This window comes from Lissotriton vulgaris, chromosome 3_1 (assembly GCF_964263255.1).
Source record: "Lissotriton vulgaris chromosome 3_1, aLisVul1.2, whole genome shotgun sequence".
NCBI classification, from domain to species: domain Eukaryota; kingdom Metazoa; phylum Chordata; class Amphibia; order Caudata; family Salamandridae; genus Lissotriton; species Lissotriton vulgaris.
Genome location: NC_141689.1, coordinates 1,557,448,459 through 1,557,592,637, shown reverse-complemented (window position 1 = coordinate 1,557,592,637; position 144,179 = coordinate 1,557,448,459).

Below are 144,179 nucleotides of genomic sequence, written 5' to 3'. Positions count from 1 at the left end.
CTAACGGCCCCACCAGACCGCCGGGGATGCCTGGTCTCACCCTGGAGATACCCATTAAGGGACCATCTCTCAGGGAAGCCAGGAAGGGTTTCGCAGCGGTCGAAGCGCCTTGGGACCCTACGGGTAAGTAGTGCGCTATATAAATGCCAATACATTTACATTTACAATACATTTACACACAGCCCTCATTGTCCCTTGGTTAAAAGGCTGCCCATTAATCGGAATATACAATCACTGCCAGTGATTGTGCAGTAATAGACAAATATGTGCATTGTCCGGTGACTGCAGTGGACGCCTACTGCTTAATCAGTAGACTACAAGTGCTGCCCAGTAACTAAAGTATACCCCTAACACCCAGTGCAAGGGGTGCACAGGAATTATAAATGATTTCAGTGTGCGTGCAGTGCTCAGTGAATGTAGCATTCACTCACTGCCCAGTGCTAATTTATTCACAGTTAATTAAAACAATTCAAATATATTTCATCCTTACATATTGAACAGCATATGTTAGAAAATCTATTACATTCTGCAGTGCATAATCCGTCCATTCATTTTGAAACCACATTAATTTGTTTTACAAATCTACTGATTAAAATGCTGTCTGAGCTACTAAAACACATAACAAGCATTGGCAAAGCCAATAGATCGCACCAATGTCAGTTCTATTGGCTTTGCCAATGCCTTTTAGCCATATTGTAGAGCAGCGGGGTTGCTGTGCAGCAGGACTAAAAAATATTTTTTAAAAGTGCAATATATGTTATGAAAAACATTAATATCATGCAAGAATATTTAAAAATAATTTTAACCATACTTCGCAGCAGCCATGCTGCTCTACGACATGGCTAAACAAGCATTGGCATAGCCAATAGGTTTCGCCTTTGGGACCTTATAAGTGTTTAGTTATCCAGCACAATATCCTTGGTGCAACAACATCAAGTGCTGCATGGCTAAACACTTATAAGGTCCCAAATGTGGGACCTATTGTCTATGCCAATGCTTGTTCTTCCAAGTTGTCCGGCCCCTTAAAAATAAAATCAATTTCATCATTGCATCCAGCCATATACTGCACATTACCTACAGATACAAAAATATTAGATGATGTTTTCAATATAATGAATGTAAAAATAGTAATATATCTGTAAACACTGCAAACGCCTGTGCAAATCATATTATAAAAATGTAAACATAACTAATGCACATACATTGCAAACACAAATACGTAAATTGGTAATGAATTAAAACAAAATACGACTCCTCTTACATCTAATAGTAATCTTCACACACTGAAAAAATTATCATAAGACATTGCAGTGCTTAATTTGACCCGGTGGTTGCAAGAGAGGTCCACTGGCACTCTGTTTTTGGGTCCAGTACTTGCATTTTTTATTAATATACTTTCATCCTGAACAAAAGACAGACAATGGGGAATGCAAGAGAAAGAGAAAGACGGCAAAACAGTAAAAAAGGAAGAAAGCAGCAACGGAAACAGTAAAAATTTACTAAATGTCAATTAGGGCCTTATTAATGAGAACAAATCCACAGACGGACATCTCTACAAACGTTAAGGTCATTAAAGCTCATGCTAGGTTGCCAGGAACGACCAATATATAACATGGAAACACTCTCAATGTGTGCTTATTTACTTACAATTTAAGTATGCTAATCTTTTTGCATTTATCTGAAAAATATCTATACACTGACAGAAAGACTAACAGAGACCAAATAGCGCTACTGAACTAGCCCTTGAATAAATATTGCGAAGATGATTAAAACACACTGACTGAGTAAATTGTGTATTTTACAGCATGTTCAATATACATACCACGTGGAGATAACTCTGGTGTTAGGTTTAATCTTGCATAAATACTTTTGCACAGTTTCTCAGGATACTAATACTTGTGGGGGCTGAGAGGCTTATAAAACGATAAATCATAATTATCCTCAGCCAAAACCCGCATTTATGAGTTTTACAGTTCAAGAACCCCTCGCCATGCCCCGGATAGAAGATGGTAAGGCCATCTGCTCACTTGGAGACATAAATGATCTTCGCAAACAGTCCAGCAATAAAGAAGCTCATTCCGAAAAGGTCTTCCAAATCAAAATGTGTTTTTCTCTGCTAGAAGAAAGTTCCCAATCCCCTGACGCCTACAGCAAGATAGATTGCTATTTGTATTGATGGTCTTTTTTGTTTGGAGACTCATGAGAGGTTTGTATGAGTTTGTTTGTGAGAGTTTTTTAAGTGTAATAAATCACTGAAAGGTAAGAAAAAAATAGGATCTGAAGAGTGCCCTTTTGAAGTGCAGTGTCTAGTCTAGCTTGAGACAGCGATTTTTGTCCTCAAATGACCTTCAAATGCTCTTCTCGTGGTTCTACCTGATTTCTGCAAGAATTAACAAGGGTCATTCTTTTTAGCAGTACGGTTTTTGAGAGAGGTCACTGTGAGGACTAGAGTAGGGAAGGTTTGATCACAGAACAATATAAGTAATATAACACTCCATTGGGATACCCGCCATTCAGTATATGGTGTCCGAAGTTCAAGTCGTGGCTTTTTATTGGAGCAACTATCAATCAATTTAGCATATTTCACTGCACGTGCATAAGCAGCTCCTATAGAGGGTGCTACGTAATCCGTCCTCTACAGATTTACTGCTAAACTAGAAATGGCAGATTTTTAAGGAAACACCTTAACCCCTTAAGTGCGGCGCACGTTCAGCGGACGTCGCGTGCACTACCTCGCTAGTGCTGCGCACGTCCGCTGAACGTTGCGAACCCGCCCCCGCAATAGAACGTCCGCACTGGGGCGGAATTTGCGGCGCGCTAATGCCAGCTCAAAATTAATCAAACACTCATTTTTATTCATTCATTGAAAATCTCAGACATGTTCCTCGACCTTCCAATAGTTCTGAAGGGCCAGGCAGGCACTGCAGCAAAGTATGGATGCAGTTGGTGTCAGGAAAGCTCACTCGGGCAGGAAATAGCACGGCCCACCCTGCAGTATGTCAGCCTTCCATGGTTCTAATAGACCCCATGAATAGTGAAGAAGTGGTTCCTGGGGAGAGATACGGATATGACAACTTTCGAAAAGAATCCAACAGAAACATGCCTGTGTCTTCAGCATAATATCAATACCATCCCCGTGGTTTCACATCTTAGCCTGTAAAGTCTTGCATTCTATTACACAGCAGAGATATTTATTTCATCTTCACACTTGGCTGGGAAATGGTCCTCTTAAGCTCTTACTTGCTTTCATTTGTACCTTTAATGCAGCAGCCCTGAGCATATTTGAACCTCGAAATCTCATTCACTACATTACATATAAGTGCATCCAAAGGATGAAATTGACTCTCTTTCGAAACCATGAATCCGTGTAACATGTGATATTCTTCCCCCTTCTGTTGAGAAGTGAGATCTGACTGCCCGTTGGCCCACTACTCCTCAGTGGTTCTGGGAAAGGATTAAACCAAGAGGGAGCTCTGAGTCCCAAGAGACATCACACACGATCAGACAAGCTCTTGTCCCTGATTCCAACCTTGGGCAAGGTCAAACACCTTAGAAAAGGAACGAGGCTGCTGTTCACCCTTCTGCTGGGCAGCACCGGCCCGTGCAGGAAAGCACGGCGGGGCGAGCCGGCGCTGCGTGGAGGATGTTGATAGACGATCGAAGAGGGCAAATTAAATAAATAAATAACTCATATTCCGTCGGCTGTCGACACCCCCTTCCCTCAGTGCCCTGCCCCACCTCTCCACGCTTACCTGCACCAGCCGCTGCTGTTGCTGGGATCTGGTATCTGGTATCTGCTTGTCCTTTGACCCGCTAGTCCTTTTAAGTTACAGAAAAGACTAGATCAAGAGGTGATGTTGACTAGAAGGACACATCATGGGAGAAGGCAGCCTCAAGCTTCCTGCAAGATTCCCCCATGATTCCAGCTTGATATGGGATGAGTGCTTTAAAAGCACAGCTGGGTAATGAGCCTAGGCCAATGGCAGGACCGTCTGTAACTCATCAGAGGCCAGAGATGACAGAGCTGGGGCACACCGTTTGGTTTGGTGGCTTCACAACCAGGTATAGTGTAATAACTGTCTTAATCAATAAAAGAAAAAGAAGGAAGGGTGCCTAATGCAAGGGTTGCTGTTGAGAGAATTGGGCCTCAGCCTTTGCGTGCCAAATGGGTGAGTTGCCACCCGCCACTTTCCTGACCTGCCAAGCCATGCCTTCCCTGGACCGGAAACAAGCTTCCAAGGACCGTTTTCTGGCATTCCAGCCACCTTCAGCCCGGCTTGCTTGAATCCAGTGGCAAACTGAGCAAGGGACTCACGTCTGAGCATACTCTGCCACACTTATGGCGGCTGAAAGCGGTACAAAAGGGGGTGGTAATGGACGGCATGGCTTGGCAGTTCGGGCTGGACTGTTCCCATGAAGCACAGGGTCAGACTGATTTGCATATAGCCATGTCTGAACTGGAGTGGCAGAGTGGGCTAAAAAACGGTGATGGTTTAAACCCAGATCTTTTGACTGAGTGTGAGTGTTTGATTGGTTCAGATGCTCCGGCCATTACCACCCCCTTTTGTACCGCTTATACCAAAAGTGAGCACTGGACACATTCTGCATTAACAGTTCCCACCAATGCTGTTGTAAATTGTTTTTGGGGTGTCCTTTGTTTATCTGACTGCTTGTATTTCTCAGCGCTTGTACAACGGTAAAACGCTGGCAAATACAGCGCATGCCTTTGACTCGCATTTTTTAGCAAGCATGTTTTTACTGTGAATATGCATTTATATACCATGCAAATACCACACATTGTTTTTAGGTTTAAAAACAATGTATTTGGGGGGGAGACCCCTCATCCACCCAACTTACCTTAAATTTGTGTTATTGGCATGCGTGGTAAAGGCATATTCACGGTAAAATTATGTGTGCTAAAAAATGACAGGCAAAGGCATGTGATGTATTTATCTGGTTGTAAAGGCTGTTTCCGTTTCGCAGCATGACAGGTTAAGTCTAATTGAAACTGTTCTGTATTAAGTTGTCCTTTTCTACAATGCATGGAGTACACAAACCTCATTCCTTCTTTCTTTTCATCATCTTTCTTTCTTTCCTTTTTTAAATAGTTTTTTTCCCTTTTTTTTTACTTTCCAGAAATCAGACAAATACAAAAAAGCTGAGCAAGTAAATGACAACCTATTCTTTCGCTGTCGCAGACTAATCACAACAAAGAAAGACTACGGATACAGATTGTACCTAAGATCTCAGCGCACATGTTTCTCTGGGATATGAACACACTTCGCCCACAGATTGTGACATTCTTCATCATCAGGATTTTCACATCTAGACCACTGTGTGTGTAAGATTGGGTTAACCACTGAGTGTGGGACAGAGTTTTTTTTAAGGTGGAATGATAATTCAGAGATGCAATAAGTGGCTTGGTACATAGACAAATAAGAATCCCTTTATTTTAGAACGTGTGCAATATAGGGGCAGCCTAACTACCATCTCTAAGTAAGGGGCATGATCCACAACTTCCTGGATCTGAATGAGTCTTTGGAAATGAATGACAAGGATCTGATCAAAAATCTGATTTTTATATACATTTTCTGTTCTAAACTTAATCTATCCCGCATTTAACTGTTCTGAGAACATTCAATGTCAGTGTCTGACTACGGGGAAATGCTCCCCTGATTCCCCAGGTTGAGAAAAATTACCTCAACTCTCGAGAAAGAGTGCAACTTCTGCATCTATTGTTTTACTGGCATCAGTTTCTAAACGTTGTGTGGTGTGTTTTACTGAGTGATGTGTCCCACAACAAACGGTTTTATTTGCATGAGCTACTATAATCTGGCATAATTTGAGTAGTATACATGTACCAAAGTGACAAATGTATTCTCTTATCTGCAGAAAATTCCGATGGCACAAGCTCTTATTAGACATGAGTAATTTTCATATTATACATTATTTTACCTTCTTCTGTCGTACGTTATATGCTGTAATGATCTTTTAGATAAGGTTACACATTCATCCAGAAACTTGACATCCAGGAAGGCCACTGACCCTTATAAGGAACACAAAGCTGAAACATGTTGACGTTTTAGAGACGGTTGGGTGATTGCAACCCTAGTTTGTCGACTGCTCACATGTATTTTAATCCAGCCAGGGCTTTCCAGAATAAAGTACCTTAGCGGATAGCAATACGCTGTTTTTTTGTCCCATACCATTACACCTAATAAAACCCTTGCTCCCACACTAGATGGTTGAGCCCATTTAAACACATGCAGTTTTCTAGATGTGGGAAGCCCGCTGATGAAACATAACAAAATCTGTGGGTGAGGGCTTTTCATTTCCCAGAGAAACATATCCACATAGATCATTTGTAGAGATTAACAATCATGAATGTCCTACTATTTCTTTGTTGTGATTAGCTTGGGAAGAAGAAGGAATACGTTGTCAGTTCCTTGCTCCCTTTTTTGTGTTTGTCTGATTTCTGGAAAGGAAGCAACCAGAGAAATCCATAGAATTCTTGCTTGCATTTATTCAAGCCCTTTGTCTTACCTAAAATGCCCTACAATGTCAAAAATATACATTAAAAAAAGATTGAGTTTTTTTCTGTTTCCATGGGAGATCACTGAATTATTTGGACTCCGGCTTGGCGGACACTGAGGGTTCCTGAGCAAAACCAAAGTGTTATAAAAACTGTATTTCCACTGAATCCTAGACAGTGAGGGCTTGCATGGATGCCAACAGGGTTCTTATTCAGAATTCCCTGAAACCATCTAAACTATATTTACATAAAATAATTTATACTCACTTTTTATGGGGATAGCCACATTTTTTGTATCCACCATCAACTGACACCCAGTAACAATACCAGCTTTAGGCAAAAACTAGAGACAATGGTAACCCATATTAGTGAACTTGCTTGAATTTAAGAACGTTTTCTTTCCAAAAATGCTTGACAAATGTCAAATTATGCTTATGAAAACCACATTTCTACTCCTCTCTGTTTCTTTGGTTGTGGGGTAGGCCACAAATAGCGATCCCTAAGAATCTACTACTTTCTGAAAATGTAAGAACAAATGAGTATGATGTGATTTTTGTGGATGACTACAGTTTACAGAATTCCCGGCAAACACCAAGCTGTGCCTATGGAAATGTAGGAAGGGACGGTGGTGCACACGTGCCTTCCTCTCAAATTCTAGAGCTCTAGAGGAATGTTAGTAAATTATGTTCTCGTAACCAGAGTTTGACATTTGGAGGGCATTAGAGGGGAAAAGAGTGATAACATCGACTCGGGCCATACCGTTTTTGCTGGATAAGTTTACCTGGTTGCTGGCCGTCCTCCATCTCAAATAAGGCAGACCAACATTATCGCAAACATCTTTCTCCTCCATTCACCCTTTTGGGCCTTTCCTGTCTCGTGTAAATGGCCATCCACACAAGTGGTTCGTTGTTTTTATTAGCGTTGTTTTGAAGCACAGTGCGGTATGAAATTGATATTTACTATTGATTTTATCTGTATTTTTGACTTCCTATCGTAAGTCATTTTCCAAAAAAACACATTTTGAAAAACCTCCCTCAGATTTATTTGGCCCCATAAGTTATCTAAAATTGGCAATGGTACACATGACCTCATCTCTAAAATCATATACATGGGTATATTTTCAAAACAGATAAGTTTTCTTTCACGCCAATTTTTATTCATTTAGATATCAAGAGATGCATGAGTGGTACCAAATAAAAATTCATTTTAAAACATGACTTGGTTATTGGCTCAGAGTATCACAGGTTTTTGAACAAAGTGCTAACATTGTAGAATTCTGCAACAGGAAGAGTAGGTTGAACGTAACAATATATTATTTGAAAAAATACCCTTCCTTTTATAAAGTTACAGATGAAAACCTTGTTGATCGTTCTCTTTGTTCCCAGATACATTCACTATATTTTTTATTTAAACATTTTTGTTTTGGATCTACACAAATTACCACTGGCTGAATTTAAAGTTCGTTAGTTTTAAGTCTAGTTTTTTGTTTTAACCCATAGTTTTACACCTTTCCCCCATAATTTGCAAGATGGAAGAAGCTGCAAACATAAAAAAAATACCTCCACATAGAACATTGCAAAAACTGTAGTAAAATATGTTCTTTTCTGTTGTGTTTATTTCTGACTGCCGGGAGGAGGCTGATATTAGCAAAACAGACCTTTCTTTATACAACGTTTATAAAAAAAAATCTTGCACAGAACTTTTCAATTTCCTGTAATAATCTAAAATGTTCTTAAATTCCTGCAGGTTAAATCATAAACCTCGGACTTCTTTACGATTCCCAATATAAGAGTGTAAAATGATCAAAATTGGCCTTCATTTGTTTTTGGAAAAACGTTATGAAAGTGTAAGTGCAAACTGTCCCAAAAATCCAACAAACATCTTCAAAGCGAATTAGGTCTGATTTTAATGTGTCAATGTATGCAAACACAGGCATGCACAGATGCTGTTTACAAGCATTAGCCATCAACTCCAGAAATATTGACTTTGGCAATGCTCTGAGCAAGCTTTAGTGTAAAATAGTTTGACGATACCTCGTAGCAAACTTGAAGGAAGGCTTAGTGTATTGTACCTTTGACGGGCCAGTGTAATGGCTGGCGGGTATCACAGGGAGAGCCCATTTAATAGAACTTAGTTTATTGTGTGTGCATGAAACTCGCTCAACTCTGCCAAGAATGCACAGCAAGCTCTTAATGATACTTCAGGACAGTGGGAAGCTCCGAAGCAATAGAAAAAGTGGAGACTTATTGAACTGTTTAATCACTGTGGAAAGCTTTGAGGTAATTAAAAGCATGGAGACCTAGGGAGCTTTGGCAACTTGGAACCACAGCTGCATTTAAATAGCATCTGCTGCGCTGTTTGCGCAATGTCTTGTGATCTAGAATGTTGACTCATGGACACTGCTATGTCTGCATGGCATGTGTTGTGTTGACAACGCCATCACCAACACTGAATGAACTTGTGAGTGCCACACTAGTCTCTATATGACCATGTGTGACAAATGAGTCAGGTGATACTAAACAAAGCACATGGCGTCACACTGCTGTACAACAGTCATATTTGACTGGGCATGTGTTCAATGATATGATTGATCTCTTTGTGGTGCAAAACTCACACACATGGTGAACATCAAGTAAGCCAAAGGGATAAGAGTGAGGGACCCGGCGCAAAAGAATTTAAATTAAAAATATTGAAACATATTTACAAACTTTAGTATACTCCACTAGAGGGATTCAAGCAGGACAAGAGTTATACATAAAGGAAATGGACAGACTCTGATCGAAGGGGGCAGCAAACAGGAGGTGAAAAGGTGAAGAAAGCTCATTGCTAAGAATACAATCCAGCAAACAGCACTTCTGAGAGAAGCACTACCTTTGAGTTACAATTCAATAATATTGTAGCCATGTGTTCAATGCGCATGGTGATCATTTTCCATGACTCGGAAAAAAGATGTGAGGTAAAAATGCAAGGAACAAAAAAATTGAAAATAAAGAGCAATTAAGCTTGGAGGTAACAATGCCAAAAATAGAGAACCTCAGTGCACTAAGGGCCACATGTACAAAGATTCCCGTTTACGATTTCCTAATAGGAAATTCTTGTGATTCCCTATTAGGAAATCAAAAGCACTACTGAGTTTAACGCTGTTTTGCATTCCCAGTAGATCATAATTGACCTACCTCATTAATATTCATGAGTAGGTCACAATTTGCTACCCATTGGGAATCTCTAAAAAAAACACAGAGACAGTGGCCTGCTGGGGAAAGCAGACAACCATGTCTGTGTTGGATTTTAAATAAAGCAAACATTTTTATTAAATGCAGGCTGTTTTCCTTAAAGTTTTCTTTTCATGTATTAAGAGTAGGCAGTGGTCCGTGGAATCACTGCCTGTTCTGAAAAAGGTTTTTAAATACATTCACAAAAGAAAAGGGGTCCCTTGGTGACCACTTCCCATTTGCAAATGGGTTACCACCAACTTGAAGTTGGAGGTAAAGTGCAAATGTTTTGTGACCACATTCTGGTCACAAAACAGCCATACTATTAGGAAGGGACGCCTTTAACACGCCCCTTCCTCGATTGGACCCCGGGTCTCCTAGTCACCCGGAAGTGACGTAATCACTTCCGGGTCACTATGGAGCGAGGGCCAGGCTGGTTAAATCCGGCCTGGCCAGGGAGGGGTTAAAAGGCCAGGGAGTTTGGGAGTCTGCCTCTTTGACCCTGCGCTCCATCGCCTGTCCCTCCAGCCTCAAGGAGGCTGTAATTCTTTTTCCCCACCCACCATCCCCTGAAGCAAATGATTGGTATCGTGTTTTACGAAGGTTTCACAGGTTATTCCAAATGCATATAGATGACTGTTGTGTCGTACTAATGTTTCGTTCCTTATAACTTTTTCCCGTTTACAGGTCATCAATCGTCGTTTTTATTGCTATTCCTTGGTCAGGCGGTAAGGTCATGATTGGTGAGCAGTAATTTTAAGGTCCTTAGAGGGCGGCGCCACTCTTGAATGGGGTCGCCCAAGGAGAGAGACAAGTGGTCTCTCCTAGAACTCCAGGGGCAGGTACAGCCTGTTGGCTACCTGGGTGCGGGGGAGGGGGGAGTCACGCTTTCTCTAGGCTGGTTGGCCACCCAGCACATGCACAATGACGCCAGTAAATGGTGCAAAGATGCAAGGGCCCCCTTTAATGGAGTTAATCGAGCGTACGGGGGTAACCGGGGGCGTAAGTACCCTCACGGTAAATGGGCCCTCTGTGCATGCGCACTTTGATGGAAGGGCGTGGTTAATAGGGCGTACCGGGGTAACCAGGGATGGGGAAGTACCCTCTCGGTGAACAGGCCCACTATGTATGCGCACTTCTGACAGGAGGGCGTGGTTTAAAAGATAAGGATCTGACTCCAGTTAGTTACCTTGCCGTAGGCCCAAATAGGATACTCAGAAACTTAAGTATTGTAAGATTTATACGTTAGATTCTGATAGGAAATACCTTGTACTAGAATTATGTTAAGGTTAGCCATTTGATATCTGTAGAAATCAATTGTAATCAAATGTCATGGAAGGTTTTCTGCGTAATTTGTGTAAATATTGTTTATTAAAATGTTTGATTTATTTGTATGTTTTATTAAATACGGTCGGGGTTGTACGACCCCCGCCTCCAAAGAAATCCCTCTCATGTCCTTTTTAATAATGTTGTAACAGAAGGGTGGGGGTCCTCTGGCAGTCCCTGGCCATAGTGGGAGAAGGCTTCTTGCCTCGATAGCTTCTGCATTTAGCCAATGTAAGCTGTTTCTGGAAACAAAGCACCTCATGCATTGTAATGGAAGGACTCCTTGGGAACCAGAAAAATGTACCTATCCCCTTATAGAATGGACGTGAGAGAAGTTATCCGCTCATCCAGTTTGTGATTGACACCGCCGCAAACCATAGGCTGAAGGAGGCTGACCCAGACAAGCCAACGGCTGAAGAGTTCTGTCCCAAAGCCCCTTCTCTGTAGATTCCTTGCGAAAGCTAAAGCTGTCAAGTAAAACCTGAAAAGGAGCTCAGCATTGACTAGAAAGCACCAGATCTTTAGTAGAGCATAATCTGAGTAGAACAGAAGTAGAACAATGCACTTTGCTGACCCGTGCTCGTAGCCGTATTCAGTTTCAGTGTCTCCTAAGCCCTCATAGGCAGGTGACTTTCTCACTATACCTGGGGACGAGAGAGCTCCTTCAAGTCTGGACTGCAGCTGTAATTGATAGGCATTAGTACCACAGTATTGCAGTGCAGTTACCAGGTCACCAGTCATATGAATGTCTACAATGGCACCCCTGCCTTATCCTGGCTAAAGCAGTGACCTAAATATGTCAGCATAAAGAAATAAGAAAATAACAAGCAGGGAAGTTCAAGCCTCTGAAATCAAAGCAGACAGCAGGCCCTCTTTCAAAAGGCAGGTCTTCAAGGAAAACCTTAGCTGTCCACAAAAAGGATTATAACTGCAGCCATACACAGATATACAGCAATGTAAGGTGCATTAAGACACTATCAATTTTCTAGAAACCGTGCTTTTCATGGTTCATAAAATATTTGTTTTGATCAGCACCATTCCAAAAAAGAAATGGAAAAATGAAGGACTTGAAAGATTCACACAATCTATTACAGACATATGGTAGCAGAGTTTTCTGTTAATTGGTAGAATGTGCGGATAAATACAATAAAAATAGGTTCTATGAGCAGCTGCACAACAACGTGCGCCATTTACTAGCCATACCAGGGACGCAAAGTAATAAAAATGATGCCTTGTTCTGAAAACCTTCGGTAAGGTACGGTTTCACATTCAGAGTGAGTCCTAATCTCACTCTTGAATGATGCTGCTCAGTGGAGCAGGCACATTTTGGAATTAAAGTGAGAAGTAAAGTTAGACTTTACCTTGAAAAACACAGCGTTATTCAATAGATTATATTAATCATAGCCATGGAGAATGGCGAAATGTAAAGCGATTATGTGTTAACTATGCTCCGTAACGCTAACATTATGCGATTCTGTGGCTGCTGCATTTTAAACTTAATCATGGATTTCACACATGTGCCACATAATACTTCATCTGCTGCAGACTTTACAGATTTTACCCCCCACCCTCAAAAAATGTTTCTAGACCAAATGGATCAAATATTACTAAAAAACACACTCCAGTACGTTTTGCCCCGCAGCAGAAGATCCGTTGACTGGTCACCTTTCCATTGCCTATTACTGTACTTGACTGTTAAACTGTTACTAATGAGGTGAAATACTTGCCCAAACACTGTTAAAATGTGAAACAAGGGGGGCTTGGGGGAGGGAGCCGACCGAAGGGAGGTCTCCTCCCCCGGGCGGTTTGGGAGGGCTGCGAGGGGTTATTTCCAGAAGTTGCCAGAATGTTCTAGTTTTGGGCTGGTCTAGTAGGACCAGCCAGCCCAAGTATAAATTCCACCTTTCCCGCTATCCGCCACCATTTTAGGTTTGGTGACCTGGTGGCTAGGTGCTTTAACTTTTTGTGAGAGTATCTTGTGTGTGTGCGTTTCTTTTTCATTCTTTGCCTGTAGCGATATTATTTCGAGCTTAGTAATGGAAGACGCACGAGTTCTTGAGGCGATGCGCTTATTGGCGGATGCCGGTCGTTTGGACTTGCTCGCGGGAGGTGGACAGGATAGGCCTCACCGCCAGGCCTCTGCCGGTGTGGTGGCCGCGGTAATGGCGTGTTCGTCGCCGAAGAGGAGACGGCCGAGTCAGGTAAGCGAGAGGGGCCGCTCCCGGTCTAGGAAGCCGGTCCCGCAAAGGTCGACTCGGGGGGAGCCCGGTGCTTCGGAGGCCCCGGAGGCCCCGGGCATGTTAAGTGGGGGGACGGGTGTCCCTCCACAAGTCCCGCCGCTTCAGCTTCTAGTTGCTTCTGGTACCGGAGACTTTCCGTTAAAGGCGGGACGGGGGCAGGGGTCGAAGAAAGGGGGCAAGAGTGGACGGGGAGGTAGCAAGAAACGCTCCGCCTCGGATCCACTTTTTGAGCGGCGGGGACAGTCTGAGGACTGTGTTCCCGTGCGCGGAGGTCGTAGGAGCTCGGTGCAATTTGTGTTGCAGGACTCCGATCGGGATCAGGTTGCCCTTGGGGCCCAGGAGGACAGTTTGGTTGTTGGTGAAACTCAGTTCGCCCCTGATGATGGTCAACGGTTGTTAACTCCTTTAGGTCATATTCCGCTCAATGTTCGAGTTGGGGAGGGTCATGAGGGGGGTTTGGTGGGATCCAGGACTGTTTTATCTTCTGGTGTACGGGTTGTGGCGCAAGAGGCGGGAGCGGTTGATTTTGGCGGCAATGTGGGCAGTCCGTTATTGTTTTCTACCCCGGGATCGGCGACTGGCGAGGTGGTTTCTGGGGGCGGTGGCTCTCGAGGTGAGGGTGAATGGGCCCAAATGGGCGTCAATGTTTCGTTTGGTGGTGCGATTGCTGGTTTGGATCAGGATGAGGGTTTTCGAGCTGCAGGTAGGGGTGTTCCATGTTTGAGGGGTGGCCCCTTTCAATCGGGGTTACAAAATCGTCAGACTGCTTTTGGTGTGTGTCCTGCGGTGGTTGGCACGGCCGGAATGTGTATGGGTGGTTTTCCGGCTCCTGGGGCCATGAATGCGGCAGGGTTTAGCTTCCAGGGCACTTTGTTAGGCCCCGATAGAGGTTTTGGTCAGGTGAGTGGCGGGCCTATGCAAGGACCCAGGAGTACAGCTCCGCACTTATCTGGGGCCTCTGGGGGTCCGTTTTTCATGTGTGGCTCTCCAGGCTGGGAACATTTTGGCGCGGCGGGCCTGGCACATCGTACTTTTCAGAGGGATTTAGTAGGCCAGGACTCAGCCCCTAGAGCTGTTAGTCGCGCTTCCTTTTCGGCACCTGATAATTTGGATCATAGTGACGACGAGGAGGTGGTAGGTGGTTCTCCGATTCCGGTGGTTCCATTGAGGCATGAGGCGCGAGGCCGTTCTTTGGAGAGAGGTCAGAGGAAGGTTGTTGATTCGACTCGAAGGGAGGATGTGTATGGTTGGTCTGTGGTTGGTAGGGACCCTAGCACACCAGTCCAAATTTTTTCTTTTCAGGATGAGGCTAGGCGCGGCGTTCCAGACTTGGCAGGGCGCAGTCCAGTCCATTTTCGCCAAGGGGAAGTGAGGAGAGTGCCTAGCGCGGCCCTCTCTGTTCCACCGAGGGAACCCGACGCGGCCAGCACACGAGGGTCTGGCGTGATCCCGCTGGCCCCAACGAGTAGCAGGTATAGGTGGCAGGCCTTGCCGGCGGCTATGGAGCAACAGAGTCAGCGCCCAGGGAGGTACAGGCGTGTACAGTCTGCTCCCCCACCTGGAGTTTCGAAATCTTTGAAATGTACAGTGGTTGATACCGGGTTAGGTAAGACCCGTGGTGATATGATGCAGACTAGTGTGGACTCAGTGGTGTTGGACTATGACGAGGAGAGTCCCGAAGAAGGTGAACTGCGGGATCTTGAGGGGGGGGGTGCTTTCTCATTCCTCTCATAGTGTTTTACAGGCTCCAGTGGTCCAGAGGCAACTGCAGGGGAGAAGAGAGCGCGGCCCATCGGGTAGGGCACCTCGGAGACCGGATGCATTGTCCTCGGCGCCACGGGCGGAGCCATCGAGAGCTGTCTCTCTGTTACAAGGTGAGCAAACGGTCCCTCAGGCCAAACCTGTTATGGTGTCAGTGGGTACCGGTGGTGAACTTGATGTGGTCATTACGGATGGCCGTTTGGTTAAAGGTCGTTATGTCAAAGACACTGCGGTGGGTACTGACGATCTGTTTTTACAAAATAAAGGGGACTGTGGTATAGCTGGTGCTTCCAACAAAGTTACACAACAAGGGGACAGTAGTGTTATAGCTGGTGCTTCCAGCAAAGTTCCTCAACATGGGGACAGTGGGGTTATAGCTGGTGCTTCCAGCACAATTCCTCAACAAAAGGACAGTGGTGTTATAGCTGGTGCTTCCAGCAACGTTACAGACAAAGTTATGGCTGGTGCTTCCAGCAACGTTACAGTGGACAGTGGTGTTATGGCTGGTGCTTCCAGCAAAGTTGCAGACAAAACGGACAGTGGTGTTATAGCTGGTGCTTCCAGCATTGTTAAAGAGCCAGTGGCTAGCAAAGAGTTGAAAATCAAAAAATTGCCATACATGGGGGTGACAAAGCCTCTGGGTGCTCACTTGATGCTTAGTACTAAAGAAAGAATTTGGGGGCATATTACCAACAACTAGCGATAATTTTTGTCTCTAACTTGTTTAGAGACAAAAATTATCGCCGCACATCGGCGATTTTTATCGCAGATAAACCTTGCTATTAACAAGGTTTATCGCAAATGCGATAAAAAACGGCCGAAATGCATGAATATCGCTGAAAAGTCAGCGATATTCATGCATTATCGAGCAAATGCTCTTAGCCATGTTATCCACCTCCCATTGGATAACATGGCTAAGAACTGCTCAGGGCAGGTGTTAGCTTTTGGAGATATTCCCGCTTAGCGCGAATATCTCCAAAAGTTGGTAATAGGAGATAGCGATGTTAGCGACTGTTTTCAGTCTCTAACATCTTGGCACGCCCACTTTGCATCTCATTAGTGATAAATATCACTGACATGCAAAGTGGGGCCCAAGATGGTCGCTATCTCCTACTAGCTGTCGCTAACTGGTGTTAGCGACAGCTTGGTAATAGGGAGATAATTTTATCTCCGCTTTCTTGGCTTTTAAAGCCAAAAAAGCGGAGATAAACCCCCTTGATAATATGCCCCTCGGAATGGTGAGTATGTGGAGCTCCTTAAGCTTCTCCATTGAGAAGTCCGGTCTAAGGAGGGCTCTAAAGAGGAAGAATTTGAGTTGGCTAAACGCCCGAAAGTGCCTTTAAATATTGAAAATTGGACAGCTGCGTTTTTGATTTATGCCAGTGTGTACTGTGAAAAGTTCCCTGAGCGCAGCGTTTCCCTGTTTAAGTACATGGATGTGATTCGTAAAGCTCAGATCACCGGAGGTGGTTTTGCCTGGTCTCAATATGATGAGGAATTCAGGGCCAGGATGGCGTGGGACCCTGAGGCGAAATGGGGTGAGCTTGATAATGATTTATGGCAACACACCATGGGGTCATCAGCTGGGGGGAAGACTGTTTTCACTGCCAGTGGTTTACCTCTAGTGTACCGGCCCTTTCAGGGGAAGCCCACCCGGGGAGGGGTGGGGTCCAACTCTAACACTCAAACAGAGTCGGGTTTCTGTTGGGAATTCAATAGGGGATCCTGTATTAGGGAGTACTGTAAATTCAGGCATGAGTGTTCAGGTTGCGGGAGAAAACACCCGTTATCCAAATGTTGGGACAACGAGCCTTCGGGCAGCCACCAGGGGAAACAGTCAGGATCAGGTAATTCCAACTCAAGGGGTCGGGGATCCAGAGGTGCTAAGGGTTCTGGGGCCAAAGGCTCGTACTCCGGTTAAACTGGACAGGTTACGGATTGCCTTACAAGGTTATGACGATGAGTCTGCAAAAACGAAGTTATTAGACGGTTTTCAGTTTGGTTTCCGACTGGGTTACTTAGGATCCCGGGAAAGGAGATGGTCTGCCAATTTGAAATCGGCTTTGGAACATGCCGCAGTTGTCCAAGACAAACTCACTAGGGAGGTTCAGGAGGGTAGGATGGCTGGCCCGTTCACGGACTGGCCGTTACTCAATTTGATTGTTTCTCCAGTCGGGGTTGTCCCTAAGAAAGAGGCAGGTCAGTTCAGACTCATTCAACATCTATCATGGCCAGAAGGATCCTCAGTGAACGATTTTATTGACCCGGAGGTTGTGTCGGTTTCCTACTCTTCTGTTGATGTGGCCATGTCACTAGTTGTGACAGCGGGTGCAGCCGCTGAAATGGCCAAGTGTGACATAAAATCTGCCTTCCGCCTGTTGCCTGTCCACCCTGAGGATTGGTGCCTTCTTGGTATACAGTTCGGTGGTAACTGGTATGTGGACAAAGCTCTACCTATGGGCTGCTCAATATCATGTGCGCTGTTTGAATGTTTTAGCACTTTCTTACAGTGGTATTTTTCAAATCGGACTGGTCATTCTCTGGTGACACATTACCTTGACGACTTTTTCTTTGTTGGATCCCCGGGCTCCGCGGAGTGCCAGACAGCTCTGGACACATTCCATGGGCTCATGGAGGATCTCGGAGTTCCTTTGGCTCCGGAAAAGACAGTGGGCCCCAGTACGGTCCTTTCCTTCTTGGGTATCGAAATTGATTCTGTACTCATGTCTGCTCGCTTGCCTGAGGATAAAAGGAGCAACATGGTGCAACTACTAGAGACAATGTTGGCCAAAAAGAAAGTTTTGGTGAAGGAGATTCAAGTGCTATTGGGTCATTTGAATTTTACTTGTAGGGTGGTGAGAGCAGGTAGAACTTTTTGTAGGAGACTAGGTAGGGCGTTAGCAGGACACCACTTACCTCATCATCGTGTGCGCCTGTCTGCTGGTGTAAAGGAAGATTTGAGAATGTGGAAGTTCTTTTTGGCCTCTTTCAATGGTGTCCCCTTGGTCAGAGACGTTGATTTCCAGTGGGACGTACAGATGTTTTCTGACGCGGCTGGCAGTGATGGTTTTGGCCTTTTCTGGAATGGCAGATGGTGCGCGGAACGTTGGCCGGATGAATGGTTGAATGGTGGTCGCAGCATCACTTTCTTGGAATTGTTCCCTCTTTTGGTGGCCTTGACACTGTGGGGGGAGGAATTGGCACACAAGAAGGTGTTGTTTCGTGTGGATAACATGGCTGTTGTGGAGATAGTGAACCGACAGTCTGCCAGAGACGAACAGGTGTTGAAACTGATGAGAGTTTTCGTTCTGGGTTGTTTGAAACACGACATTCATTTTCGTGCTTTACACATTCCTGGCGTGGACAATGACATTGCGGATGCTTTGTCTCGTTCACAGTGGGGGAGATTCCGTGGACTGGCGAGGGATGCAGACAGATTCCCGACTCGGATGCCGACTCATCTGTGGCGTGTAGGAGAAGTAGGGTCGTACAATTGGTGGTAGGTTCCTTATCTGTGTCCACACGTACGGCTTATTCCTTGGCCTGGAGGGAATTCTTGGAGTCTGGAGCTGTCAGACGGGAGGATCTGTCGCAGCGGTCAGAGGATGTCGTTAATTTTATACTAGACCTCATGGATAAGGGCCTCACTAAAGTGACTATAGCGGGGAAACTAGCGGGTATTTCTTTCATGGGACAGTTATTGTGGGGTTACACCCCGTCAGCGGGGGAAATAGGCAGAAGGATGCTTGAGGGTTGGGCCAGGGAACAGGGGCATGTTGTTCGATCTAGGGCTCCATTATCCTGGCAAATGCTGGCTAGGTTAATTACAGTCTTACCTTTGGTATGTTCAGATGATTTTGAGGCGTGTGTTTTTTCCATGCTCATGGCGTTTATGTTCTTTGGAGCTTTTAGGGTCTCGGAGTTGTTGGGGACCAAGCATAAGGGTGGTTTACACTGGAGAGATGTTTTTTGTTATGATGAAGGTGTTCATGTTTGGTTATCCAGTTCCAAAACTGATCAAACGGGTAAAGGTAAAGGGGTTTGGTTACAAGCGCGCGACCCAAAGCTCACTTGCCCTTTATTGCTGGCGCGGCGCTGGCGTTCATTGTCTGGGGGTACGGATGAAGCCCTCGTATTCCAACACATTAATGGTTCGCCTGTCACATCTTATCAGTTACGGATGGTTCTCCGTAAAGCCCTGCAACACATTGGGCTTGATAGTAGTTTATATGGTACTCATTCTTTTCGTATAGGTGCAGCCACGGAGGCCTTTCACAGAGGTTGGACGGAGATGGATATTATGAGGTTGGGGCGCTGGTCTTCTAATTGTTTCAGGCGCTATGTGCGGAGCCCGGCAGAAGACGCGCAGGCGTTCTCAGCCTAGACATGTGTTCTAATTGTGTTTTCTCTTTCAGGATCCGTTGCTGGGCCTCGATCGCCAGTGGTCACGGTCTGGATAGTGGGGCATTCCTTCGTTAAATGGGCCAGAGTCCAGGCGGCACGGAGCTACTTTGGAGAACAACTCGGCTTTAATGATCGTATGTTCAATATTGTATGGAAGGGTAAAGGTGGGATGCTCTGGAGAGAGTTAATCCCTAGTTTAAACAGTAACATGGTGGGCGGTTTATGCCCGGATATTCTGGTCATTCATTTGGGTGAAAATGATCTTTGTGCTACGAAAGGGGTTGTCTTACTGCGGGCTATGAAACGGGATTTAGGCCTCCTTAAGGAACTCTGGTCTGGGTGCCATGTGTTTTGGACAGAGTTGATACCGCGTAGGACATGGAGAGGGGCTGTGAACCCTAGGGCCGTGGATCGGGCGAGGAAGAAGGTGAATTCGGAGGTGTCTCGTTGCTGCAGGGGCCACGGTTTCAGCAGGATATCGCACAGGGACATAAAGTATGAATCGGTAGAGTTTTTCCGGGATGACGGAGTACATTTGTCACGTGTGGGTATGGACCTTTATCTTTTAGAGCTTCGTGAGGTGTTAGCACGGGCTTTGGCCATGCAGCGTTGATTCCCATTATCTTTCCGTTCGCTACGCGGTTGGGGGGCAGAAAGGAAGGCTCTGTGTGTTCACCCCCCCCCCACTTGCCTACCTTTCTGGGTGGCGGGGTCGTGGTGTATCAGTTCGGTTTTAGGTTGATTGTTGGTTATAAGTTCGTTAGAATTTTCTTGGACTGGGGCCGGGGCAGGTTGGTCATGGTTTGACCGTTCAGTTTTGAAAAGGGGTATTCTGCAGGAGTGCAGGGTCAGGCAGGATCGATGATTACGGAGGCCATGACAAATGTTAATTCAATTTTGGTTTGATGAATAAAGTTTATTGATGACGTATGTTTTATATTCATGACGTAATGTTTATTGATGATGTAATGCTTTATCATGATGTAATGTATAATGATGTTATAATGTTATTGATGTATTGTGGGGAGGGCCCAAATATGTAGGGGTTGGGGGTTGGGGGCCCGTTTGGTTAGTTATTTATTTATTTAGTGAGGTTTAGTTTTGTAAGGCGTTTGCCGAGGTTGTATTTTGTAATGTGCACCTGTTTCCTAATAAAGCGGCCTTTTACACACACACAAACAATTTTTGGTCTACTTTTCTCTCACCCCTCGCCCTCCCTCCCAAGGGGGGCTTGGGGGAGGGAGCCGACCGAAGGGAGGTCTCCTCCCCCGGGCGGTTTGGGAGGGCTGCGAGGGGTTATTTCCAGAAGTTGCCAGAATGTTCTAGTTTTGGGCTGGTCTAGTAGGACCAGCCAGCCCAAGTATAAATTCCACCTTTCCCGCTATCCGCCACCATTTTAGGTTTGGTGACCTGGTGGCTAGGTGCTTTAACTTTTTGTCCCACCCTCCCTCCCTGTTTTCTGTAGTATTTTATTCCCCTCGCTCCCTCGTTTTTTCTCATCTTTTTTGATAATTTTCTTTTTCAAAAGGCTGTTTTATGGGTTACCGGTGTGCAGGGGTTGTTTCTTGTATTTGTTTTTGTCGCTAGGAGCAGGTGCAGTGCGGGGTCGTGGTGTATCAGTTCGGTTTTAGGTTGATTGTTGGTTATAAGTTCGTTAGAATTTTCTTGGACTGGGGCCGGGGCAGGTTGGTCATGGTTTGACCGTTCAGTTTTGAAAAGGGGTATTCTGCAGGAGTGCAGGGTCAGGCAGGATCGATGATTACGGAGGCCATGACAAATGTTAATTCAATTTTGGTTTGATGAATAAAGTTTATTGATGACGTATGTTTTATATTCATGACGTAATGTTTATTGATGATGTAATGCTTTATCATGACGTAATGTATAATGATGTTATAATGTTATTGATGTATTGTGGGGAGGGCCCAAATATGTAGGGGTTGGGGGTTGGGGGCCCGTTTGGTTAGTTATTTATTTATTTAGTGAGGTTTAGTTTTGTAAGGCGTTTGCCGAGGTTGTATTTTGTAATGTGCACCTGTTTCCTAATAAAGCGGCCTTTTACACACACACAAACAATTTTTGGTCTACTTTTCTCTCACCCCTCGCCCTCCCTCCCAAAGACAAAATAATGAACTAATACTTTCATAATTTGCCTTTTCTTGCCATATAATGTAGTCAATCCTGCCACATAATTAGGCCTTCTCTCGCATAATTCCAGTGGCGGTGACTACACTCTGCTTTAAAGCCCATAATTTAGAAAAAAATACCTGAATGAGGCTTTATAACGTGACACTCTGCAGATGGGGTGTGCCCACTGTAACAAAGCTCTGAGAAATTCAGAGTGCCGCACTACGATATGAAACGAGGCAGGTGATAGTTTTGAATACCGATTCTTTAAAATGGGTCACTGCACTTGTCATTTTTGTGAACTCTGCAGTCTGTGGTCTTTTGCTACACATGCTGCAACGGTTCAAGGCACAGTGCATGTCGAAGAAGTACTGCTTGTGAGGTAGTGAAACCTGGCAAAAACTTGGACTGGGTGTAGGAAGCAGGCTCTGTATATACTATACCAAAGTAAGGTATAGTGTGCACCGAGTCAGGGAATCCCCAAGGGTAGGCAGAGGTTAAAACAGACATTACCTTACTCTCTATTTGTGGTTGTGTGGGCATGCAGTAAGGCCTTAGAGGGTCGTGCTAAGCATTTTTTGTACCACTCAGGCAAGAAATTATTTCACACACTCTAGGACTGAATTCCGACCAATTGGTTTGTATAAAAATATTGTTTAGTTATATTTATTTTCTAGAACCAAGCCAGGCTTGAAACAGGACAGTAAAAAAATACTTTGCAAGCATATGCAGTTTAATTACAGTTTGAATGCAAAGAATGAGTTACAATATAATAATTTTCTATTCGCAGACAGTCAGAATTACTTTGCAATTACTGTTCTTACGCAGCCAGGTATCTCTAGATGCTAGGCTGGTGCATTTCCAGTGGGAAAGAAAAATGAGAGAATACATTTTGCAAACTTAACACAGAGGCGGCTGGGTGCAGAGTGCCAGGACCACACATTAGCCAATGGGATAAGCACGGTTGTGAGCTTGGGGACTATGGCGAGCAAGCCACCAGATTAGGGAACAAAAAGCTCCTGGGGTCGAGGTCCGCACTGAAGGCCTAATGGCCAACACATGAACTACAACACCAGGGGCAGCCGAGTGTAGGATGCAGTTTTGGCTGATGATACAAAGATTCGGTCACGGTTCCCTCCACGTCGATCAGCTGCTGTTGAAGGGAATGGTGTCTTTGGGAGTCATCGTCCTATGACCACTAGCGTTCGATGACAGAGTCGGTTGGACGGTTGCTTTTTCTGGAACGCTTCGGTTACGGAGTCGGTCAGGGTGTCGCCTTCTGTCAATGTTGAGGGGACCTTCCAGTTGTTGGCTGGAGGTTTGATTTAGGACCTTGTGGAGGTCCCGGGGTCACTGGGATTCAGATTAGGATCGCTGGGGGGACCTCCTTATCGTATTGGTTCAATCGGGCTCGGGGCACCGGAAGCGGAGTGGTGGAGACCCATGGAGTCGGCCAGAGTCAGAGTGGGTTACTATTGAGCAAGTCCGGTGCTCATGGGAGACAAGGTCCATTTTAGTCGCAAAGGCAGGGCAGGTTCTCCGGGTTTTTGAGGTCTGCTGTCTGCAGGACACTCCGAGTGTCTCTTAGAAGAGTCTGAGGTCGGGACAGGCCGCTAGGACTTGGGCCAAGTCAGATGGTGTCCTCCTCGTCTTCTCTCCGCACGGCTGTTTGGTCCTTCTTCTTCTTGTGTCTTCTTTTTGGCTCTGGTCTAAGGAGGCGAGCATCAGGGTTGCCCCTATATACTAAATTTAGGGGCATTTACAGGTAGGTACTGGTCAGGACCAAAAGTTCCCTTCCTTGGGGTGGGTACACCCCCTATTACTTAACTCTCCAGTGGGAGGGGGTATAGGCCTCACTCTGATTGGCTGGCACTGAGAGTTGTGCTTCAGCTCGTCTCCCCCACCTGAGAGGTGGGATTGGCAAAGGTAGGCACACCTCTACTCCTAACTTGGGTTTCCAGCCGATTCGTCCACCCAAAGTGGGGGTCATAACCGGTGAAGGCCAGTTGCTGGAAGCAGCAAATGGCTGGGGTAGGCCAACAAAGGCAGCAAGCCTTTGAAGTTTCCTCTTGGTGGACCCTGCCCATCCTGAGGGAGGAGGCTTGGCACCTCGTCTGAGGATGTGCATTGTTTCAGACCCCCAAGAGCAACAGGCTCTCGACCCAGGGGTCCAGAAACATGTCTGGTGGTGGCAGTTCGGGCTGGACTGTTCCCATTTGGCACAGGGTCAAGACTGATTTGAATATGGCTGGGTTCAAACTAGAATGGCATGGTGAGCAAAAAACAATGGATTTAGGCCCAGATCCCTGTACTGGGGTGAATGTTTGACATTGTTCTGAATTCTGTCCAGCAATAGTTGTTTTGCATTTGTCACCCCGAGTGGGACAGGTATGCCCAGACGTGGGTCCCATGCTTGCCATGCCACTGGAGTCAAGCTATCCTGGCTGAAGAGAGGTGAAACCCCAAAACTGGTCCTAGGATGCTTGGTTCCAGTCCAAGGAAGACCTGGCCTGGCAGTTCGGGCTGGACTGTTCCCATTGGGCACCAGGTCAAGACTGATTTGCATATGGCTGAGTTCAAACTGGAATGGCATGGTGAGCAAAAAACACAATGGATTTAGGCCCAGATCTCTGTAATGGGGTGAATGTATGACATTGTTCTGCATTCTGTCCATCTGAAGTTGTTTTGCAGCCGGGGAGCAGCCACTCAGCCTGGAAACTAGCGTTAGGTCGTTTTTCAGGGGGGCATCTCTAAAATGCCTTCTGAGTGCATTTTTTCATTACAACACACACTGGCATCATAGTGAGTTTAATGTACTGAGAAGTTTGATACCAAACTTCCCAATTTTCAGTAAAGCCATTATCGTGCTGTGGAGTTCCTAATGACAAAGTCCCAGTACCATATACTGTTAAGGGCATTACTGCACTTACAATGTCTAAGAATTGGCTTAGAAACCGCAGGGGTACAGGGTTCAGGCACGTGTACCCTCACCACTGGTTTGTGCACCCAGCTAGAGGGGTGGCTGACCTATGTCAGGGCAGTGGGTTGTAGGCATGGAACATTACTCTTCACTTTGTTCTGCAGCAAAACACACAGCCTGCAATGGCAGTGTGTGTGTAAAGGTACAGGGCCTCTAAGGGTGGCACAATAAGTGCTGCAGCCCTTAGAGGCCTTCCCTGGCCATAGTGCCCTTGGCACCTATGGTACCATTTACAAGGGACTGACCGGTGGCCAAAGAGTGCCAATTGGGTTTTGTCTTAATGCAGTTTTAGGGAAAGAACATAGGCCCTGGGTACCTAATTACCAGGAATCCAGGGCATACACAGTCAAAGTACATCAACATTATGCAAAAAGTGGGGGCAGCCACGCAAAAAGAGGGCACTTTCCTACACAGGGACCAGGAAAAGCAAATACAGTGTTCTGAAGCGGGTACCTCTCTTATGTTCCCAGCGTGTTTGTGGGCGTGTGTGTGTAAACATGTGTGTGTGGGGGGGGTTGGGGATGGCAACCACTTTCACATTTGCATTTTTGGCTCAGGTTTTACTTGGGATTAGCAACAATTACCCCACATGAGCCTTTGAAGAGTTAGTGGTGCCATACAAGCAAGACTGGACTGGATCAGAGTGCTGGGGAAAACAAAGAAAATGGCTAGCAAGACCTTGCTGGTCGGTCAGCAACATTCAGAATGCAACTGCCCACGTAACCTTGGCCCCATGATATACCTCTGTAAAACAATTGTTGTCCAAAGATTTTAATTTTTGATTTGTGTTTTTGGGTCATAAGAGAAGTAATTTAGCTTGGGAAGACATTGCTGATCCTGGCCGAATTTTTCTGGATCACATTTTTAAAAATTATGGATGTGTTACAGCGATGATGTAATATTTCAGGAGGCATGAGACCTATATATCTATGTAGTCTTATAGAGACAGAACCAACCTTCTCAGAGCAACCCTTCATGCAATTTGAAAATTGACAACTATAATAGAGGAAGAAGAGACATATATAGAAATGAAACAAATAATAATGGTTTTAATCCCTTATGTGTACACTAAATAATGTTTATGATCTGAATATGAGAAAAATAATAACGTTCATCACTCCTGTTTTGAACACATTTTCATAGATCACTCCATTTATTTGTTTCAACAATTGCTCATGGTACATTTGCAGAATGTTGAACATTTGAGAAGAGCATATCAACAGGGACATCTTTATGTAGCAAGCACAGGTTTTGCAAGAACATGTACGTGTAAGTTCTGTGGGTAGAGGTTTTAGAGATGTCATAGGTTTTTGCACCCCATCAATTTCTTCCCAACCAAATTCACACAGATTGTTGTCTATATATGCATGGTCCAAGACATTTACACATATTCAGATCAAGTAGAACACGCTTTTAATGTGTCCATGCAGAGAATATGACATTGAGGGAAGGTCACTTGGTGCGACTGATGTCTTGAAATCACTGTACTGAAGATCGTCAAATGTGTGGATAGTCAGAACTTGTTTTCCACACATGCACAAAGTATTTTTCTTGAGCCTTTAAAGTCACATTCTTCTTCTGCCTCAGTAAATTCTTTTAGAAACTTCAAAATTCAGCAGTTAAAGCTCCAAGCTTTGATTCAATTTTGCTCATAGTGTCCTTACCCGTAGGAATATGTGCCTTGATAAGAACACTGGGCATCTCCGGTTCAAGTTTCTTGTACAGAATATGGAGTGGGATTTACCCCCAGATGCATCAAGCACCCATTTTGCTATTCCTTATTAGCGAAAAATAACGATTCATTAATAAGGAATAGCAAAAGGCTATGCATGAAGAAATCACTAAAAAAATAGCGATTTCTTAAAATTCCTTAATTGCGACTTGCAAATTGCGAGTCGCAATTAAGGAATACCTCCCCTTTCATTCCTATGGGCCTAGAGGCCCATAGGCACTGAATGGGAAGACAATCTCAATTTGCGATTCTCAATTAGAGAATCGCAAATTGAGATTGCAATTTCAAGGGTGCCAAGGTGTCAAAAGGACACCCTGTTGCACCCCTGAAATCTGCATATGGGTACATCTTGCACACACACAGGCACTAAGGGCATGTTTGTGTGTAAAATGGAACTTTGAAAAATGCACTTTAGTGCATTTTTCAAAGTTTTTGCAAATTACCATGAAGTTCAACTTCATGGTAATTTGCGACCCCTATTAGCGAAATCGCTATTTTTTTTAACTTTATTGCATTGTATTTAAGGAATCTCAATGTGGGATTCCTTAAATGCAAGTAATCTCAATTTTGCGATTTCTTAAATTGCGATTTTTGCATTTGGGATGATGCATCCCAAATGCAAAAATACTGGTCGCAAAGGGGCAGATTCTGAGAATCTGCCCCTTTGCGAGCGGATTTTAGCTTGATGCATCTATGCCTATGTGTATAGTCTTGCCTGATCCATAATATATCCATAACTCTGACAAACTTTGACTTATAAACATTGCAACAAATCTAAGTAGCACAATAATAACATCTGGGTCACTTGACAGTACATTGACTCGATTGGAACTATTTCGAACAGCCCACTCAATATGTGGCACAACACAAAGGGCAGCTTCCTCCAATTTGCTGTTAAGTTCTTGAACAATATGGCCCATACCTTTTAAATATATCTCTGCAGGCATGAACTCCTCATTGACAATTATTCCACTTGCAATAATTGGAAGTCCAGTGTTCACTAAAGCATCAGAAATGTTTTGGTGAGCACAGGTTTAGATGTCAAACATTTTATGCAGGTAAGGCCAATTGTTCCACTTGCAGACATTTGTATTATTCTCTCACATTCTTTGACAGATAGTTCAAGGTAACTGTCAAAGATAATGTGCAGTTCTTGCAAATTGAACATAGACTTTGATATCTGAAGAACAGTCTGAACGACTACTCTGTAGTTTTGCATGGACACCGACACAGGGGTAGCATTGGCAATTCAGTCTCTCGCTTTAATCAATATATGCTGTTACGCATTTCGGCACACATGCCTTGATCACACCACAGTCGCCATGAACAGAATGCATTTAAAAAGCAGAGTAACGTGGTCACATGACTCACGAATTTCAATAGGCAGCAAGGACAGACTCATACTAACAAATAGAGCTGATGTACAGAGAAATCCCTGCTTATTTTTCAGCAGATCATTTTGTTGGCTAGTCTTGCTCTGATTTACAGGAATACATTATATCAACAATTCATGATTAAAACAACAATTTAAAATGCCATTGTCATTATTAACCAGCTTATAACTACTTTTAAAATTTTGATATACATAATTTTTTTAAACAAGCTAATACAGAGCATGTGCCCTTTTATCCTGTAGTTCCACATAATGATACGTCTCATTAGGAATTACACAAATGGGCTATGCTACTTCATGAGTTCCTTACATATATCTCATTGAAAAACAGCATGAAACAATGTGCACTCATTTGTCCAGTGCCAATTTTACATTGTGCATAATACTACCAACTTAGTCATAAATTTAGTCCTAAGAAAATTTAGAAAAAAGAGAAAGACCAAAAATTCAATCACAAACTACAGTAATCAAATGAAGTGCAATTGCCATTCATCAAGTTTCTTTGAACCTCAGGTTACTTCATTCTGGTGGAGTTCAGGTGTGTTCAAGTTTGATTAGAGATGTATAAAAAATTAACCAAAGTGCAGATGCTTCATTATAGTACTCCCAATTAGTAGTCTTTAGTCTTTTGCAAATTTATATCATAAAGTGCAAGTGCATTACAGTACTATAGATATGTGTAAATGTATGCAATAAAGTGTAAATGCTTTTCAGTACTGAAACAAACACTTCTTATGGTCCTTAAGTGAACCAACAAAAGTGCAAGTGCAACAACTTAATCTATTCATTTGGAGTACATTAATTATCCCATTTGCGTTTCATATCATTTCATTTTAAATAAAAACATTTTAAATAAAAACATCTTGATGAATTTAAAACCTGACTGTTATATCAATAAGACTTAAGAGTGATGTCACTGACCATGTCATGAGTGATGTAATAGGTGACGTCATCAGCAGTGCATTGCAGGCGCGCAAGTTATAGTGAGTCTAACTAACTATAACGTGAGAATTTCAATGGTTTTATGTCAGTAAAATTTCCAGCTAACTATAACTGGTGTCAAACCTATGGTTTTTTCAGTGAATATATATATATACCCCGCATACCCGGTCGCCCGGCATTTTCAACTAGTACACAATCAAAACCTTAATCATCTTAAGTACTTTGTCATAGATGCGATCACGCCTAACAAAAAGGGAGGCGACAATGAAAAGCGTCTCCGGCAGCTCGAGTCTAAATATATAGTGCTTCTCAATAGCAAACACCCTGGGGGACTGAACACAGGGGAGGACCTCCGTAATTTCTTATAAAAACTTTCCTCTGTCCTATGAAAATCAATATGTTTTTGTCTAAAATATAGGGGAATAGAAATATCTGTACAGTGGGCCAAAAAGTCGACAAACCAGTCATGAGGCAGCTTTAATTTGCCCTTGGTATATGTAGATTACGTGATCATGAGTATATACACGTCACATAAGTTTAAAAATGCATTAAGTAGAGGCAGTATCAACTAGTGAAACAATCTAGTCTAATGTAATTAACTTTTCTTCATTGTATGAAACTTTTTTCATATTTAATCACATTTTTCACTTAATAGCACTTCACCTCAAGGCTCTCACGATATTTAGGTGAGTTGTCCTTTTTTAGCCTCCACACAATTGAGGAGACCATTCTTAGGGGGTTAAGCTTCATTCCATGTATATGTATAAGGTTAGGCCTTAAATGGAACAATTCCCATTGATTTGATTTTGTGTCATGTTTATAGAGCTCCCTGCACTAGACTGTTGTAGGGATATACACATGTCTATGGCGCTTATTAAAACCATTATGAATTCCAACTAGCCAGTACCTGAAGGTACAGTAGAATGGCAGTACAGTAATGAATTTAGTGGGCATACATTACAGGTTGTTCATATAAGTGACCGATATGTCCTGTATTTGTACAGATAAACACTAACCTGACCTAACCTTTACATATTAATACTTTTGCAAGTGGCACAATTCGTATTGATGAAATTACAGGGAGCAATGTAATGTCTCACGTAATGAAATTCTATGTACATGGGCTGATATAGTATTGACCATACATTAGCACATTAACGTATAATTCTGTATTTGAACAGATATATAAGCGTACTTTTCTTATATCAGAACTGTGTTTTTGAAATCAAAGAATTTTCTGTTTGAACATGTCAATTTGTCCTCTTGTTATAATCGTATATTATGCAACTATAATGCCACTTGACACTCAAATGTAATATATATGGATTTATACCACTAACTGTTATGGATTGAAATGCAGCGATGTACATGAAATGACCGCCCCATACTAGACCAATATGGCGACCGTAGAAATACGAGATGTAAGAAACTCAAATTTGTAGTCCTTTGTTTATGTCGACCACTCTCTGGAAAGGCGCGAGTTTGAAATGTATCCCCCCCCCCTTAAAAACATGGCTTCTCCATTTTCCCCTCATCAGTGAGCAAGGACGCCAGTCCGAAACGCGTCTGATGACTAGCACCACCACTATGCAAATGAAATAAAGCATTTCGGAAATGAGAAGACTGGCTTTGGTAATTTAATTGAAGTCTGTGTACCTGTTTGCTTGCCGACGGTTGCTGGCGACAAGTTGGAGCTTCATATATATATATATATGCAGAAAGAACCTCCAGCAGCGCGGAAGGAAGAGGCCACAGGCAGGGATTACGGTTTGAGGCTTTCCTTATTAGATACAGCAGATGTGGCATGATGCATTTCGGCTATGGAACGCCTTCTTCAGATGCCGCTGCCAAACTGAGGTAAGTAAAGTCCAGCTATAAATAGTCCTGCACCACTCCCCTGATAAGGAATAGGCACCACCCCCAACCATGTGATCATCCACCGCGCTGTAGTAAGGTGGCGAACTACAACTCCCAGAAACCTGCATACCTGGGCTGGTGTGATGTGGGGCAACCGCATGTAAAATCCTGGTGTTTGTGACGCCTTGCAGTGTTGGACTTTCTTAATGCAGCTTGTCTTTCTTCTCGAAAGCCTCTTGAGTCCCCGCGCTATGCTCCAACCTAAGAAGAACAGGTCAGCCGGGTTGTGGGCTGATTACAGTGAACCAGGAAACCTCTGTGCAGTCACAGACTGCAGGCTGGCAGCGTCCCTTGCTTGTCCTGGACTCACGAGGTGGACTGCTGCTTGTCAATACCTTGACTAAACAAAAGCTGCTCTCGCAGGAACCAGTGATGCAGGCAGCCAACTTGGAAGAGCGGGACCCCTTAACGTGTCTCTGGCTGACACAAACAAATGCAGAAAGAACCTCCAGCAGCGCGGAAGGAAGAGGCCACAGGCAGGGATTACGGTTTGAGGCTTTCTTTATTAGAAACAGCACATGTGGCATGATGCATTTTGGCTATGGAACGCCTTCTTCAGATGCCACTGCCAAACTGAGGTAAGTAAAGTCCAGCTATAAATAGTCCTGCACCACTCCCCTGATAAGGAATAGGCGCCACCCCCAACCATGTGATCATCCACCGCGCTGTAGTAAGGTGGCAAACTACAACTATATATATATATATACATAAATATATATTCCGAATCCCCCTAAATCTTGACCAAACGAAATTGTGACATATAGTCCACAACAACAGCAGTTTTCAATGAGGACACAGTTTGTTTTTTCTTTTTTTCTTTTTTTTTTCTTTTTTTACTTTCAGGTTGCAAACACACAGAAATTAACACAGTTACATATTATATATATCAGCACAGCATAGCCATAAAACTGAAATTTTACTTAAATGAAGATTTTTAAGTCGTCTCCTCTTGGATCCACTGTTGTACCGGAGCCCAAATTTTCATCCCTAATTGTCTTTTCTTCCTTCCCTTGGTTGCATATATAGCTGATTCAAAGTTATATTTTTCTAACATGCGGGCCCTCCACATAGAAAACGATGGTGGAACTGAGTTGATCCATTCCTGTGTGATGCATGCTCTATATTCAGCTAATAAAATAAAGATCAAGTATTGTTGTTCACTTAATACTGTATCTGATGATAGTCCAAATAAAATCAGTTCTGGTGTAAGAGTTATAATTTTCCCTGTAATTCTCTCAATGAACAATTGTATTTGCTGAATAAATCCATGTAATTTGGCACATGAGAAGAACATATGTATTGAATCTGCACCCATCTGTGTACATCGATTACAGTTTATACCAGCAGTACCCCCCCATATCATGATTTTTGCTGGAGTATGATAAAGATCAAACATAGCCATATAGTGCTGAGTTCTTGATCGTCCTGCCATTTGTGTTGGGTTGCTGAAAGATCATCTGGGAGATATGTTATAAGAAGATTATAAAAATAACCTATTTTTCTTTTAACAAACAGACTCTCTATCAGCAAAATGGATTTTAACCCTGATACTCATTGGGCCTCGATGAGTTTAAAAAACTATATATCTGTAAATATTTAAAGTAGTCCTGTGGAGGTATTCTATGTTTTTGTTGAAGTTCAGAAAAGGATGATACAGTATTAGAAGTAACTGAATATAAATCACTCAAGTAAAATATACCACTATTATTCCACCTTTTCATCACCGGATCTCTGAATATGGGAGGGAAGCAATGTGGAGAGTTTAGGGGAGTGTATCTTGTAATCCTAGGAATCCCCACCAGTTTTTTAATGATTCTCCATGCTTTAAAAGCTGCCGATATAATCTTGAATTTAGTTTTTTTGTAGTAGCTTGGTTCTATTATTCTTAGAAATTGATTATTAGAATCCAAACCTGAGACTAATTCATAGATCGAGGGGGAATGTGCATTTGAAATGGGAGTTTTTTTGCAGATAATTAATGGCGATATGCACGGAAATATAGTAGCAAGATAGTAAAATATAAAATGTGGAACAGACCATCCGCCTCTATCTCTTGGTAGTATCATTTTTTTATAAGCTCTTCTTATACCTGTGTACCCCCATAAGAATCTTCCTGTCATTCTTTCAAGTTGTTTAAAGTATTCCAGCGGGAACTCCAAAGGATTTGTTCTAAATAGATATATAAATTTTGGCAATATCAACATTTTTAAGACATTATTCCTGCCATGTAGAGATAGGTGCAGATGGTCTATTCTCTCCAAAGTTGAATTGACCTTCCTCATAACCGGGGCAAAATTAAGGTCTGGGATTTTTAATATGGGAGTAGTTAGTTTAATTCCCAAGTATGTTGCTTCACAGACTATATTGTTAAGGGACAGGGGATCTTGACCCACATAAATTATTTGCGTCTTGGATAGATTTAATTTGTATCCTGAGAAGGAGCCAAAATTTGTTGCCAGTTCTTCAATTCTAGGGAACGCTCTCTCAATATCACTAGTAAGTACCACTAGGTCATCTGCATAGGCGAGGGCTCTATAATTTATACCACCCACGACCACCGGAGGAATATGTTCATCTTGATTTAATTGGTTAAGAAAAATATCAATATATATATAGCAAAAAGGAGAGGGGAGGATGGGCAGCCTTGGCGTGTTCCACGTTGGATAGGAAATACCGCTGAATTATTAGCCCCAATTTTAACCGATGACATTGGATTTCTATATAAAGCTTTGAAAACGGTTGTAATCCCCGGACCAAATGACTTTATTATTAACAACTCCCAGAGATAGGGCCAAGTCACTCTGTCGAATGCTTTTTCAGCGTCCAGTAGGGTGACCCCCATTGATGTCTTAGTACCCTCAGCCCAGTCCATAATAGCAACAACCCTCCGTACATGATCTGCTGTATCCCTATTTGGGATAAACCCATGTTGCCAACGGGATACAATTGTTACCATTATTTTTGATAGTCGTGTTGCTAATATTTTTGAATACATTTTGCTATCTGTATTTATTAAAGATATTGGTCTATATGACGCGGGGTTTAGTGGATCCTTTTCTTTTTTTAAAAATGTCATTATCAATGACTGGGCCCATGAGTCCGGTGGAAAGCCTCTCTGTGCCTCCAGGAATGTGATAAGTAGGTCTTGTTTTATAACATCTCTAAAAGCCCTATAAAATTCCAATGGGATGCCATCAGGTCCCGAGGCTTTTCTTAATGCTAAAGATGTTATTGCATTTTCTATTTCTTCCCAAGAGATTACAGTTTCTAGAGATAACCTTTGTTCATTAGTCACAAGTGGTAAAACGTTAGCTCTGGCAAAATTCATACATTCTTGTGATGAGTAACAGTCATCATCATATTTATATAGATTTTGATAAAATTGTCGAAAAGTTTCAAGGATCGCCTCGGGATTATTATGTATATGTCCATTTTCATCTTTAATTGCATCTATTGTATTATATACTTCTTTTTGCCTAATTCTTTTAGCCAGAATTTTCCCTGCATTCTCCGACGTCTCATACAATTGAGATCTATGGGTCGCTATTATTCCCGCCAATTTTAAAGCAAAAGATTCATATAGGGCAGCTTTAAAAATTGCTAAATTCGTTTCAATGTCTACAGTTTGTTGTTTTTGAATAATAGCACTTGATAATTTTTTTTCCCATGATAGTACATTTTTAAAACCTTGGTCTACCCTTTCTCGTATTATTCTTTGTTTTTTAATGACATAAGATAATGACTCCCCTCTGATCCCCGCTTTAAAAGCGACCCATACATTTTGAACCGAGGCCGTTCCCCTATTTATATCAAGAAAATCTTTTATCCATTTTGTCATCATATTTAGGTACTCGGGGTCCGTTAACAGTTTTCTGTCAAAGTTCCAGGACCTAACCTGAGGAGTCGATAAATTAACCTTAATTTCGATTACTATTGGATTATGATCCGAGATTATTCGCGCGTAAAGATCAAATTTAGTGTCACCTAATAAGATTTTTTTTAAAAAGAAATAGTCAAGGCGTACAGATTTTTTATGGGGAAAAGAAAAATATGTGAATCCGGATATTGGAGGATTTTTTTCATGAGCAACATCAAACAAACCGTGATCCATTATCAAAGTATGTAGGGATTTGAAGGATTTTTTTTTTATTCCTTGATAATGTAAAATATTAGGAACGTTTGTCTTAATATCTATATGAAGATTGAAATCCCCACAAAGTATTAATGATGGAGACCAATTAGCTAATTCTAGATTTAATAGGTTCAATATATTCGGATCATCTAAATTTGGGGCATATACTGAACAGATAATCCATATTTTGCTATCAATTTTTAACTATACTATTGCCCATCTACCATGTTGATCAGCCTTGTTACGAATTGGGACCTCCAAACCTTTTCTGATTAGAATTGCCACTCCTTTCGTCGTTGTGCCTTGTGAAGTGCAAACTAACCATTTCATCCCCAACTCCTCATACATTTTTCTATCGTTCCTTGCAATATGTGACTCTTGTATACATAAAATATCCAATTTCATAGTCCCGATAATCTGTGCAGCGACTCCCCTCTTATTTCTATTATTAATCCCACAAATATTCCAAGAACAAATTCGTAATTTTTCCATTTAATAGATATATGTTTTCCCTTTTCTCTAACAAGTATAACCTAAATATAGAAATAATGAGACCATTGATTACATTGTTCATCTCGGATCTCTCTGTGCATCTCAAACCTTTCAAAAATTTTTGAGCAACAAGTAAATACAACAAGTAAAAAACGAAGATTCTAATATACGCAACCTTAAGTAATTTCATCTTTTGTTTGCAACCCTTTTTTCCCCCCTTCCCACCCGTCCTCCCCATCCAGAGCTCAACCAGAGCCCACCCACCTGTTCTCCCTCCCCCAAGCTATCAGGGCAAAGGGACTGATTAGTCCCTCTCATGATGATGTGATAGGCGCTGAGAGGCTCTCATCTCATGGCTCCACATCATATTTGTTACTACCCAGCGATCTCCTAACAAAAAAAAAGAGAAAGAATCACATTGCCCAGCATCTAAGACATTTGTGCTGTCAGCATAATATATTAGCTTTTATATTAATCTTTGTAGAAAGATTCAGCAAGAAAAAAAAAAAAAGTGACCCCCCCAACCAAGTTTGATGCTGATAGAGAGACAAGGGAAGAGGGCTCAATACAGATACCAAATAAAGCTAATAAATGACAATTTTCTCGGTTAACACGATATAGTATAGTATTTGTATATACACTGAGCCATATACCCTGAGTTAATTGGTGTAAGTTAGATCCTTATCTTAAAGACCCCCTCTTTTCCCTTTTCCAACTAACATATCAAAAGAGATGATTTTTTCCCCCCTCTCTTTTTTTTCCCCTTCTTTCTTTTGTCTTTTTCTACCTTTTTTTTCCCCCTTTTTCTTCTCACCCCTACTTCTTTTTTTTCATAACTCACAACGAGGTTAGTAACTCTTTAGCCGCCCCCTCTGAGATTAGAAAATAAGTGCGCTCTTTATGAACTATTTTAAGTTTTGCAGGATTTAACAAAAAGGCCTGTGCTCCTTTTGCCTGAAATTGGGATATGAGCTGGCGTAATTGCCAGTGAAGTTGAACTGTAGCGTGACAAAAGTCAGGACGCACAAAAAATTCAACATCTTTGCCTTTACGCTTTCTATTTGGCCTGGCCAGATCGTAAAGGGCCTCCCTAGCCAGGAAGTTGTTCAATGATATCAGGATAGCTCTAGGTTTTGCAGACGCATCTTGCCGATTTTTTTGAAAAGGGAATCTATGAGACCTCTGGATTTCCGTCTCCCATCTCCATTGTTTTAAGTCAGGAAAAGCGTCTGTGAAGAGCTCTATCATTTATTGTCTAGGATTAGAATCCTCATTTCCTTCAGGAACACCAAGGACTTGGAGGTTGTTCCGACGTGATCTATTTTCCAAATCAACCATCTTCCAGTTGATATCTTCCTTTATCCCTTCCATTGCCTTTAATTGTGAATTTTGCTGAGCCATTGAATCTTTTAATTGGGAAAGCCTAGTTTCTGTCTCAGCAACTCTCGCAACTGTATCATTAGATACCTTCATTACTTTCCTTAGATTATTTTGCAGTTTCCTTACTACCCCTTGAGTACGAAGGTTCTCTGCTCTCGTCTCCTCCCTATGATGTAACAGAACCTGATACAAAATTTCCAATGTTATTTCTGGTGTTTCTGATGTTTCAAGACCCTCTTTATTTATACTAGATGGATTATAGGTAGAGGTAGAGGGTAAAGTATCTCCGTTGGCTCCATTATCATCCTGTCTTAGTTTGTTAGGAGATTCTTCTAGATCTGAGTCTTCCGATTCATTTAAGTCATTCTGCTCCAGATCAGAGAAAGATTTTTCAAAATCCTGCAGTGATTTACTCCTTCTTTCCACTACCAGTTCTTCTGTACCATCCGAGTCAAGAGCTTGAGACAAATCAGTCATGGAATAGAAATTCCCAGCAGAATCTATAGATTCCAAATCCTCCCCTGGATTAGAAGGTCCTGAGCCCATTTGACCTGGTGCGGCCTCCAATTGCGCCGACTCATCATTTATCAAAATATTTGCATTGTTATTAGCTGACTCCATAACGGGCGCTTTATCTTTAATTACATTCGTGTTATCAGGGGCTTTTGAAGAATTAGCTGCACTGCCGATTTTTTTTGTAAACATCCCTGGTATTTTTGGAGTTGCACCCTGCCTACAACTCCCAGAATTCACCATGTTTGATTCCTGTTCATTTATTACTATTGGTACATCTGAGGGGGCCGTGTTACAAAAGGTACCTGTTTCAGTCATATTCTGGGATATATTCCCCCACGAGGTTCCAACAGAGACTGTGCCAGTTGTACTCACTGCACCAGCTGCTGAAGATACAGTAGGTGCTGCTTCCCCCGTAGGCTGAATAATCTCCTGTGTTGCAGCTGTAGCTGCTCTTGTTTTTGGCTTCTGCTGCCTTTGTGTGCCAATATTGGGATTTTTCGGTGCCATTGCTTGTTCTTGTTCAGTGGAATGGCGCTCTTTCTGCTGTGCTTGTGACCGCTGCAGAAGCTGGCGTTCCCCGACCTTCGGCGTTTCTCGGCGTATCTTTTGATCAGGTGAGGTAGAAGGGGAGGGGTGAGCCCGCCGCTGCCACGCGAATAGGATTTCCACGGGTCTAGCCTCATGCCAGAACCGGCAGCAGCCTGAGAACTGTTTTATAAAGCGTGAGTTTTTGATTTATTTTCTCGCCTCGTCACGTCTGAAAGAGCAAGAAGCAAAGTCTCTTTCCGTCATTCGCCGCTATAGTCGTAATGGTTTTTGTGAAGCCGGTCAGGAGCCTCCCGCCGCGCTGCTCACTCGGACACACTCGCGTCCGCCATCTTGCGTTCCAGGGGACACAGTTTTTTAATTGAAATTCTTCAGGTGAAAGTTTTTTTTTCGAGCTTTTGTATTAGTTTGTGCTTCACTGGTTTGGTTGCAACATCTACATCAAATAATGCGTTTGTTGGAAGAAGATCATGCAACAAAATCTCCTCGATAAATTCACCCCTTTCTTTTGCTACATTCATCTCTCTATGTGCTTGTGAAAGTTGTTTTTTTCAACCTGTTTTAATAGTGGCTGACTGGACGAAACTCTTACTATGGCAATTAAAGCTTGCAAGTTTAGCTTTAGAGATTATTTCAAACAGCTTTTTCTCTTTCAATACAAATCTTTCCTGCTTCATATCTGTATATAGGTTTGATCCATGACCCAGGACATCTAGTAGATGTGTCTTTACATCGTTATCCACCTATTGTTTGGTCATGAAGTTGTCTAGTCGCACAGACTCAGCTATTTCAAAGGGGCTTCCTTGCTGCTGCATGAAATGGAGAAGGCTGTCAACATGTTTATTGAAATGTTCCCCTCTCTTTCCCACAAGTCCATTGTGAGGAACAGTTTGACAATGGTCCAATAATTTTTTAATTTGTCATCTCTCTGGCAACATTGAAAATAGAAAGGACTTCATGGTAAACTAGCTGCCATTTAGCAACATATTCACTTTTATGTGTCTGACTGACAATTCCCTTGGAGCTTTTCTGTGATCTCTGGATCGTCTGTTCCAGTTTCATATCTGGAGACACAGCATTGAACCTTCCCTCTCTGTCTCACCACGAAATGCTTTTGAATTATTTTTCCTTAGGGCTATGGTTTTCCAACTCTAACCTCTTCACTCCTTCAAAATACTAGGACCGATTGCTCAGGTAGTTTAAGCAATCAAATTTGTGAAACACAGTAATCAGTTTCTTCACAGTTTTCATGTGCAGCTCCCAATCACCTTCCCAATCAGCATCAAGTTTTTCACTATAGCTATCATGTGTAAAACATTTTGCTTGCAAAGTTCTGATTTTTTTCATATTCTTTGACAAACGCTACAAACCTGGTTTTCAGGTTTACTGATTTTGAACTGAGTGTATTGATCATTGCCTGGCTTTGCATTATGTCTTTTGAATGAAGTGCACCCTGTGCCTTGTTCACTTCAGAGTTAAGATATGCAAAACCTAATTATTCATTCTTGTTCCAGAAAGCATTTCAACACAATGTTTCTATAGCCTCAGATCTGGTGAGTATACCTTGTAACAAATGAACATAATGAGCTCTTCTCAATACAGACTGGACAATTTTGCTTCCAAAGATTTCAGCCTTAATAAGTGCATTGTATGCCACATCCTCCTGCACACTGCAATGCAACTTTTGTCATGTGGAGAACGCCCTTCATTGGATAAAGATAATCAAATTCTACTGGACTGCTCATAAAAATAGCAGCTATGTTACAGAAAACACCTCCATCACAGAAAATTGGCAGGATCTGCAGATCTTTAAGCTGAGCAACCACATTTAGAATTTTATTTTATTTTGGATTTTATTTCAGAGCTGTGTATACTGTATGTAGTTTGTGACTAGAGAAGGTATTATTGGTAAAAACCCAACCTTCTTTAGTCAGACGGTATTCTGGGAGATCAGAGCATGAATTCCAGCCCATGGAGGAACTGGTTTTTCTTCATCCTTCAGTCCACACCGAATGAACTATATGATAAATTCAGTTCAATTCAATTGAAAAATCTTTATTCGACTATTAAAAAACAGCCATAAAAGCACAGACAATATAATACATAAAAATTGGTGCATATTAAAAAAGAAGTACAGACATTGGTGTCCTCCATTATTAATCTGTAACACAAAGCTTTCCCTTGCGGAACTTGATTTTAAAATAAACATGGCAGTGCTATAACATGTCAAAGGATCTTCTAGGCTTACAAGGAATTTCATAGCCAATTTATGAGACCTGATTAGACGGTTAACAAACAGGGGCTTGAAATAATAATTCCTAATATTACAGTAAAATTTGCAGAACAATATAAAATGCAGCGTGCTTTATTTACTCTTATTATCACAAGGACAGGGCACCTTATCTGAAGGACGTATCTTTATTTTTGGGATAGCAACACAATAATGTACAATACCACATCTTAGCCTCAATAAAACAAACCGATGCTGGGGGTGAGTCACATGCAACAGATAACCATTAATTCCCTCATCTAACATATATGTTTTGTATAAAGCCACAGTTGGTTTACTTAGTTCCATTTTTGCTCTACGGTTTTGTCTCAATGACAAGAAGGAGACCTTAAGTTCTTTCTTTTTAATAGTTAGTATTTTTCCAGAGTTCAACCATACGGACATATTGAATAAATTCCCCAGTGTTGTATTAATATAGGACAACCAGGGAGTTTTCGGAGCATCGTCCAGGTTTAACTAGTCTAAAATGATTGACCTGGTAAAAGCAGTTTCTTCATTTTTTCAGATTTGGGCCCATAATAATAAGGGTCCTGCCATCAAGATGTCCTCTAAAAATTGCAGCCCCACCTCATGATGTGCGATGGTATTCAATACAGAGGACGGTAAAAACAACAAGCGTTTTATAAAAAATGTTCTTCTATTTGTAACGCAGCACTATTTGTGTAGCCCCAAAGTCCTGCCCCATATATAGCAGTACTTACTCCTTTAGCTTTATAGATGGCAACCATCTCCTTAATTGGTCATATTCTCAATTTGTCCGCAAATTGAAAAATACCTTGGTTGGCCCTACTCATTTTAACTTTTGTATTTATGATATGTTGGGACCATGTACCGTTATCTGAAAACAGTATACCAAGGTAGGAGAAAGAGTTTACTGTACAAATTGGGGTATCATCTATTTGAAAGGTTCTACAAGGTTTCTTTTAACCTCATGCGCGCTAGCGGAATTCCGCTCGCACGCTGAGATTTCATAAATCGCATGTTACGTGACGAGCTGGGCTCGTCATCAGCGTGCGAGGAGGCTACGCCATGACGAGCCCAGCTCGTCATCAGCGTGGAAGGGGTTAAGGTCCACATACCATGGTAAATGTTTCTGATTTGTTGATTACCACCCTCCGTTGTTCCATAAAACTTGAAAAACCATCCATCAATCGTCCGCATATAATAATACAGGTATCGGATGACCAGCCACCCTGGGTACATCAACTTGAATTTTCTGCAGGTAAGTATCAACCTCGTATAATAAAAAGGGAGAAAAAAATGGGGCTAGCACGCATCCTTGTCGTATACCCCGACTCACTTTAAATTTAGGGGTACATACTGCCTGGGGGCCAAAGCGAACCACGCTAGTTAGTTTCCTTATAAGCGTGAAAGAAAGTCAACAATGCTCAAGGTGTTCCCAGGTCGATCAGGGTTTGTCACAGTAAGTTGTTGGCCACTAAATCAAATATTTACAACAAGGGGTGGTGAGGGACAGAGTCTCTGAATTAAGCAGAAAGCTCTCACCCAGTCAAGAGATCAGGGCTAGATCCAACACCGTTTTTTAGCTCACTGCACCATCCCAGTTTCAGAACCCGGCTGTATGCAAATTAGTCTGTTCCTGTCCCAGTGCATGATGGGAACAGGGCAAACCAAACTACAAAAGCCAATTCTTACACTGGGAAGGAAACAAGCTCCCGAGGACCGGTTTCTGGCATTACAGCCATCTTCGGCCCGGTTTGCTTGAATCCTGATGGTGCAATGAGCAAGGGTCTCACATCTGAGAATACCCTTCCACGCTTAGGGTGGACAAAAATATTTACAACAAGGGGTGGTGAGGGACAGAGTCTCTGAATTAAGCAGAAAGCTCTCACCCAGTCAAGAGATCAGGGCTAGATCCAACACCGTTTTTTAGCTCACTGCACCATCCCAGTTTCAGAACCCGGCTGTATGCAAATTAGTCTGTTCCTGTCCCAGTGCATGATGGGAACAGGGCAAACCAAACTACAAAAGCCAATTCTTACACTGGGAAGGAAACAAGCTCCCGGGGACCGGTTTCTGGCATTACAGCCGTCTTCGGCCCGGTTTGCTTGAATCCTGATGGTGCAATGAGCAAGGGTCTCACATCTGAGAATACCCTGGTGAAGAATTGGCTTGGTAGTTTAGTCTGCCCTGTTCCCATGATGCACTGGGCCAGGGACAGACTGATTTGCATATAGCCAGGTTCTGAGCTGGGATGGGGCAGTGAGATAAATAACGGTGATGGATCAAGCCCTGATCTTTGGACTGGGTAAGAGTGGTCTGCTCAATTCAGACACTCTGTCCATCACCACTCCCTTTTGTGAATCGATTTTGGCCACTATAGGTGTGGCAGGGTATACTCAGACATGAGTCCCTTTCTCACTGCTCCATCAGGATTCAAGCAAGCCGGGCCGAAGGCGGCTGAAATGCCAGAAACCGGTCCCCGGTAGCTTGTCTCCTTTCTGGTGAAGAATTGGCTTGGTAGTTTAGTCTGCCCTGTTCCCATGATGCACTGGGCCAGGGACAGACTGATTTGCATATAGCCAGGTTCTGAGCTGGGATGGGGCAGTGAGATAAATAACGGTGATGGATCAAGCCCTGATCTTTGGACTGGGTAAGAGTGGTCTGCTCAATTCAGACACTCTGTTCATCACCACCCCCTTTTGTGAATCACTAAATCAAAGGCACTACTCAAATCGGGAAAGCATAGATAAATAGAACCCTTCTTTGCCTTAGTGTATTTGCCGATGAGTAGCTCCAGATTCAGGCATTGTTCAACTGTCCATAACAACAACAAAAATCCGTGGGTCTAAACATCTGAGTATGTGTGTTTTACAAAGCTGGGAACAAAGATCAATTCCACCAGACAGGAGTCAAAACAAATCTAGTGAGAATATCTCTAAGAAAAGTAATTCCCATCAGTCACCGAAGTGATATTTATTATCATTTGGGAACTTTGTCTGTACCTTCTAGATGTAAAAAAGAAGCTACTCACAGATCTTGTAATACAATCTGTGAATGAAACATGATGTAGTGCATGTAATTGTGCAGTGTGGTGATGCAAAATTAAAATTTGATAACCAATAGGAAAATTGTGTTTATTAAGTATCCTTTCGTATCAAAGGTAAAACATAAAAAGCACATTAACACCCTTAACAGATGTGTGGGCATACTGTTACGGTCGACATGTTTCAGCCAAAAGAATAAGGCTTTCTTCAGGACCATATATTTTAACTACTGCACGTATAGTAAATAGTGAAGGAAAATAAATAAATACAACCTTACACCTTTGCACAGCTATAATTTGACGGCTTAGGCATAGGTATGAACTCCTGTAAAAATACAAATTGAAAATAACATGTAAATGGTGAAAGCATAAACCTTGTTTAACAATGAAAACACTCAAAGAGCACATTCCTCTGGATATGTGTTCTAAATAAAGTCAGGTACTAGACTTTTTAATCAATTGGAAGGAAGTTTAACCTTACTCGTTGTAAATCGGGAAGATTCTATCCGCTCCTGGCAACCGCTCAGGGTGTGAGGCAACGCTCTGCAGAGAGAAAAGGGGGGACTCATTGTAGTGACCCTTTGTGTAAAAGTCTGATATGTCACATGTCAATTTAGGAAAAATCGAAACATGTGCTATCAGATAGAAAAAGCAAAAGAGTTTGTTTGTTTAAGAAGCATGATGACAGTATGGCAAGTAGTTATTAAAAAGTTCGCAAAATATAGGAACAGGCATTAGAAAGATAACAAAAATGAAAACAAAGTAACTCTCTCTTAATGAACCTAAAAGAGAGTACCAGCGTTTCAGCTAGAGAGCCAAAAAACACAATATTTGCAGCCTTTCTTACCTAATCCGTCGTTACCCTAAACCGGAACCTGAGAGTCACCGGCGGTGAGGTCCTGTCCGGGGTAGCGATTTAAATACCATCTTGGATTAGGTCAAATTAGTCACAGCTGTGCATCTAAAGTCGTAACGTGGTCACGTGGCTCAAAGGCTGCCAATAGCACCGTGCGTGATCGTTAAGACTACAAAAAAACACTGATGGCGTCGGGACTTGTAGTACAACCCCGTACATACAAACGAGAGAGCACATCTAATTATGTATTTGTAAGTATACCATGGCATCAGATGGAATTGGATGTCACCTATATATACGATCTACTCTGCAAATACTTTTGACCGATTTTAAAGTATTTTTGACCGATTCTAAAGTATGGCCGTGGTTATGTGGCCCAAAGACCGCCAATAACATCTCGCACGCTGCAAAGAACTACAGAACAGCGTGAGTGATATTGGGATTTGTAGTTTTGAAACCTCGTGAGGAATACGTTCATGCATTTGAGTATGAATTATGTCATATGTGTGTCGTAAATATGTTTATTAGGTGCCAATAACCATACACTCCCTTATGACAAAATAAGATTCCAACAATACCTTTAAATGGTATTAATAAAAGGGAATTTGTAGCTGATAGCTGACTAGAACCGGCATTAATAGGCACTGAAAACCCCATGCTTGAGTCTCAACCCCTTGAGCTAAACCTCTAAACTGTTCTGAAGTGTGGAATAAAGTATATTTGTATTTCAATCAAATGGGGGAGGAGGAAGTTACTGATCCATTCAGCTTCTAGGGTTTGAGTATAAAATAATCAAAGGGGGAAGGATCACTGGTCCTGCATAACCAGGGTATGCAGGTCTTATGATTTGTGTGTCCCAAATAAAAAACCCTCATGCACGTGTTGGGAAGGTCGAGGTAGCAGTATATCTTGTTTCTCCGCTCTTCATACACGTGTGTGCATAATCATTGGGTTGATTGGTTTTGCAGCCTCCACCCGGAGGTTCTTACCCATGGTTAAAAGCAGTAGTGATTAGTGATGCGACAGTGTGGAAAATAGGATTAAAATATCCGGACAGCCAGATTCTATACTTTATTCAGTCTGGATTCGGATAGCCCATTAAATGAAAAAATTGTGCGTTTAGTGAATAATTAGGAATTCAAATGCACGTATTCGGGTAATTAAAAGATGGTCGACATGTTTCTGCCCTTATTGCCTAGGTAGGTCTATCGGGCTTTCTTCAGGACCGGAGTGCGTGATGAATAGTGAGTGTCTTATAATTGATACTTTCTAATTATGCAGATAAAAGAGAAAGACATAATGTGACCTGTTCTCTTTAGTTTCATGAAGGTTTCATTGTACCTGTAAGATAAAAATAAACATTGTGTGGACATTAAGTGGTGGGGGGAGGGAGATTGTGGACACAAATAATGACTAGATCCTACGAGATTATCGTAATTGTCATTTTTGATTTGCTCAGAACAATATTACAAATAAAAAGAAATTACAAACAGAAAATCAAATGTAGCGATACTTATTGACCCCACAATGATTGGTAGTTTCAACTCACTCATATCTATCTATTGCCACATATGGACAGTTTCTGATTGTATGACATTTGCTGTCAACCTTAACTCTCAAGTATCATCACTAATTTATCATCAGAGTTAAACATGTTTATTCAGCTCAAAAAGTACCGATACTAACGCTAGAAGAGACTAATATTATGTTTGATTTGTATCGTCCTTCGCATGTTTTGTCTATTAGACTAATTATAAAGGAGCCACAGTTGTTGTAAACAGGTTGCTCGCTATTACTGAAACCACGGAGCACATAGAAACATATTGCGAGCGTTTACGTAAAAACGTACCTTGAACGTGATGCTTTCACACTTCAACGGGTTAAATTGGGAGGGCGAGGGTGCCTACTAAAGGAGGATTACAAAAAGTAATTAAATGAATACGGTACTTGCAATTTTGTAGAAAGCGGGTAGGAGTTGTCTATCGACCTGCGGTGTTTCTCCTCTAGCATGACTTGTGCTGGCCCTGCCTCCAAGAAAACCCGGAAGTGAAAAAGTTTTCCTGGGTTGTATTTACACAGAGACGCTGTCAGTTACACAACTAAAAAGACTATGTGGAGGAACTCGAGCCTTTTTTTCATTAGATACTTGAGTTGTACATAAAATAGTTTACAAAAATGCATCGGCCACAATTAAATGAATTACTATGTCTCTGATGCGAAAAGTGTAAAAATTACACTATGATTTTTATGTATAAGGACATCTCTCTATGGATTTAATAAGATTAAAAAAGTTAGAGAAAACAATACTCATACATTGGGTTTCATATGGAGATAACGCAACAGGGGTAAATGTTTCAGGATTGATGTAAAATGACTTTTGGTAAAGGTCACTTGGGACATTCTAAGGAACTCCGTGTGGGTTTCTTTTAGGGCATTTAAAGAAACTCCGTGTAGATTTTTGATTTAGAGTTCTTAGGGCTTATGATTAATCTGGGACCAGTGTGAAGGGTAGTAGCTCACTTATTGAGGCTCAGCCAGGGAATATTGTCATTAAGGCCCACCGAATCAGTATGCAATCTGTGGACCCATCTTTGTTCTTTTTCGAACAAGATCTTTTCGACATTATGATCTTTCATCTGGAGTGTTTCTAGAACCACCCATTGTAGCTCTTCAGTTGTGTGTGCTGCCTCCAGGTAGTGGCTGGACATCTTCGTAGTGCTTTTTTTACATTTTATGTTACTCCGATGTTCTCCGATTCTTTGTTTTACTGTTCTGCAATTCATTCCGATGTATCGCATATTGCAAGGACACGTTATCATTTACACCACATGGCTGGTGTTGCAGTTCGTGTGGTTCCTTGTAAGTGGTTACACATGTTATCTGGTCTTCTTGTGGAGGTTTTTCTGTTATCTCTAAAAGACCGCTTCTATTTTGATTTCGTGCTCGCTTTTTGTACTTTAGAATGCGCCAGTGGCTACGCATGATTTTTTGGATCTGGTTAGAGTGCGTATTAAAGGTGTTAACACAGGTAAGTCGTGTGAGAGATGGTTTTGGACAACAATCTCTCACACGACTGACCTCTGTTAACACCTTCAATACACACTCTAACCAGATCCAATAAATCGTGCGTAGCCACTGGCGCATTCTGAACACAGGGAATAACAAGATTCCGACACCTCTGTTCTCTTTTTAAAGAGGAAAGAACCTGCGTGACTGGTTGATACATACACGACCACGTGGCTCTACCATCTCTGCAAACAATACTCTCTGGAATATGCCAGCAGTACATGGACATTACCCGTGTGGCACTTGTTCTGTATGCGCACAAACTAAACACACGACTGAAATTGACATTGGTACCTCTCGTCCATGGAGGCAGTGCAAACACACTAACTGCAACAGCGAGAGGGTGATCTATTTGATCACCTGCCCATGCTCAAAAAGATACGTAAGGATGACCACACGAAAGATCAAACAGCGCATAATGGACTACAAAAGCACTATTCGCTGAAAGAAACAGGCTACATGCTTGACCAGCCACTTCTTAGAACAGAAACACAAACCAGAAGCAATGTGTTGGACAGTTCTTGAACAGCCTTACATACCCTCATACATCAGTGACATTGCAACCTTTCTATTTAGAAAGGAACAACGTTGGATATTCAAATTGGCAAGTGATATCAACAGTCTCAATGATGAGATCTTATGGACTTCCCTTTGAATGTCTTAATCACTGTCTTACTACTAAATCCAGTACCCTGCAGACAGTGGTCTCTCTCCCCTTGTCTTGGCCAAATATACTTTATTCCACACTTCAGAACAGTGTAGAGGTTTAGCTCAAGGGGTTCAGACTAAAGCATAGGGTTTCCAGTGCCTATTAATGCTGGTTCTAATCAGCTACAAATTCCATTTTATTAATACCATGTAAAATTATTATTTGAATCTTATTTTGTCATAAGGGACTGTATGGTTATTGGCACCTAATAAACATATTTACGACACACATATGACATAATTCATACTCATATGCATGACCGTTTTCCTCACGAGGTTTCAAAACTACAAATCCCAATATCACTCACACTGTTCTGTAGTTCTTTGCAGCGTGCGAGATGTTATCGGCGGTCTTTGGGCCACATAACCACGGCCATACTTTAGAATCGGTCAAAAATACTTTAGAATCGGTCAAAAGTATTTGCAGAGAAGATCGTATATATATGTGACATCCAATTCCATCTGATGCCATGGTATAGTTACGTATACATAATTAGATGTGTCTCTCGTTTGTATGTACGGGGTTGTACTACAAGTCCCGACGCCATCAGCGTTTTTTTGTAGTCTTAACGATCACGCACGGTCCTATTGGCGGCCTTTGAGCCACGTGCCTGCGTTACAACTTTAGATGCACAGCTGTGACTAATTTGACCTAATCCAAGACGGTATTTAAATGGCTACCCCGGACAGGACGTCACCGCCAGTCCGGGGTAAGAAAGGCTGCAACTATTGTGTTTTTTGGCTCTCTGGCTGAAACGCTGGTACTCTCTTTTAGGTTCATTAAGAGAGAGTTACTTTGTTTTCATTTTTGTTATCTTTCTAATGCCTGTTCCTATATTTTGCGAACTTTTTAATAACTACCTGCCATACTGTCATCATGCTTTTTAAACAAACAAACTCTTTTACTTTTTCTTTTTTTTTTATTTCAAATCTTTTTTATTGAAGAATAAGGGCAAAAATAAAGACAATACAATAAATCTTTAAAGGTACAAATGAACAAATTCTTGGTATCATGACACTTACAATAATCAAAAAGCAAATCAAGGGAAGAAGATAAGAAAAGGAAGAGAGAGAAAGAGAGGTAGAGAAGGGAAAAGATAGAGAAGAAGAGAAGAGAGAGGTGAGAAGAGAGAGGACAGGTGTATCAATAGGGCAATAGTAGTTGGTTTACCCAGACTCGGTACACTGTGTGCGTAGTAGCGAGTATGCAGTAAGTATACAAAACCACAAGCAAACACCTCAAATTCCACCTAGATACTGTTTGGAAAAGTCAATTGTTGAGATGCATATCATGGTGGTTCAAAGTGGGAGGATGACGCATCCAGGGATGTCCAGAGTTTTTTGTTCGAGGGCTTCCAAGTGGCTGACTGCAGTGCAGGATTATCTGCCCCTCTTAAAAATGAGAGCCATTCCAGCCACATTTTGAAGTTGATTTCGTCAAAATTTTTCCATTTGTAAAGAATGACCTTGCACGCCAGTGTCAGCATAATATCAAGCAGTTGCCTGTCATGAATGTCCGGCAATTGTGTTTCCAGGGGACCTAAAATGACATAAATGAAATCTTGGACCGGTGTGATTCCAAGCACTTGTTGAATGTATGTAAATATTTTATTCCAAAATGTTCGTAATAGGGAACAATGAAAAAACATGTGTGCCAAGTCACCAGGAGCTTCATGGCAGTTCCAACAGGTAGGAGTATCCCTCAATTTACATTTAAACAGTCTCTGGGGGGTCCAAAACACTCTATTTAACAGCATATATTTCGTCTGACAAAGGATCGGGGATATCTTGTTTGTCAGTGCGGTGTTGTGTATCACCTCCCAGTCTAATGTAATGCCTGTGGAATTAGGTTCCGCTTCCCACTTAATTTCGGTCAGCCTATGTGGCGTCTTGGGTAGGGGGAGGAGCAATTTATATATTCTTGATACAAAATGGTCAGCATGGTATAGTATTCGTAGTCGGGACACAAGCCAGGGTAAGTCTGTGTTGAGGGGGCATTTGGAGATAGCGGCCTTCAGTTTTAGGAACTGGTAAAATTCTATGGGTGGTAAGCTAAACTTTTCTTGCAATGTCGAGAAGGGGAGGGGTTTGCCATTATCATAGAGGTCATTCACTATGTGTATACCTTTTCCGGCCCACACTTCCCAGTAAGGGTTTTCCCTTCTATCCTGATCTTAGGGTTATGCCATAATGAGAGTAGGTTGGATCTCTTAATCACCAGAGCAGTCTTATGATACTGGTCAAGTCGGAGAAGTGCTCTTCTGGTATTTAGAAGGATGTATTTGGAGTGAGGTATATGGGCCAGATCCATGGTGAGGAGAGACGAGAGGGGTGCATCTGCTATTAACGACCGTTCAATAGTTAGCCATACTGGAGTGTAGGATGTATCCTCAACCAACCAAAGGGCCCCTTGCTTACAGAGGAAAGCCGTTTGGTAGTTCCTAAACGAGGGCAGGCCCAGGCCGCCCTTATCTTTTGCTAGCTGCAGCTTTTTAAGTGATATCCTGGCTTTTTTCCCTCGCCATAGGAACTCTCCGAACAGCTTGTCCACCTTCTTAATAAATTCGTCTGAGAAAGTCATGGGGAGCATGCTAGCCAGGTAGTTAACTAGAGGCGTGCACATCATTTTTAGAGTCTCAGCCCTGCCCCACCAGGACAGGAATTTAGGTGACCAACTGTCTAGTAAAGTGGATATCTTTTTTAATGTTGAGTCTTCATTTAATTTCAGAGTCGTAATCAAGTCCCTCTCAAAGTCTAGGCCCAAATATTTAAAAGCTTTCGGTTGCCAGGTAAGGCCAGATGTTCCCAGTAATCCTTTATCCCCGATGTTGTTTAGCAACTTAACCTCTGTTTTATCCTTGTTTAATTTATATCCTGAGACTCTAGAGAACCCCTCAATTGTGTCCATCAAGGCCGGGATAGCCTCGTCAGCTTTTTCCGACAGGATCAGGACATCGTCGGCGTATGCAGTCAATTTTACAGTGCAATTATCAAATGAAACCCCAGCAATGGCTTCATTGTGTCTGATATGCCACAGAAAGGGTTCTATTGCCAATAAGAACAGAGAAGGTGATAGTGGGCAGCCTTGTCTCGTCCCTTGTTTTAGGCAGAAAGAGGTAGAGAAGGAGCCGCCCGCTCTGACCTTAGCAGTGGGGCCTGCATACAAAGCCATTACGAGTTTAGTAAACGTCTCTCCTAGGCTGAAGTTGCGTAAAACCGCCTCAAGGTAGGACCAATCTACCTTGTCGAAGGCTTTTTCTGCATCCAGTGTGACTGCCACCGTGGGGGTCGTCAAAAGCTTCGCTTTTTCTAGAGCATGGGCCAGTACTCTGGTGTTATCACTAGATAGTCTATGTTTTAAGAAACCCGCTTGAGACGGATGAACTAGGGTGGGGAGGACTTTTTGCAGACGGGCTGACAGGATCATGGCTAGTAATTTACAATCAAGGTTAATCAGGGAAATCGGCCTGTAGTTCTTTGGAAGTGATGGGTCTTTGCCGTCCTTGGGTAGGACTGCAATAGTTGCCTCAGCCAACGTGCCTTTGACTTCTCCTGACTCCGTAAATTCGTGAAAGAGGTTTAGAAGAGGATCAACCAAGTCCGATGCAAAACTTTTATAAAATTTGGCTGTGAAGCCGTCCGGACCTGGTGCTTTCCCACATTTTAACCCCTTGATCGCTTTTTCTACCTCATTAGCCAGGATCGGCCCATTCAAACTGAGTTGTTCCTCAGGCTTTAGCTTTGGTAGAGCACATTCTTGTAGATATTCTTGAATTTTGTCCCCCATTACCAATTCGTTTTTAGCGTATAGGTCCTCATAAAAGTCTTTAAAGACCTCGGATATCTTTTGAGGGTCCGAATGAGCAACTCCCGCCGAGTCCCTGATAACATTAATAGCATTCCTTTGTACTTTAAATTTTAAATATGCTGCCAGGCTCTTACCGGCTTTGTTAGATTCACATAGCTTAAACCTTCGCTTCCTGTCCAGCCACACTCCCGCCCTTTCACTCACTAGCTTGTTATATTCGTATTTTCTATGGGTCATGATGTTGAACGTTTCCTGGTCCCTTGTCATTTGGTGTTTGTTCTCTAAAGTAGCTATCTCAGCTTCCAACCCTTCTAACTTCGCATTACAATCCCTGTTCATTGCTGAACGGATTTTGATGCACACTCCCCTTATTGTGCTTTTTAGGGCTTCCCATCGCACTAGTTCTGAGGTGTCCCCCCTCACATTAGTCTCCAGATAAGATCTAATAGCCTCCAAGATTTTAGTCTTATTCTGTTCTTTGTGTAGGATTTCTTCGTTAAGTCTCCAGGCCGTTTGTTTAGGGGATGGTTTAATGTTACTGATGGATAGAGATATACATGAGTGGTCCGACAGTACCCTTGGCTCAATTGAAGTATCCTCTATCCTTGCTACGCCATTTTGTGTGATGAAAATGTAGTCAATACGGGAGAACGAGTCGTGAGGGGGAGAGTAGAATGTGTAGTCTCTATCAGTGGGGTTTTGTATCCTCCACGCATCAATTAAGTGGAATTGTTGGCATAGTTTGATGAAGGCATTATGTGATTTGTTTGGCTTGAATGTACACTTAGAGTCCCTATCTAAGGCCGGGTCAAACGGAAGATTAAAGTCCCCCCCAATTATGTGTATCGCCGTGTCAGGAACCGTCGCAATCTGTTTGACTAAATCCTGCCAGAATTCTAAATCATTAGTGTTAGGAGCGTAAACATTAGTGACAAAGAATTCCGTGTTATCCTTAGTGAGTTTCACCGTAACCCAGCGACCTTTTTCATCTGACGAGGATGATAGCAGCTCTACCTTGGACTTCTTTGACAATAATACCAGAACCCCATTCTTTTTACCGAGTGCACCTGACCCTACAACCTCTGTATAAAACTTGTTGCGCAGAGTATAGAATTGTTTAGCATCCAATTTGGTTTCTTGTAGCAGAACAATGTCCCCCCTTTGTCTCCGCAAATAATCTAATATCTTTTGTTTTTTAACGGGTTGATTCAGACCCTTAACATTCATGGATAAGACTTTCAATCGATCAAGAGAGGTTGTACCAAGTGGAGTGGACAGCGTTCTATGTGACATTTACAATGGTGTATGTGTCATGGTTGTACCAAGAGACCCAAGGGAGAACATGGTATTCGGCGCATCATGTAAAGGACATATTGTTCTGCTACTCAAGATGAGATACAGTCGAAAACCACCACCAGATACCCGGAAACCTGATGATACAGCATGCTTAGTCTGAGTATAGATATATAAACACAGCATATGCATGATACAACTTGTCCAGTCAAGAGCAAAGAGACAGGTCAGAGAAGAAAGAGATGATACAGGAAGGAGAGGAAAAAGAGAGAAGGAGAATGAAGGAGAAATAAGGAAAAATAATACAAAACACAGAACACAGCACCCGCCCCTCCCATCCCCACGCAACCCCCCACCCCACCCACCCCAATTGTAACACAGAAGCATGGCGACGTGAGGAAAACTGCAGTAGCCCCCCCGCCTAAACTTAGTCATTTAAAGACATTGGAACAGCAATACATAACATAACGGAAAATGCATATAAAAGGCTATGCAGGCAGTGGAACGTTGAAGTAATGCAGCAGAACCGACGTGTTCAACAACACACTCATTCATTATATCTTCTTGGTAAGGCAGAATAGTGCACACTAAACTATGATTAACGAGCATAAATTTGAGAAGACACCATCATGACCTATTAGAAGATATTATGGCATCATATTTCGCATCAAGGCACGAAGTGGCTAGTAGAATCTAAGTCATCGCATCAGTGGCAAAGAGCCTTAACAGAGAACAGCAGGACATCAGTAATCAATAGTCAAAGAGACACAGTATTGCCAGAACGAATCCGGTCTACCCCAGGTAGCCTGACAGTGTACCAAAGTCTGGAGTTAGACAACACTTTACAATGCATACATTACCGGCCATCGTCTCATTGGAGCCAACCAGGCGAGCCAACTTTAAACAAAAGGGTCAGATCAGTAGCAGCTGGGCCACGCCAGCCTGGACTAGAGAAGTAAATTAAAGAAACTTCTAGTACATCCGTAGACTTGAGGTCTATCTGGTGGGAACCCAGCAACAGATAAGCCCATCAGGCTTTCAATAACAACAGAGCACAGAAAACTTTATGATGAGACCTAACGTGGTCACTTGTATCCTGAAGCAGAAGCCGAGGCCGATAGACCATCCGGGTTATTAGTTTCCATGTCGCGCTCCATGTCTCGTTCTTCCACATCCTCAAGCATGCGTTTGAGCTTCAATGGGTTCGTAAAGTAGTGAGCCGATCCTCGTATCGTCACCCGGTATTTCGCTGGGCCCGCAAAGCCAAATTGGTATCCCTTCACTGACAGATGTGGACGAAGGGCGAGGAAAGCCTTCCTTGTTTCGACGGTCTCCTTACTGTAGTCTTGAGAGATGTAGACTTTGGTGTCCTTCCATAGAATATGATTGTGTTTTCTCACAAAGGCTAGGATTTGCTCCACATGTTGGTAGCGTAAGGGCTTACATACGATGGGTCTTGGTCCTCTCTGTGTTTTAGTGATTCTTCCTGGGACTCTATGTGCCCTATCAAATTCCAGAGGGTTTGCGAAAGTCATGTTTGTAGCTTTAGTGAACCAGGATTCCAAGAACTTGATGCATGAACCGTCCGAATCTTCTGATCCTTCCGGAATTCCAAAGATGCGTAGGTTCCCTCTCCTGTTCCTGTCCTCCAACTCGGCTAGTCGTCTGGTTGTCTGGTCAGAGGAGATGTGGAGGTGTTTCAAGGCCGTTGAAGTTTTAACCTCTATGTCTTCCAAGCGACTGATCCGGGATTCTGTCTCTGTTAGACGTGCGTTAGTGTCCCGGATATCTTGACGGATTGCCACCACTTCCTCCTTAGTAACCTTGGCTAAGTCTTTCACCTCGTCTAACCTATTTAGTATCATGTCCAGTGCATCCGGAGTGACTTTCTTTGGCTTGTTTGGTGACCCCGGGTTCGAGTGGTCCGATTTAAGTCTCTTAAGGGTTCCCTGATCCTTGGTATCCATTGTAGCCTTCTCTGGGATGTTTAGGTGTTTAGGCAGTAACTTGAGAGCTCTCTTCCAGCACTCACGCAGCGCAAAGCAGACAAAGCAGACAGCACCAGCCTAAACAGGAGATTAGTCAGCCAGCACCCAGATCACTGACATTAATAGCATTACGCAGAAGGAATCAGATGAGCAGAGTGACCCATTTGTTCATTTATCATATGCCCATGGTGTTAGTTGAGACTAGGGCATTAGGGAGCCCCCCTTTGGGTTGATGTCAAACAATTCAGGTGTTCACTTCAGCGGACTTAGGCTTCCATGCGTAGAGCATCAGACAGCATGAGCACCACATGCATCGGAATCATTTGAGAGTGCTTTGTAGGTTAATGGCAGGCACACAGCGCAGCGATTATCATCTCTCTCTAACATTCTTGATTGTGCAACTAAATCCTCCCCCACATGTCTAATTGGCTACCAGCAATACTCTCCTGGCGTCAAAAACGATGTATTTGGGTAAAGTCAATGTGGGGCAGCATGAGTAGATGAGCCTGTGGGCTTAGATGCAATTGAACAATGTGCACCAGGACACGTGGCGTCATAGGCAGACTGCATGTGGTGGATCGTGGGTTTTAACCACTATCGTTTTCTTCCTTAAATGCCCAGATCATCATGTCAGGGCAATGTTCAGAGTGTCTCCGTAGCTGTCGGGGGATTTTCGCTAGTATATTAGGTGATTATGGCAGCAAAATTAGCCCGATTCAGACACTCGAAGAAATGGCGGCCGCCATCTTGGTAAAGGCATCGGGCGTCTGTTTACTGTCCGTGGCTGCTGACCAAGTAGGTAAAAACGTACTCACGAGCCCACGATGCAGAGTCCAGGGCAGGTGTCAGTTCTCACTGCAGATCAGGCGATTCCGATGTGATAGTCATATTCGAGGATCTCGGAGACACCGTGCACACGCTTTCCCGCCGACGCTGCAGAGGCGCGCTCAGACTCCCATCGAGATACTGGTGAATCTCGGGTGACTCCGTTCCCGAAAAGCAGCTCACCGTGCTCCCCTTACATTCCGATTCACGAATCGGACACCGTGAGTTCGATTGGGCAAGCTCCAAATGTTCCAATTTTCAAATAAAGGTCGTGATGCGGGAGGAGAGAGGCTCTAATCCGCCATCTTCCTCGGCGTCCAAGCCACGCCCCTTACTTTTTCTATATGATAGCACATGTTTCGATTTTTCCTAAATTGACATGTGACATATCAGACTTCTACACAAAGGGTCACTACAATTAGTCCCCCCTTTTCTCTCTGCAGAGCGTTGCCTCACGCCCTGAGGGGTTGCCAGGAGCGGATAGTATCTTCACGATTTACAACGGGTAAGGTTAAACTTCCTTCCAATTGATTAAAAAGTCTAGTACCTGACTTTATTTAGAACACATATCCAGAGGAATGTGCTCTTTGTGTGTTTTCATTGTTGAAACAAGATTTTTGCTTTCACCATTTACATGTTATTTTCAATTTGTATTTTTAAAGGAGTTTATACCTATGCCTAAGCCATCAAATTATAGCTGTGCAAAGGTGTAAGGTTGCATTTATTTATTTTCCTTCACTATTTACTATACGTGCAGTTGTTAAAATACATGGTCCTGAAGAAAACCTTATTCTATTGGCTGAAACATGTCGACCGTAACAGTTCGCCCACACATCTATTAAGGGCGTTCATGCACTTTTTATGTTTTACGTTTGATACCAAAGGATACTTAATAAATACAATTTTCCTATTGGTCATCAAATTTTAATTTTGTATCACCACACTGCACAATTACATGCACTACATCATGTTTCATTCACAGATTGTATTACAAGATCTGTGAGTACCTTCTTTTCTACATATAGAAGGTACATACAAAGTTCCCAAATGATGATAAATATCACTTCGGTGACTGATGGGAATTACTTTTCTTAGAGATATTCTCACTAGCTTTGTTTTGACTCCTGTCTGGTGGAATCCATCTTTGTTCCCAGCTTTGTAAAACACACATACTCAGATGTTTAGACCCACTGATTTTTGTTGTTGTTATGTACTGATATGGGATTCATCGGTGCTGGTCTTTAAATGTCCCTTGGACCCTCTTTCCTATCTGGTATTTTATATATTGTTCAACTGTCCCCAAACATTTTCGGAACCTGTACTGCACAGGCGTTAGGATGCAATGCTCTTCAACCCATTCCTCCAAGCTTTTAAGTAGAGGCTGGTGACAATGGGAAAGATGGCAGCCGGTCAGTAGGTCCGGTCGGGAGCTCCGTGTTTGCTCTACATACTATGGCGAAGTGAGCAGCTAAAACGAATGAACCCATATTGAGAACGCACAGAATTGCCCAAAATGTTCTAGGACCGACCTAACAATTGATGTAGCCCTTTTAAAGTGACTCTGTGTTTTGATGTCGGAATAGCTACCTGCAGAAGAGCGAGCGTGGCGCCAAAGGTACGAAGACCCTCGGTCACTGAGTACAAGTGAACTGAACCTTTTACTGCCCAAAATTTTCTTTAAATGCCCGAGGTAAAACGAAGGCAGAACCAGCACAGAACCGGCAGGCAATGCCCAAAACGCTAAGGACTCACCAGGCGTTGGAGGTGGCAGCAGTCAGGAAGATTCCTCGGAGCAGCGCGATTCAGTGGGAGGCGGCGTCTAGCACAAAGGGAAACTGCCGGAGAGCAGCAGGGAGGATTTCTTTCCTCTTCCGGGGCAGGGGAGACGGCACCAGCAAAGGCGGAATGAGCTTGGTGGCAGAGAGCAGCAGTGCAGTTGCTAAACCGGCAAAAGTGAATGAGTGTTTTGCCCTGTGCACAGAGGAGTCGGAGTCAGAGCAGAAGACTCCACACATGAACAGGGTAAGCAGGATTAACGGTGGCGAAAGGGTGGAGGGGGTGAAGGAAAAAGCTGTAGGAGATCAAGGCGTTAATGAAAACCAGCATAGAGAAAATACAGATAAAGGAGTGAGTTTGGCAGAAACAGCTTCAGGAACACTCCCAGAAAAAAAAGAGGGGGAGAGGGGCAGAGAGGGATTATAGAGCTCGCTAGTCCCTTAGAATCAACTAAATCTACAGAGGAAGAGGAGGAAAATTTAAGCACTGTGCAGGGAAAGCGATCCTCCTATTTCTTGAGAAATAGACACATTTTTAAGCTGAATCAGCCTAGCTCTGTAAAACAAAGTGTCGTCCCACGTAGCACCAAGAGAAAATCTAGAAAAGCAACAAAAACAGAAAGAAAGCAAAAGAAAAAGCAGGCAGAGGGGAAAGAAGATGTAGAGGGGTGAGCAGAAGTTACCAAAATAAAGGTTACCCCTTCTCTGAGGTCATTTTTTAAAATACAGCAGATACAACAGCAGACCCAGAGCCAGCAACAAGAGCAAGAGCAAGGGCAAGGGCAAGTGCAAAGCCAGAAGAAACAAGAAAAACATCAAAAACATCGAGAACTGGCACAGATAAGGAGGGAGGATTCACTAGCCCCAACCCCCCTCCTAGCCCTCCTAGACAGTACAACAGTAGCAATCCCACCAGGAGATCTTATAAATAGGTGGGTAGAAACGCCAAATAAGGTCAATATTTGCGATCTCAGAAGCTAACAAAAGCAAGATCCAAGATGCATGCGAGCTATTGGATACTAAACTTAACGCCCTAGGAGACAGAGTGACAGCAGTTGAAACTGTAGTTGACTCTCTGGTTAAAAAAGTGGAGTTAAATCAGAACGAAATCAGAAATTTGAAGGCGAAAGATAAAAGTATCGATGAAAAAATTGAAGCATTGGAAAACCAATCAAGAAGGAGTAACCTAAGAATTCTGAATATACCAGAAGGCCGTGAGGGTACGGACATAAAAAAGTTTATTGTCACACTTCTGGAAGAATACTTTCCTTGGTGTAAGACTCTTGGGTTAGAAGAAGACATACAGAGGGTCCACCGAGACCCATTTGGGAGGAACAAGGAAAGGAAAAACCCACGGAAAATTTTAATTAATTTCAGAACATACACCCTCAAATTGAGGTTCCTAAGCGAAGCTCTAAAAACTGGGTCTTACAATAAAGACGACTGGTCCTTTAGAATACGCTCCGATATTGCCAAAGTAACACAAGACAGACAGTGGGAGCTGGGGCAGATGAGGCCAGAGTTAAAATCCCTCGGGGCCTCGGTACAGATTAAATTTCCGGCCTCCCTCCGGATTATGTGGAGGAACAAGATGTACAACATTAGAGACCCAAGGGAAGTAGAGTCGTTCTTGGAACAGATGCGGGATCAAATGCGGGACAAAACACAATGAATAGATAAAACTGAGTAAAGATTAATTAATGCAAACATGGAGCTCAAAGTGGGCTATCAATAAGGCCCAAAGAAGAGAAAGGGAGGCTTTTCCAGGGAGGGAATTTTTTTAAAACTTGCACAAAAAAATAATAAGTAAAAAACATGCACGGGAGATGGGAGCAAGTTAGGGAAAAAAACAAAATAGAAGTCCTCTAGATGATACAAGAAAAAGAAGGGAGTCGGTGGCTATCAGACCAAGATGGGAAGGCCAGCCAAAAGGCAAAAAAGGTAAAAAGAAATGAAAAAAGACTCAAAACTAGTGAAGATAACTTCATGGAACGTCAATGGACTACGAACCAAGGGTAGGAGGAGAACAATTTTAGAGTATTTAAATAGACAGTGAACTCATAATCCTTCAAGAAACCCACCTTGTAAAAAAAGAATGGGAGGAGATCATGAAAAAACTACATTGGGTAGATGAGTATGTGTGCACGGATCAAAACTGCGTTATCAAGGGGGTTGCCGTCTTATTTAAAAAATCTCTCAAAGCAGATTGGAATCAGCAGAAACAGACCCAAAGGGAAGATGGGCAATGGCCAAAGTAAGAATACATATTGATGTCTTCACGGTGGCGGGCTATTATGGCCCAAATATGGACGACTCAGTCCCACTTCAGACCTTATATGCGCAAATGCTTTCAGCTTCTTCCCCAATAACAGTAGGAGGAGACTTCAATATCATCCTGGACCCAAAAGTGGACCGACTTCCTCAAAAGAAACAACCAAACTTGCCAAAAATGAGAGAGTGGCTGAGGATATGTAGAAAAGATTTAAATCTGGTAGATATATGGAAGGAAAAAGGGGACGAGATATAATTTTACTTTCCACAACAAAAAACTGGGTGTACAATCAAGAATTGACTTTTTTCTGGTAGACCAGGGCCTAGTAGAAAGAATACAGAAGGTAGAGCATATTCCAGCTCACCTATCGGATCACTCCGCTGTCCAGATTATTTTACAACTCAAAGACTATAGTTTAGGGTTAAGGTGGACAAAGGATCACACCATCCTCTCAGATCCTCAGATCATCGAGCAGCTCAAGCAAGAGACGGATTTCTATTTTGAAAATAACAAAATGGGCATCTCTGTACAAACTGCATGGGACGCGTATAAAGCAGTGATCAGGGTAAAAAGTTCTTAGCCTGTCAGCATATAAATCTAAGACGGGTAAATGCAAGATCTACAAACTAGAAAGTAACATTAAAGCTCTTGACCTACAGATATCAGCAGGAACTACTCCCTCAAATAAAACGCCTCTGGAGGCTGACAGATTAAAACAAAGAGAAGCACTAACAGAAATTCTGGAAGACAGAGTTAGAGAAAAATTGGAAGCTAGCCCATTATGAATACAGGGAAGGATGTGGAAAGATGCTAGCATGGAAAACCAAAACGGACCAATCATGGTAAAAATAGCTAGAATAGATCCTCGTAACCCCTCAAGCTCCAGCTCAGAGGAGGCTGAAATAAAGCAAGAACTTTTTGATTTTTTTACAGATCTTTACATGGAAAATGGTAATCCCACAAAAGAAGATATAACAATGTTTCTAGATGCTCAAAACCTCCCAACCTTAAATATTGAGGGGAGAGAAGATCTCAATGCAGAAATAACAAACATAAAAGTTGAGGAAGCCATAAAAAATCTTAAGAAAAGCAAAGCAGCAGGTCCTGTCTCTCCTTCAAACAAGTTTTTTATAAAGCTGAGTGAATCACTGGCCTCCCCGCTAACAACTCTTTTCAACACAATCTTCTTAGGAAACTGAGATCTCCCGGATTCATGGAATGATGCCACAATATCTATTCTCCTAAAACCAGGCAAGAACCCCAGAAAATGTCAATCCTATCATCTGTATCTTGAATTGCGATTATAAGATCTACAAGCAAATTATGGCTAAAAGATTAGGGAAAATAGCGGGTACACTGATTAATATCAATCAAAAGGGCTTTGTGGCAGGAAGGCACCTACAAGATTTAATGCACAAATAGATAGGAACAATTGACCTAGCTATTAGCGAAAACCTCCCACTTCCCATAATCACTATTGACGCTGCCAAAGCTTTTGATAGGGTTAACTGGGCCAATCTAAACAAAGTATTAAAAAAATTCAATCTGGATAACAATTTCCAGGGAATGGTCAAAAAGATCTATAGCTCTCCTAGGGCTAACATTTTAATCAATGGCAACCTTACGGAGAATATACAGATAAAAAGAGGAACGAGGCAGGGATGCCCACTCTCCCCCCTACTTTTCAATTTATACATTGAACCAGTGGCATAAAGTTTAGAAACTACCCTTCAATATTATCTTTTTCCTACCAAGGTTGTCAAAAAAAGCAGACAACGTAATGATCTTCACTGGGGACCTAAATGGGTCCTTTAGTGCAATAGAAGATACTTTGCAAAACTTTGGGGAAATCTCTGGTTACCAAATTAACCAATCTAAGACTGAAACTATGAGCTGGAATGAACAGCCAACCAGTCCATATAATAAGGACAAAATCAGGTACCTAGGCATTGATCTTGTAAAAGACCTAGAGAAAGTGGCTCAAATCAACATCCACAGGATTGAAGGAGAGGTAAAGAAAATTGCTAAAAGTATGGGGGGGTTTACCTTTGTCACTACTGGGTAAATCCAAAATAGTAAAGATGTCTATTATACCAAAATTCACCTTTGCCTTTAGTGCCATCCCGCTGGAATTTAAGAGAGACACAATAAAGAACATCCATGGAGAACTAATACGCTTCATATGGTCCTCAATAGGATCCAGAATTGCTTGGAGCAAAATAAGAAGTAGAAAAGAACAGGGGGGAATTGCCAGCCCCGACCTTCTGGAATATTGCAGAGCCTTCCAATTTAAAGCCAGTAGGTTTCTACTAAGTACGGTAAATAACTTCCCACCATATCTATAAGTACTGACTAAGGGAACCAACCATTTTTTGTACAAATTCGGTCATCCGAAGTTTTTCAACAAAGTGAAGCTAAAGACTTTAAAATCTGCTGCAAAGTTATGGTATCACATAAGGTGTTCCTTGGATATACCATATTTCAGTGACCTGGCCCCAATATGGGAGTCTCCAGGCACACCGGATTGCCTTAAACTCAGCTGGAATAGAAGAATGGGGCCAGCTAATGTCACAAAACAAAATAACTGACTGGGAGATGTTATCGCTTGCAACAAACACCTCTTTAACAAAATTTAAATTTTACCAACTCTCAAGCTGGGCAAAAGCACTGAAAGAATTCAGAAAGGCAAACCTAACTCTAGAGACCAAGATGAGGAAAAAAGAACCCTTCCATAAAGAAATCTCCCATTGGTATTGGGCCCTCATTTCAGCAGGGGAGGAGAAATTCTAGATTCCAGAGAGCACCTGGGGAAGTGATCTGCCGACGCTGGATGTAGATCATTCTTGGCAAGTATCTATGAGCAGATGTTGGTCTATCGTAACATCTGCTGCCTTAAAAAGGAACCATCTATTCACTACCCACAGAGCCTACTGGACCCCGAAGAGGCTTTCCAAATTCAGCGGGGCAACAGTGAAGAACTGCCCATAGTGTGGACTGTAAAAAGCTGATGATCTACACATGTTCCGGCAGTGTCCCCAACTCAACTGTTTCTGGAATGAAGTGGGTAAGACACTAGATGAGGTGCTAGGAAGACATCTAACTGTAAGTGGATCACTGACATAATATTGAGGGACATAATATTGACTACCAAAAATATCGACGACGAAATATCGACAGACAGAATATCAACTTTGCATCTACAAACAGGTAAGTACAAAAATATCGAGTAAAAAATATTGTTTACAAAAATATAGTTTGTAAAAATATCGAATTCATTAAAAACAATGTTAAATTAAATTAATATTAAAAATTATTTACTAAAATATACTCAAAAATACTTAAATTACCTTATAATAATTAAATAATTAATTAAAGTTATAAAAAAAATTACAATCATATTTGTTAAAACATATATATATATAGTAAAATAATATAATTAAAAAATATCCAATATTATTACCGTAGGATAGCGGAAGTGTAAAATTACTATTCCCACTCCAGAGAGTGCAACAGTAGATAAGGCGTTGGATAGCGTAGAGGTAAAAATTACTATTCCCACTCCAGAGAGTGCAACAGTAGGGAAAGCGTTGAATAGCGTAGGGGTAAAAACTACTATTCCCACTCCAGAGAGTGCAACAGTAGGGAAAGCGTTGGATAGCGTAGGCGTAAAAATTACTATTCCCACTCCAGATAGTGCAACAGTAGGGAAAGGGTTGGATAGTGTAGGGGTAAAACTTACTCTTCCCACTCCTGAGAGTGCAACAGTAGGGAAAGCGTTGGATAGCGTAGGGGTAAAAATTACTATTCCCACTCCAGAGAGTCCAACAGTAAGGAAAGCGTTGGATAGCGTAGGGGTAAAACTTACTATTCCCACTCCAGAGAGTGCAACAGTAGGGAAAGCTTTGGATAGCGTAGAGGTAAAAATTACTATTCCCACTCCAGAGAGTGCAACAGTAAGGAAAGCGTTGGATAGAGTAGGGGTAAAAATTACTATTTCCACTCCAGAGAGTGCAACAGTAGGGAAAGCGTTGGATAGCGTAGGGGTAAAAATTACTATTCCCACTCCAGAAAGTGCTACAGTAGGGAAAGCGTTGGATAGCGTAGGGGTAAAAATTACTATTCCCACTCCAGAGAATGCAACAGTAGGGAAAGCGTTGGATAGAGTAGGGGTAAAAATTACTGTTCCCACTCCAGAAAGTGCTACAGTAGGGAAAGCATTGGATAGCGTAGGGGTGAAAATTACTATTCCCACTCCAGAGAATGCAACAGTAGGGAAAGCGTTGGATAGTGTAGGGGTAAAAATTACTATTCTCACTCCAAAGAGTGCAATAGTAGGGAAAGTGTTGGATAGCGTAGGGATTAAAATTACTATTCCCACTCCAGAAAGTGCTACAGTAGGGAAAGCGTTGGATAGCGTAGGGGTAAAAATTACTATTCCCACTCCAGAGAGTGCAACAGTAGGGAAAGCGTTGGATAGCGTAGGGGTAAAAATTACTATTCCCACTCCAGAGAGTGCAACAGTAGGGAAAGCGTTGGATAGCGTAGGGGTAAAAATTACTATTCCCACTCCAGAGAGTGCAACAGTAGGGACAGGGTTGGATACCGTAGGGGTAAAACTTACTATTCCCACTCAAGAGAGTACAACAGTAGGGAAAGCGTTGGATAGCGTAGAGGTAAAAATTACTATTCCCACTTCAGAGAGTGCAACAGTAAGGAAAGCGTTGGATAGCGTAGGGGTAAAAATGACTATTCCCACTTCAGTGAATGCAACAGTAGGGAAAGCGTTGGATAGCGTAGGGGTAAAAATTACTATTCCCACTCCAAAGAGTGCAATAGTAGGGAAAGCGTTTCATAGCGTAGGGATTAAAATTACTATTCCCACTCCAGAAAGTGCTACAGTAGGGAAAGCATTGGATAGCGTAGGGGTAAAAATTACTATTCCCACTCCAGAGAGTGCAACAGTAGGGAAAGGATTGGATGGCGTAGGGGTAAAAATTACTAATCCCACTCCAGAGAGTGCAACAGTAAGGAAAGCGTTGGATAGCGTAGGGGTAAAAATTACTATTCCCACTCCAAAGAGTGCAACAGTAGGGAAAGCGTTGGATAGCGTAGGGGTAAAAATTAGTATTCCCACTCCAAAGAGTGCAACAGTAGGGAAAGTAGATACTTCATATATTATTTAAATATATATATATATATTAATATCTATAAAGAAATAATTAGAAGTAATTACCAATTTAATATAATATAACAATTAATTAATTACAAATACTAATTTAATGTAATCATTATAATTAGTTATCTAGTAATACTAATTAATTACAAATTAACAATTAATTAATTAAAACTTACTTAACAATTAAAATCTAATAAATACCCCAAATAAATTAACATATGTAATTAGTTATAATTAAATTACTTCCCACCCTATTCCCCTATAAACCCACAACCCACTACAGAAATTAAATTAGTTAACTTAACATAATTATCAATTAATCAATTAAATAAAATTATTTGGCAATTAAAATGTAATTAATTACAAAATAAAAAATATTTAACACTTAATTATAAACAAAAACCAATACATAAATTTACATATTTAATTAATTATAATTAAATTACTTCCCACCCTACTCCCTATAAACCCACAAGCTGCAACAGAAATTAAATTAGTTAAATTAACATAATTACCAATTAATCGATTAAAGAAAATTAATTGTCAATTAAAATGTAATTAATTACAAAATAAAAATTAATTAACAATTAATTATAAATAAATACCAATAAATAAATGTACATATTTAATTAATTATAATTAAATTACTTCCCACCCTATTCCCCTATAAACCCACAACCCGCTACAGAATTAAATTACGCAAAATTTAAATAACATTAAATTCATTAATTAAATTACATTATAACATAAATAAACACATTTAACACATAAAATACACTATAAAAAATGTGATATTATTAAATTTTCGATATTTTTATTAACCTATATTATGTACTTCGATATTTTGACTATCTATATTTTAAAATTCGATATTACATTACTTACCTTCAAAACGATATTTTTGATGTCTATATTCTGTCCATTCGATATTCTGTCCAGCCTATATTTTGTACTCGATATTATGTCCATTCGATATTTTGTAGTCGATATTTTGACTGTGCACCCCTGTAAGTATTGATTTATTATTTTTGGAGTTTCGGGTTCCAATATTTCAGAAAGGTTGTGAAAAATGCAGGAGAATCTGTTATTCCTATTGATTTTGTTGGCCAGGAGAGAGATTTTTTGTGAAATGGGTGAGTCCAGTTTCTCCTATACATGAAAAATGGTTGGCTTCGATATTGAGAATTTATAAAATGGATAAAAAAAGATTACCGACTAAAAAAGTATAAATTTTGGAAGATCTGGGAAAATTAACAGGCTAGTTAAATACATAAATAATGTCGTAAACACAAGTAACTAAGGGTGGCTCACTATTTCAACGTCCAATGATTATGCGATAGCAATATGCATCCAGGTCAAGCCCTGATAGAGTAGCCAAGATGGCTAGCTCAACCCCCTCGGTGGAACTCCCGGTAATGTAATGGAAATAAGGGGATCCTACCCTCTCTTAAACTGCGTAAGGGAGACTGCCCAGAACCAAGGCAGTGAAGGAAAAGGACGAGGAGAGGAGGGCCCCCGAAAACTCCTTTACAAATACTATTGCACAATGAGGACAAAAATATTAAAAAAAGCTTTAAAGTAGAACTTAACTCATGACTTATGAAGAAGTATCCAGGAGGGAAATTGGGCGATAATTTTTTGGGTCAGTTTTGTCCCCCTTTTTATATATTGGGACAATAATAGACTCACCCCATGTTTGTGGTGTTGTTTCTTTTGCGGCTTTGACCTGGTGCCCACCCCCGGCGCTCTCCTGAATTGGCAGTACAACCTCTGCTCATGTGATATCTAAGATGCAAATCCTCTCTTCGTGGGTGTCCCTATCTAATCCCCACACTATCTCCTCGGCGTTGTTAAAGATTCCAGAGAGACAAATTCAGTTAAATCAGCTTTTCAGGAAAGAGTCACTTTGAAACTCTCTGGTAGAATGGGACGTGTTGATGGCTTGTAGGGATTTTGCACAGGTTGGTAAGGCAGTTGGGTTATAAGTTTGCAGCTTAGCTTGTTTATGCCTACAGCTGACACAGCTTGTTTTCCAGCAGCTACTTCATTGGTACAGTCTTGAAAAAGTACCATGGCAGTACACATGGTCCAGACAAAAAAGAGCTGTCTTCAAAATCAAAAGTATCAAGCCCAGTAATTGTAAATCCTTTCCCTGGTAAATGACTTAGAAATTATGTGCTCTCAGATTCAGAAGGTTTTACCAAATGAAGTGCTAACATTTTCCTACTCCGTACTATGTCATTGAAACTTGTTGATACACCAATCCTATTCCTTGAAGTGATTAGCTCCCTACTTTTGCACTTGTCATATATTGCTTGAACAGTCATCATGTGTAGGAGAATTTTCTTTTTTCCTTGATGTAATTAATATAACATGATTTGGTAAAGACATTACATTTGCACAGTGTAGGCTTGTCGGTTCATGGGATTGTCTTCCACTTTGCTTATATCTTCATCACAAAATTTGTAAGTAAGTCCAAAATCGAGATCTTTCAGGGCGTTTCTTAAAATGGGTCCTGATGATTTGATTGCATCCTGTGTTCTTATTTTGACAGCAAAAACTTCAGGAGTCACATCAGCTGAGAACACCATAAGTGCCTCATACTTTGTGTTAGACTGACAAAAACAAATTCTGTCACTGTACAATCTCTCCCGAAAAATCTTAATTTCATTATTATGGATTAATACAGTTTAATCAATGTTGACCATTATTTCTCTGATCTCACTGAGTATGAACCTGTAGCCAGCACTCAAGAGTGGCTCTAAAACTAAATTTGCTTTTTCAAAGAGTGTAAACTTAACTGAAGGCTGGTGATTAAGTTGCTGCTGGGAGCTCATTGTACATTCATATTTTAGAATGTATGCATGCATGCAGTTCAGGTGGGCATACAAATACACTGCAAATGCATTCACCTCACTGTTTAGATCAACTACTTGGCTGAAAACTTCATCTTGGAAGAAACTTGCTGCAGATGTAAACATGTTTGCTCTTTGAGACTCGCATACTCTGCTCTTTCATCAATCCATTTGGCCCTTGTTTTGGCTAAACAACAGATAACACATTGAAGATCCTCTGCTTTCGGATCTGTTGTTGAAGGTTGGCGAGGTATAGCCATTGATCTTCTAAATTGATGGGTATTGAGTTTGGTTGTCATCGCTTTCTCTGAAGACTCAGATTCTTGTTGTGATTCACTGGTTTCTGCAACAGAAGTTTCTTCATGAGGGTAAAAGTACTGGGTGTAGGACCCTCCAGTCCGGTCTCTCAAATAGAAGGAGCCATGATTCTAGACTGCCTTTCAATCCACGGTTTTCTATTATGTCACAGGCTGGGGAGGGGTCATGTTTACAGATTCCATATCTAACCTTTGCCAAGATAGGATTGGGTGGAGTCAGAGGAGGAGTGCAATCCCACCCCTTCGCTATCTTGTCAAAGGCTGAGAGTGGGACCAGCGTATCTGAGCCATCCCACACTGTGACGTAATGTAAAAGGGTGGGATGGGAAACAGAGAAAGTCTCTTGTTTCCGAGGACTACGCTGCAGAGTTAGACTGGTAGCTGCATGATATTACGTGAGTTCTCTGAATGTGCAATGTTCATATGGTGCACATTCAGGGGCTTATTAATAAGCCCCTTGCCCCAACTGTGCCTCACTTTTTGTGACCCTCCGGTGGAGCAGGAGCCTGCTCCATATTTACCAGGCAGCACTAAGCCACTTTATTTGGGTAAATGCTGCCTTTTAATAAATATTGTTCTCTTTAATGCAGTTTTCTGTGTTAAAGGGGTATGCAATGGGTGTTGCTGGGGGCGTTCCCAGCAGCATCCATGGCTTTTTGACTCTGTCCCAGATTTACGAGAAATCATAAGGCTGAGGCAGCGCCAAAAACATACGCCTACCAGGGGAGGCGTAAGGGAGGCACAATGAGGAAAAATATCTTTATTTTGCCTTGTTTTTCCTTTTTCTATGTGTGCTGTATTCTGGGTTCTCTTGTGTTTGTTTTTGTGCAGGAAGGTTTCCCTTCCTGGACAAAAAGAATCATCCCTGCAACTTAGACACCCTTGCACCATGGTGCAAAGTTGTCTGCGTTGGGGCATGGCAGCCCATTTTGCCCCAGCGCAGGGGAAAAGAACAAGAATGCGCTGTATCTATTAGATACAGCGCATTCCTGACCTTTTATTTTGCCGTAGGACAGAGCAGTAGAAATGCCTGCGGTGCTGCCTTACAGCAAAAACTCATAAATGAGGCCCTCAGTGGTTAATTATTTCGCAACCACTGACACTGTTATGGGACTGGAACTCTTTCCCCTTCCAAAAGTGGCAATCACTATAAAAAAGTATTTGCTAGCTGTAACCCCTGAGTTGGTTTCAGATTCTAATTTGAACTAAAGCAGCATGGTCTTATCACCCTGACTCTTCACTCAGCCCCAGGCCAATGGTTCCTGCCCCAGATCTGAGAGCAGCTTAGCCATGCTTCGAGACATTCAATGTGTCCCATGTGGAGCAGAGAGTTATGGAGAGGGGTGATTTCACACCTGCAAACATTAGGCAGATGCACAGCACTGCCCTGATGACCCAAAGTAAGTGTGCTTGCAGAGTGACATTTTGCCTGTAATATTATCAGGTCTCCAGAGGTGAGCAGCCACATGCTGTTCATGGCCTCAAACTTGCATTAGGCAGTCAGGACAGGTGTCCATTGTTATACATTTGTCCCTCAGATCACATGGTGCACGAGACAAAAACTCCGCTCTTCACAACATGATGCAGTTAATAGCTGATCTGCTCCTTTCGCTGCTTTGTGGAACCCAGAGGGCGAATTAACAGACTCGGCGTATAGAAGGGATGCAGGTTACATGAGAGCACAGCCTGTTGTAGTACTCATTCATACTGAAAATACTGGATTCTAAAGCCAGAAATCATTAAGTACACCACACGTGGGTGCAATGTGGACATGCCTCATTACTATCTCATAATGTCAGGCATACAGTACACTCATGTTTCTGTTCATGAACAGATCTAGTTAATTATGCTACCATGTCCTAAGCATATTTTCATGAGATTATAGTTTTGAGTTCCTTTCTTGCACAGTCGATTACACACTTGCTTTAGAAAGACTTCATGTGAGTCATGGTGTGGGAGAAGGTGAGCATCTTTGCAGACAGAACTAACCCTATTTTGCTGCTGAGTTACAGCTCATATCAGACACACAGAAAAGATCAAAAGCAATATGGAGAGAAGCCTGAATTGGTGGTCTTCAGATGAAGTGTGCATTCCCCCATACTGGAGGGTAGCAGTTTGGCATGTTTCATGGAAAACTTGATGCACCCTTAATACTTAAGCTTAAGCATTTTTTGTGTATGGGAGGCGAATATTCTGTAGGGAGCTGATTACATGTTTGGACATGTACTGGCTCTTATTTAACAATGTTTCATGCATCTGTGATGAAAGTTCTGGTGTTAATTTGGGGAAGGTCTAGTGGATTTTTGGTGTTGGACTGGCCTACAGGCAGCCTGCCAAGTCCAAATGGGCCAGACAAAGTCTAGTGTATTTTTGATGTTGGACTGTCCTTACAGACAGCCTGCCTAGCACATATGGGCCAGCTTGAAAGAGCCAGTGACGGTTTGTTTGGTCCCAAAACCTTCCCACAAGCTGGCACTTTCAAGATTTGGCAAAGCAAGATTCCATGAAATGCCAGCCCAACACTGTCCATTGTTCAGGTAAAGACTAGACAAAAAAGCATTGGTGTTTACTACATATTTGAGGTGTTGTGCTTCTCATCTTTTGGAAACTGTCAGATGCATGTTCGATGGGTGGTTGGCATGGTTGTGAGACAATCTGCATACTTGGTGGACTGGATCAAGCACATAATCGACTTTGTAAGTCAGGTTGAGGTTCAGCTTGTGTACCGATTTGGCTGCCTAGTGAATATTTAGGGATTTTCTGATATATGCTGTAGACTCAGCTTGTGTTTTGTTGGACATACTGATGCATATCTGAGGGGCGATCTAAAGAGTACTTGGTACACAACCATAGGCATATTTCAGGGACATCTTGCATATTTGTGGAGAGTCTTCATATTTGGACGTGATGTATGTTTGTTCACAATTTCTTAAGCCAACTGAAATGAATTTTAAATATTAAATATTTTGACATGTAAAGACCATTGTGCATTAAAGGCACAACAGTCTAGTTTTTATCATAAAACTGTAAGAGCATTTATGTGCTTAAGCGGCTGGATGCATGACACTCTCAGGCAAATCCAAACTTTTATTTCAATACAATCTAAATGCCTGGATTGGTAGCCAATGCTTTGAATGGGAAAACCAAAATTACCTGTTAAAACACAAACAGCTGTTGAAAGAACAAGTCAGAATTGTCTCGGGATCACAGAGGGCCTGGGATCACTTTGTAGTTATAGTTGACTCCAGGGCATTTATTCTGTACTATTTGTAGTACAGTAATAGCATTCTTGTTATTGTAATTGTAGTTTAAGTTCATGCCAGTCGGTCTATTAGCATAGCACATTACACCATGTGTTTGCTCAAAGCAGAATGATATCTGGAGGATGAAGATTTTATGGGGACATCCTTAGAAAGGATTTGGGTGTCTGCACTTATTTTATTTTTTATAAATTAACCATTTGAGAAGCCCTCAATTGCATGTTTGCCATTTAGGGCTGTATTGTATTGCATCTCTGTCTATAAGACCTGTTGCTTTTCTGCAAATGTATCTACAAATTGTCCTGTGAAAAGTACCATTTAACCTATTTTTTTCAAGACTTTCTTGAGCTCGAAGTCCACAAAAATCGTCTCAGCTTTTTACGCTTTCCTGATTACAGCAATATATGTCTCCCATTTAAGCTCTATCAGTTTAAAGTTTCACCGGCTGGCACTGGGTTTCTACTATGTTTTGACAAATTTCTTCCAGGATTTTTTTCATTGTATATGACTTGTAGCACCTGTTGTTACAATGATAAAATATTTGATCATCTTCACCCGTCAGTTTCAAACTTTTGTGAACTTCGTCATGCCGAATTTCTGCAGGCTCTCGAAATCTCTTCTATCCAACTGCAGTTGATGTTAGCTTTTCTTTCGGATTAGGCATATGACACAGTTGTCTTTGTTGAAGGATTCCTCAGATTTTGTAGTTAGCAAAACTCCATCAGGAGGTAAAGATCCTCTGCTGCTACCTGCTTAACTCATGTTATGAATTTGAATCAACGGAAAACCTGAAACAAAAACAATATTAAAAAAAATAACAATATGATGGCTAAAACACCATATTAAAGAGACGCCATTTTGGAAAATGATGGAAGGGTTGCTCTGAGGAGTTATATTCTTTCTGTAAGACTACTTGACCCTCAAAACCTTTGTTTTGATGCCAAAATAAAGAATATAGGTCTCATGGTTCCTGAAATATTACATCATCACTACAAAACATCTGCCATTTTAAAAATTGTCATCCAGAAATATTTGGCCTGGATTAGCAATGTCTACCCAAGGTAAATTACTTCTCTAATGATACAAAAACACAAATCAAAAAACTGAAAATCTCTGGCCAACTTTTTTACAGAGGTATATCAAGGGGCCAGGACTAATAGGCTGGATCACCCGACACAAGACTGTTTCTATTAGTACTATATTCTAGGGTATTATTTTTTACCTTCCTTTCCATCCTCATTTCAGGAAGTGTCCAAAATTGTATGGGATGGGCAGTTTCATGTATCTCTGTGTTCCAAAAATAAACAAAGATAGGCAAAGACAATAGGCCTCCCTGATTCCTAAGCAAACAATGTTCTTAATTGATTAGCTGGTTTGTGTGTTTTGGTTATGTGGTGTGGTGTGGTGGGTGGGAGATGTTTAGAATGAGACAATGAGTGGGTTGATATTTATTCCATGGATAGATGACTAGGTTAGTGTCTGAATTGCGGGCATAATTAAAGAGCGCATGCTGCATTCTTGCAAACTAATTATGGGTCTTGGCTATAGACAAACCTGCAGGATACCTTCAGAGATTATACAACAAAAGCACTAAATTTAGACAAATATTTAGCACATATAGAGTATGCGACGACTGTTTGAAGATGGAGACAGACCTAGAAACACAAGTATGACAGACCAGTAACAAAAGCCATGATTGTTATTTCAAAAGATGTAATGTTTCTTCACATTTACTGTGCCAAACACGAAGAAACACTTACACTTAGATTTCCCCCCAAATAACAGACATTTCGAAACTAAATGGTGAAGACATTTTTTAAATCCTGCTAGTGGAATTAAGTGATGATAGAAAAGGATGCGGAGAAACCAGCAGTCTGCAACAACAGAAGACAACCAAAAGACAATACAAGAATGTTGGAAATAGCCGAGATCAGAAAGAGTTTTAAAGAACAAATTGACATCACACAATCAGAAGCTGGTTCCAATCATGTTTAATGTATAAATGAGTTCTCAAAAATATACAAAACAAATGCTATAAACCGAAATTCTTCAGCAACACTTACATGTTTAGTAATATAAATGAACCTTTACTCTGTTGTAAAGTAACCCCAAAAAAACACCAGGTTCCAGAATTCCATCTAGAAAGATGCATGTGATTCTACTATCAAAAAAGCCTGTGAGGACTCCAGGCTCCAAAACATCAGCATGTGAAATCGCACCATTGAAATTCAGTGACGTTGCTAGCAAGAGCTTTACCTATCAAGGGAATGCAGGGTGGTATGAGTGCAAACTGGCAATTCTGTAGCATACCATGTAGTAGTGGCCCAAGAAGGCTGGTTGCTAAACATCACCTAGTAATGCCTTATGTTACTCTAGACCTGCTCATGCAGTGATAGATTATGTCACTGTACGACTGCTTATCCAGTGATAGATTATTGTACTGCAAACCCGCTCATCCAGTGATAGATTATGGTACTGCACACTTGCTCATTCAGTGATAGTTTATGGTACTGCATACTTCTCATCCAGTGATAGAATATGTTACTGTACACCTCGTCATCCAACAATAGATTATGGTACTACACACCTGCTCATCCAGTGATAGATTATGGTACTGCACACCTGCTCATCCAGTGATAGATTATGGTACTGTACACCTCCTCATCCAGTGAAGGTTTATGGCACTAAATGCTTCTTCAAACGGTGACAATCTGTGGTGCAGACGACCTGCTCAAGGAGTGACACTGCATGGCACTGCACACCTGCTCATCCAGTCATAGATTATGGCACTGAACACCTGTTCATCCAGTGATAGATTGTGATACTGCACACCTCCTCATCCAGTGATGGTTTATGGTACTAAATACCTATTCATACGGTGACAACATGTGGTACAGAAGACCTGCTTACGGAGTTACACTATGGCACTGCACACCTGCTTATCCAGTGATAGATTATGGGACTGCACACCTACTCATCCAGTGATAGATTATGGGACTGCACAAAAGCTCATACAGTGATAGATTATGGTACTGCACACCTGCTCATCCAGTGATAGATTATGGTACTGCACACCTGCTCATCCAGTGATAGATTATGGTACTGCACACCTCCTCATCCAGTGATGGTTTATGGTACTAAATGCCTCTTGATATGGTGACAATCTGTGGTACAGAATACCTGCTCATAGAGTGACACTGTATAGCACTTCAAACCTTCTCATTCAGTGATAGATTATGGTACTACATACCTGCTCATCCAGTGATGGTTTATGGTACTGCACACTTCTAGTGACAGTCTTTGGTATAAAATACCTGCTCATGCAGTGACACTCTATGGCATTGCACACCTGCTATCCGGTGACAGTTTATGGTACTGCATGACTGTTCATCCAGTGAGATTATGGTACTAAATACCTGCTCATCCAGTAATGGTTTATGGTACCAAATACCTGCTCATATGGCAGGAGTCTGTGGTAGATTGAAATGATGATCAATGAGAACTGCTGCACAACCGATTATGCTTTTGATGGGCTAGTGCTCTGGAGGAAGAGTGTATCTTTTTGATATGCTGAGTGATCTATGCCTCAAAAATAAAAACTGATACAGCCTTTCAATGTTTTTAATTTCCTCATGAATGATGTACATCATGTTCTACCCAGTGGCCATAATGTAAAGAAAGAGGAGACGTGGAACTCACGAGGGGGCATCAAGGGGCAGAAAAGGGCAGGGGTCTAGAATTGGAGAAGTATTTTTTGAAGGCATGCCTTGTTCACTCTGGTAAAAAAGTAGCAAAGGTTAATACGTGCAGATTGGTAATCTGCAAGAAAATAAGATCCACACTTGATAATTTCAGCAGTGTGAATTAGCCATAAATCTGTGGGCTAGAACTTAACAGAAGCTGGAGTCCCTTAAATCTTCCACTACAATGTTAGAAAAAAGTGACCACTTCTATGTTTTAATCTAGTTTATCCACTGTGATTACAGTACACATATCTTATTCCATTATAAGAAAGAATTACTGGAAAGAAGATATTTTCTTCGGGTGACTCAAAATGTAAATGAAACATTTTCAAACAATGGCTGGTAGGTCCCGACCCAAAACAACCAATGGGTCAAAGGGGGTGACCCTAGACTCCTCTCTGTATAGTTTATAATAAGAGTTCTTGCAGACAGGCAAACTGGCCTCGATCAGACTTCAAAATAAATGATAAGTGAAATGTAAAAAATAGAATATAAAGCTAACCTAACTCTACAGTGTAGTGGCCCAATTATATGTTACTTCTCTTTCTGTATAAAAAAAAAACCCTACATTTTTCATTATTAGGGTGTGGGTTTAGAATCTCTCATAGCCTTCATAAACTTTTTGGTTCTTTTCTTTTAGCTCTTGACCTTTCTCCACACTTTCAGAATACAACACACTTTCATTCTGTTAGAATTGGGGGTCTCTAGTTGGCATAGGTAGGTACTTGTGACAAACAGGGACCCTTTCCTCTAGTAAGGGTAAGGGGGTACACTCCTAAAATAACCCCTGCTCACCTCCTTGGTAGCTTGGCACGAGCAGACAGGCTTATCTCAGAGGAAGTGTGTAAAGCATTTGCAAACACATACAGTAATCAAGTGACAACACTACAAATGGACACCACACAGGTTGTATATTTATAAAAATAAGTATCTTTTATATAAATTTACCATAAGAACATAAATGACAAAAATAACCCACAATACTATTAGAAATCAAGAGTTCTTGTTAAAAAGGCTTAAATAAAAGTTCTGTGCGAGTCGGTAGCCCTGTCTGGCTATAGCGTTGCTGAAATAACATAGAGTCTAACAAATTCAGTGGACCGCGTCGGTCCGGGCCCATTCAAATTTCGACAGACTCAGTCACAGTACCTTTACTTGAGGCATTCGTCGTGGTGCAGAAAAGAAAGCTTTGCAGGATCCATTGTCCCTTGATGCGGTCGAGGAAGTGGCCCGTTGACAGAGTTGGTGGGTCCAAGGCGTACGTTACAGGGTGAGACGGTGCTTCGTTGCGGTGCTTGCAGCTTGCGGTACGGCGACTGAGCTGGAGTCCTGGATCTGGTGTCGATCAGTCCGTACAGCGGTATGAGTCGGGCGGTGCATCGCGAAGCATGCGAGGTGGGGCCCAACTCTGATGCATTCACAGGACTCAAAGTTAGCAACAGTGACCGTGTCAGTCAGACCAGTACGAGTCGGTGTAGCAAGGCATTGCACGTCGCGGTGTCCACAGGTTCCGTGCAGGCAACGGCTCGGTGACGGCGTCAGGACGGAGTCGTGAGCTCAGAGCTTAGGTTGCAAGATGTGGACATTGTTCGATGTGGTGTCTACAAGACACCAGGCCCATCGTGAGAGTTGGTCACAGCTCCCTGCCTCTGTAGCCACTGAAACAGCGTTTACAGCCGCTTCCACAAAGGCTGGTAAAGTCTACTGGTCCTGAGACTTCGGTCAGGGGGCAAGCTCTCTTCCAAGCCCTTGGAGATCCTTCACAAGTTGAAAATAAAGTACACAAAGTTGTTTCTCCTTTCTTTGGCAGGTAGGCAACTACTGCAGGCCAATCCCCCAAGCAGCACTTCAGCTTAGGGATAGTCTCTCCTCAGTTTCTTCAGGTTCTTCTCCTGAGCAAAGGTTTCTTCTTGTAGTCCAAAAGTGATCTAATTTCTTGGGCTCAGGGTTGCAATATTTATACACAAAAATCATTTGTCCTCTGGGGGCAGAGGGGCCTTTGCCTAGTACAAACCAGTTCTGGAACACTCTGTTTACATGACTCCTTCTTTCCTTTCACAGTGCAGGGCAGAAACATCAAGTACCCCTCAGGAGGTGGAGCCAGGATTGTGGAGGAAAAGCACAGACCTGCAGCACTTTTAGACATGTTTCCTTCTCTTCTTTCACAGTGCAGGGCAGAGACATCAGACGCACCACAGGGGGTGGAGCCGGCATTGTGGAAGGCAGGCACAGCCCTATTCAGGTCCCAGGTGCAACTCCTCCCACCTATCTAGATGCAGATCTCTCTATTCACCACTGGGCTGACTCATTCTGTAGCCTTGCAATAGTGAAAAACGAAAATGGCTGTAATTCACTATTAAGACATTCCACACACACCAGGGCATGTCCTACCTTATACCTACAATGTACCCTGCCCTTGGGCCTACCATAGGGGTGTCTGATACGAAGAAAAGGGAAGGTTTAGGGACTGGCAAGTGGGTGCACATGCTCAGTCAGCATGGCAGTACCAGGTTGCACACAGGCTCTGCAATGGCAGGCCTTAGACACATTTTACAAGGCTGCTTCTGTGGGTGGCACAACCAGTGCTGCAAGCCCACCAGCAGCATTTGGTTTACAAGCCCTGGGCACTCCTGGTGCACTGTACTAGGGTCTGACACGTAAACCAAATCAGCCAATCATGGAATTACACATTAATACAGTAATTTACAATAGGGAGCACTTGCACTGTGGCACTGGACAGCAGTGGCACAGTGCTCAAAGCATCTAATACCAGCAAAAACACATGAGGCAACATAAAAAATGGAAGGGAGACCCACGCAAATGGTGCTAGGTCTAACACATTCCCTTAGGCGGACTGTTTGACAGTGGGTTATTAGTAGTGGTAATGGGCACCCACCCCTGGCAATAAGGCCTCCAACTCAGTTTTGGGTCCGGTATATGTCTGAATAAAATATTCCAATTCTCAATCCTTCATAGCTTGGCTACGAGCAGGCATGCTTAACTAAGGAGACAGGTATGGTAAGCATTTAAAATCATAAATTCAGTAAATAGGTAAGACACAACATACAATAAAAAATCCCACACCAATTTATAGAAGTAGGAAACATTTTTATCTTTAAAATGACACCAAAACAACAACCATCTGATGTAGGGAACCAGAAATATGAATTTCAAAGAATAAACACTCTCTAGCACTTTAATACCTATAGCACCACTCTGGAACACCTGGTTGCACTTGACCGGAACAAAGTCAAACTTTCAGACCAACCGCAATGGAGCCCTGCTCGTATACAAAATATTACATTTGGACTTATAAAGTTTCTGGAACTTTTTCTGCTGGGGTTCATCGATGCTTTTTACCAGTCTGGATTCAGTGAGGGTTCACCAGTTTTACGTTCAGGAAACTCCTGGTCAAACTCTGGTAGTCGGACCTCTAGAGCTCTTCAGCGGGACAAACTTGAAATCTGGGCTGGGTCGCAGTTGAGGATGGCCAACTTGGTTGAGACAGTCACCTTATGGAGATTATTTTCCAAAATTGCTCCAACCTTCTCCAAACGTCTTCCTGAAGATCCTCTTGAGGCTCCAAAATATCCAACACACAATCCAAGGGTCTGAAAGCTCCAAGATGGTCTTTGAAAGTTTGGGACCACAATTCCCAAAATGCACCTGGCCAAAACCCATAAAGGTACAGCGGATGCACTCCAGGCAGTCGACTCTTGGTGGTGATGATGCAGGTGAGCTCTGTTAACCTGTAGCTTGCAGGGAGTCCACTCATCAATCCTTTAGAAGCAAGGTACATCCACAGGGCTGTAGTTCCAGATAGTGCAGCAGGTGCAGTTAGCCAGACTGCAGGGCCTGAAAGGTTCAAATCAAGCTTCCAGCATTTCTTAGTTTCAAGCATCAGATCTGAGAGACTCTGCACCTCTCCCAAACTCTTGTCTAATGAGGTGCAAGGCAAAACCCCAAGCATGACCACTTCCTCCAAACTGTGGCATAATCTTTTCTCAGAAAGCACTATTCCTACAAATCCACATGACTGAAATCTCAGCGGAGCATGAAGAGCTAACTAAACCAACTCTCAGTATGGCTCATTTATATAGCTCTCCACCCCCTAATATCCGCAGATTCCTGCCTTAAGTCCCATATCTGGCTGGGTCAGAGGGGATGGGGGAAGATGGATCTGGCATTCCCTGCCTGTCCTATTCCTCTTGTGAAGTGTTATGCTTTACAACGCCTAAACACTGCCCTGACATGGCCCCCTTCCACCACTGGGACACCTGGGGAGACAATTAGGGTCCTGAATATACAAACAAAGGGGCCAATTAGGATCGCGGACGGACTTGGACTGAGGAGGAAGGAACGTCTGCATGGGCTGCAGAGTTCCCTCCTGTGCAATTAGGATGTGACCGCCACCCTGTCACCTCTATTTTTAACATTGCCGTGGATGCAGCTACAAGCTGCACCCGCCGCAAGATTAAAAATGCATGCATTGCATTTGCATGCACAAAGCGGCAGGCACAGCGCGGTGCCTGCTGCTTTGTGCACGCAAATGCAGGGGGGTACCATAGCCCCCCCATGTGCACCCCACACCCCCCCTTCACCCAGGGGGCTTGCCCCCGAGGTGAAGATCCGCATGCTTTTCCTCTGAGGAGAAGCCGCCGCGGAAAAGCATGTTTTCTCAGCCATCCTAATATGTCTGGCGGTGTCTGAGAGACACCGCCACCATATTAGGCCTTTTCCGCCGTGGTTGTAAGCCAACTGCGGCGGAAAAGCGGCGGACTGAAACCAGGACCCACCAGCCATCCTAATGTGGCGGTGGGTCTTTGGTGGGTCCGCAGAGGAGTGGAGGAGTGTGGCTCACTGATTAGAGCGGCAGACCCTGATGCAGAGGACCAATTTACCCTGGCCCGGGACCAGGGTAAATTTCCCAACGCGGCAGGGTCCTGAGCCCAAAAATGTCCACGGACTCGATAATTCTCGCCTCGGTGCCTACTCTAATCATGGGGTCCCACGCTGCAACTCTGGGCAATAGCTTGCTTAATCTCCACTACGGCAGCCCACCCGCTGCGGGATGCCTGGCTTTCACCTTGGGGATGCCCAGTAGGGGTTATCTCACAGGGAAAAAGCCAGGACGGGTTCCCAAGGCAAGCGCCTTGATGCCTTCGGGTGATACGTGCGCTATATAAGTTGCAATACATTACAGTTTCCGCATCCTCCGGGCCGGCGGTGGCTTCCGCCGGCCCGGAGGATGCGTTAAATCCTCCATCGTAATCAGCCCCATAGTATGTAGATCCTCAATCCACAGTGCTCACAGCACCAATGTTGATTGTGGCAGGCACTTTACTACAATGGGGAAGTGAAATGTGCAATTAATCTATCCCCAGGGCATAGAAAGCATCTTTCATAAGGATCCTGCTTATAGTTACATGACCCCCCCCCACCCCTGGGTAACCTAGGGGAGGCCCTGTTGGTGCCTACTATGTAACAATATTGTAGATTAATCTTTTTTAAGTGCCCCTACCACCAAAGCTGAGTTTGCAGTTAATTTACTTTTAAAAGCCAGTACTCCTATCGGCCTCCAGCGTTTAGTTGACAAATGCGTCCAGTTCTTGCAAAATCTTGGGCTAAAAATTAATATTAGCAAAACCTTCACCATGAAGATTGGGAAGAAGGCCACCTGCTGTCATGACATTTTCATTGAGGGTTCCAAAATTGAGTTCACAGCATCATTCTCATATCTGGGTATTGTATTTAGTCAATCTGGGAACTGGCAAGGGGCAATTACATCAAGGGGGCTCCATTTTGTCAAAAAGATAATGTTTATGTTTGTTTATGTTTATGTTTTGGCAATTTGTATAGTGCACAATTACCCAGGGGTGTCTCGGCGCTTAAAGATTCAGAAGATAGACAAGTGGAGTGCACGTTAGTGTGTAAACAGCCAGGTTTTTAGTTGCTTCCTGAAGCTGAGGAGGGTGGGACAGGTTTTGATGATGAGGGGGAGAGAGTTCCACAGTCTAGCTCCAAGAGTTAGCTTTTTTGTTCGTTGGATGTTAAGAAGGTGTGCGGAGCGAAGAGTCCTAGATGATACAGGTGGACGGAAAGCATGTTTAAGAAACTGTGGGCCAGAGATGTTAATAGCCTTGTAGGCAATGCACAGTGCCTTGAACTTAGTCCGGCTTTTGACAGGAAGCCAATGATGCTGGCGGATGAAAGGGGTGATGGAGCTGAATTTGGGGATACCTAATAAAATTCTCGCTGAGGCGTTCTGTACCAGTTGGAGCTTGTTTAGAACCTTTTCCTGTGCGTTGAGGAGGAGGGCATTACAGTAATCGGTTCTAGAGAAGATGAGGGTGGTGATCAGAGTTTTGCCTGCTGAGGTGGGGAGGTAAGAGAGAAGTTTCTTAATTTTTCTTAATGTGAAAAAGGAGGTGGATACTACCGCATTGATATGCTGATTGAAGAGCAGTCTGTCGTCGAACACGACCCCGAGATTTCGAACTTTGGTAACGGGTTGAGGTGGAGGACCCATCTCGCAAGGTCACCAATGGGGGGACCAGCTAGGCTCGAGCTTCCCAAAGGTCATGACCTCCGTCTTTCCAGAGTTCAGTTTTAAACAATTAGAGGTCATCCAGGAGCTGATGGCAAGCATTCCCTCTCGAAAGTTGGCTGCAACTGTGTCTCCATCGTGATGAACTGATAGGACCAGCTGGGTGTCATCAGCGTAAGTTGTGAGACTGATGCCATGTGACTTAATCACCCTCGCTAAGTCCGAAACGTAAATGTTGAACAAAGTCGGACTTAGCGAGGAGCCCTGCGGCACTCCACACGGAAGGGAGAAGATGGGAGAGAAGAAAGGGTCTAATTTTACGGATTGGGTGCGATTAGCTAAAAAGGATGCAAGAAGATCTTTAGCCTTGTGATGGATTCCCATCGTTACTAAATTGAGCTAGACAGCTTGGCATTAAACACCCAAAGAAACTGATGACAATTTATAAGGCTAAATGCAGATCCACTGCTATGCACAGGGCTTAAATCTGGGGGCATGGAAAGATTGATATAATTCAGCTTGAAGAAAATGTTTTTTGAAGGACTCTTTTAGCTCTCCCGAAAAGAAGTCCAACCTTTGCATGTCACTCCCAGCTAGGAGCCCCTTACATAGCAGATTTAATCAGGCTCCAGCGAGTCCTACTCTGGCATAAAATGTGGTCATCTGAACATACTACTCTTCATAGAGCTATAATTTTTGACTGTTTAAAATCCTCACCTGTGTTTAACATCCCTTGGCTTAAATTTGTTCACAACTTCCTGACAGACCTCAGCCATCCTGAATACTTCAATCTTCCAGAGAGTCTGGTCAGTGTTCTAAGAAAAGCCTTGACATTAAAATGCATTTCTTTATTGTAGGAAACAAGATTATCTTCTGAAATTTGGAAACCCTCTGTGTTGCAGAATCAAATTATTCTGACTAACTATTATATGCAACCATATTTAGCCAATGTGTATAATTCACGCCAGAGGTTCGTGTTGACCCGCTTTTAGTTGGATATCTTCCACCGTTTCATTAGTTTTCCTATTGTCACCTGACCTGGGGAATTGCCCGTGTGATGAGATCTCACCACAGAACACCATGCATACTGTGCTTTTTTTGCAAACAATTTTCACGGGTTGGAAAGAAATTAATCAATCCATTGTTATTACAGCTGGGTTTTACACAATGTCTCCCAGCTTTTATTTATTTGCAAATGTTACCGAATTTATACATGTGTGTAGTAATATCAACATTTCTGCTGGCAATTATAAATTACAAGAAGCAGCTGTAAATAGAAATACAGTGATCACGCAGTTGAGGATTGTTTTATATGTTTGTATATAGAATAACTTTTTGTAACTTTTTAAACTCGTTTTCTGGTTTTTAAATTTTGTCATGGATGTCTTTTTGTAGGTTTTATGATGCACTCTGTGATATAGAATAAAGCTTATTTTGATTGATTGATTGATACTTTTAAAAGCAGTGCTGCATTTTAAAATTATCTCAGGCACTGAGCAGTCCACACAAGCAATTGCAGAAAGGACTGCTGTACTATGGACATATAGGTAGTATGTAATGTCTCTGCCCTGTTATCTAATAGGAACTTTAAGGGTAGGTCATACCAATGTTAAATATACCATAATACATAGTGTACACTAATGCATGTATGTGTTTTCACTTGTGTTTCAATAAAGCACTGGCCCTGGGCCTGTTTAGTCAGAGCCAAGGGACAGTCAAAGTCAGTTACCACCAGTACCAGTCAGCAAAAAAGGGGGGTGCACAAATCACACGGGTGACTTTGCAACACCACTTATGCAGGCAGTGCACCTTCTGTGTCAGTCCTTGCTTTTGCCTCTCTGCTCCTGGAAAAGAACTGCCCATCAGTAAGTTCACGTGCCCCTTTTTTATGTTTCATCCTAGTACTAAGAATGACAGTGGTGCCAACAGTGTGGTCTTGTCAGGGAATTAAACACCAATGATTTCCCAATGCAGGGATTTTGTGATCAATCAATTTAGAGGTGTAGAATTACTTTGTGAAAACCCTGTGACTCTCTTTGCACTTTGATGTCAATGCATGGCGTAAGTCAGAACAGAGGCACATTGGGTAAGATACACCCCTAGGCTTGGATGTCAGATACCGAGTGCCCTAGATAGTTCTGACAATGTATCTTCAGCCGCCATGATCTTTGATGCCACCATCAGTCAGCACTATTGAAACGTGACATGCAGCAGCCCCTGCTACTCTGGTTGTGCTATAAAATCAAATTCATCAAGGGTGTTATATTCTATGTCCATAGTTTGCTGATTTAATTGTAGAATGTTAGTGAAAGGTACAGGAGTTGAAATCTGAGTGGAAGGTGAAGTAAGCTTGGCATTTGCAAGGAAGCACTGTTGTGGTCCGGTATTATTTTCCAGTATATGAAAACAATCAACTCTTGCACCATATTGACAAGAAGTGTCCCTTCATTGACAATGAAAATCAACAGGACCCATTTATGCCCCATCGGCCATTGTTTGGGCAGTTGCAGGGGATGTGACAGATAGTGCTGATCTTCACCGTTAGTTCCTAGTGGTTGAGTTTGGCACAGATAGGTGATTTTTACATTACTATGCGCTGAGCTGGTGGTTACTGTGGATGCAAACTATACGGGTTATTTGATTTTTTCCAAGAGGCATTTGTGTAGGGCGTGTGTTCATTTGATCAACATCATTCTGACTTGTGAGTTTGGCATGTCTTTGGCTGTGATATTATTGAGTACATTGAATTTGGAATTTGACAAAGGAGAGTCTTGTGCTAGTACCATCTAAATCTACAGTGCTGTTGGTCGCATTGCAAGCATTTGTTTTAAAGGATTCTGAGGGTGCTCGAGCTTGTGTTCTTTGAAAGAAGCTCAGAGGTGCTCAAGGGTGGTAATTCTTTAACACATGATTCGGTGAGAGCATTATGCATATTCTATCTCTGCTGCCTGCAACCATGAATTATTACATTTAAAAAGGAAATTAAGAAGAACTGTATTGAATCTTTACTCAATCAGATAGCCTTGGAGTTGTGCATATTGTGACAAGTGACCTTCCCGTTTGAGGGGCTAGTTGTTCAGCTGCATAGCAACAGGGAGAGGACTATGACAATGCATAATCTGCCAACAACATTAATTTCACAACAGTAAGGATTCACAGCATACAAGACAAAGGTGAATACGTTTTTATATAATTTGATATTTTGTTCGCCTAATGACAGTGGCTACATTTATTGTATTGGGTTGCTATTTATTGATTACATAGTGTAATTACATTTCTAGTGTATAAGTCACCATAGAATCAAGAACATCACCACCAATCTTTTTGCAGCATCCTGGACAACCCTCCATGTCATGGGAGGATTGGACAGATGCCTTTGAAACCTACTTAGAGGCTATTGTAGGGAATATTTTATTCAGAAAAGGAAATTAGCTCTGTTAAAGCACAACTTAGGGGCAGAGAGTAGGATGATTCTGAGAAATGCACTCATTACTATAAATATGAATGATGATAATAATATGGATGAAAATGACGTATAATCGAGCAATTAAGGCACATGATGAGCATCACAGCAAAAAGTTGAAGTTAGTAATGGAAAGGTATACATTTCTTTCAAGGCAGTAGTTACCAGGAGAGTCTACAGGATAATATGTGAGTTTTTTAACTTGTATTGGCTTCACCATGTACGTTTAAAGACGACTTGCATGATAAAAATGTGAGGGATCAATTAATTAATCGTACTAGGAACTTAAACGTTCTATTAAAGCTGTTAAGCATTGGGGACCCAACTTTGGATAAGGCTATTCCCATCACAAAGAAAATAGAGAGTACTTCATATTTGTTGTTATGAATCCTGATAGAAAACAATTCTCACTCTAGAAAATGATACTGATTAATCTAAGCCATAGTAAGTAAATGCATCTACCAAACAAAAGGTTTTACATAAAGAAAATACATAGATGCAAATACATGAATGCAACTGAGGATACAAACAAAAGTCAATGTTTTAGGACTGGTAGTTTGAAACTTTAATGCAATGTTGAATACTTGTCTTACTTTGAAAGTTAGATGTTATCAGTGTGAAAATTTGAAATTTTTTCAAGAGTATGTAAAACTTCCATAGACAAAAGAAAACAAACAATTGGTAAAACATATAATACTATCATATAATACTGTACAGACGATTAGTGAGAATTCGTCAGAGGATGATGAAGTATTGATGGTGTGTGAGCTCAAATTGACACAAATTAACTCTAGTTCTGATAGTATGGAAGAACACATTTTGCAAAGTAATGAGTCTTACAATCCGCTTAAATGCACAGTGAACATAGAGGGGATTGATGATGATATGTTTGCAGACTCATGTATGCCAAAATAATTTATAGTGAGAAGTACTTATGAAAAATGATCAGGAGTATTTTGGAACAAAAGACTGCAAACCAAGTAGATTACTGTGGAACAAAACTACCAATTTTACAAAACGTTTTGTTTGGTGATTACATTCACTTTTAATACTCTCATTGAATTTAAAGGGAATTTTACTAACCTAAAGTATATGTACTGGAAAGAGGTAGGTTATTGTTAGGTTGGAAAGAACAGAAAAAATAAGCATTAATTTAAATCACAATCACACAGATCAAGTTGTATTATGAGTATTGTGGCTACTGACAAATGGAAAGTTGAATTTCCTGAGGCATTTCAAGATAGGTTGGGGAAATTACAGGTATTTTCTCATCGTATTTTTCACAAGAGTGGTGCTAAACTTAAGATTCACAAAGCGAAAATGTTTCCTTTGCGTATGAGAAAAGCATTGAAAACTGAATCAGACAAACTCTGCCCTGGAGCTGGTATTGAACCTATATAAGTGTCAGAATGTCTCAGTCTAATAGTATTAGCACATGCAAATGGAAAGGTACGGATGTATGTTGATTTATGCAATCTAAACAACTGTATTAGGATAGATTGACATCCACAACCTAATATAAATCACATGTTTAGTACGCTAGGGGAAGGCAAATGTTTTTCAACACCTGTTAAAGGTGTACCATCAAATTGTGTTGCATCTGGAGAGTAGACAATTGACATTTTATGTAAAGCCACAAGGGGCTTTCAGATATCAAAGAATGCACTTTGCATTAATGTCCGCCTCTGCTGTTTTTCAGCAAGTGATGCGGAAAGGATTATCAAGTATACAAGTAGTTACAGCATTTCTTGAGATAATGATTCATGGCAAGACTAAACTGGAGCATGATGTAATTTTGAGATTAGTTCTTGAATGGCTGCAAGGTGCTGGATTAATGACTGGTTTGGAGAAATACAAATTAGCTGCGTCCGAATTGAGTATTTGGGCCATTTAATAAGGCTGAGGGTGTCAAATCTAAACTTAAGCTGTTGAAGGCCATGGAGTGTACACCTAGTATGGCTGAATATTATGCAATATTTGTGAATCATTTTGCTGATACTACCACACCAATGAGATTGTTCTTGAAGAAAGGGGAAATGTTTGCATGGCCAAAAAGAGTGCGAGAAATCCTTTATTTGTGTCAAAGTGAGTAAAGCTAAGGAACCTATATTGAAAAAGTTAAATCCAGGAAACAACACAGATTTGGTAACCAATGCAAGGGCATATGGTTTGGGGCCAATTTTGTTGAAATTGCATGAAGGAAACAAATGGGTAATAGCAGTTACATCAAGAACATTAAAAGGTGCTGATAGTACTCAGTCAGTCAGTCAAAACCACTTTATTTGGCTAATAAAATCCATAAACTTACACAACAAACAACAATTATCATACCAACATTACAGATAGATAAAATTCATAATACATTTTGAGGTAGATAAAATATACCAATTCCATAACAATAAAAAGTACAAATAAAAAGGATTGCTAGTAAGTCATATTTCAAACAGCAAATGCATCAATAAAACATCATCCTCCGTCACTTTTTCACAAATAAAAAAACATTTGATAAGAAAATTATAAGACAAATTTGTATCAGAGTATATGATCAGCCATACTTTAAAATGTCTAGCACCCTTTTTTCCCATGCCTAACAGCCGCCACTAGAAAATTGGCAACATAAAAAATCTCCCAAGGATCATTTAGCATCTGCACATATAACAAGGCAGATCTGACTTGCATAAAACGTTTCCCCTTCAGAATAGGAATTAAAAATGTTCTTCGCATGGAGCTAAAATTATTGCAAAACAGCATAAAATGCATGGTATCCTGTATCGAGAGATTGTCACATGTACAAGGGCCTAGATGGTTTACCCTACTCCATCTCTGCTCATTTGCTAAAAGACTATGAATGAGATTAAGGTAAAATCTAGTGAAGAGAAAATGATGGAAAGGCTTCGTAACAATTACCACATACTGTTCTATCTGCGAGACAGTTTTTGACAAAAGGTAAGCTCTAACAGTGGGTTTCATAATCTCTGTCGCCTCTCTTTCAACAGACAACAGATTTAAAAATTGTGTTTTATACCATACCAAGTCCTCCTTCAATCAATCAATCAATCAATCAGTCAATACATTTCTAAAGTCCGCGACATAACCAGTGAGGGTCTCAAGGTGCTGGTGGCGGGGGTGGGCGACGCTACTGATCGAAGAGCCAGGTCTTGAGGAGTCTTCTGAAGGCCAGTAGGTCCTGGGTCTGTCGTAGGCTGGTAGGGAGAGTGTTCCAGGTTTTAGCGGCGAGGTAGGAGAAGGACCTGCCGCTGGTGGTGGTTCTCCCGATATGAGGGACTGTGGCGAGGGCGAGGTTGGCTGAGCGAAGGCTTCGGGTGGGGGTGTGAAAGCTGATTCGGTTGTTGAGGTTGGTGGGTCCGGTGTTGTGTAGCGCTTTGTGTGCGTGGATGAGGAGCTTGAAGGTGATCCTCTTGTTGACTGAGAGCCAGTGCAGGCCTCTCAGGTGGGGTGTGATGTGGCTGCGGCGGGGGACGTCGAGGATTAGTCGAGCCGAGGCGTTCTGGATTCATTGTAGTCATCTCAGGAGCTTGATTGTAGTTCCTGAGTAGAGGGCGTTCCAGTAGTCAAGTCTGCTGGTGACGAGGGCCTGGGTGACGGTTTTTCTTGTGTCGATGGGGATCCACTTGAAGATCCTGCGGAGCATTCGAAGGGTGTTGAAGCAGAACGCGGAGACGGCGTTGACTTGCCTGGTCATGGAGAGAGTGGAGTAGAGGATGACTCCCAGGTTGCGTGCATGGTCAGTGGGTTCTGGAGGTGTTCCTAGCGATGTGGCCCACCAGGAATCGTCCTAGGCTGATGGGGTGGGCTCGAGGATGAGGACCTCCGTCTTGTCTGAGTTCAGCTTAAGTCTGCTGTCCTTCATCCAGTCGGCGACGGCCTTCATTCCTCTGTGGAGGTTCGTTTTGGCGGTGTGGGGGTCTTAGGTGAGGGATATGATCAGCTGGGTGTCGTCGGCATAGGTGATGATGTTGAGGTTATGTTGTCGTGCGACGTGGGCGAGGGGTGCCATATAGATATTGAACAACGTCGGGCTGAGGGAGGATCCCTGTGGGACACCACAGATGATCTCGGTGGTTGTTGAGCGGAAGGGAGGGCGGCGGATGCTCTGGGTTCTGCCAGAGAGGAAGGATGTGGTCCAGGCCAAGGCCTTCTCTTGAATACAGGCGTGCTGATAGGGTGCGGTGGCAGACTGTGACGAAGGCTGCTGAGAGGTCCAGGAGGATGAGGGCGGCTGTTTCTCCTTTGTCCATCAGGCTCCTGATGTTGTCTGTGGCGGCGATGAGGGCGGTCTCGGTGCTGTGGTTGCTGCGAAAACCGGATTGGGAGGGGTCCAGGATGTTGTTGTCTTCGAGGTAGTGGGTCAGCTGTTTGTTGACAATCTTCTCATTCACTTTTGCCAGGAATGGGAGCAGGGAGATGGGCCGGAAGTTCTTGTGGTCATTGGGGTCTGCTATGGGCTTCTTCAGGAGGGCTTTGATCTCGGCGTGCTTCCAGCTTTCTGGGAAGGTTGCTGTCTCGAAGGAACAGTTGATTGTTTTCCGGAGGTGGGGTGGGATAGTTGTGCAGGCCTTGTTGAAGACGTGGTGGGGAAAGGGGTCCGAAGAGGATCTAGAGTGAATGAAGTTCATGGTTTTGATGGTTTCTTCGTTGGTGATGCTGGACCAGGTGGTCAGGCAGCTGGTGCGGGTGGTGGTCGCAGGGGTGGCGAGCTTGGTGTTGGGGGGGTTGGAGTTGAAGCTGTCATGGATGTCGGTGATCTTGCGGCGAAAGAAGGTGGCCAGGGAGTTGCACAGGTCTTGTGAAGGTGGGATATCGTTGGTGATGGAGCTGGGGTTGGAGAGTTCTTTCACTATGCTGAAGAGCTCTTTGGTGTTGTGTGCGTTGTTGTCTAGGCGGTCCTTGAAGGCGGTCCTCTTGGTGGTCCTGATGAGTTCGGGGTGTCTGCGGGTGGCACTCTTGAGGGCTGTGTGGTTGTCTGGTGATCGGTCGTGGGGCCATTTCTTCTCCAGTTTCCGACAGGTGTGCTTGGAGGTCCAGAGGTCTTCGGTGAACCAGTCGGCTTTCTTTTCTGGAGAGACAAAAAGTTTGGATCGTCCCAGTTTGTCTAGAAGTGACTTAACATATTGTAGCCATTGAATTTTACTTGCATACTCCAAGGCGACACAGTCCCTGGCAATTTCTCTGTTCAATACCAATTCTGGGTGAACACAGATCCTTATCAAGCATGCCACAGGGCCAAGACCTATCAGGTCCGCAACGAAGCCAGTGCCCAGTTCTTGGTGTATAACATAGGTAGGAGTAGATTGGGGAACTACCAAAAGGTGTCTTAAAAATATATTTTCAGCTGTCTGGAGCCCCGCTGTAGATTTATATCCCCAAATCGCAGACCCATACCTTGCTATAGCAATACATTTAGAACTATAGATATTGAGCAAGGCTTCCTGGGGCTTCGCTCCAAGTTGGGATGCAAATCCTTGGATGGCTGCTATGGATGTTGACATAGCATGTTTTTTAGCTTTTTGCTGAGAAACCCACGAGCCCCTCTCATCGAATAAGACTCCCAGGTAAGAGAAAGAGGAAACCCTTGTCAACTCTACCCCTTCACAATAAAAGGATTTAAACTTTTTTGACTTCTGCCCCATAGTAATTGCATGCAATTTAGTTTTGTTAACAATTAGGTCCAAAGATTGCATAAAGGACTCAAAAGAACCTAGGAGCCTCTGCAGCCCTACCGCTGTGCGGGTCAGCAAGACAGCATCATCAGTGTATAGGAGTCCAGGGATAATCCTGTCCCCTAAACATGGGATATCTAAACTAGCAGTACTAAGAGAGATGCCTAAATTATTTATATAAAGGATGAAGCAAGGGAGCTAGGATACAGCCCTGATGTATGCCTCTATCTATTTTAAAGTGCTTTGTGCAATTGCCATCTTGGCTTACTCTGACCCTGGCATAAAGATCCTTATGGAGGTCTGCTACAAAATAAACTAGGCAGCGATCCATCCCCATGCCTATCAATGTTGCCCATAGCTTTGATTTATTTACTAGATCAAAATGCGAGGATCGATCCATAGAGGCCAACTGTAATGTACCTGTTTTCGCCACTGTATATTTCTAGGCCAATAGGTGCAGGTTTCTACACTGGTCTAAAGTGCTTCTTCCTATTCTAAAACCATATTGAAAATCTGTTAAAATTCCTGTGTCATCTAGCCAATCCGAGAGTTTGCTTAAAATCACTCTGCCTAGAACTTTACCTGATGAACCAATCAAAGAAAAGGGTCTACAGCAGCCTGGATCACCTCTCTGACCCTTTTTAAAAACCAGGATGATGGTGGAGAGAGACCAGGATGGCAGAAATCCATGCTTACAGGCCACATTTAAAAGTTTAGTTATAGCTTTAGCCCAAAGGGGCGGATTCTGTTTGTACAAGTCGGCCGGGAAACAATCCGGGCTGGAAGCCTTGTTACTAGTCATTTGAATAAGTGTTCTCGCCGCTTCATCTTCCGTAAAAGCCAATGCAGTATTGCACGATCCTGATCAAAAATAACTGGAGAACCCCTCCCAGTAAAACCCCCATATATAGAGTTAAAATGGGAATACCACTGATCCTCTGTGTTATTACATTGTAAATGGCCCAAAATCTGAAGCTATCCTTAAGGACCTCAACAGATAGCAAGTCATTCCATGCATTTCCTTTAATTTCATTTTTTAGGAGGTTCATCGCAAATTTATAAGACTGCCTCAAGTGGGATATATAAGAGCGATCTCTAGGCACCTGTTTCAGGGCAAAGATAAGCTTTTGGTGTGCTTTTGAGCAGTTATTATTAAACTATTTCTCAGCTAATTCAGTGTGTCTTCTACTAGGCAATGTTAGGCCAGAGACCACCTGAGCACAGATGTCTTCAAATGCAAGTAGAACCTCGGCCCCCTCATTTATAGGGTTAAGACAAATTTTGAAACTCTTTTCAGCATTTTGATTACGTCTTGAAGGAAAAGCCCTCAAATTACTTTAGTCCATTTTAGCCTACGTCCCTGATCAGAGGTCTTTACGCATGTATTAGCAGGGGATTGCCCTTGTTTACCCTTTACTCCAATTGCCTCACCTAACTCAAGAACGACGGGATTGTGATCACTGTAAAAAGACCATTAAGCACTGTAATAAACCACTTGAAAAAGCAATATAGGAGAGATAAATATATAGGGGCATATTATCAAGCCTGTGCGCTAAAATTATCGCCGCTTTATCGGCCGAAAACGGCCGATAAAGCGGCGATAATGGGCTTGATAATATGCTCTGTGGAATTCCAATCGAAGCCCATGTTAGATGTCTTCACATCTAACATGTGCTTCGATTGGAATTCCATAGAGCATATTATCAAGCCCATTATCGCCGCTTTATCGGCCGTTTTCGGCCGATAAAGCGGCGATAATTTTAGCGCACAGGCTTGATAATATGCCCCTTAGTCATTTATAGAATCCTGCCCTCTTGCCTTGAAGGTAGGGATCCTCTCCTCCATGATATTTGTATTTGGCTGGCAAAGATCAACTACTGCCAGAAGATCCTCCAAACCTTCTCCTTGCAGAGTGTGCTCAAAGTGGCAATTAAGGGACTCCTCTGGCCATAAATGGTCTACAACATGACAATCCTTCATACATAAATGAATATTATAATCTCCCAAAATGATAATAGAATAAAAAGTGGTTTGCTTAAGTCAAAAGTCCCATAGCAAACATTTTAAAGTTCATATTTGTTCATTTGGAAATGTAGACTCAAATGAAATATAAAAATGTACAATGAACAATTTAATTGAGTTCGCAGCAGTAATTTCTACAGCTAAACAATTACTGTCCACAATACAATGAGTTCCTATAAATTTTAATGATATTAAAATTAAAAGCCCCCCCCCCCCTTTGTTCTGCCCGAGACCAAGGGCAGTGCTGGCTCATGGTAGGACTTACACCCATCCATCCAAAAAGTACTTTCCCCTTCCCACGTCTCTTGTAAACCCATAATATTGTGAACTTTTAGAAAGTCAAGCCACCAAGGTTCATCACTTTTCGTTCTAAGCTCTGCTATGTTCCAACTTAGAATTTTACAATTCAAGTTGGCTTCCTCACCTTACTCAGGGGCCCCTGCACCCCCCTCCCTTCCCTGTAATGTGACCAGTAGTGAGAAAGAAGCATTGGCATGCTGGTGGGAGGCACAATACTTTAGAACCTATTTACAGGGATCAAGGTATGAATTAAGGATGGATCACAATCCATTGGTGGATGTTGGTGCAACTAAAGGTGGAGTAAAGGCTACTCCTCGAATATCAAAATGGCTATTCAGTATTATTCATTTGACATCAAGCATGTGCCAGAAATAAGAAATATTAAAGCTGATTGCCTTTCCCAATTACCATTGCCTAGTTTTGATGAGTGTCAATCTGATGAATGGGTAACAGCTAAGGTGAAAGAGTCAGTAAATGGTGCAATTACTCTAGAAGAGTGGAAGACGGCTTTGAGTAGGAAGGAAAGTTTGTTCGTAAAGCAAAATTTGGTAGGCGGGTGGAAGAAGAGATGGGCTAATAATGAATTATTTACACAATTTAGATCGATCTGGCCCCAGTATTCAGTAATGGGCAAACTTATATACAGAGCAGAAAGATTGATAGTACCAGAATTTATTTGTGCAAGAATACTGAATTGTTAAATGAAGGACATGTTGGCATGTTAGCTATGAAACTTTAGGCATGTATGAGCTTATGGTGGCTAACCATGAATAGAGACATAGAGAGATATGTAAGGAATTGCCATAATTGTACAAACATTAACAAATCCGGTGTTGCTATTAAATCTTGCATTGAGAAAATGAAATATCTGGATAGTAAATGCAAGATTCTGGGGATGGCTATATGTGATCCTTTCAATCATGGTGGTTTTAAGGGGAAATTGCATTGTTCATGGTTTACTACTATTCTGAATGGCAAGAATTTTGAATTGTGAATGAGGTGAAAACGGATAGTTTGAGACGTTTTTGCATTTTTAAGAGAAGGAATTCCTTAAGAGAGAGTTACAGATAGTGGTCCTCAGTTTGTCTGATTTGTTTAGTTTCTACAATATTCAACATCACAGAACTGCATCATATTATCCTAGGTAAAACAGCTTAGTCAATAGATTCAATAGAGTGTTGGTAGAATGTTTGCGATTGACAAAAATAAATAATTTGGACAAGAAAAAGGAATCTCAGAACAGTTTGTGGAATTATAGATCCACACCTCATTCAGTAATAAATGAGTCACCTTATATTTTTCTAAACGGAAGAGCGGCTATAACGATTACTTAACCTTGGTGGATGTTGAAGGAGATGAAGAAGGATGGATATTATGCTAAGGCAGTGAACAATAGGGTGAGAGCCAAGCAGATTGTGCATAAGCAAAGGCACAACAGTACGTTAGAGAAGAGCAGTGAGAAGATCTGATGCAGGAGATTGGGTATGTGTGAAGTTGGGGTGTACTGTGAGAAAAGTCCAATCAAATTTTTCTGATCCGAAAAGAAACAGCAAGCTTTGGGGTAATAGTATGTTACAGAAAGTGGTGAGGAATGGAATGTGAGATGGTTCATTTGTGCTCATAGCTTGAATGTAGATGGGTGTTGTGATAAGGGAGCTAATACCAAATCTACCACAATGAGTGCAGTATAAAGGCAAAAAGAGAAAAGGAAAGTTCTGGATGGATGAAGGATTATTATGTTCACTGAGTTAGATATTAAACTTGGTAATGTATTGTGAAGTGGTATATGTACATGGAATTGTATAGTTGTCTTTGTTGCTATGAAAAAGGAGATGTGCTTTATTCTATATAAATAGATTGCTGCTTTAGGTATAGAACTGGGTTGGGAGTTACGAGAAGGCCTACCTGTTGCAAAGCAAGCATCAGCAGGAAGACGTGTAGAAATGTATGCGGTGAAGGAAGAATACAGGCCCAAGCTATTTACAATGGTAAACAGAAAGCAAGAATGTAGTGGTGGCCTGGTAGGGAAGCGGACACACATTTTAGTGGAATAGAGAAATATAATTAGTAGACACAGCAGAAAAAATATGTAGATTAAGTAGACAGAAAGGAACAAGATAAGTAGGAGGTTAGGCATTGCAGAACAGTAGACACATAGGGAGGAAAGGCATTGCTAGGCTTCAAAGCACAATACAGATAAGGACAACTGTTATTGCTGCGAGCATCAAAATGTATCAGTAACACGTGCACTTGAGTCTCATTCCATAAATGTAAGGTTAGATGTTTTTGAAGAAACTATTACCTATTTCTGCAATGATAATTGATATCAATGTGCTCGAGCAAGTGCTTGATTTGATATGCTAATGAAATGTATTGTGGTTTTTACACTATATAAGGCACTGTTTGTTACGTTGTAAGTGTGACTTCAGTTTACAGTTCCAAGGACCTGTCTGACCTCCTGCGCCTGTTTGATAAACTCTATACTATATTGCCAACAGAAGTTCTGTCATCTTTTTCTTTCTCTGGCAACAGAATGTTAGTGAAGGGTTAGATAGTTTGATTGTGAGTAGAAAGTGAAGGAGGCTTGGCAGGGGTAGGAAGCACTGCTGAGTCCTTTATTATTTTCCTGTATATTAAAAAATTAAACTTGTACACCATATTTACAAGGAGTGTTCTTTCAAAGGGGTCTTAGATATGACATGCTGAATACAACTCTTGCAGTCCTTGTCCAGAGACATTCCAGGCCTGGGCATTCATTTGTTTGGGTTGTGTTGGTAAGCCCCCTTTCGCTATTGTTTGAAGAAATACATTGAACCAAAGGAAAGACCTGCTCAAACAATAAAACCAAATGCCTAAATTCAACACATAATTTGCTCCCTTTCATTTCCCCTCTTTTGGTCTCTACATTCTCACTCTCTCTATCTCACCCCTTCCCCCTCCCTCTCACTCATATATCGTTTTGGTTATTAATTCTCTCTCTCACCTCAATCTTGCATCTGATGTTTTCTCTCATGTCTTCTTTAATTATTCTAGCTTTACTCATATCTCTCTTTTTATTCTCTTCTAATACTCCCCTTCCTCACTCCCTCTCTCCCCCTTTCTCCCCCTTTAATATTACTGTCATGGTAGTATGCAAAAGTACAGAATACATGCCTTTTCACCTACCTCTCTAATACAATGGTGTGACTGGTGGAAGAATGCTATATGATAATGCAAACCACAAATCCCAGAAAACCTGGGAATAGTATTCCAGGGATTTGACTCATGTACACTCTTAGTATACAAGCCACGCCCAGGAAGGAGATGGTGCTTGATAATTTTGAATTCACGTTCCTAGTTTGTGTGTTAAGGACAAGCAGGCGGCATGCCCTTCATCTTTCCGAACACCTGTCTGCCAGGAGCCTTAGAGTGAACATTGCTACGTTTCCTGGATAAAGCATTCTGCTTAGCTCAGTTCAGTAGTGCGCTGATTTCTTGAAGAGCCGGTATCCTCTTTGTGGACTCGGGATGGAGCTGGTCTCTCCTGCTGAGATTATTCATTATTAGAACATTTGAATGTTGGGAGCTCCATTGTAGACAATGGAGTGCTCCCGGCTTCTACGGTCCGGTAAAGGCCCGCAGAGCAACATTCCAATGTCTTATAAAGGCCTTTCGGAGCTCCAGGGGACTTAAATCCCCTCGAGTTTCGAGGCGCCTTTGTTTTATTTGTTAGAACTTTCTGCCTCTAGTGGCAGAATGTTCTAATAGCCTTATAGCCCTTTGTAGCAGGGCTATACCGGCTATTAAAGTCCTGCTGCCTTCAGCTCGGGCCTTTATCGCGGTAGTGGGCCTTTAATAGCCGGTATAGCCTGCTATGGCGGGCTGTAAGGCTATAGTGTGTTCTCACTTAGAGCCTGACTCCCCCGCTGAAAGAAACACTTAACGTGCTCTGCTGGAGCCATTTTTCTATTGTCTCACTCTTCACGCCTGGAACTGGCAGTGGCTGTTAATTAACCCAATTCCTCCCGCTGACGAGCAGAGACCTGGCTTCTTGATTTTGCCTAGTTCCATTGTGAGGCCAACGCTTGCCTGAATTTGGGAGGTAGAGAATTTCCACTACTTGATCCGAGGAGTGCAAGCTTTGGTTTCTGAACTTTCTTTTTGTGAAGTGAAAGATAAAAGTGAAGGCATTCACTTTATTAGACGTCCATTACACACGAGTATCTCAAAGGATCATGACTTCTGGCACCAGGAGATAAGTTCCTTTTTTTTCCATATGTTATACCTATTGGTATCTTGGTTTACCTCTTTGCCACTCTAGCCTCAATTACATTTTTCTTGTTCCTCTATTGGAACTACTAAAACATTTTGGAATTGTGCTTCACGTGAGAAGACGTTCTCTTGACTATACTTTATTTTTTCCTAATTTGATCCCCTGAGGCCATGAATGAGAGCAAAGCCTTACTTGCATTTTTGGATTACCATTCACTTCCTTCTTCTGCTTAAGTGTGAGAAGTGAGTAATATGCTTAGAGAAATATAAGTCTATTACTATAGTGAAACGCCTGTTTTTTTCTGAATTTGTTTCCTCTTTTCCTATCATTCTACAGGGCATGCACATATCAGGGACATGTGCAAGGGCACACTTTCTTACGCTATAGAGGATACTGCGGATTAGGCCTTCCTGTTTGCTTCAGTAGCTTTTCTTATTTGATCCCATTCCCATTTTTCCTTGAGTGGTGCCTTTTCAGGATAGCTTTTCTATGTGCTCTTAAGAGGTATCACAGAGGGTGATTGTCATTGGAGAAATTAGCTTCGCACATCTTCCCCGCTGGGTAAAGATTCAGGTTAGTGGTATTCCATCTGACTGCCTGATAGTTCTGACAATTACTGCTTTCTCTCACACTCCTCTCTCTTTTAGCTTGCCCTTTCTCACGCTTCTTTATCTCTCATATACCTCTTCTTGTAACTCCCCAATCTCCCTCCACCTACCAGAGATAGTACAATGATTTGTTTTTACCAGCAATTGCACCACACACGCATGTAGGAGTAATAATATGTCCCTTTTCTAGTAGCACCATGGACATCAACCTAGTACACCCCTTTTCATCCTCCATCTCTGCAATTTCCTCTGCCACACAAAATACTTTTACTTACAAATCCTTTCCCTTAAATTGTTCTCTATCATTCATCGTCCATCCTTTCTCCTCATGCCCTGCTGCTAACCATCCCCTTACACCTATTTCTCTTTATCTGCACTCTCTCTCACACACTCCTAATTCACACTCTGTCTTTCTTCCTGTCTGCTGACACCCTGTTATTTGTCCATCTCTGTTACTTTCAAATATCTCTATTTCATCTCTCTCAAGTACGGTTTTCTTCCCCACCATCCTCTCACCTTCCTCTCACATATTCTCCTTTTTAGGTCTCGGTAATATCCGGTCTGCCGAAGGCAGACCGGAAGTCCAAGAATTAATGTCAGTAAGAGGGCTGCTTTATCCCTCCCTCTTTTTGGCTCTCCCTCCATTGGCTGGCTTCCTAAACGGAGGCCAGTCATTGGAGGAGAGAGCCGTCCCTCTGAATATGCTCCGCCTTTTTCAGGATTTGGGGGCGTCATTTTTGCTGTTCTTTAGCTGGTGACGTAGCCCGTCACTCAGGCCAGCAAAACCACGCCCCCAAATCCGAAAAAAATCGGAAGCTTATTGCCGCCATTTTTCTGCACAGTAAGATGAGGTAGGTCGCCTGCTCCCGCTGTTCGTAGCTCCCGCCCCCTCCCGCTGTTCGTGGCTCCCGCTGTCCCCCCTCCCGTCCCCTCCCGCTGTTTGTGGCTCCCGCTGTGGTAGGTCCCCTGCTCCCGCTGTTCGTAGCTCTCGCCCCCTCCCGCTGTTCGTGCCTCCCGCTGTCCCCCCTCCCACTATAGTAATGTGTATCTGGCTCAATAATGTCTTATTCAACAGTGTGTATCTACTCTACACATGCTACCGTCCTCACCTCACCCAACTTTTAATGTGTACTATGTGGGATAATATCACAGCTGCATAAATAGTTTACGGGAAGGAAATCTGAAATAGAAAAATATTAGGGAAGCAGAGGGGTGTCCAAAGGGAGTCCCTCTTGGGGAATTCTAGCATTGGGTCAAATTGAAGGCAAGTTAAGATGGCGGTGGAATCTGAAGCTCGGCATGGCGCAGTCTGTGTGTGGTTACGCCATGTCCAACCTGGCACAGTAGCAGCGTGTACTATGCAAAGGAGGTGGGCACTTTTTGTTTGGGCAGCGCTTTGAAATAGAACTTCATGAAAGGCCTCAGAAAGAATTGATTGCTCTGTCCTTAAGACCGATGTCACACAGCTGCGAAGGAAACCAGAATGCGGAGGGGTGCCCTGGGCTCTGCATGAATCGACGGTTCTTTGGGTGTCAGTAGTGGTCTGTCTGAGAGCTGGCAGCAAGGCTGAGAAGATTCTGCGGCATTATTCAGCCGTGCGCTTTCTTAATTTTGTGGGTATCTAGCATCCCACGCAGTTACACTGGGAACACGAACACCCTAACAAGGCTAAGACATTACTATAGAGTCCAAGGACATTTCATATTCTTTGTCTTTGATTCTTTCCCCTATGTCCTCCTGAGGTAACAAGTGCGTCATCTGAAAGGTACGGATGGATGCGCACATTATGCGTGATTCACATAGATAGATATATGCACATGCGTGACGTGCGTGAGTGATATGTCATGGCATTCTTTTGCACATGCTCAATCGAACCACTCTTTCACTGGTGGGAGTCCTCCAGGTATGTCACGGCAAATAACGGGGAAATGCAATGTAAAGCAGAGCTCCCAAGTTTCACAGCCTCCTGCGGTCAGGTTTTATTTTGCTTTGCGTTCCGGGATGTGCAGTCCAGATGCTGTAATGAACTAAGCAGGACAACAAGTCCCACAACGCAAAGCAACAAAAACCAGTACTGCATACGGTCTCAAGCGCCAACCTTGGAAACTCGAGGGCTCTGTGTAAAATTACCCATAACGTAAAAAACGTATGCACGTTCGCAAAAATCTAGACTCGAACTTCTCTTGCTTATGTAATGCATACAGTTTGGGGGTGCATTAACCTTAGTGGCGTGGCCCATAAAATTCATTGCTCGCCCCTCTGTGATGCCCTTCCATTTGTGAGGTAACCCCGGCCACTCCCCTTCTGGAACAAACTCGAAGGAATGCATTCCCTGGTGGTAGTGACTCGGATCACGCAGGATACATGTTATTGTTTGTTGCAAAGATACGGGGAAGTGGGAAGAAGGTGACAGCTGACACCGGGGGAATCAGGGGAGAACTCTGAAAGTAGCGAGCAGCGTGGTAAACAATTTTTTGTGTCATTTAAAATAAGCATAAGTATTAATCAAGTCCTTCTTAACAAATTATAATGAGGGCGACCCAAGATAATATCCGAGGTTTTCTTAATCATCCGATAAAGAGTCAGGGAAGGTCTTTGCTGTACGCCGTCGTTCAGGTGTCGCTGTTTAGCACTGGTAGAGACAGCCCAATCGACACCCTATATAAAAACATGCGCTCTTTTTATTCTCAAATAGTTCCATTCTCAAAGTATCCTTCGGCTTCTCGCTCATTTAAATTTGCCCTTTTACACCCACCGAACCTGAATAACAAATGTTAAGCTCCTCCTCGGAGGGGTTTTTATAAGACAAAGGGGCTTATTTGCAAGCCCATTGCGCCGCCTGTACCTCACCGTTTCCCAATATTAGAAGTGACGCACCGGGGGCGCAAGAGGCTTTTTGAAAATAAGCCCCACAGTTCCCAGTAGCTGAGTATCCAGACTTGTGGGGAACAGTCATGTATGCACAAACCAGAAAATAATAGAACCTTTATCCAAAAACAACCATTTGAGGATTTTCTTCCAAGTGCTGATTGGTCCACATCCCCACTCCAAACAAGAGAGACTTCACTAAAAACAAACTAGTGGCCAACTCTACTCTGAAGGAGGAATGCTCTAACAAGTTAGTTGCCTTACAAAAATATTCTCTGCTACAATAATTTATGGATGCTTCCTAAATGCAGAGAGGTTTTAGGTCTCGGTAATATCCATTCTGCCGAAGGCAGACCGGAAGTCCGAAAATTCATGTCAGTAAGAGGGTTGCTTTATCCCTCCCTCTTTTTGGCTCTCCCTCCATTGGCTGGCTTCCTAAATGGAGGCCAGTCATTGGAGGAGAGAGCCGTCCCTTCGAATAGGCTCCGTCTTTTTCGGATTTGGGGGCGTCATTTTTGCTGTACTTTAGCTCGTGACGCAGCCCGTCACTCAGGACAGCAAAACCACGCCCCTAAATCCGAAAAATATCGGAAGCTTATGGCCGCCATTTTTCTGCACAGTAAGATGAGGTAGGTCGCCTGCTCCCGCTGTTTGTAGCTCCCGCCCCCTCCCTCTGTTCGTGGCTCCCGCTGTCCCCCCTCCCGTCCCCTCCCGCTGTTCGTGGCTCCCGCTGTGGTAGGTCGCCTGCTCCCGCTGTTCGTAGCTCCTGCCCCATCCCGCTGTTTGTGGCTCCCGCTGTCCCCCCTCCCGCTGTTCTTGGCTACCGCTGTCCCCCCTCCCGCACCCTCCCGCTGTTCGTGGCTCCCGCTGTCCTTCCTCCCGCCCCACTCCCGCTGTTCGTGTATCCGATTCTTCACCAGGTGGCAACTTTGCCATGGCAACAGTAATCTGGAGCCTTCCAGTCCTCCATGTGAGAGTCGGACACTGCCAGCAGATAGCATATTGAATGACTAAACACGGGTCCCTCTTTTGTAAGTGCTCCAACAAAACATGACGTGCACCAATAGCTCCGAGTACTTTAAACACAGACGAGGTACTTAAGAATCCACAGTAGATATATTCTTCTAGTTCTGATCGTGAACAATTGATCTGTAGTCGCTGAAAAAATACGGGATCATAAACAGCTCGGATTTATTACAACACCTTCTTAAAACAATAATTTACTATCTGAGTTTACAGTAGTTTGATATAGTTTGCGTCCTAAGCAGTAGTCCTCACGTTGCAGTTAAAACGAAAAAGTTATGCCCTGTACAGCGTTCTATACTCCAAATGTCTAACTATCAACAACTTTAATGATATGGTGGTGATCAAAATGTCCGCAGTGATGCGCAATATGGCACATAAGGGAATATGCTTATGAAACTCCAAACCATAATGTGTGCTTAGATTCACATACTATAATGAATCATAGAATGCAGATCAATATATGTTTCTAATAGTCACAATTATTTTGCTTTACTATAAAATGAGCATTTTAATGGAGTGACGACTCTAACATTGCTCTCATAAAGGTTTGGATGTTGTTTTTGTGTGGCTCGTTAAGGTGAGCAGCCCTGAGAGGCGCAGCCATGTCCCCCTTGGGGGCACCCAGTGGCGCGCGGTGCTCCGAGCAGGATGGTGTTTCATTGTACACTGGTGCAGTCGCTGCACTGCTCACTGCTTTCCGAGGGTGACGTGCATTGAGACCGCCTATTACTGTCAATGTTTGTTCTATTTAGCATCCACAATGAACCCCTACTATGATTTGCATTTTCGACCGTAGTTTCAGAATTAGCAAAGAGTTGGTCCCATTGCGATTGCCCTCTGGATCTGGTATGCACTCACACATTTTGCTTACTGCTGCAGCTTCTGGTAGCTCGTTCGTACTCGTCAGACTCTTGGTATACGTTACAGGGATAGGTTTGGGAGTTTCCAGTCTGAATCAGGATTGGTTTATTAATCTCTATGTGCCCTAGTACTCGGTTACCATCGTTGACTCCTTTTCTAGAAATTCAACACAAAATGGGATAGATTTTATTGGTTTCTGGAAAGTCTGGAAAGACTTGTGATTTCTTTCTCTCGTGTCCTGCTTCAATGCTCCCCTCCTCTAAACACACACCGCACCCATGCACTCCTTGTTGCTCCCTCATCTTTCCCCCAACTTCGTCCATTGCTTCCCGCAATCTATTCCCTGACTATTCTAACTCACTTTCACTCCCTTTCACTACCTCACTCTCTCTCTATCTCACTACATCACAACCTCACTCTCCGTTTCTACGTTTCTATCTCGCTACCTCAGAACATCCCTCTCGCTCACTACCTCACTCTTTCACTACCTGACTCTCTTGGTCTCTCACTACCTCACTCTCTATCTACCTCACTCTCTATCTACCTCACTCTCTCTCTCACTACCTCACTCTCTCTCTATTTCACCACCTCACTCTCTCTCTATCTCACTACCTCACTCTCTCTCTGCTAATGCCATAGGTCTCGCATATGCAAGCAATTAAGCTATTGCCAATATAAATGACAATGCCATTTATTTAGGGATACAAAAAAAAAATGAGCAATGCCAATAGCTCTACCTATAATATTGCGAGACCATTGCATTGTAAATGCTTGTTTCTCATGCGATTCTACACATCCTTTAATCGCACCGTCTCTTCACAACCTACTTTAACATTTTCTGCACTTTCTACAATCTCCTTCATCGTACCCCTTTCACACACTTGTATTTCCATCACTATTTCCTCCTACACTCTCTCACACTCCTTAATCTTCCTCCCACCCTGACTATTCGTTTACCCCTCTTTTCCTTGCCTCCTGTTTCTCATATTCACTCACACAAACACACTTGCAACAAACTGCTGTGGCCTCCTGTCTCCTCACTACATTTTCCATCCCTCCATTACTCAAGGCCTTACATCAAGGTCAGAGAATGAGGAATTGAATCACTTACTGAAGTTCAGTAGCATCTATTGGCTTCCCTTCCCCAACCCTAAAACTACTGCTACTGGGGCAGGTGCCTTCCAAAATGTACAGACTGCTCCACACCTCATAAAAACAAATTGTGCGGTTGTGTTTCCAGACGGGGGTCTATCATAGCTGAAAGGTGCCATACATTTAGGGTTGGTGGTACCTAGCTAGTGTTAAGTGTAATCTTTTGTGAATGAAACAAGGTTTGGAATAGGTGAACATTCTATTTTAAAGAATCCTTTTAATGGCTGGCTCCAGACGGTTTGAGCTCTCTACCAGCCTTCCTATAATTAACATAAGAAAGCGTCCTTCAGTTATTTGTTTGCTTGGGTAAGCCCCTTCAGCCACCAATTGAGGGAAATATGCTTAATATTTTGAAAGAGGCCAAAGAAGCACTTAATTACATAGGGGCATATTATCAAGGGGGTTTATCTCCGCTTTTTTGGCTTTAAAAGCCAAGAAAGCGGAAATAAAATCATCTCCCTATTACCTAGCTGTCGCTAACACCAGTTAGCGACAGCTAGTAGGAGATAGCGACCATCTTGGGCCCCGCTTTGCATGTCAGAGATATTTATCACTAATGACATGCAAAGTGGGCGTGCCAAGATGTTAGCGTCTGGAAACAGTCGCTAACATTGCTATTTCCTATTACCAACTTTTGGAGATATTCGCGCTAAGCGCGAATATCTCCAACAGCTAACACCTGCCTCTGAGCAGTTCTTAGCCATGTTATCTAATGGTAGGTGGATAACATGGCTAAGAGCATTAGCTCGGTAGTGCATGAATATCGCTGACTTTCCGGCGATATTCATGCGGTTTTTATCGCTTAGGAGATAAACCTTGATAATAGCAAGGTTCCTAAGCGATAAAAATTGCCGCAGCTCGGCGATAAAAATATTGCCGCTAAGCCAACATAGCGATAATTATAGCTAGTTGTTGGTAATATGCCCCATAGTTCGTTATTGACTAATAGGTGTGGTGGCCTGTCTCGCTAAAGAATGTCTTTCACTGCATTGCATAGACCGTGAAATGAAATGAAGCATCCATGCACTATAGCAGAGACACTTATGTCCTCCTGAACGTGTTGTCGCACCTGCAGGTGTTTTATACTTAAATGGGATTTGTGCGCCTAAAGTTTTCCAAGCTCATAGTAATGTTGCAACCAGGTTCACTTTACATTTCACTGTGTTTTCGTCCAAGTGCCATGTCTTACTGATGAACAGTGTTTATTGTATATCTAATATAAATTCTGATGTTATATATTATCTCTGCATTAAGTGATCCTGCATCCAGATGTGATACTACACCTTTGCTGACTTTGCACCAAGTGTGAATTTGCAACTAAATGTGTATATACACCAATATTTGATTTTTGCTCCTGAATTAGCTTATACACCTGCAATTCTTTTCACACTCCTATTGATGTTGTACCACCAGTGATTTTACACCTAATGTGATTCTGCACCAAAATTAGTTCTGCACATAAATATGTTTGTACACTCCTTTTGAAATTTCACCAAAAATGATTTAGCACCTAAATATGGTTTTGCTCCTAAATATAATTTTGCCTTTAAGTGTGATGCTAAACCTGCATGCCATTTTGGTACTATATGTGCCTTTGCACATAAAGGGCCCGATGTAGGTGGCAAATACCGGTCGGAAACGGCCAAAATCGGCCGTTTCCGACCGGTATTTGGCACTTTGAGATGTAGGGGGCCAGTATTTACCTATTCGGTATATTTACCGAATCGGTAAATTTACAGAATCTGTAAAATACCGAATCGGTATTTTTACCAATTTGGTATCTTCCAGATGTAGGTGGGACTCTTCTGAGTCCCACAGGCCTTTCAGATTCGGTATTTTAACACCCAATCCAATTGGGTGTTAAAATACCGAATCCAGGTGTGCATGCACATGTGTGCATGCACACCTATGCCATGTGACAGACAGACATGCCCTTAGGGCATGTCTGTGTGCCACATCGCACACAAGCCAGTATTGGGGGTGCTAGAGGGTGTCAAAGTGACACCCCCTGCACCCTTGCAGAAATCGGTAATTACCGAATCGGTAAATACCGATTCGGTAATGGCCATTGATTCCTATGGGCTTCAATGCCCATAGGAATCAATGGGCATTACCGATTCGGTATTTACCGAATCGGTAAATACCGATTCCTTCCGATTCGGTAATTTTTAAAATAAAATTACCTACATCTGCCCTTCTCTTTTTTACCACTTCTTAAATACCGATTCGGTATGAATCGGTATTTATGAAGTGGTAAAAAAGATTTACCTACATCGGGCCCAAAGTGTTTTCTCGATTCTGCTGATTTGGCACCACAAATGATTTTGCACTCAAATGTGAGTTAGGTGTGAAATGGGATTTGTACACCTAAGGGTTTTCCATCCGCAATTTTGATGCTCCAACCGTGTGCATTTGTATCGCAATGCGCTGTCAACCAAATGTGATGTCTAACAGATGCATAACGTTTACTCCAAATGGGACATTTTATTACTGCATTCTCTGTCTGTACTGAATTATTTTGCACCTAAATGTGATACTGTACTTCTCCTAACTTTACATCAAGGAAGATCTTGCATCTAAATATGTCGGGGCATCTAAATGTGATTTTTGTATCTAAATATATTTTTGCACCTTCAATTGTCTCTAATTTCCTGTTGATAGTGTATCAAAGTTGGTTTGGCGCCTAATCGTGTTTCTCCTCCTAAGTATGAATGTGCATCAAAAGTGTGCTAAGTCTGGGTAATTTCCTTTTGTTCAATTATGTAAAATTCCAGAAACATTGTATGGAAATTAGGTGTAATTATGCATAATTCAACACTGGCATTTGGTGTTCTATTTTAAACGAAATGCATCCTTGCGTCCAAATTTGACTACAGCAAACTATCTCACCTTCCTCCATTCCTCCCTTTCCCCATTGTCACCCACACACCCCTGGTGGAATGAAACCAGAAAGCAAAAATACCAACATAAATTAAGTTAGATCCGGACGATAACCTGGGCCATTGCCACTCCCATACAGACACAGACAAAAGTACAGTACAGGGTAAAACCCACAGCCCTCCTTGTAGTCACCACCGCCTCTCAATACAGCCTCTCTCTGTCAACCTACCTCCCACCCCAATTAGCACTATCAAGAACAATCCTCACCATGCAACCCAAGAACTGGGAACAATTCAACCAGCAAATTGCTTTCAATATGCAGATAAACTAAGCAGGACTAACCAATGGTTTGTTGTGGCATTATATAGTTATGTCCTTGCATATATAACAGTCATGGCCCACAATAATACTAAGACAATAATACACAGCGGTCAGCAGCAAATTGTGACTTATACTTCTTGAATTCACATAAGACATATTTGCTATAATTGGTGTCCATCACCAGCACTGTACAGCCAAAAAATCAAGCATCATCAAAGTACCAGGTATCGAATACCTGAACAGATCTGTCTGACATTGCTGGACAATTCGGAGGACTTTAATTTAGTCCACCATCGCAGGTCCTAAATATCTACACAATCTGACTGATTCCTTATATCTTACAAAGACACTCAGATATGAGATTATAATAAAAATGCCCATCCCTACAGATCACTCCACTTCTATCTCCCTCATTTCAGAGGTCGAATTGGGCAGGATTCGAGGGGCACAACATGCCCCTGCTTAATTGATTTTTGAAAAATAGTTCCCTTACTTTGTATATAAACGACTGTCCAGGGACAGTTAATTCCAATAGCTTACATGTGCCTGCTGAATTGTCACTCAGTGAGTCTCCTGTGCTGTGAAACTGAAGCTGTGCAGACAATTAAACGAGCCTTACTGCTAGGGTGCCTCAAAGAAATGCAAATGTGCGCTATGAGTTAATCTGCAAATGAAAAGGATGCTTGGGAGCTGGAACTGGCTTTTATTGATCAAATCACTGGGTGATTTATGATGATAAAGATTTATTCTTTTTGAGTGATACTACAAAGAGTTAACAACTTAACTGTGAAGTAAATGTGTTTAATCGTAATTGCATTTATATAGCCCTTAATACCCCTGAGTACTGCACTGCTTACAGTCTGGATATTACTAAAATCTATATTTTGGAAGAACCCTTTTATCTGAAAACTTATTGCACATTTTGTAGCAGTTTATCTTATACTTTGTGTGATGCAAGTTTAAAATAATGACTTACGTATTCACAGTGTTTTCTGTCACAGGCTGTGACCGTTGCACTAAAAATACACAATTCTCCACTGTACCAACCATGATTTAATTTTGTAGCTCTCTAATAGCACATAGATTTCTGCAGTGCAATAACTAACAGAGGTTTCATAATATGCAAAAGTATATTCCCTACAAACAACTTTTTAAATTTATTTTTCATTTAAGCTGCGCGTTATCTTATGCGTAGCTACCTGATGTTGAAAGACCAAACAAAATACAGAATTTTTTTTTTAGTCACACCTTTAGCTCTGCCCAAAGCTCACTACCCCTGCCCCATTGCATGCAGCATCACAGTTCCCATACTTTTATTTAATGCGCTTCAAACACTGCCCTTCATCCATGACAGTTCGGGATCACAACCACACACGACATCTCAGATTGGACAGCCCAGTGCAGTTCTACGTGCTGTGCCCGTAACACGCACAACATGGAAACACTTCCCACATAGGATAAAAACAAAGGCAACATATTTCAAACCACAAGCCCTAAATGGTGTAGCATGCTGCTCATGATGGGCCAGTGATTCGGCTCCCCACATAGGGGTCGCAGGCGCTAAGTAAAGGCTGCATCACAATGCAATGTACTGACCAATAAAAATAATTATAAATGTCCACTCCCGCAAAGTTCTGGAAAAATCATAGAGCTGTCTGGTCACCCTACGACTGCAACATTTGAGTTTAGCCAGTATCCCCTAGAAGCCTCATGCCCAGTCCGCCGTGAGCCTCATGGCGCCCAGGTTGCAATACCAGACACACATATGTTATTATTACTGAGTTTAATAGCAGTGGTCTTATCTGCATTCGAAGTGTGAAAGGCCGTCATCTTCATCATCATCATTGTATTTGTAAAAAGATAAACTCATTTAAAAAATAAAATCTACCACGCAGTTTTGAACATGAGAGCCTCTCATTTAATACTGATGGCAGCAGCATGCGGGTTATCTCAATAATGCGAATATTTAAGGGTCGAGGCCATTGACTGCACAATCGCTGTGCGTAAAAAAAATTGCATTTTCTGCATAAATACCCTGTTCTATGGGATGTATTTCCTCAAAGAAAGCCGGGATATTGCCAAGAATCTTCTTTCTGGTTGCAAATCTTCTCTGAATACATGCCGTATTCAGCGCTGGGAGGGAAATCTAGATTTTGATGCGCGGGACTTTATTGCCATCCTGGCTTCCTGTTCCGCAGCAGTCTGTGCCCTGCCTCTCAAGCAGGCTGTCTAATCGGATAAGCCTGTCCTCCACATACCATGCCACCTGACCAGTAACTTGGTGCCTCTCTGTCAGGTTTCTGTCTTTGCATCCAGACTTGTCACACAACAACAAACAAATCTGCCTGAAACAATCCAGATCGATTGACTTTGCCTGTGCTTGTTTGCTGAGTAAGACAAATGAATAAAAACAATGGGGCATATCAGCAAGGGTCAGATCACTGTGTTATCGGCACTTTTTGTCGCTAAAGCGGCGATCTATTTATCGCCCAATTACCAAGCTGTCGCTAACAACAGTTAGCGACAGCTTCCAGGCGATAGTGACCGGTTTGGGGCCCGCATTGCATGTCAGTGATATTTATCGCTAATGACATGCAAAGTGAGCGTACCCAAACTGGTAGCGACTGAAAGCAGCCGTAAACACAGCTATCACCTATTAGCAATACCCGGGACGGGATAAAAAAAAGTGCGCTAACCGCGATTAGCACCAGGATTTTACACCTGGTAAAACCTGACTTAGTCATAATAGTCAACGGGAGGTGGATGCTACGGCTAAGACCCCACCTGCCTATTAGCTTGATTTTCCTTAGCGATAAGATTTTTATCGCTGGAAATCTCACGTTAAAGATGGGATTCGCCGTTTTCGCTGGATTTTTTTATCGTTGTGGAGATAAACGTTGGTAATACTGCGTTATCTCTGTGATAAAATCCAGCAATAGGAGGCAATTAAAAAAATTGCGCTAATCGCGTTTTGCGATAATTATCGCAAGTTGTTGCTAATATGCCCCAAAGTCTTTCTTGCGAATAATAACAATTATCACACATGGGACCATCGCTATGTGTGCTCCGGAGGAGGACCAAGAATTCGAAGTTGGCATCGTCTGCACACCACTATGACTCCGAGACAGGCACTGTGCGAACTGTCCTCTGCCTCAACTCCAGAGCTCTCAATCGAGCGATGTAATAAGCACAGTCCTGCAACCTCAACCGACTGAAATGCCTGGGGAACCTCGGTTCAAAGAGTCATGTTGCATGAAAAGAATAACTACAGAAACACAATAACTAGCAAAAAACAATGCTCGTAAGGAACACACGACGACTTAAAATGCAAAATGGAAACACTTTCTGCATCACTGACATGGAAGACCTTAAGGACTTCTACAGTCATTGCTGAGAAATCGATCTGTGGTTTTGTCTTGAAAGGTAAGGACATGAACGTATTGCACGATAAAGGCCTGTTTCAAAGTCGGGTTTTAATTACTGAAGGTGATTGAATATACAGGAGCCGCATGAGTTAAGATTACCTATGATTGTGATTCCACTTCAGGTTTAGGAATGGATCATTTGGAGTAGATAAACAGATAGGATGCAGGCCCAGTTGATGAAGTGCTTTGCTCAGGATAATATGACATGCTAAAATGGGAGCTTGAATTTTATGTCCTAGTCAACTCTCTGCCACTTTTTCGCAGACATTTCACATGCAGCCTGATTCATCAAGGTGAGTATTTGCTATTCCTTAATAGTGATTATTAAGGAATCGCTATTAAGGAATAGCAAAATGCTATTCACCAAGAAATCGCTAAATAAATTGCGATTTCTAATTATTCCTTAATTGCGATTAGCAAATTGCTAATCGCAATTAAGGAATATCTCCCCATTCATTCCTATGGGCCCAAAGGCCCATAGGAATGAATGGGAAGACATTTCAATGTGCGAATCGCAATTAGCGATTTGCATATTGAAATTGCGATTTCAAGGGTGCAGGGGTGTCCAAAGGACACCCTGTAGCACCCCTGAAATGTATGCTACATTGGTGTTGCGCACACACATGTCCCAAGGACATGTGTGTGTGTAACATGAAACTTAGAAAAATGCATTTAAATGCATTTTTCTAAGTTTCCGCTATTTACCACGAGGTTTGACCTCGCGGTAAATAGCGGGAAATTTTTGCGAATTCGCAATTTAAAAATGTTTCAAGAATAGCATTTAAGGAATCTCTAATAGAGATTCCTTAAATGCTATTCCTCGCAAATATGCGAATTCTTAAATAGCGATTTTTGCATTTGGGATGATGAATCCCAAATGCAAAAATACCGCTCGCAAACGGCCAGATTTTCAGAATCTGGCCCTTTGCGACCGGATTTAACAATGATGAATCAGGCTGATGGTTCTTAAGTAGCTACGAGGAGTAGTGGAGTGATTTAAAAAAAGTATACCCACAGGGACATCAAGAGCATACCATTGTGTACTGTGATATTCAGGAATAATCAATGGGGGTGGGATGGTTTTGACAGGTGTTTGCTCCCACATAATTTTTCAACCGGTGCCCTATTACATTTGTAAAACAATGTTTCAGTGTGAAAGCATGGTGGTGAGCTTGGTAGCAATGGTACAACGCAGTACGAAACATGAGCTTATTATTTAAGGACTTAGCAGTTATACATTATGAATAAACACCAATAAGTGCCGTTAGGACCATTCGAGTATGAATGTCAAAGTTAGTTGATTTGCACTACCTCAAGTGGCCATAAGAAGCCACTGTTTCACCAGAAACAAGAAAATGTTGCTCGAAAAATGTTCTACCGCTCAAAGGCCAAGAGGGAAACAGCAGTGTCAGTTGTCTTTCAGGCAAGCATCCTCAAGTGCTTCAAGTCTCCTAAGTGCTCATTGGGAGAGGTAGATGGCAGTAGATCCAGTCTATAAAAGCAACAAAAAGCATGAGGAAGAAACGCTGAATTTACTAAGTGTACAATCAACAGTATTTTGTGTGAAAGTACTAAACAACATGTTATGGCTGTTTTTTTAAACATATGTGGAGTTTAAAGTGCAGTGAGATTTACGGAGGATCACACAATTCCTTAGTGAAATTCCGATTCCAAGATTAGATCCCAAGGGGAGATTTACTAAGACTTTACACCATAGGCCTCATTTATGAAAAGTGACGCATTGCTGCGTGAAAACAGCGATGCGTCACTTTTCACTGCGCACTCCTTGCGACACCAATGATGTGTCATATTTAATGTATGAAGCATCATTTCGCAAGGAGTTACAGATACGTCAGTATTTCTGACGTATCTGGAAGTGCAAAAGTGGCGCATTGCTGGAGTGTGTCACAAAAGTGACGCAACTCCAGCAATGCGTCCTTTCACATGGGGAAAGCCCCATGTGAAAGGGCTTGCGTCAGTCTTATGCCTGCTGTGAGGCAGCGCAAGATTTTAACGCAACCGCGTCCTAAAAGTGACGCAGTGAAATCTCATAGATTTCACTGCGTCAGTATTACGAGGCTTTTTGCGGGGGAACGCCCCCTCTGCATACATTATACCTGACGCAGGCATAATGTGGCGCAGGGGTTTAAAAAGTGACGCATCTACCTAGATGCGTCACTTTTTAAATATGGCGCAACAAGGCGCATGTTTTACGCTGCCGATGCGTCACAAAAAGTAATGCATCAGCAGCGCAAAACTGACGCAAAGCCTCATAAATGAGGCCCCATGTTTGTGTCACAAAAGTGACGCAAATCAGCGCAAAATCTTTTAGCACTAAACTTGTTTAGAGTTTGAAATAACGTGAAAGTAATTCAAAGCTGCGCATATCACTGCTTTGGATTACTTAGCCCCACGGGGGCGTTCCATGGATGGAACATGGGTGTTCCCATGCAACCACACAAGGTTTCTGTCACTAAACCCTATTTACTAAATAAAGTAGAAAGGGTTGAGCATCAGAAAACTGCACCCTTTTGAAGTAGGTGCAATGAAGGAGAAATGCTTTTATTTCTTCTTCCTTTTCTGACTTTGTACATGTGCTGCACACTACAGCACACATACAAAGAGGAAAAGGGGGCATCATTGTCTATGCATAGTATTTTGTACTGAAATGGTACCCTTCAAGTACCAAACCTACGCTAGACTTACGGAGACATCCTTGCACTATGGTGCTCTCTGTGGCACAAGGCAGCTGATTTCATGCTGGCGCTAGGGAAAGGGGAGGAGAGTGCCATATTTCTGTAAATATGGCCCCCTCCTCCTCTCTCCTTTTCACGCAGCACAGCATTTGCGCTGGTGCACTGCGCTGGTGAGTAAGTGTTAAATCTGGCCCTTAGTCTTCAATTTCTTGCTTTAGCGCTTGACTTAGTTTTTTCCTGGATACAAGCCATGTCTGGATACTCTCCTACATTGCAATATTTCCTTTCCTTCAAAACATTCATTCTCACTGGCATTTCTTTGGTTTCTTCAATGAGGTGATTCTATCACGCTTGGATTATGCCAATGCCCTCTAGGCTGGCGCCCCTGGGTACCTTATTAAAAAGCTCCAGGTGGTCCAAAATGCGGCAGTCAGACTGCTATTGGGCATTAGGGCGAGGAACAGTGTGGCTCTCCAATTGCGCTCTCTTCACTGGCTGCCTTTCGCTGACAGGGTCAAGTTCAAATCTCTGGTTTTGCCCACCGCACGCTCCAAGATTATGGCCCCCTTTATCTTCAGAGGCGCTTCTCCTTTTACTTTCCTTTGCGTGCTCTCCGATCTATGGGCCCGATTCACAGAATGAACTTACTACTTTTGGCATTCACAGAATGCACTTACTACTTTTGGTATTCACAGAATGAACTTACTCATTTTGGTATTCACAGAAGTTAGGACTACTAACTTTAGGACGCCTAAATGCCTTCTGTGAATACCGAAAGTCTTAAAATTACGATTTTTCTCAATTTAGTAGTAGTAAAGTTAGGAGTCCTAACTTTACTACTACTAAATTGAGAAAAATCCTAATTTTAAGACTTTTGGTATTCACAGAAGGCATGTAGGCGTCCTAAAGTTAGTAGTCCTAACTTTACTACTACTAAATTGAGAAAAATCCTAATGTTAAGACTTTCGGTATTCACAGAAGGCATTTAGGCGTCCTAAAGTTAGTAGTCCTAACTTTACTACTACTAAATTGAGAAAAATCCTAATTTTAAGACTTTCGGTATTAACAGAAGGAATGTAGGCGTCCTAAAGTTAGTAGTCCTAACTTTACTACTACTAAATTGAGAAAAATCCTAATTTTAAGACTTTCGGTATTCACAGAAGGCATTTAGGAGTCCTAAAGTTAGTAGTCCTAACTTCTGTGAATACCTAAATGAGTAAGTTCATTCTGTGAATACCAAAAGTAGTAAGTGCATTCTGTGAATGCCAAAAGTAGTAAGTTCATTCTGTGAATCGGGCCCTATGTCCCTGCGCTTGGCTCGGGTTCCTCGCTATAAGCACCAGAGGGTGGGTGATAGTTCTTTTGTGGTGAAGGCAAGTGTAGCCTGGAATGGCCTCCCCCTTGCTTTGCGGTCCATCCAGGACCCAGCTGTGTTCAAAAGTAAACTTAAGACTCACTTCTTTCATAGATTCTCCTTGCACCCCTCTGGCATCGCGCCGGGACACTCACGAGTATCAGAGCGCGCTACAAATGGATATACCATAACATAACATAACAGGTGCCTTTGCTGGATGCAGAGGGGATTCATATGTTCATATTTTCCTCCGATGATTTCCCACCCTGCCAAACATAGATGTTATAGCGGCGGTAACAATAAATACCTTTTCTATTGTCTTTCAGGGTGAAAGGGGTATACATGGAGGTGACCATCTATCGCAGAAAATCACATACACCTTTTCCTTGTGATACTGTTGTGCCCGCTCCTAGAAAACATGCTTCCAGAGGGGAGGTTCCTGTTAAAAAGCTATGTTGCCCTCTGCCTTCTGCATGTGTGGAACTCACGTCTCTCACTTGGGGAGACCTTTCTCTCTGCGACACTGAACTCCTTACCAGTTTGAACAGCATATTCCATGTTGTCTTCCTGCCAATCCCCCAGTGGGCTGCTTCCATTCTTTGTTGGGCATGCCACAGCAATGCTATTCTCATATCACTCTGCAATCCTCAGGTGGGCTGCTACATGCTGGAGCACGCTGGGTCATTCTCAGACTCTTAAAAGCCTTAGCAGATTGACAACATGTGTCCTTGGACTGTGTGGTTCCTTACTAAAGAATGTCAATGATTATCTTTCTAGAATTCAAATCAGGAATTTGTTGTCTCAGTTTAGTTGATTCTAGATCTCTGACATAATAGATAATTTCATCTGTGCTGTCCAATGCTTAGTTTGTCCCGAGCCTCATTTTCTACTATAGCTTTTCACGTTCTCAGTCATGCCTGTTAAAGCCGTAAGGGGAGATCCAATTACCTTCCACCCAGCGCAACATAATGCAGAAAGACAACTTGGTGTGCTGAGTTGCATGAAAATTAGAAAGCATAAATGTGCCATATTTTTGAAAAAAACAAATGGTGGAATGGTGCACCCCTAAATAAGTAGAACAACAGATCTTTCAGTCTATTAGACACATTCTTGCTTTATTGAGCATCCAAAATTGTAAAGTCCAATGATTAAAATACATCCAGCCAACGCGTTTCGTTCAAGTTCTCAGGCCTTGTATTTGTATGTAGTTAAGCATTTGAAGCGCTCTGTTATTCATCAATTTTCTTATTTTTTTTCAGATTATGTTGCAATGGATTTCAATTCTAATTACTCAGTCGATATGGGGGCATTTGCTCCCCTTGTTAAATACCTGGGTCGGTATTGCATAGAGCAAGTCCGCATCTGGACATTCGAATAACAGAGATATTTAAATGCTTAATGTGAGAAATGGCCAACTTTCTTGCATTGTTATGCCCCCACTTTTTTTCTGAACTGCTGATTTGACTGAGTGTGCCCTGGGCTCCTGCCAGCCAGGTGCCCAGGGGCTGTGTTCCTTCCCTAAAACTGTATTGAACCTAAAAACCCAATTGGCATCTCTCGTCACCTATCAGCCCATAGTAAATGGCACCCTAGGTACCCAGGGCCTGGTGACCAGAGAAGACCCTTAAGAGCTGCATCACTTATTGTGCCACCCTTAGGGGCTCTGTACCCTGACAGCCGCACACTGCCTTTGCAGGCTGAGTATCTATGTACAGAACTAAACAAAGAGCCGACGTGGCACAGATCCCTGTGTGCCATGCCCCCAGAACCCACTGCCCTGGCACACTTCAGTCACCCCTCTAGGTGGGTACCTTATGCCAGTGGTGTGGGCACAGGTGCATGAGCCCTGTGCCCCTACAGTACCCAGAGCCGTTCCTGGGCACTGTAAGTGCAGTGATGCCATTAAGAGTATATGGTGCTGGGAGGTTGTCATTACGTACTCCACAGCACTATAATGGCTGCACTGAAGACTGTTAGAAAAAGTAAGGAGGCCCCCTCTTTGGGTTTGTCTGGGACCAGGGGGAAATGAATGAGAAAATCACGAGGTGTCCCACTTTACTGGCCCAAGAGCTAAGCAAAAGGGCTACTGTCTTAACGTTTAGATGTATCAAACCTCAAGGCACAAGACGGGCCTATCTTATGATGTTAGGGTATGGAAAAAAGGTAAAAGGCAAAGAAGTTCTGGTACATCAATACTGTAAAGGTGCTCTAGATACCCACAGGCTTAACGTTATTGTTGCACACAACACAGATCAATTAACAAGGATATTCCCATATGGTTTTTGTAAAAAATGTATACACATTTTTATTATTTCACATACAATATCAATCGTAAATATTTAAAAAAAACATGGGTAGTTACACATTATAATTTTATACACAGTTTATAAAAAATTAGAACATAATACATAAAAAAAGAATCATGAAAAAGTTGACGCGGCTTTTCGTTTTTTTTCTTTATCGAGCACCTTCTTCAGGACAGATTCTAGGTTTTAAAAAAGCACAGAATTACCAATCATTGATAATCATAGAGTTATTCTTCTGTACATATTCTTACAAATTGCACTTTTCTTCTTGATCTATCTGCTTTGCGAGCACCCACAGTTTTTGTATCTAAACACCATTGTTATTATTGTCCTTCTCTTGAAACGTCTTTTTTACAAAATCCATTTTATCAAAGAAACACATTTGATTTAAAAAAAGATTACATTTCATCTGAAGGTTTCATCAGAAAATGTTGCCTTTTCCTTAGTCCTAGTAGTTGCAGAATATATCCGTATCCAAATACCCCCTTGTCGTATATTTATATGAACAAAGGGCCCAAGGTGTCACATACCTCAAAGTTAACAGTTGTTAAAATCATTGGTTCAGAACCCAATTGTGTATTGTGGTTTGTTTTGCCTCAGTATCCCTTCAATCTTGTGGGTCTGTTGGCTATCAGTGCTTCCCTTGCTGGAAATGTCTATACCGTAGGGAAGAGAAACACAGTATTGTTTACCTTATCTGATTAAACCTTTCCTATCTTCTAGGCAGAGATGGATTGTATAGTACCTTTACTAGTCATACGTATGGCGTTACACACTGTTCAGAGGAGCCACCGATAAAAGAAATACTTCTTACTGGTATTTCTGTAGAGAGATGATGAGGGGATCTAATTACTGAATCATCTAATTAGTTGGATTATGTTACATACTTGGTGCTGGAGTGCAGGCACTCACCGTTTGTTTCTTGAGCGAATCTCTGCAGTGGATGACCTTCTCTTGATTTAGTCACCGACACACGAAGACTCGGGGGTTGGTCTCCCGTCTTTATAGCGTTTCACACTCAATTCTGTAAGAGAGTGTTATGTAATCTATATAACCTCCCACGTTTTGGTATTATATCTATCTTGCTCGGGGCATTTTATGTTCATACCCCTGCAAAAAAAAATTATGGGTAGTGAAGCACTCCTGCTTTATTAGTAATCTGAAATAATTTCTTCAAAATGTATGGGCAGCCTGCCCTCTGTTTAAACTCTGCTTATGTTTAGAAGCGTGCAGCTGTGGTAGCACGGTTGTCCTAACTCCGTGCCTTGAATACAAACCTACCTAAGTCGAGTCCATAGGACCCGACCACTGTGCACAATAGCTCTGGGAGATCCTTGTTTAATACTTGAAATTTAAACTCAATCAACAAATAATTTTCTTAGTCTTGATGTTTTTATTCGACACCAAGGTATACATTTTTCATTGATTGTTCATTATGAATACAAAAAAATTCATACATTAATACAGATATATTTCACATTGTATATTCCAATCATTTCATTTTGTTTTATTCATCTGTACTTTTTCTTTTGCTCAATGCATTTCAGGTCTTTGCTCGACCCTTCATCAGGAGCCTGAAGATTATCTACAAAAAACGTTGTATAAACAGCCATCAGCATCGTATTCAAATGGAGGACCAAGAACAGTCATATCAAGCGACAGATATCTACGCCCTCATCCACGAAGTAAGGGCTTCTAATGTACAAGGCAGCAAAGTTAGTTATTCAGCAGCTAAAACAACTGGAGTTTCTAGTCAAACGCGAATTAAGTAAAAAATTACACGCCATATTCATGGATATGCTGTTTCAGTATAGCACTCATGTATGTTTTCTATATATTTCTTCACTTGTACCCATGCAGGTTTTTCTCAATAATGCTTTATTCACACATTGAGCACTTTTCAGTGTGTATTTATATATTTTTTTCATCTAGGCGAATTTCGCGATGGGTGTTTTGAGAACTCTCACAGATTTTTGAGTTTTATATGGTTCAGTTTTAAGTGGTGTTATGTTATGGCTTGTGGTCTCCTTGGTTAGTGGTTGGAGAGATGAGTGAGTCCGTGATTTTTTGTTTCTGCTAGTAATTTACCATTCCAAGATGGCGCTGCAGAACAGTCCTATCTTGATGCTGACCACTTATTTAGATGAGTGCTCAGCCCACGTTTGAGTTAACGAGTTGGCAGACGCCGAGACAGCGAAGTTGTTCCTACATTGTAACACGGACACGAACGAGCGGAAAGGTGAGGACATCGGCCCAATACTTATAGTTTAGTAGCGGTTTTCTTTTTGGTTCCAGAATTTTTTGTGCGCCAGGTTAAAAATGACGGGATACGTTTCTGTTTTTCACACACAGTGTATACTTGACAGTGAACAATGGCAGTGTTCTGAAGAAGCTTGTAGATTTTCCCCCGGGATTGTTTGAATTTAGGTAAGAACACAACCTAGTGTTTTGATGGTTTCTAGAGCGTTCCATTGGTTGTCCTCAGGTTTCCAAGTAGTTTTTTACATCCACAGATGGATGCAGTTCCTCGTAGTCGTCGGACAAAGTGAACTTGTTTTTCTTTTATGTCATATCATTTTCACTTCTCACGAATGGGTGCGGTGATGGTGGATTACCTTTTTATATTTGGGGTTATATGAAAACGCTTATTCATTGATCTTGGTCCTCCAGTTGAATACAATCTGATGGCTGTTTATACATTGTTTTTTGTAGATAATATTCAGGCTCCCGATGAAGGGTCGAGCAAAGACCCGAAATGCATTGAGCAAAAGAAAAAGTACAGATGAATAAAACAAAATGAAATGATTGGAATACACAATGTGAAATATATCTGTATTAATGTATGAGGTTTTTTGTATTCACAATGAACAATCAATGAAAAATGTATGCCTTGGTGTCGAATAAAAACATCAAGACTAAGAAAATTATATGTTGATTGAGTTTAAATTTCAAGTATTAAACAAGGATCTCCCAGAGTTATTGTGCACACTGGTCGGGTCCTATGGACTCGAGTTAGGTAGGTTTGTGTTCAAGGCACAGAGTTAGAACAACCGTGCTACCACAGCTGCACGCTTCTAAACATAAGCAGAGTTTAAACAGAGGGCAGGCTGCCCATACATTTTGAAGAAATTATTTCAGATTACTAATAAAGCAGGAGTTCTTCTCTACCCATAATTTTTTTCAGTTGTTTTATCCTCACAAGAGAAAGCAACCGATCATGGCATTCAACGCCATCACAAGTTTAACAGACAACAGAGTGAATACGCTTGCATATACATCTGAACAAGCGACAGATATCTACGCCCTCATCCACGAAGTAAGGGCTTCTAACGTACAAGGCAGCACAGTTATTCAGCAGCTAAAACAACAGAAGTTTCTAGTCAAACGCGAATTAAGTCAAAAATTACACGCCATATTCATGGATATGCTGTTTCAGTATGGCACTCATGTATGTTTTCTATATATTTCTTCACTTGAACCCATGCAGGTTTTGTTCAATAATGCTTTATTCACACATTGAGCACTTTTCAGTGTGTATTTATTTATTTATTTATTTTTTCATCTAGGCGAATTTCGCGATCCGTGTTTTGAGCACATACCCCTGCAACCCATTATCATGGTTGATGATCCTCTGACAACCTTGCAGATTTGTGTATGAGGTTTCTATTGCCCTTATTTATCAACTCAAAATTCCAGTGGTTTTACGCATGGGAATCGGGGGTGAGAGACTTTACACCCCATGATTTGTGTAAAAAAACGACATACTAATTGTTGTCGTATGATATACCACTCTTGCTGCCATGTGATTGTGCTCTATTTAACTTTTTTTCCAGCAGCATGTGGACTACAATTACAGCTATTCTCTCTGCTATCAGTTTGTTTTAAGAAATGTCCCCTGAATATAACATTAGGGGTCTAAATCTTACAAAGGGGATGTTGCATCAAGCTATAAACTTGCTGTCAGCAGCATGCAGACTATGAATGCAGCTATTTTTTCTGCTATCAGTTTGTTTCGAGAGTACTCCCCTGATTATAGTGTTAGGGGTCTACATCTTGCAAAAAGGATATTCCATCAAGCCTACCTTTGTACTTTGATGCGGCCTCCCTGATCCTTCTCGTCACAGCGACGCCAGGTCCGTCTTCTGTTATGCGAAACAACGGATAATTTGTCTGTGGTTTTCTATGTTTTTATATGCCGTGTTGCAATTGGCAAGTCCGTTATAGCTTGGTGATTGGTCGGAAGAAAGCCAGTAAGTGTTCTGTAGCCATAACCCATTTTGCCTTAATGTTTCCCAATGCCCGCCAAGTGTTTCTAGCCTCATGACTGGCTGAGTCTCATCCAATCAGGGCTACGTTGCTCTGGTAACTCGAACGCCGCAACACGCAGTACTAGCTGCTGCCCGAGTTCCATTTTGGACCCCGTAATTAGTTAACACGTGGTCCAATAAAAACTCAATATTTCAACAGAACTGAGCTCCGTATCACGAATTGGGAACTATTAATATCGGCAACCATACCGCCTTTTGCCATGATATATACTAATGCCTGCCAAATGTTTTTAGCCTCATAATTGGCTGAGTATTATTCAATCACAACTACGTTGCTCTGGTAACTCGGACGCCGCAATATGCGGTACTAGCTGATACCTGAGTTACATTTAGGACCACGTGTTTGGTTAGAACGTGGTCCAGTACGAACTCAGTATTTCAAAAAACCTTTGCGCAGTATCGTGCAATGAAAACTATTAGTATCGGACCACATGGGTTGTATATAGCGGTGTTATTATGACCCAGTGGCAGGTTAACATACATATCACACTGTCAATTGTCACCATACTGTTAACTGTGCGCTAGAGAAGACCCCTAAGGGCTGCAGCACTTATTGTGCCACCCTTAGGGACCCTGTACCCTGACACCCACACACTGCCTTCGCAGGCTGAGTGTCTAAGTACAGAACTAAACAAAGATTCGACATGGCACACATCACTGTGTGCCATGCCCCCAGAGCCCACTGCCCTGGCACACTTCAGTCACCCCTCTAGCTAGGTGCCCTATGCCAGTGGTGTGGGCACAGGTGCATGAGCCCTGTGCCCCTACAGTACCCAGAGCCATTCTTGGGCACTGTAAGTGCAGTGATGCCATTAAGAGCATATGGTGCTGGGAGGTTCTCATTACGTACTCCACAGCACCATAATGGCTACAATGAAGACTGACAACTTTGGTACCAAACGTGTCAGCACATTAAACCCACACTGATGCCAGTGTCGGATTTAATGTAAATTGCACCAGAGGACATCTTAGAGATGCCCCCTGAAAACCTAACCTACAATCCACATCTGGTCTGAGCGGCTGAAGAGGCTGGCACACATCAGACATGTTGCTGGACCCCTGGGTGGAGAGCTCCGCGCTCTCCTGGGCATGCAACAATGCATATCCTGGGCAAGGTACTGGGTCTTCTCCGCCAGGATGGGCAGAGGGAAGCTTCAGAGGCATGTCGCCTCTGTGAACTTCTCCAGACCATTTGCTGTACTCAGAAGAAACTGGCCCCGCCAGTTCTCACCCCCACTCTTGCGGGAAGACTGGCGGGAAACGCTACATCGGGAAGGGGGTGTGCCAGCCTGTGCCAACCCCATCCCTCAGGTGGGAGAGGCAAGGTGAAGCATGACCCCGGGCTCCGGGCTTCTTGAAGATGGGGAGCCCTGCCCAATGGCTGCTAGGCTCCTGCCCCCTCCCACAGGAGAGGAGCAGGCTAGGAGGTATACCCACCCCAGGACAGGGACCTATTGGTCCCTGCCCCTGCCCTACATGTAACACCCCTAAATTTTGTATTTAGGGGCACCCTGAACCTTCCTTCCTCAGATCCCAATAAGAAAAGAAGAAAGAAGATCAAGAAGAAGAAGACCCGCCTTGTAGCTGCTAACAACAGGGCGGCACCCACTGACTTGGCCTCAGCCCTACCGGCCTGTCGATCCAAGAACCTGCTCCTGCTTAATCTCGGTGACTCCTGCGGATAGCAACCTTGGGACACCCGGAGGACCTGCCTGGCTTAACCCTCTTAAAGACGGGGACTCTCATAAGCAGAGGCTCTGCTTCAACAACCAACCCCTGGTGCCAGCCAGCAAGCTCAAGACCTGCCCACTCTGCACCCGTTGAGCCCGGCCCATGCCTGAGTGATCCAAGACCAGGAGGACGTCCCCCCGGCGTCTAGGACCCGAAGTCCAGTGCCCAAAGACCCTCCTCAACGAACCAGACAACGCCTGCAGCTTCAGAACCAGGGACTCCTCAACCGCGGCCAGCCGAGGGTATGATTTCCCGACGCCCAAAGACACCCCTTCACCCGGTACCCTGCGACCCCTGTGCCTCCCTTTGGGGTACCTACCTCTTCTCCAGGATCCCAACTTACCTCTAGGAGTGGTGGTTGCACCTGAAAAATCACCGTCCCCGAGTCTGCAGCTTTGTTCCCTTTTTACCTTTCGCATTGAATAACATTGAGTGCCCGACGTCTCAAAGGCACCCTGCACCCAGCCGCCTGAGTGCCCCGGCAGTGCAACCTGTACCCTATCCTACTTCCCCATTCGCCATGAGCAAGTGACCAGGAGCCTGGCTCCCACAGCCGTGTGGCCTGCTAGCCAGCAGCCACCAACCGGAGGCCCCCTGCCCCTCATTGGATAACATTGGGCCTAACTACCTCTACACCCAGCCGCCCCTGTGCCGCTGAGGGTGAACCAACTGTACCTACTTGACCCTGGGGGACCCCTGAATCTATGCAATGAACCCTAACTTCACCAGTTGGGTACTCACCTGGAAACTGGTAACTCACTTACCTGCTATTGGATAACATTGACTGGTTTGACTCGAAAAATCTTCTCAGTGTGAAGTTTTGAAAACTTAAAATATTCCCATAAAATAAATCGAATTCCAAATTCCGAAGTACTCACCTGTGACCATGAGAGAAGTCAGTACTGCATCTTGTAGAGCAGTACTAAACCGCAAAAGTAATCCTAGCCGGGTTTACTAGTAACTTGAATTTTCTCCATAGGAATCCATTGTGTTCTTTTCTGTGAAATTTCTTCTAAGTGTCTACTTTTGAAAACTTTAAATATTCTTTAAAAATCATACCAAATACTGAAACGTAATAATTACCTGTTTTAAGTTGAGATCCCAGTGCTGGACCTAGGAGCCCAGTACTGGATTACAAAAGTAACTAGATCGTACTTTAACTGCAACCTGAATTTTCTCCCATTGGATAACATTGCCAGATTTTCATTGAAAAGTTTCTAAGTGTGAACTTTTGAAATAGCTTTATATTCCTTAAAAATCACTGCAACAACTAAAAAGTTTTTACTAAACTGTTTTCAGCTTAGATCCCAGGACTGAATCCAGGATTCCTGCAGCCTCTGGGACCACCACCTCCCTGGGGCAAATTACAAGAAAGGAGTGAGGCACCGGCCTCCCTCCTGGATACATACATTGCCCTGGGGACCGCCCCCCACCGAAGGATTGGCTCCAGCTATGTCCCTGGGTGCCCACCCCAGGATATAGTTGTTTGCTATGCTCTTGCTTGCTCAAAGTAGAGCACAATTGCTTTTACACACGGGGAGCTGTATGTTAGCAGCTCCCTATGTGTCAAAGCAACGCCGACTCCCTCAGGAGGCGGGGAATGGCAGGGACTGCAGGGGATTTGAGGCTCCACCTGCAGTCCCCAACACTGTAATGTGGGTACCCTGGGTGGGAGGCGGGCACCCACATTAGAGGCCAGGTCCTGGGGAATGGGGTCCCCAGGGCTGAATACGGCCTGGGAGGAGGACCATGCAGCCCCACTACCTCATTCAAAATAAGCCTTTCCCCTAATGGGGTCTGTTAGAACTGGGGGTCTCTAGCTGGCAGAGGTAGGTACCACTTTCCAAATAGGGACCCTTGCTTCTAGTCACAGTAAGGATTAAACCCTCTGAGATAACCCCTGATCACCCTCTAGGTAGCTTGGCACGAGCAATCTAGGCTAATCAGAAGGCAATGTGTAAAGTATTTGTACCAACACTCACAGTAACACAGTGAAAACACCACAAACTGACTCCACATCAGTTTAGAAAAATAAAGTTATTTAACCTAAACTACACAAGATTAAAATGACAAAAATCCAACATAAAAAGTTCAAGAAAATGGTTTCAAAAGAGTTCTTAAGGTTGCGATAAAATAATCCACAGATGCGTGAAAAGTTCACCGTTGCGTCACGTTTACCCAACAGTACCTTTAGTTGTGACAAAGTTCCAAAAGCAGAAGCTGGTGCAGTGTAAAACAAGCGATGCATTGCTCCTGAGACCTTGGGGAGGCGATGCGACAGCCCCGCTGCAGCAGCGGGCGTGTTGCGACGAATCCGGTCTGTATGGGGAGGAAGGCCACTTGTATGGATTCTGGTGCGTAGGTTCCGTAGGAAGTTTGTTCTCGCAAAGGCACAATGCGACAATCTCGTGGGGGCTGCGACGATCTCTGGGGCAACCGTGCGCGATCCAGCGGCAATCTCTCTCTTGCAGCTCCTCGATGCGATGGTTCTGTGACGATGCTCGCAGTGACGTGATGCGGTCCGCAAGCAAGCGGTGCGGCGATCTCACCCGGCGACGACAGGCTCTGCAACGACACTCGCAGCAATGGTAGTCTTCCCGCACCGGTCTGGTGCGTCCCACAAACGAAGGATGCGACGGCTCTGACAGCAGCAACAGGTGCTGCGTCGATCTCGGCCTTCGTAGCGGCGGGAATTTCCTCGCACTGTCAGGGATGCGCTCCGCAGCGAGCAATTTGATAACTTTTCTGTAGCACAGTCTTTAAATCTTGGTTTCCAGCTTCCCAGCAGAGGTACAACTTCCAGAGGCACCACACATGGGCCACACATTCCAGGAAGGACAGAACTCTCTTAGGAGAGCTCAGGGGAAGCTAGGGGTTGAAGTCCTTTTGTTCCTGGGACTTCAAAACAGGAAGCCAGCTCTTCTCAGGCCCTTGGAGATTCCTTCAAGCAAGGGGACAAAGCACACAGCAAAGTCCTTCCCCTCTCCTTGGCAGAAAAGCAACAGCAGGGCAATCCAGCAGAGCAGCAGCTGGACAATCTTCCTTCTTCAGTTTCAGCTTTCTCCTTGGCAGAGGTTCCTTCTTGATTCCAGGATGATCTAATTTTCTGTTGTCAGGGGTCCTGTACTTGTACCCCTAAAAGTCTTTGTTCTCTTTGTGCAAGTGGGCCCTGAGCCTGGTCTGAACCAGTTCTGGGTGTTTCTTGAGCACTCTGTTTTCCTGGCTTCTCCTTTCCTTTCAGAGTGAAGGGCAGGGCCGTCAGCCGCCCAGCAGGCGGTAGAGCCAGCGTTGTGGAAGGCAGACGCAGCCCTATTCAGGCCCAGGTGCTATCTCCTCCCACCACTCAAGTTTCAAATGCAGTCATTCAGCCTAGGGCTGACTCAGCCAGCCTCCTGGGGAATCCCCAGCCCCTCTCACTTTCAAACCAGACAGTCAATACACAAACAGGCCAAGGCACACAGAAAGGTCAGACAAGAGAACAGTAACTTTCTAAAAGTGCTGTTCTCAAACAGAGGACTTAAAAACAACCTTTCCTAAAAGATGTGTTATTAAATTCTGAGTTCAGGGATACCAGACTTGTATGTCCTATCTTGTTCCTATAGGGAGATATGCTGGTAGCCACTGTAGCCAGCATCCCCCATGTTAGCCTATTGAGCAAGATAGCCTTACAATAGTGAAAAACGAAAATGGCTCTAATTCACTACCAGAGCTTGTCACCTGCACCAGTACATGCTCTACCTTTCACATACACTGCACCCGGCACAGGGGGGTACCTTGGGCCTTCCATAGGGTTGACCAATGTGCACAAAAAGGGAAGGGTTATGCCTGGTCAGTGGGGACACTGACCAAGATGACATGGCAGTTCACAGACTGCGCACAGGCACTGCGGTGGCAGGCCTGAGACACCATTTTGGGGCTACTCGTGTGGGTGGCACAATCAGTGCTGCGGGCCCACTAGTAGCGTTTGTCATCACCAGCCCTGGCACACCCAGTGCACTTTACTAGGGACTTCTGGGTGATACAAATATGCCAATCATGTACATCCAATCATCATAACAATTTACACAGGGAGCACATACACTCTGGCACTGATCAGCATTGGCAGAGTGTCCAAAGCATCTAAACCAGCACAGCATCAAAAATACAGGAGGTAAAGGTCAAAAAGACAGGGGAAACCACGCCAAAGATGTCAGGTCTAACAGGGTCCCCAGGGATAAAAACTGGCCCAGGGAAGGGGGGCACATTGCCCCCTCCCAAATAAAGAAAAAAAAAGACCGTCAAGTTGCCGGAGGCCCCAACCCCTTTCAAGGCCACTCTACAAACACGCCTCATGGTGAAAAAACGGTTCGGGTATGAAGTCTCATTGACTGCAGAGGGTCCTTGGGGGCAGCTAGCACTCCTGTTGCCTCAAGTAAGTCCCAAACAGCAGGAGTGCTGAGAGGACATTGGGGGCCACGCCCCCTTTTTACCACTCTGCACACGTACATCCTGGCCCATTGCTGGTTGGGGGATTAAGTCCCCTTGGTTCCAGAAGGTCCTTGGTGGCCAACAAGCCCTCCTGTTACCTCCAGTAAGTTCCACACAACGGGATTGCTGTTAGGTCTTCAGAAGCCCTGCCCCCTTTCTCCACCACTCTGCAAATGCGCCTCCTGGCACACTGCTGGTTGGCGGATAAAGTCCCATCAGCTAAAGAGGGTTATTGATGCCAACAAGCTATGCTGTTACCTCCAGTAAGACCCACAGAGTGCAATTGATGAGAGGATTTCGGTGGCCATGTCCCCTTTTTCCGTCACTCTGCAAATACACCTCCTGGTACAGTGCTGATTGGGGGATGGCATCCCCTTGGCTCTAGAGTGCCCTAGGGGGCCCATAAGCTCTTCTCATACCTGCAGTAAGTCCACACAGCAGACTAGCTGAGAGGTTTTAGGACGCCACACCCCTCTTTCCACCACTCTGCAAATGCGCCTGTTGGCTCACTGCTAATTAGGGTATAAAGTCCTCTTGGATGCTGAGGGTTCTAGGGAGCCCATAAGCCCTTCTGTTACCTCCAGTAAGCCCGACACAGCAGGATTCCCAAGAGCTGGTTGGAGGCCCTGTCCCCTTACTCCACCACTCTGCAAATGCGACTACCAGTTAAAAAAACCTTAGGAAGTTACTTTAAAAACCAAAGGTTACATGGACGTTATAGTTAGGAAATAGAATTTGAAAAACCTTAGAATTTCTCTGGAAAAAAAAAAGGTTTTAGGTATGTTATAGTTAGGAAATAGAATTTAAAATATCATATAACTTCACTGAAAAAACCAAAGATTAAATGGACGTTATAGTTAGACTCTGATTTCCCTCATACAAAACCGGTGAAATTCCACAGTTATTGTTACCTAACCTAACTATAACTTATGCCGCACTGCTTATGACCTCACATATCACTGATGACATCTCAAATGACATCACTGATTATATCATCCCCAGAACTAATCACACATCTACTCACACCCCTTACAACTTCTTAAATACCCACTCGCATACTCAAATATCCATTTACAGATCCATACCAGTACTCACAAACCCACGTTCTCCTCCTTAGAACGACTCAGACACACACCCACTAACTCACCCATACAGCTACTCATATAACCAGTTACTCACCCATAGAGCCACTCACAAAGGCATATACTCACCCATACAAGTGCTCACACATCCACTTATTCACCTACGCAGTCACTTACACACCCACTCACTCATCCATACAGACTCTCAAAACATCCACTCACTTACCCATACAAGCACTCACATACTCACCACCTACACAATCACTTACATACCCATTCATATATCCCTACAAGCAGTCAAAGGGATTTGGAGCACCCTGCTGACACGTCACAGATGAATTACCTCATGCATCATGGTCGATGTGGTTCAATGTTGCTCGCTTCACACACAGTTCTCACAGTTTGTTGGCCAGTGCCAGTACCAGTATTCTTTTCAAGTGTATCCCCAGACACGTGTTTCTAGATTCCTCTTTCATCAGTGGGGAAAAATGTTCGTAGGTCGCTGGACGTGCTGCCGCAGTTTCCTCAGGGTTAGTGCCACTCTCAGCGCGCAGGTGCTCACAGTGCTCGTCAGCTCACGGCCCACAGGAGCCATCTTAAACAGTCAAAGGGATTTGGAGCACCCTGCTGACACGTCACAGCTGAATTACCTCATGCATCATGGTCGATGTGGTTCAATGTTGCTCACTTCACACACAGTTCTCACAGTTTGTTGGCCAGTGCCAGTACCAGTATTCTTTTCAAGTGTATCCCCAGACACGTGTTTCTAGATTCCTCTTTCAACAGTGGGGAAAAATGTTCGTAGTTCGCTGGACGTGCTGCTGCAGTTTCCTCAGGGTTAGTGCCACTCTCAGCGCGCAGGTGCTCACAGAGCTCGTCAGCTCACGGCCCACGGGAGCCATCTTAAACAGTCAAAGGGATTTGGAGCACCCTGCTGACACGTCACAGCTGAATTACCTCATGCATCATGGTCGATGTGGTTCAATGTTGCTCCCTTCACACACAGTTCTCATAGTATGTTGGCCAGTGCCAGTACCAGTATTCTTTTCAAGTGTATCCCCAGACACGTGTTTCTAGATTCGTCTTTCATCAGTGGGGAAAAATGTTCGTAGGTTGCTGGACGTGCTGCCGCAGTTTCCTCAGGGTTAGTGCCACTCTCAGCGCACAGGTGCTCACAGAGTTCATCAGCTCACGGCCCACGGGAGCCATCTCAAACAGTCAAAAGGATTTGGAGCACCCTGCTGACACGTCACAGCTGAATTACCTCATGCATCATGGTCGATGTGGTTCAATGTTGCTCGCTTCACACACAGTTCTCACAGTTTGATGGCCAGTTCCAGTACCAGTATTCATTTCAAGTGTATCCCCAGACACGTGTTTCTGGATTCCTCTTTCATCAGTGGGGAAAAATGTTCGTAGGTCGCTGGACGTGCTGCTGCAGTTTCCTCAGGGTTAGTGCCACTCTCAGCGCGCAGGTGCTCACAGAGCTCGTCAGCTTACGGCCCACGGGAGCCATCTTAAACAGTCAAAGGGATTTGGAGCACCCTGCTGACACGTCACAGCTGAATTACCTCATGCATCATGGTCGATGTGGTTCAATGTTGCTCGCTTCACACACAGCTCTCACAGTTTGTTGGCCAGTGTCAGTACCAGTATTCTTTTCAAGTGTATCCCCAGACACGTGTTTCTAGATTCCTCTTTCATCAGTGGGGAAAAATGTTCGTAGGTCGCTGGACGTGCTGCCGCAGTTTCCTCAGGGTTAGTGCCACTCTCAGCGCGCAGGTGCTCAAAGAGCTTGTCAGCTCACGGCCCACGGGAGCCATCTTAAACAGTGAAAGGGATTTGGAGCACCCTGCTGACACGTCACAGCTGAATTACCTCATGCATCATGGTCGATGTGGTTCAATGTTGCTCCCTTCACACACAGTTCTCATAGTTTGTTGGCCAGTGCCAGTACCAGTATTCTTTTCAAGTGTATCCCCAGACACTTGTTTCTAGATTCCTCTTTCATCAGTGGGGAGAAAATGTTCGTAGGTTGCTGGACGTGCTGCCGCAGTTTCCTCAGGGTTAGTGCCACTCTCAGCGCACAGGTGCTCACAGAGTTCATCAGCTCACGGCCCACGGGAGCCATCTCAAACAGTCAAAGGGATTTGGAGCACCCTGCTGACACGTCACAGCTGAATTACCTCATGCATCATGGTAGATGTGGTTCAATGTTGCTCGCTTCACACACAGTTCTCTCAGTTTGATGTCCAGTGCCAGTACCAGTATTCTTTTCAAGTGTTTCCCCAGACACGTTTTACTAGATTCCTCTTTCATCAGTGGGGAAAAATGTTCGTAGGTCGCTGGACGTGCTGCCGCAGTTTCCTCAGGGTTAGTGCCACTTTCAGCGCGCAGGTGCTCACAGAGCTCGTCAGCTCACGGCACACGAGAGCCATCTTAAACAGTCAAAGGGATTTGGAGCACCCTGCTGACACGTCACAGCTGAATTACCTCATGCATCATGGTCGATGTGGTTCAATGTTGCTCGCTTCACACACAGCTCTCACAGTTTGTTGGCCAGTGCCAGTACCAGTATTCTTTTCAAGTGTATCCCCAGACACGTGTTTCTAGATTCCTCTTTCATCAGTGGGGAAAAATGTTCGTAGGTTGCTGGACGTGCTGCCGCAGTTTCCTCAGGGTTAGTGCCACTCTCAGCCCACAGGTGCTCACAGAGTTCATCAGCTCGCGGCCCACGGGAGCCATCTCAAACAGTCAAAGGAATTTGGAGCACCCTGCTGACACGTCACAGCTGAATTACCTCATGCATCATGGTCGATGTGGTTCAATGTTGCTCGCTTCACACACAGTTCTCTCAGTTTGATGGCCAGTGCCAGTACCAGTATTCTTTTCAAGTGTTTCCCCAGACACGTTTTACTAGATTCCTCTTTCATCAGTGGGGAAAAATGTTCGTAGGTCACTGGACGTGCTGCCGCAGTTTCCTCAGGGTTAGTTCCACTTTCAGCGCGCAGGTGCTCACAGAGCTCGTCAGCTCACGGCACACGAGAGCCATCTTAAACAGTCAAAGGGATTTGGAGCACCCTGCTGACACGTCACAGCTGAATTACCTCATGCATCATGGTCGATGTGGTTCAATGTTGCTCGCTTCACACACAGCTCTCACAGTTTGTTGGCCAGTGCCAGTACCAGTATTCTTTTCAAGTGTATCCCCAGACACGTGTTTCTAGATTCCTCTTTCATCAGTGGGGAAAAATGTTCGTAGGTTGCTGGACGTGCTGCCGCAGTTTCCTCAGGGTTAGTGCCACTCTCAGCGCGCAGGTGCTCACAGAGCTCGTCAGCTCACGGCCCACGGGAGCCATCTTAAACAGTCAAAGGGATTTGGAGCACCCTGCTGACACGTCACAGCTGAATTACCTCATGCATCATGGTCGACGTGGTTCAATGTTGCTCCCTTCACACACAGTTCTCATAGTATGTTGGCCAGTGCCAGTACCAGTATTCTTTTCAAGTGTATCTCCAGACACGTGTTTCTAGATTCCTCTTTCATCAGTGGGGAAAAATGTTCGTAGGTCGCTGGACGTGCTGCTGCAGTTTCCTCAGGGTTAGTGCCACTCTCAGCGCGCAGGTGCTCACAGAGCTCGTCAGCTTACGGCCCACGGGAGCCATCTTAAACAGTCAAAGGGATTTGGAGCACCCTGCTGACACGTCACAGCTGAATTACCTCATGCATCATGGTCGATGTGGTTCAATGTTGCTCGCTTCACACACAGCTCTCACAGTTTGTTGGCCAGTGCCAGTACCAGTATTCTTTTCAAGTGTATCCCCAGACACGTGTTTCTAGATTCCTCTTTCATCAGTGGGGAAAAATGTTCGTAGGTTGCTGGACGTGCTGCCGCAGTTTTCTCAGGGTTAGTGCCACTCTCAGCGCACAGGTGCTCACAGAGTTCATCAGCTCACGGCCCACGGGAGCCATCTCAAACAGTCAAAGGGATTTGGAGCACCCTGCTGACACGTCACAGCTGAATTACCTCATGCATCATGGTCGATGTGGTTCAATGTTGCTCGCTTCACACACAGTTCTCTCAGTTTGATGGCCAGTGCCAGTACCAGTATTCTTTTCAAGTGTTTCCCCAGACACGTTTTACTAGATTCCTCTTTCATCAGTGGGGAAAAATGTTCGTAGGTCGCTGGACGTGCTGCCGCAGTTTCCTCAGGGTTAGTGCCACTTTCAGCGCGCAGGTGCTCGTCAGCTCACGGCACACGAGAGCCATCTTAAACAGTCAAAGGGATTTGGAGCACCCTGCTGACACGTCACAGCTGAATTACCTCATGCATCATGGTCGATGTGGTTCAATGTTGCTCGCTTCACACACAGCTCTCACAGTTTGTTGGCCAGTGCCAGTACCAGTATTCTTTTCAAGTGTATCCCCAGACACTTGTTTCTAGATTCCTCTTTCATCAGTGGGGAAAAATGTTCGTAGGTTGCTGGACGTGCTGCCGCAGTTTCCTCAGGGTTAGTGCCACTCTCAGCGCACAGGTGCTCACAGAGTTCATCAGCTCACGGCCCACGGGAGCCATCTCAAACAGTCAAAGGAATTTGGAGCACCCTGCTGACACGTCACAGCTGAATTACCTCATGCATCATGGTCGATGTGGTTCAATGTTGCTCGCTTCACACACAGTTCTCTCAGTTTGATGGCCAGTGCCAGTACCAGTATTCTTTTCAAGTGTTTCCCCAGACACGTTTTACTAGATTCCTCTTTCATCAGTGGGGAAAAATGTTCGTAGGTCGCTGGACGTGCTGCCGCAGTTTCCTCAGGGTTAGTTCCACTTTCAGCGCACAGGTGCTCACAGAGCTCGTCAGCTCACGGCACACGAGAGCCATCTTAAACAGTCAAAGGGATTTGGAGCACCCTGCTGACACGTCACAGCTGAATTACCTCATGCATCATGGTCGATGTGGTTCAATGTTGCTCGCTTCACACACAGCTCTCACAGTTTGTTGGCCAGTGCCAGTACCAGTATTCTTTTCAAGTGTATCCCCAGACACGTGTTTCTAGATTCCTCTTTCATCAGTGGGGAAAAATGTTCGTAGGTCGCTGGACGTGCTGCCGCAGTTTCCTCAGGGTTAGTGCCACTCTCAGCGCGCAGGTGCTCAAAAAGCTCGTCAGCTCACGGCCCACGGGAGCCATCTTAAACAGTGAAAGGGATTTGGAGCACCCTGCTGACACGTCACAGCTGAATTACCTCATGCATCATGGTCGATGTGGTTCAATGTTGCTCCCTTCACACACAGTTCTCATAGTTTGTTGGCCAGTGCCAGTACCAGTATTCTTTTCAAGTGTATCCCCAGACACTTGTTTCTAGATTCCTCTTTCATCAGTGGGGAAAAATGTTCGTAGGTTGCTGGACGTGCTGCCGCAGTTTCCTCAGGGTTAGTGCCACTCTCAGCGCACAGGTGCTCACAGAGTTCATCAGCTCACGGCCCACGGGAGCCATCTCAAACAGTCAAAGGGATTTGGAGCACCCTGCTGACACGTCACAGCTGAATTACCTCATGCATCATGGTCGATGTGGTTCAATGTTGCTCGCTTCACACACAGTTCTCTCAGTTTGATGGCCAGTGCCAGTACCAGTATTCTTTTCAAGTGTTTCCCCAGACACGTTTTACTAGATTCCTCTTTCATCAGTGGGGAAAAATGTTCGTAGGTCGCTGGACGTGCTGCCGCAGTTTCCTCAGGGTCAGTGCCACTTTCAGCGCGCAGGTGCTCACAGAGCTCGTCAGCTCACGGCACACGAGAGCCATCTTAAACAGTCCCTACAAGCACTCACAAATCAGCTCATTTACCCATACAGTCATTCATACACACACTCACTCTACACAAGAGGTACTCACACACCGACTCACTTAATCAAGCACCCACTCAAACTGCCACTCAATCACCCATACAGGTATGTAGATACCCACTCACTCATCCATACAACCACAGACACTCCTACTCACTCACTCACCAATACAGCTACTCACCCACACAGCTACTCACATAACCACTTATACACCCATACAGCAACTCATACACCTATGCACACACGGATACATACCGTCAAATAGCCACTCAAATCAAATCAAATCAAGCTTTATTCGGATCATACATAATGTTCATAAAAGCATACTATAAAAAATAAAAAATACAATAAAATCCATTCATGAACAAAGATTTCAATAATCGACATTTTTACATTTTAAAATTAGCATAATCATGATTTAATTATACATTTCATAAAGAAATATACAGTTTAAATTATTTCATAATTCAATTTTTCAAGTACACAAGTTAATTCCTTTGTTTAGTTACTGACATTATATAACAAATTACTGCATTACAGACTGATACTTTCTCCAAATTTCGTATATAGTTAAAACCTGCTTTATAGGAATACAGGCAATTCTCTTAAAAAATTTAGACAGAGAAAAATGTTCCTAGTTTCCGTATAAAAATTACAAAAAAGTAAAAAGTGAAGGGTACTCTGCATGGACCTACCATCACACGGACATTTTGGAAGATTAGCACACCACTTGCCCCTTTTGGGGAAAGGAAAGAGGTAATGTAATGTGTTCATCCGTAATCTGGTTAGGTAGAATCTATGCTGAGCATTAGTTATAAAAACGAGATTTGGCTGTATACCCATGGCAATTGGCCCCTCAAGATAAAATGAAACAGTTATCTTAGTACTCGAAACATCGTCTCTTGACGCTGTCCTAACATTCAAGAGACTCTCTTTAAATTCAACCTTACTAATTGTTTGTATAACTTCAGGTTGATTCCAGTTTAGGGCCAAATTGCATTTTTCTAAAAGACCACTGAACTTAACCAAGGTATTTTCTTACATCGGTCTTGGGACAAACAGTCTAATATAATATCCCTCGTGAAATTAGTTTCTTCCCTAGTCCAGACACGGTGCCACAGGTTTAAAGCGGCCATGTTATTCAAATCGTGTATATATGATATTCCGGTTTCTCTATGCAAAATGATAGAAGTAGAGGCAGGTACGGCTAGCAAGCGTCTTAAAAAAATATTTTCAAGGGTTTGTAGTGGTGAGGTATCTGCCAAGCCCCAAAGGTCTCCCCCATAACAACTCCCTGTGATGCATTTTTCTCCGTATAACTTTAGAATCTCCCATACAGGTGTTTTACCAATTTTTGGGGAGAATCTAAAAATGGCCTCCACTAATTTCACAAATTTCAACTTGCATAGGATTGTATGTGTATTCCAAGTGCCCTTACTGTTAAAAAAAATCTCCAAATAGGAAAATGAAAATGTTCTCTCTATTAATGTCCCGTTAATATAGTGTGATTTTGTTTTTATATTCCTTTTACAACAGCACATAACCAAGGTTTTACTCAGGTTAATTTTTAAATGTTATTCCGTCATAAAACTAGTAAAATTATCCATCAGAGTTTGTAAGCCGTTTGCTGTCCTTGAAATTAGGACAGCATCATTGGCGTACAATAATAGGGGTGTAGTCCGCTTGCCGACCTTAGGTACGTCTGCCCCTAAATTCTGTAGTAAAGAGTCAACACCATTAATACAAAGTGAAAACAACAGGCGCAAGTGTGCAGCCCTGTCTTATCCCATGTGTGATACTAAAGTGCTTCGTGCATTTCCCATATTTTCCATAGCGTATCTTCTCAGACAGACGTGGGTAGATTTGAGATAAGAAACTAATAATGTCCTCGGGGGCACCCATCCCTTCCAATGTCTCCCATAACTTTGAATGATTACCAAGTCACATGCACTTGACAAATCTACAAAGCAAAGGTGAAGGGTGCCCTCCCTTGCAGAAGTGTATTTTCCTAATATTAGTTCTAAATTCAAACACTGTTCAATTGTTCCAACGCCTCATCTGAAGCCATACTGTGCTGCAGACAGGATGTTTTTTTCTTCTACCCATTGCTCCGGCCTGGCCAATAACATTCTACCCATGACCTTGGATGTTGAGTCAAGCAAAGATATTGGGCGATAGCAACTAGCACTACTCCTATTCCCATTTTTGAAGATGGGGACTATCAAGCTCTCCACCCAAGTTGCAGGTATCAACCCATCAATTGTTGCATTAAAGAAGTTGTGCAAAACAGGTACCAAAAAAATCCATGTTATATTTGAATACATCAATTGGGACTCTGTTGGGGCCAGCCGCTTTGCCACTTGTTCTTGAGGTTTGTTCTAATTTGCTCTTGGCTTATGCTTCCTATTTTAATGTTTTTTAAAAATAATAGTTGTGTTGTCCTCACTATTTATACTACACTGATCTGTTTCATTATAAATTGCTTCAAAGTGGGTTAACCAGTCTGCTGGAGTCACTACTGTGTCAATTTCTACTGATTTGGCATATTTTAAGAATGTTTGATCCAGGGTTTTCCAAAAAATTGTCAAGTCTTTAGTCTCAGCAGCTTTAATCAGGTTCTCCCAAGCATTATCCCTGATCTCCAATTTTCTTTGGGTACGAGCTTCTTTATATAATTTCCGAAGAATACTAATCTCCTCCCTATTACGCGGAGTAGTTTTTAATGCAGACTTTAAGTCTCTATTTAATTTAGAGCATTGGTTATCGAACCATCTTGGGGAATAAAACACGTTTGCCTTAGGATTCCTTCTCAACTTACAAGAGATTACAGTAGAGATACTAAGGAAGGCCATAATTATGTCCATGCTACTTGAGGATTATCTAAGCAGGTTGTAATATGATGATTAATTTTTGTAAGATCCTATTCGTAAAGACTTCTGGATCAACTCCTGACCATTTAATTGAAATCCCGTTTTCACCCTGTGTTTTTGTATCCGCAGTGTGAATGCATGGTACAGATTTTTTTTAAAGGAGAGGGTTTAAGGTTATTAACAGGGGATTATGGTCACTCAATAAACTCGGGGAAACACAACATTCGGATATAAGGGGCCTAAAATGTATTGAAGCGATAAAATGATCAATACATGAATATGATTTGGCTTCTTCAAAAGTGTAAATAATACCCCTATCCTCACAATCAATCCACTGAGTCTCTTCTCTGTAACTTCTAAAGTATACTTTAACATAACAAGATTTAAACTCTCCCCATAATTATTGTGTGGAAAGTGTGAAGAGGCACCACCTAATTCCTCTTCATAACCGCATTGAATTCCGGGTATAAGATTACATGGTTAGATATTAAAGACTCCCGCTCAAATTAAGGAACAATCCAGACCTACACTCTTCATGAAGTCCATCAGCTCCTCATCTAAGTGTGTGATAACCTCATGTCTTGTAACATTAAAAATATTATTATAAAAATGAATCACTATAATATCCTGTAATCCCTTTACTGAAAAAGATAAAAACTGGTAATTTGGCGCCTTAGTATAGAATTTTTTTAAGATCAGCCTAGAAGATAATGATATAAGTGTTGCTAAGCCCCCACTAGCCCTGACTGGCTTTGAGGGAATAGCATTTGTTGAAATTGTCTTGAACCAGTTTACGAAGAAATTATCTGTGAGCCAAGTCTCTTGTATTAAAACCACATCACATTGTTGGATGCTTTTAGCCAATTAGCGTCCCAAAATTTGCTCCTTGCCCCGGGTACATTCAATGTCATTATATGTAAGAGTTCCTGCTGTGAATGGCTGGAAGGATTTAAATCAGCCGTCATAATAGGCCTTTTTATATGTATAGGACTAAGTGTCTCCATATCTAAAGAAATTTAATTCTCGCTGATGTTATTGATAATATTAACATTACCAACGTTGGCTTCAACCTGATCCATACAAACTGTTACTTCCAATAAGGATATTTTTGGTTTAACAGCCAATTCGTCCTCCACCATATATTTCCGATCCACTATGTATGGGCGCAATCAATCCACCTCACTGCTCCTCCTAAGTGAATCCAACCTATTTTGCATAGTTGGTATATCAAAGTACGATTGGCTAATAGGCCTGGCTTGAGCCCGCTCAAAAGGTAAGTCCATACGAGGTTTATAGAAATATCCCAATGGAATGGCAACAATGTGAACCATATTGTGTTCAGATTGCCAAATTTTGGGGGCCATTAGAAGTCCGCCCATCATCCTGTTGTGTGTAGGGACCGCCCGCCATAAGGGCGGGGGTCCCGTTAGGGGTATTAGGATGCACCTGCAAAAGTGGCGGGTGCATCCTATATCTTTAGCATTGCGGCGGGCGGTGCTGAAAGCACCGCCCACCGCAATGCTAAAGATACATGTTGTACATTACAAAGCACAACGTGACAGGCACCGCGTGGTGCCTGCCATGTTGTACTTTGCAATGCTGGTGGGGGACCATAGGTACCCCCCATGTGCACCCCCCACCCCCGAGTCCCTGGGGGCCCGCAACGTGCCCCCGCAGGGTGTCTCCGCATGCCTTTCCGTGGCGGCAAAGGCATTGGAAAATGCCCATGCTAATGTGGCTGGCGGTGTCTGATAGACACCGCCACCATATTAAACCTTTTCCACCCCGGCCGCAAGGCGACCGGGGAGGAAAAGCGGCGGATGGTCTTTCCGTCCGCCACGGTCCCCCCGCCATACTAATTCCACCCATGTGCACCCTCCACCCCCCGAGTCCCTGGGGCCCGGAACGTGCCCCCGCAGGGTGTCTCCGCATGCCTTTCCGTGGCGGCATTGCCGCCATGGAAAGGCATTGGAAAATGCCCATGCTAATGTGTCTGGCGGTGTCTGATAGACACCGCCACCATATTAAACCTTTTCTGCCCCGGCCGCAAGGCGACCGAGGAGGAAAAGCGGCAGATTGTCTTTCCGTCCGCCGCGGTCCCCCCGCCATACTAATATGGCGGGGGTCATTCAGGGTAGGATGGCGGGCATATTGCCCCTGCCAGGCCGGCGGTGGCTACCACCAGCCTGGTCGGGGCCCCTTGGTTTGCAGTGAGTTCCTCTAATAACAGACCTAACACTCGAGGGTGGTGGAAGTTCACAATTACACAGCCCCCATAACCACTCACATAATATATGTTAGAAGCACTATCACTCAGTAGTAGTTTACCTAGTATACTAATCTAACTTTTGTAGTAGGTTAGTATATATGTTTACATGTCCCTATAATCTTTGTTTTTTAATAGTGAATATATATATATATATATATACACACACACACATACACAGAGTGGTGCAACATAATTAATACAAATAGTTCTTATACATTATATTTATTTTATTATAATTTAACATGTATTACTACGACTATATACATATATATTTTCAGACTAATACATGTAAAGTACAATGTAAAATAAATATTTGTATTAATTATGTAATATACATATATATCGCCAAAGTAATGCACTTAAAATAATAATAATGATCATAATAATAATAATAATAAATATTATAAAGCAAGATAGATATTTGTAGTAATTATCATGAATAATGTTACAATATATTTATATATACATATATCTATATATTACCTACTGGCGGTCGCCAGTAGGTATATATAGTTAGGACCTAGTTACCATAGGAAATCCCCAACATTCTATTGGGAATAACTTTAGTGCCGATTGAGGAATCTGCGTGTAATTTTCTTTAAAATTGCTTCGCTCCGCTCCGCTCCTTCCCTGAAAGTTTCGGGGGGATTGGCCAAGCTGGGGCCGAGAAAAAAGGGGGGTCCCCGTGTTAATTTCCGTAGGGACTTTAGACACGGCTACAGCCCGAACGGCTGAATGGAATTACGCCAAACTTGGCAAAATGGTAGGGCCTGGTATGCAGATGTGCCTTGCTATGTTTGATGAAAATCCCTATAGTAGTTCTTGAGAAAATTGAATTTGAAATTTTTCAAACAGCATTTTCTATGGGACCTTTAGACACGGCTACAGCCTGAACGGCTGAACGGAATTACACCAAACTTGGCAAAATGGTAGGGACAGGTATGCAGTAGTGCCTTTTCTATATTTGGTGAAAATCCCTCCAGTAGTTCTTGAGAAAATTGAATTTGAGCAAATTATATATCTATATGCGCACAACATTCTATTGGGAATAACTTTGGCGCCGATTGAGGAATCTGTGTCTAATTTTCCAGAATTTTGGCCAGCTCCACTCCGCTCCTTCCCTGAAAGTTTTAGGGGGATTCGTCAAGCGGGGGCCAAAAGGGGGGGTCCCAAAACGTGTTTTCCTCATGGTAATTTCCATAGGGACCTTTAGACACGGCTACAGCCCGAACGGCTGAATGGAATTACACCAACCTTGGCAAAATGGTAGGGCCTGGTATACAGATGTGCCTTTGCTATGTTTAGTGAAAATCCCTCCAGTAGTTGTTGAGAAAATTGAATTTGAGCAAATTATATATCTATATGCGCTCACCGTACGTACACCGTATGCGTACGGTACGTGTACGGTACGCGTACCGTACGTGCGTGTACCCTTACGTGCGCGAGTGAGTTTCTGATTGGCTGGCAGTCGACTGTCAACATACCAAACTGTCCAAACCAGGAAGTGTTGGCCACCATCTTGTTTTTCAGGAGAACTGAGGCACAAGAGAGCCCAAAACAAGAGTGGGAAACCCGAAAAGGGGGCAGGGTAGAGACCCCCCAACCCTATAGCCCTTCTCAAAAGGACCCCCAAGGGCAAAAAAAAATAAAAAAATCGAAAAAAAGAAAACATTTTTTACACTTGGTGGTCCTTCTGGGACCCCCTGAGAAGGGCTAGGGGGTCAGGGGGTCTCAATTCTTGTTTTGTGCACTCTTTTGCTTCACTTCTCCTGAGAAACAAGATGGCTGCTCAGGTGGTCCCAGAAGGATAATAACATATATAAACGTTATCCGCTAATAGAATTAGCATTTACAAAACCTTTGAAATGTATTGAAAAAAAATATAGGTTTCACACCTGATATAGTTAGGAATTAGCATTTAAAAAACCTTGCAAATTCACTGAAAAAACCATAGGTTTCAAACCTTATATAGTTAGGAATTAGCATTTAAAAAACCTTGCAAATTCACTTAAAAAACCATAGGTTTATGGCCTTATATAGTTAGGAATTAGCATTTAAAAAACCTTGCAAATTCATTTAAAAAACCATAGGTTTCAGGCCTTATATAGTTAGGAATTAGCATTTAAAAAACCATTGAAATTGCTCCTATATAGTTAGTTGTACTAACTATATTTCGCACACCCGCAATCCACTGCTGATGATGTCACATATTACATCATTCATGACATGGTCAGTAAGATCACTGATAGCATCAATGATAACATCACTGATAACATCTCAAATGACATCACTGATGACATCACTGATGACATCACATTTGACCTCACTGATGCACTCCTTGTTGGTGAAGTATTAGGAACAGGAAAAGGGTGTCAGGCACAACGGCGTCTGCAGCTACCTGACGCGTTTCGGGCATACACCCTTCTTCATAGGAATACGCTGCTACCACAAATTGCCACCATTTTGGGCTCCCAGTGTTCGCCATTTTATTGAAAAAACTCAATCAGCCAATGACACACAGGTGAGTCACCATACTGCATTCTGGGACTGGAAGTCCATACACATAAATCCCAAGTGGGGCTGCATGGCCCCCCTCATGGAGCACTCGAGGGCCCGTTACCCCCCGGGGCTACAAAAAAAATGGTTGTGGGGGGGCTGCAAGGCCTCCAAAGCCCCGGGGACCACCAATACCCGGGGATTTTGGTTTTGTGGGAAGGCCGGCTCCTGCAGTGTCCCGGGGTGTCCATCCCGCCCTCCCATAGCAAGGAAATCTGTTCTCTCTTTCAAAATCTAAATCAGATTGGTTTTCCGCATGGGGAGCTGCATGTTAGTAGCTCCCCATGTGGAAAAGCAATGCCGGCTCCCAAACGCGTAGAAGTTGTGCACCAAAGGCGCTGGAGTAGCGCACCCTACAGATTATGAGTTGTGCATCCAGCGGGTGCACACCAGGAGGCCGCACTGAACGCTGCGCTGGGTGTGCGACTTTTAGTTTTACCGTAAAAAATAGCCCCTATCAGTAATTTCGAATATCCCCGGGAACCCTATCCCCCGGGTCTTATAAAAAATGTTAAGGACCGTGGGGGGAGCCACAATGCACCGACGGTCTTGCCGGCTCCCTGCGTCCTTCGGGAGCCGGCACTGCTTTTCCACATGGGGAGATGCTAACTTGCATGTGGAAAACAATCTGGTTTGGATTTTGAAAGTGAGAACAGATTTTACTACTGTGTCTTTCAAAATCCAAACTAAGTTTGCTATGGGAGGGTGGGAGCCGCTAGACTCCCGCCTTCTCATAGCAAACAGCAGTGTCTTGGGGGTAGGCACCCCAGGACTCTGCAGGAGCCTGCCCTGGGGCGTGGTGGTCCTAGGGGCCCTCAACGGCTCCCAGCGGAGGGCCACGCGGTCCGCCTCCCACAATACACAAATCCCCAGGGGTGATGGTTCCCGGGGCTTGAGGGGGGTCGTTGAGGTCCCCACACTTCTAATTTTGCAGGGGGGGCCTTGGAGCCCCCCACAACCATTTATTTATCGCCGGGGGGGTGGCTCTCAGTCTTGTATAGGAAATAGCAATGTTGAGAAAATCTTCCGGTAAGATAATAAAGGATTTTTAAGTCCATTTTCAGTGTTTTTGTTGTAGTTGGCAGGCGTTAAAACGACGACAATTTTAACTCTGTTTTTGTAAATATGCTACTAAGTTTTGTAATGTTGACAATCTCCTCTTCCATTTAAATAGGCGCGAAGTATTTATTGAAGTTCATTGTGAATCGTGAAGCAACATGGTCTAATTGTGATAGATAAAGAAGTGAATGAGTTGTCTACTTGTTTTGCTCGTAATGTGCAAAGGAGCAGATTTACAAGTTCATTGCGATACTATTGCATCACTTTTAAGATGGGAAAAGTGACACGAAAGTGGCACAAGGGGGTTGTAAATCTGGTACACAGTGTTCTGTTTTACTTTGCTTTCCTTTCTGTAATGTAGAGGATCCTGGGTAAATATAATGGTTTCTGTACAGCCAGTACCTTTCAACCCTAGCCCCAAATGGCTTTTACCTGTTACCATAGTAACAGTTCATGGAATACTTAAATGAGCACAGAGGTTAGAAGTTCACCACATTATGTTGCTAATCAAAACAGTTACTGTGCTGGAGTTTTAAAACTTTTCCATAGGAACCGTTAGTCGTAGCTATAGACTGGGTAAAGATCTAGTAAAGAGTGAGCCGCCTCAGTATTATACTTCAAATTATAAATATAATTTCTATTTTTAAATGTATTCTAGCTATGTCATTATCACACTAAATAATAATGAAATGTTGTCAGAAAAAGAAGACGTATATACATTTTTCATTACCTTTTATTAAAATAATAATAAATAACTGGAAATGTAACCTAAAGATAAGCAATGTAATAAATAACTAGAAACTTAACTTTAAAAAACAATTCAACAAAATGTGATATGGACTCCAATAGAAGTAGGGTAGGTAATCTGCAATATGAAAATGAAAATAAGTGTTCAAAATTAGATCGATGTGACTAAATGAGGGTCAAATATTACAAGTTAAGGTAACACTTGGCGATATTTGGTTATTTGCATTTCTGCAGTGTGCCTGATACATTTCACCTGCCCGCGTTCAAGAGATGTCTGTATGGAAGTGCCTACTGCGCCAGATTTACACAATTGACCAACAGGTCTTTAAAATGATTCAGAGTTGAGACAGAATTAGGTGAGAGATCAAGTCATTATGCAGGACATTATTCTTTAGGGCTTATTTACAAGACTCTTTTGTCACTTGTGTGCTACTTTTCCCATGTTGAAAGTGACGCATAAGTGGCGCAAGGGGCTTGTATATAAGCTCTTTTATTTATAATGCATTTAATCAGAGGCATTGTATATCTAGGCCGCTCTGCTTACCTTGTGTAAACACTGTGACCAACAAAGTTCACAATTTGAACTCAGC